Below are 144,179 nucleotides of genomic sequence, written 5' to 3'. Positions count from 1 at the left end.
GTAAGGCGTTAAAGTAAAAAACCATATGCTCTATACATGCAAAAGGCGCTTGTCCGGCATTCAATTAATGAAACTGAGACGCAACTTTGAGCAAAATAACATTTTCAAATACTCTCCTCCCATTTACAACACAAAACTCCTATCTATTAGTTTACAACCGCTGTAAATCACGAGGTGAATATATAATGTAAAACACGAAACTTACCAAAAGAAATTAATTATATACCGTATTTTAGTTCACGTAACGGTTTTAAACACGAATAAATCTTCTTTGTGGCTACGTAGTTAGCGTACGCGCCTTTGGCGTAGGGATTGAATTCCCTGCTGCAGCTCAAGGATTCTGATTCCACGTTCATCAGTAGGTCCATGTCTCACATAACTATGGTGCTAAAAAAAGGGACGCTAAACTTCAAATCAAATACGATTATTTGTACCTTCAAGGAACTATAAGAAAAATCTAAATTTTCTCATAAAATGATTACAAAAGTATCACAATTGAAACATATCACATACCAAGCTTTATTCAGCTCCTGCATTTCACAAAGTTAACATTTTTTTCCAAATGCGCCTCAAAATATAAAAGGTTGGGAACCACTGACATATGCTAACAAATATAAAAATATTATTCGTCACCAAAATTCAAACTTGTGTTCAGTTCAATATTGCTAAAGATAAAAACAAGCAAAATTCAAAGCAGGTGTAGGTTACCCAGTTCCTTTCCCCTACTGTAAATGTTAATACCACACACAAAAATAATAAACAATAAATACTATATTACATAAATAATCAGTTTCACCCATCATTTAATGGACTTTTCATGTAACACTAACTTCTTATATTCTAAAGATATGCTAGAATTCTATGAGCAAGAAAATAATCGCATATATATTATGAAATTTTCTGTCTGTGTGTCTATGCAACTATTCTTTTAATATGTAAAATAATGACTATGTACAGTCCTGACTGAGAGGTCCAAACAATCCAAAATTCCTTGCTATTTGTTTATTGTTTTTGGCTTTCGGCGCGGGAAATCCTGATTCGATTCCCGGCAACGTCACAGGTTGTGTTCAATTTTAGTGCCATATAAGTAAAAACTCCATCGAGCAAAAGATTTAGCGTACGGTTTTCCACGTAAGAAAATGTTGTTTCGAATCCAAGTGCAATAACTAATATTGAATCCCTGTAGCCTCCATATGACATTACACTATACATTAGTTAATTTATAATTCCATAAAAGTACACCGAGTCATATGGTTTTCAATGCCGGAAAATCCGCAATCAATTCCCGATAAAAAAACACTTCCGTCTCCTTATACTTCCAACAATTACAAGTGTTTTACGTGTATTTCATTTCCAATGTCCCTTCTCATATGAAAAAAAGAAAACATAAACATAAAACAAGAAAAGAAACACAAAGTCAGTACTTACAGATAAATTCTTCTTTCCTGTTAACCTCTATAGAATACAATCCACCAACTCAAACGCATCGTGCACTTTTATTTCTTCAAATGTAACCACTGGATTTGCATCAATGTTTATATACCAACGAAAATAAATCCAGAAGGTTCTACGAAATTCTAGAACCATTTTATTACTATCACTCTCCGTGAGTCATATATTACATCCTCTGTGTCGCCCAACCTTCCCTGAGGGCACTTATGTTAAAACAGATGGTGGTCTCTTTTCTTAAAAACCCTTGTCGCGTTCCATGTTTTGTTCTGAATTAATTTTCCTGTCGCGTTGCAGCTTGTTTACCTGTTGTTTACCCAAACAATTAATCTTTAAAGGATTGCGTTTCCGTTTCAAAAAAAGTCTTTTAAAATCAAACGGTTGACATTAATTATACACTTCAAGAACCATGCGTGAATTCGTTACATTATTAATTACTTCCTTTATAGTGGACATTACCAAGAACTAAATTAACATTATTTTCTCATTTAAACCCAAAACAATTTATTTTCAGTAACTAACGTTGTTTTGTTTAAATTTGTCACTATAATTCAAAGCACTACAGTCTGCCGATTTATTCTATCTCACACCCTCATTACAAATGCATTCAACTTATCACTTTATAAAGACGAAATGCAAAAATCATTATATATGGGCGAGCTCTGTTTAGACATTCAAAATGTTACAAAGTACACAAGAAATAATTAATCAACATGAAGTCCTAGTACAGCCGACCGTTTCGTTCAATTTCATATTTAAACCTTTATTAAAAAAATAATTCATCCTGTCACTTTAACATGCTCTACAAAGGAACGCATATAAAAGAAAAGTGGACAAAAAATATGTAGGTCGTTATTACGTACGCAATTAGGCAACACTGAAGTAATGAGACTACAGTCCGGTACAGCATAATTACATGTCAGTAATTGTACCTAAAGTACCGGTAAAAAAAGCCGTAATAATTTAATTACAATTGAACCTTTGTACTTCAATTAAAACATTTATTACTTCAATGAGAGTAATTAGAGTAATCAAAATATTCATTACTTCAACGACAGTATGTACATAGAGTATAAGTACTTTCAAGGTCAAAAAAGGACGTATACAGATTATTCTACTAAGGTGATTCTCAAAAGCAAAAAAGACAAAAAGTATATACCTAGCTGTGGTCAAAAGTGCATAGTTGCGGAGATATAGGCTGAAGAAAAAGTTAAAAAAGAATTTTATAGGTACATAGCTCTACTAGTATGGGACCTATCGTAGTCGGGTTAAGACATCACTTAAGAACTAGTCTCTATCCAAAAATACATCTTTCAGAATTAATCGATGCTTGCGCTATAATTTCAGGAGATGTAGTTCAGGAATATTTCGAACTTTGTGAGTACTGTCTCTGAAAATTGTTGCGCTAGTACTGGAGGATTCTGAAAGACGGATATTTTGATAGGACAAAGCGATGTTTTGACCCTATTACGATAGGACACATAGTAGTGGAGCTGTGGATATTTAAAGTTCATTTTCTCACATTTCCGGCAGCCTGTAACTCTGAAAGTAAGCACTTTTGACCACAGGTCGGTCTATACTTTTTGTCTTATTTTGGTGTCAGGAATCACCGCCCAAACGTTGTCCGTGTTGTTATGAAACACACTGCATATGAAAACAAGAAAACTCCAATGTCTTTGACGCAAAATTGACAGTAAAATTTAACAGTTACATTTCAACTGGGAATTCAATTTAGATAATCCATCATAGTAATCGTGAGAATAAGTTTTTCCTTTTCATTTTGATTTCTTAAACTGAGCAGTTATAGTAAGTCCACATCTTCCGTGTTGATAATTTGAAATGTTACTGATGCGTTTTTTGCTAGTTCTTTTGTAAATTCTGAAGGGGGAAGACGCAGCTCCCTCAAGTTTCAACGCGTTTAACATTTTATGATAATTTCAACACGGAACAATTCGAGTTTAACTTGTCTTTCTCGGATACACTTCCTTCGACCTGTCTGGCATACTTTCTCTTTAAAGGAATATTTTTAGAGCTTGTGGGCACAGGATTGCTCAATCCAATTTCGGTCATCACAACTTAAGAGTTGTGGAAATGTTCGTTTTCAATAGCATGATTTTGTTCTGGAGGCCGCACTTTTGCACATGATTTTGGAAGGGACAGCGCATCTATAATTCCATTGTCATTCGCTAGTATTGTCAAAATAAATTCATCTACTAGATCCAGCTTAGTAGCTGCTCCACCCTGATGTCCAGTCTTCTAGGCGTTGTCTCATTTTACCTAGGAAAAACAAATGCATATATTTAAAAAGCACTACTTGAGTACTAAAGAAAATTGGAGAAAATAGTACTACTACTATAATTAAAAGAAATATTTAATATCCGGTTTTTGGCTGAATTGACATTTGAATTTTTTCTCGTCAGTCGAAATTAAAATATAGCACTTTTATGTTTATATATGTGGCTTCGATCTAAACGGGCCAATACCACGTTTTCGCAAAAATTCCTATTTTTGTCAATTTTAAATGTATATTTTCTTGTGCGATAAGAGCAAGTGTCAACCTGGAAGGGTTTGAAATGATTTTCCTAATAATGATGTTTGAAACACATTGAAACAATACCGTTTAAGAACATTTAAAACGTGTTTTACTAAAAACCATAATTCTCGAAAATGACAATTTTAGATCAGTCACAAATATACGTATATTATTATTTATTAATTTTAATATAAGACAAGAAACAGCACTGCTGGTCTATTTCTGTTTCTACTACATGATTTTTTATGATTTTTTATTGAAGTCGATTTGTTTTGTTTAAACCAGCTGTTTCTTCTTTATAATACGTATCGTAAAATGATTTTAAAAAAAAACTGGGAAGTAGTGTAAATGGTCGTTGTTTAATTGAAAAGCTTCCAAACTGAAGTTGAATTTACACCTTATTATCATTGTTCGGTTTAATTTTGACTTAATTCATTAATTCAATTGTGTATTTGTAACTTTTACGAATCTCGTTCAGGTCAGAATAGGAGGGGTAAAGAATACACAAAGAAATCCTCCATGAACTTATTTGAAGGTATTATCTTCAATTCTGGTACTTATCTGATGGAACTGAGAGAAATAACTCAAACTTTTTTTAGATCATTGGTCGCGGAATTCGAATCAATGAACATTCAAATTTGAAGTCAATATTCTACCAACTGAGTTACTGCCGCTGAGCAGAGGTGCCAAAAGTAGTAGTGTAAAAACTTCTAAGAGGCCTGAAAATGAAGTAAATTGGGGCCATATACAGTTGCTACTACTACTACTACTACAATAATAATAATAATAATAATAAAACAAACTTGTATCTAAGATTGCCAGAATGTGGCAATTTTAAAGCAAGATGGGTGGCCAAGATCTTTTGAACAAGACTATACAATACAAGGTAAACACAACCGCACTAAACTTTCTCGTTCCCACTAATTAAAAGCAATAATACTGTAGTTCTTACAAAATATTTATGAAATATAAACAAAACTGCCCATATAATTTTTTGAGGAAATAGTATGAAAAATCCACCTTCAAGAGTAAATCCACTCCTTCGGATTTTTAAGAAGAAACAGCTTACATCATATTTTGGAGGTGTTAATGAAAAATTTGGTCATGAAATATGAACAAATACGACTCAACAGTTTTTTGAGAAAATAATCTTTTAAAAACACAAGAGTAACTATCGTTTGTACAGTTTTTCTTAGGATACCGTTCATACCACATTTTGGCATTGTTAATGAAATATTATTTATGAAGTATGAACAAACTGGCTAGAGAAGCCAGCTAGAGAAGTTTCTGAAAAAATCACACTTATGAAAGATTTTAAAATCGAAACTCAGCTATGTAAGAAATCAAAATTGTTCATGGTGCACTAACTTTAGATTTATATTCATTAGACTTAAGGTGAAATTGGAAAATATATCGGAATCATGAATTGAATATTAATACCTATTTTTTGAATTGAAGGCAGGCAATACCTATTCATTGAAGGCAGGCAATGCGAGTCTCCTGAGGGGCGTCCTATTATAATAACTTTTCTGTTTTCGTTTTTGTTTCGTTCTCTTGGGGAGTAATCAAACAGAGTGCTGAGGAGTGAAGACATCTTAAGAAGAGCAACACAAGAGCAGAATTCTGCAAGAAGAAGACTTAGTGTGCAGTTAAATTCGAAGAACTTCGAGATCTTCGAGAACGTCGTATGAGAGAGATACTTTACTATTTATGACAACCAGTCTTTTTTTAGATAGGTTGTTCAAATACAGAAAATCTTCAATCAACACGGCTTTACTGAGATAAGGTCAAAAAAGACGAGAAGAAAAAATCCAGTTACCAGCCAAGAGGGAGAGAGAGGGAGCCACACAGAAGAATTACCAACAACAAGTCGACCACTTTACAAGTAAGAAAGTACGAGATAAAATCCAAGAAGCTTCCAGAGGAAAACCTCACACACACAAGTAAAAAAAACACAAAACCTAGCTTGAAGAAGAAAAATATCACAGCAACAAGGACGAGCATCATCAAGGGCGGACCACATAGTAGAGAGACAAACTAATGGTGCACCAAAGACTACGAACGGACGAAAGAGACAGTGAGGAATACACAGCAAAGAGCAATATAAACTTGTGTTATACAGGTGTCTGTGTTACCAACAACATAAAATAGAAGATATAAGAACTGAACTACACGCCCAACATATTCGATTTTCTGCCACTGAAAGAACCCAGACCTCAAAGAGTCCAGCCTCTCTCTTTCGCCTCTTTTCAAAGCACATAGAGGATATGGAAAAACTGCTCGAACCGGCCTACAAACTCCACAGAGACAGAAGTGGAAATGTCAAAAAACAACGCACGACCCATGCAATGCTGGCAGTGTTACCAATACAGGCATCGCAAACAGCATTGCATTAGTAAAATAGTATGTCATAGATGTGGAGATGCCCATACAAAAGAATGTGGGAAGACCAGCAACTCCAACTTCTGTGCTTGCAAGATAGAAGGGTACAAAACTAGAAGCAGCCATTCTCCATCTAGATCGAAGGAAACCATTGGAACATGCAAACCAAATATCATCAGAAAAGTGGCGACTCATGAAAAGAGCAGGGGCCCTTATCAGGCTCACACACAACAAGAAGAAAATTTTAGTGGCTCTCAGTAAAGCGAGACCACACAAGAAGCAAATAGCAACCTGCAACAAGAAGAAACCCAAAAATAACAAAAGAAGTCACACAACTCATCAGAGATACAATAGAAGATGTCACAAATAAGATAGTTACTTTGTTTACATCTACCCTGCTCTCTACAACCCAGCAAATAAATAGACCAGAACCCATAAAGACGATCCAGTCAAATACAGAAAATAATGAATACATAATTAACCGTCATAACCAACACACCTGGGAAAGTGTTCATCTCAGCCAAAATAGCAGCAGAGGACACACCAAGACATCACAGACTCAGTAGAAACAGAAGAAATAGATGCCGATCTAGGAGAAGATGCCAGTCTGTATGCTAAAAAAAATAACGTAATGTTCCATTAATCAAAATTGCCAACCAAATATAGACAACTAACAACTTATCTTAAATCTCACATAATCATTCAATAGATTAAAATACAGTCAGTAAAATATGCTTTTTATATGGTTTTTCCCATCCTTTCTAAGAGTGGTTTACCATGTAAATAACTTGAGCATGTGCATGACTGATAACCGGGGTTTCAGTGCACTTTACGTGTTTCCGGGGTTTTTCCTCCCACTACCCAAGCCAATGGTGAGGTGAAAACCCCTTCACGCGCTTTCCTATCTGTTTTTTACTTTTTCTTTCCTTCTCTAATACACACACTGTCCGGTAAATGCCAGAGGTTAAAAACCGCGACGCGACAGAATATTCGACATGTTGCTTTAGATGTCTAACTGCATGTAGGAGGTGCACGTAGATATAGGTTGGTGCATCACTCACGGGACGAGCTTCCTTGCTAAAGGCCCTCTTATCTCTAGTTTATTTTCGTATTTCCGGTCTCTTATACCACTGATTCGAGGACTTTACAAGAGAGGGAGATTCAGTGGTAAAGATTTTTCTTGCTGCGAAAATGAAAAATGACGCAGAGAAGAGAAGATGCCGTGACACGCCAGGAAACCTTGCGATGTTAACTGAGGTGTGCTAATCAACAGAGTTTATTCTCAGTGTTCACAGATATATTTGACTCTGTAAAGAATCTTCACAAAAGAGGTACTGTGTTTCAATAAAGTTCATAATTTACAACACACTAAACATACCGCTTCCTGTTGAAATAAGCATTGTTTTCCGTTTACTGGAGCTCCTATTTGTCAGTCGAGATTCACTCTGGCCATATAGGCTGTACAGCCTTTGGCGACAGTCAGCTGACGGAAGCATAATGCCACCTCTTCGGAATAGCATTAGAGACAAAAGACACATAAATTAGAGGCATTGAGACCCTTTCTAGGACCAAAACTTGCCCCTATAGTGAAACATCTCCACTAAGTAAACTCTAGAATTGTGTGTCCCTTTTCAGGATTAAATTGTGTGTCTTCACTAAACTGCCGCGACCAAGGAAGAGACCTCCGATAAGGAGGGAGAAGAGAGTGCTGGCTGAAGTGGAGATGGATGTTGTTATATATTTGATTAAAGAAATTGGCACACAAATAAAGCTGGTAAGTGTTAGTAGAAAATTCCAAACAGAAGACATCATTGACCTTCTGGCTATGAGGATGAACCCAAACGTAGTGTCGAAGACAGGATACAGAGAGTTCACCTTCTCCAGCTAAGCTACCTTCCTCAGAATCCTCGGTTCGAAAGAATTCTGCGCTCGTGCGAGAGAAAGTGACGACGAAGAAACTTACACAGAAGACGAGGCCCAGGTAGAGAGAGATTACCAAAATCGTGAGAGAGTTAGGAAAAGAAGAGAAACCAACTGCATATATGGATGAGAAACCAACTACACACACTGCTGAGAAACCTCCAGGTGAAAAATTCACACAGGTGAAAAACCAATAAGAGTCAAGTTTTCATACACAGAAAGAAAAACAAAAAATAGAAATCCAGAAAAAACTGAAGGCTTCACCTTGGAAGAAGTTAACCAAGACTCAAAGCAAAGGCGATTCGGCTATTCTCAGGACTAAACTCTCAGAGCACAAGAGAAGTTGGTTAGATAACCACAGGCAAAAACAAGACCAATGCACACCCCTACAAACAGATGGAAAGAAGAAGAACAAAAAATTCATAGCAGATACTGAATTTAGAAGAAACTTACCAACAAGACGACACAACAGCACATTTACTTGTGTAGTGAAGAGTGTCCCCACCAATTTAGATGTGCAAGAAATAAAAGCAGAGTTAAAGAGACCAAAACTGAATATTCGAAAAATAACCAGGATCAGAACTGATAAAGAACCCAGATCAACGCTGAGAATTTTTTCAGATGACCCACAACAAGTGAACCAACTACTTACAAACGGAGTCAAAATCAAGCATAAACGCTATTTACAGTAGAGACATCCACGACACAATCCAGCCCGATGCCATGTCATAGCTGCTACCAGTACGGGCATTTCAAGTACTGGTGTGAAGCTGACAGTCTGCAATCCTTGCAGAAAACCACATAAAGAAGATTGCAGGGTACCCAGAAAGAGTAACTTTTGTGCCACATGCATCAGTGACTCCCACCGTACTGGTAGAGTAGCTGCCCTAGAAGACCGAAAACTCAACAATCACGAAGACCAATAACAATTTAAGAACAAAAGGTGTACCAACAACAATCTCCAACGGCTCTTTTCAGGACCAACATGAAACTTCTCAAGAACTCACTAGCAGTAAATAGAAACACTCAATAAGGAAATACAGAAATGGAACCAACAGCAATGCAGTTAGCGTCAAAGAGGATTTTTGAAAATACAGTTAATACACTGCTAACTGAAACAGGACATCTTTTCGTTACAAGAACATTTGCCAAAACAGTGAAGCAAAAGCCACCTACAGACGAAAAACAGTAAAGCAAAAGGAGCAGTGTGATGAAGGGAAGAATAACAGGGTAAGGCAATGCAGCTGTCTGATGCAAATCGATGACGAGCAGGTGAAGGCATAGAACATGAAAACAGCCTTGCATGCTTAAAATATAACAGGTGCTCCACTAACCATACCTCCCCCTTACAGACAACAGATTAGGATATTAATATTAACAAATTAAGATAGGTTTTATTAACATAACAGACAATTTATTAATTTGTTAAGACTACTAACACCCTTCTCAGTGTGATCTTGTCATTTAAATCACCTAATGCGTGCAGCATGGCCGATTAACGTTTCTTTCCTGGATTCCAGGTTTTTTGTCCTCTCAAATCAAAATAAATCTTCTCTTGTTCTTTTCTATAATCTATTTTACCCTTTTTCCTTCTATCTTACAAAATTTAATAGATCCGCGTGTTAATGTGTTGGTTTGCATCGAAACTGCTGCACACATACATACACACACACCCACACACACACACTGGCAGGTGCTTCAATGTACTAACTGCATGTGAGGAGAGGCATGTAGACAGATGGTTGATACCTTACTCTCTGTCAGGACACAGGCTTTCCTGAGGGATGTCCTATTTCAATAACTTTTCTATTTTCTGTCTCTTCCTTGAGGTCTCGATTTACGAAGATGGTCTGGAAATGCAGAGAGATGCTCGTAATGACTTGGTACACGTTGCGGTATTATACCAAGCAGTCATTAATTAGTACCACTACACGCAGCTACAAGAAGCAAGAAGCACCGTATTTCTCGAAGAAGAACAGTAGTGCTCCTGCCTGCGTTACATTTGTTATCACACAGAATAGTCTTCTAATATAATTCTGTGTGCATTTGAAAGAAGAGACTTAGTGTTTTATAAAAATCACTTATACAATACTCAACACACACCGCTTCCTGAGGAAATAGGTATTGTTTTCCGTCGGCTGAACCCCTATTTGTGAGTCGATTCTCTCTGGCCATATAGGTTGTACAACTCTTGGTGACAGTCGGCCGACGGGAACGCCATACTATCTCTTTGAGACAGCATTAGAGAAGCAATAGACACAACAAACTAGAGGAAACCAAATCCCAATATTTCCTAGAAACTCTGAAACAAAAATAGTGTTCCGGCCCTTTCCAGGACCACCAGTTCAACAGCAAAATGCCACGCAACAAGCAGATTTCATCAAAGAAAACACCATCATCTGTTGACAACATTTCAAGAGAAGATGACATTCCAATCATGGAAGTGCAAAACGCAGAAAGGAGAACGGAACTCGCAAGAGTGCTCAATAAACCTCCACACGAATTGCGAACCCTCAAGATGCCATCGGTGAAAATATGTGGAGTGAGTAGAGAGTTCCCAAAATAGAAGATATAGAAGCCATAATATATAACAAGATGTCTCCAGAGGATGTACTGATCATGTCAGATGGAAACTTCCAATATCGAGTACATTTCAGATCAAAAGCGAGTAGGGAAACGTTTTTCAAAATCTTCCACGATACAGACTTTGGTGAGCAGGCTGTATATTTAATTCGAAAACAATCCAGTCCAAAGCAACAAACAGTGCTAGATGTTTGATCGACGAAGCGAAGATCGCCACAGGGAGGAGACACAATCTCAGAGCGGGCCTATGAGGACCACTATCTAGCAATCCCAAAGAAACTACCCACAGAAAATGCCTCACACACCAAGGAAGACGAAAACAGTGCTGTCCAATCAGAGGCAGTGAGAGAGCAACCCAATGCAGACGAAGATGGCTTCAAAGTTATGCATAGAAAAGGCAACAAAACGAAGACCTCGAAAGAGAAACCAACAAGTCAAGACTGTTCTGAATCCCACACAGGAGAGAGCCGAACTCACATAGGAAGAAACCAATGTCATACAGGTGAAAACCAAGCAAACAGATCAAGAAAGCTTCAACTCAAGCCCTTCCCAGAACCAAACGAATCATCCACCTGCGAATCACAAGATATTGGCTCCAGCCAATCAGAAGACAGAAAAATCAACACCAGACAACCAATCAGAGTATAGTATCACTACAGGAGAAGAAGCAACAGGAAATCATACTACAGCCAAAACAAATGGAAGCGTACCACAGAAACAGAATAAGAAGCCACACAGCTCATCCAATAAAAGAGAACTTATGTTCACATGTGTGATCAAAGATATCATGTAAATAAAGATCTTGAAGAGCTACAAGGTGAATTGCGCAAACAGGAAGTCCACTTCAGCTCAGTGACCAGAATAATGTCAGATAATGGACACACTGCTCTTGTGAAACTATTCTTTAAGGATGTAGTACACGTAAACAGACTAATCCTGCATGGCCTGAAAGGTAGAGCAGTCAAGGAGCCAGCAACGCCCCATTCCATGTTGGAACTGTTACTCCTGCGGGTATTGGAAGAAACACTACACAAATAAACGAGTATGCCACAGATGTGGTAACACACAAAACTCATGTAGCTCACCAGTAACTCTGAACTTCTGCGCAACATGCAAATTGAGTGGACATAGAACAAGAAGCGGAGGTATCCCAAAATACCCCAAAACACAAACCAACCTATCAATATGAAACTACTGACTGAAGAGGAGTTCAGAAAAACTGGCCCTTATAAAAGACAGGATGCAGCAGCAGTTGAAGAAATACCAAACAGTCACGCCACAGGAAACTCGGAAGCAACCAACAACCAACACAAGAAATCTTAGTAGCATCCAAGATCTTTCCATTTGACAATAAACTCTATAACAACAACAAACATCCAGCTTTACATTACAAAGCGGCCAGTGGCAACAAACGAAAAGCAAAGCAGGGCGAACAGCGCAGCACACAAACAGCCAGAAAGGGGAGAAAAATGACGCAGCTGCAAACTCTGCATACAGATGACGAATGGATCATCGCATCCCCGGTTTACACCGGATGGAACTCCGGATGCGTATGGTCTTGTGTGTGTGCGTCGCATGTGCGCTTTTGTGTTCGTGGTTTTCGGGTTTCCGGTTTTCGGGTTTTTGAGTGTACCTCATTGCGTCATGGACGATAAGTGAATAGGAGTATCTCAGAGATAGTGAACTTAGTGATCGCTTCAGTCGATCTCGGCCGAAATGACGGTCCCAGCCTGGGTGTGCGGGCGGAAGGACACAACGGACCAGGACCTACACTAAGTGCTCTGAGTGGGTCCTGGACCTCAAGTCAGCACATACAGGACAGTTTTATGGCATGGATACGAAACTGAAAACACTCATAGAATACTTCATGAATAACCATTAAAATTTAGGTCATATAAGAGTGGAAGTTATTAGTGAAGTGAAATGTTAGTGTAAATTTTTGGTACGTTAGTGTAAATGTGTTCCGTGACCATAGGAGAGAACCAATCATACAGTGAAAAACCGTAGTGATCTGTTTTGTTGTAAAAAGTGAAGAGGAGTGCAGTTTGATAAATAATCATACAGCATACAGGAGAGGAACCACTGTCATACGGTGAAAACCAAAGAAAGATGAAGCAACACATTATTAAATAAAACTTAACTAAATAATATAACAATTTAAATAATTAATAAAGTAAATATAAAATTAATTAAACATTCATATGGAATAACAAGAGGGAAAGAAGGATAAATAGTAGCCTAACTAATAAATGTACATGATAATGAATAATATAGTAAACCATTAAATAAGAATAGGGAACCATAATTACAATTAAACAAATAAAAATTAGAAACTGGGTAACTAAAAACATAATAAGACTACAATCTTAAAAAAACATCATAATAATTAAGAAAAGAAATCAATCAATAGGAATTAAATGGTTAAGAACTATAGGGAAATAATATATAACAATAAACAAATAACAGCAAAATAGAAGAGTAGATTAGTTAAATAATATAGATAAGTAGATAAGAATTAATAACAATAGAATGTATTATTTAAGTATTTTATATCGTATTTCATACTATTACAGTTGTTGGATTAGGAATTGAAATACTAACAAGGGACATCACCCAAATGTCCGGCTCAGATTTATATGAAATTTTTATTGCTGATAGAGGATATGTATTCTTTACTTATGATGACAGAAATTTTTGCCATGGTGCATGTTTTCTATTTTTTAATAATTTTTAAAGGTTGCGATGTGGTTAATAGAGATTACTGCGGAAGTCCCTTACTACCCATTGTAAACGAAGTGTTAATGAAAGAACAACCATATACATGCGTATAGGGCATACGGGGAAGTCGTATGGTACGTATGACCTTGACGACAGCCACCTTGAAATCCGCCATTTTGAATGAAGGTCAAGTTTTTTAAATGGGAATAGAGTAATATGATACATAATTTCGGGCTAGAATTTAATCAGGAAGACAATGGTGAAGTTCGTTTTAAGGTGCGGCATTTTGGGGAAAAGTTACAGGCATATTAATTGTTTATACTTACTATGTGCGTAAGTCCCTTACCTCCGCTTCTAACCAGCGTTTTAATCATAATAAGTGGATAAAGGTTTCGGTAATACATATTTTGGCTAGAGGCATATTATGGCTACATATTATGGTTACATATCATTGACGGCAGCCATGTTGAAATCCGCCGTTTTGAATTAAAGTGAAGTTTTGAGAAATGAAAACCATAGCATGTGGCACCTAATTTTAATAATAAATATTCCCCAAAAGCCAATGGTATGCTTATTTTTGTTCTATAGTTAACTACTATGAATTTTTGACTCTTCTAATGAGCACGATACGTCCATTATTCGATCTTTCAAATTGGCAACACTCCTAACTTTTACCGCATGTTTTAAGATTCCAACTAGCACTTTTCAATTGTTGCCATGGCTCATGTTTTCTAAATTTATTACATTTTTTAAGAGTTGCGATTTGTCAGTTCATGAATAGTGTTGGGATAAGCATCCAGCAATCTTTCTGAATTTTGAAGAATTGCCATGTAATTATTAATTTCCTAGGCAATATAATTATTTATTTCCTATACCTGCCCTTGAAAAACTTGTTTACTGACATGAATCATCACACAACGAAAGAACTCCAACTTTGCATTCAGGTAATACCGAAGACGTAGCTTGTAATGGATAGTAGATGAGACGAGAAATCAAATGAAAATTCACTTTAAAAAAGAAAACGAAATGTGATTGTTGTGTAAATCAATGTTCTTTTGTTTTGTTTTATATTTATTTGTTTATTGGATATTTATTTATTTTTTATGGCAATATTTTAGCTAGCCAGACACAAAAGTCATTCGTTTTCTAGCGATTTTTGTCGATGGTTCATGTTTGTAAGATTTATAATCAGTATTGATCGGGAACTCGATTAAGTTACACCTCTTTATAAACAAGTTACCTGTTTTCATATTTTGTTCATGGTACAAACAGCGTGTTAGAAACAGTCATGTTATGTCTGATATTTTCTATCATTGCTGCTGTTCCTTTAAAGTTGTATTTATATTTTAAAAAAATACTGTTTATCGTTTGCGCAACATGTAGGCTACATTTCATGATAATTTTAAGCTCGTGTAACACCAATTTGTTATAATTTCATTTGTATTTCTTTACATCACATAGGTCCATAGGTTCCTCATGTACTCTGGGTTAAAATAAATAATTACACTGCCTAGGAAATTAATAATTACATGGCAAGTCTTCAAAATTCAGAAAGATTGCTGGATGCTTATCCCAACACTATTCATGAACTGACAAATCACAACTCTTAAAAAAATGTAATAAATTTAGAAAACATGAGCCATGGCAACAATTGAAAAGTGCTAGTTGGAATCTTAAAACATGCGGTGAAAATTAGGAGTGTTGCCAAATTGAAGGATCGAATAATGGACGTTTCGTGCTCATTAGACGAGTCATAAATTCATAGTAGTTAACTATAGAACAAAAATAAGCATACCATTGGCTTTTGGGGAATATTTATTATTAAAATTAGGTGCCACATGCTATGGTTTTCATTTCTCAAAACTTCACTTTAATTCAAAATGGCGGATTTCAACATGGCTGCCATCAATGATACCCTTATCGTATCACTTCTCTCTAGTCATAATATGTATTACCGAAACCTTTATCTACTTATTATGATTAATACGCTGGTTAGAAGCGGAGGTAAGGGACTTACGCACTTAGTAAGTATAAACTATTAATATGCCTGAATCTTTTTTCCAAATGGGCGCACCTTAAAACTAACTTCATCATTGTCTTCCTGATTAAATTCTAGCCCAAAATTATGTATTATACTACCCAATTCCCATTTAAAAAACTTGATCTTAATTCAAAATGGCGGATTTCAAGATAGCTGTCGTCAAGGTCATATGTACCATACGACTTCCCCGTACCCTATACGTATCTACATGGTTATTTTTTCATTAACACTCTGTTTACAAAGGGTAGTAAGGGACTTCTGCAGTAATCTCTATTAACCACATCGCAACCTTTAAAAATTATTAAAAAATAGAAAACATGCACCATGGCAAAAATTTCTGTCATCATAAGTAAAGAATACATATCCTCTATCATCAATAAAAATTTCATTGAAATCTGAGCCGGACAATTGGGTGATGTCCCTTGTAAGTAGTATAGTTCAGGATAGATGCAGATAGAGTTAAGCTGAGTAGCACTTTGCAAGAAAATTGTTGTTAATTAATTTTTACATTGTTTATTCTTGTTTGTTTCTTTGTTTTTGTTTGTTTTGTTCTTGTGCTGTGGTTCTTTTGTTCTTTCCTTTTTCCCTTTTCCTTTTCACCTTTTTTCTTTCAAACATGGGTATCCAATAAAGATAAGAAAACAAATAAATGGCAATGATGATAACCCGTTCCGGTCAAAAGTTTCAGATGCCGGATCTGAAAGACGGGCCTGAGCCACAAAAAAAAAAAAAAAAAAAAAAAAAAAAAAAAAAAAAAAAAAATACAGATGACGACAGAGCGAGTCAACTGACAATGCAGACCGACTTGCATGCTTAAAAATAACAGATGGCCCACTAACCATACATTCTCTTTTACAGACAATACAGATTTGCACAATAATAATAACAGATTTTATTTATTCACATAACAGGCTATTAGTTTATTACTACAGACATATTTACATCAAATTTTGCCACCCCTTCTAAGTGTGGTTTTGCCATGTAAATCGCCTACTGCATGCAGCATGACCGATTAAGGTTTTTTCCTGGTTTCCAGTTTTTTTGTAACTCTATCAAAATAAAAATAACTCTTCTTTCGCGCTTTCCTATCTTCTTCTTTACATTTCTTTCTTTCCATCTACACATTGTAACAGATTCACGTGCAAATGTCTTACGTTAAAGATAGAAACCGCGACATACATTTTTTACCCGACAAATGCTTTAGTATACTCATTTCATGTTAGGAGAGACATATAGACAGATGATTGATGCCTTATTCTTAGTCAGGACGCGGGCTTTCCTGAAGGGCGTCCTTTTCCAAACTTATCTGTTTCGGTCTCTTCATTACGAACTAAATATTTAATAGCAAAGTAACTAACACTATGGCCTATGGAACCCGGAGGTTCAATGCCGCGTTCACAGAAACTCTCCATTGACTTGTGTCCTTAGCCAATTGGATCCAGTTTCTACTTTGTATTCCTATCTCTGCGAGATCCATCTTAATATTGTCCTCCCATCTGTACCTAGGTCTTCCTAATGGTCGATTTCCGATTGGTCTTCCAGTCAAGACTTTGAAAGTGTCTCTACTTTCTTCCATTCTAGCTGCATGACCTGCCCATCTAAGCCTCCTAGACTTGATGACCCTAACAATGTTGGGTAAACCGTATAAATTATGTAGTTCCTCGTTATGAAGTATCCGCCATTCCCTATTCCCGTTCCTCTTGGGTCCGAATATTCGTCTCAGAACCTTGTTCTCAAATACTTTCAGTCTGCGTTCTTCCCTCAGAGTAAGCGACCATGTTTCGCAACCATAGAGAACAACAGGCATGGTTATCGTTTTATATGTTTTAAGCTTCAAATTCCTCGGCAGAATTTGCGACGACAAGAGATTTTGAACCGAATAGTAACACGAATTCCCTGTTTTTAGTCGACATTTAATTTCTTCGTGAATATGATTTTCGTCTGTTAATACTGATCCTAGATATTTGAAGAGAGATGAAATCTAAATACACCGAGAGAAGAAAAGACACCGTGACACCTGGGAAACCTTGCGGTCTCAACTGAGGTGCTGTCACCAGAACAAATTGTCCTCAGCAATCAGAGGCAATCTTTACTTCCTAGGGATGTACTTGAACCTGAACCCACAAAGTAGGGATGATGTATATATTTCCTGAAAGCTTGTGTCAAGGGAAGATCAAAACTGGTTACCAAAATTGGGAAGGTATCATGCATACCGCTTGGAGGCAGCACTTTATTCATTGTTATTAAAATCTTTAAGCGTGTCGATAAAATCCGTTTCATCCCCGAAAAATCTGAAAAAATGAGAGAGATATGAAAACAGAAAAACATGTATTTCATCATTTCAAAAGTACAACGTATCAAAATAAAATAAATTGTCCTAGGGTTCCCCGCAGGGTCCCAGACGGGGTCCAACTCTAAAATGTTGAAATGGGAAAGGGGTTCAAGTTGAGTATCGTATGAAAACTGATGTTAAGTGAAAAAAGATGAAACAAGTCTCGAATATTGATGATAAGCCTGTGCAAAATGGCGGTGGGTGAAAATGTCAACACAGGTGTCATTAAAAGTCTATGGCCATTCCTATTAATCTGAAACAATGAGACAGGTGTAAAAACTAAACAAAACAAAAAAAAACTAAAATGTATCAAAGTAAAAGAGAAATGTCCCAGGGCCACCCGCAGGATTCCAGACGGGGTCCAACTCAAAAGTTTCAAATGCCAGGGTGAAGCAAATAAGCATGTCATGTAAAAGCTCGTGTTAAATAATACAGAACTGGACATTGGACAAGTTTCGACTGCCGATAAGCATTGCAAAATGGCAGCGGGTCAAAATATACTCATCGAAACGTCTATAGCCACCACTATAAATCTGAAACGGTGAGAGAGACGTGAAAACAGGAAAACGCGTGTTCCATTATTTAATAAGTAGAACATACTGAAGGATTTTATTTTGTCAGAGACCTATATGAGGTCCAATTCAAAATATGTAAGTAGGAAGGGGATTTATCTGGCATTCGTTTAAAAAGTGTTGCTAAACGAGAGATGAACGTATCAACTTTCTGCGAAGTCCTTTGCAAAATGGTAGGGGGCCAAAACGGCAACACAGGTTTTATGAAAATGTGCATGGCCTAGCCTAGAAATGTGAAGCGCCATAAACCCTACAGAGCGTCATGGGACACAACAACATGTAAGAATTCAAGACACTTAGAAAGAGGAAATTTTGCGCCACATGCATTAGTGACTCCCGCCGTACTGGTTGCGGTGGCTGCCCAAGAAGACCAAAACCCCAAATTCCAGATGACAGCCACCATTAATAGCAGCAATAGACTTAACAGGGGACCCAAACACGGGCTCTTTTCAATACTATCAATTCAATTAACCAAAATAGTATTATAGAAGCACCCAACAAGGAAATTCAAAAATTAATAGAAGAAAAAATAGAAGCCACAAACAAAATCATAACACGGATAACTTGCACAGTCACATCCAGAGCAAGTCAGCAGCAGTAGAAAACATCTAAAAGTAGCCAACCAAACTGCATCTAAGAAGATTTTCGAAAACACAGTGAATACCATAAAAACCACAACAGGACAGGTCTACTCCACTAGAACATATGCATACACAGTGAAGCAGAGGAATACTACAAAAAACAAAAATCATGCTCTCAAATCAATTGTGAGAGCAGTGCGGAAAAGAACCAGATAAGAAAGGGAAAAAGTAATGCAACTGTGACCAATGCAAACCGATGACGACCAGGCAAGGCCATGGACAATGATAACAGATTTGCATGATTAAAAAATAATAGATGCCTCACTAACACTACGCTCTCACAATGCAGACAACACGGATTTGTATAAAAATAATAACATATTAAGTTTTTTGTAATATCACAATAATATATTAATTCATTATTACAGACATATTTACAAGGATTTTTCCCACTCCTTCTAGTGTGGTTTTGCCATGTAAATAGCCTATTGCACGCAGCATGACCGATTAAGTTATTTTCTTCTGGATTCCAGGTCTTTTATTCCTCTATCAAACAAAATATAACTCTTTTCTCGCGCTTTCCTACCTTATAACTTACCCGTCTTTCTTTCTATATTATACATTATCAGTGGCGAAGCGTGCTGTAAAAAACTGGGTAGATAGACACAAACACACATTATATATATATATATATATATATATATATATATATATATATATATATATATATATATATATATATATATATATATTGTAGGGTATTGTTTTTTTTACTTCTATAGTTAGTTCTGATATTTCATACTGTATAAAGGATATACACTAATACACTTTCCTGATATACATTAATCGCTATTCCAAGTAAGATGATCCCTGATAATTCATAAATATAGTATTAATGTTTGAGTTTTCAATATACTTTGCAATATATGTTTACTCTGTTCCTTTAAGTATAAAATTTTATAATTAATGAAATTTGGTGTATAGTATTTCTTTTTCCGAAGTATAGGTTTCTGAATGGTACCACATTTCCTAGAAATGGGGGCATTAGTTACCCATACCCTCTTTAGGTATAGGAGGCCGCAGTGGCTCAGTGGTAGAGCGTTCACCTCTAGTGCTTGGGGTCCCGGGTTCGATCCTAGCCCCGCCAAGTGAACTTTGTGGTGGACAAACTCCATGTGCGTTGATTACCTCGTGGTTCTCCCGTTTCTTCCCACTTTCTTCATTCCACCATTTCATTCATTTCTCATCATCACCGTCTCCTTTAGCCTAACCGGCATAATCGTGGGACGTAAAACTCATAGATTTCATTTCATTTTTCCTCTTTAGGTATAGTCATGTCTAAATACTTAGAAATGAGCTGTGAAGTACGTAAATCCACTTGACAGTCTCAATCAATACACAAGGGCAACCACCAGTGGCGTATTTAGGGGGGTGGCTTCCGGGCTTAAGCCCCCCCCGAAATCTTACTTAGTATAGTAAAGTAAATGAAATATCTTGCAGAATTTTCACATTTCCAGGAAGAGCCCCCCCCGAAAGTTAGCAAAGCCCCTCCCGAAACAAAATCGTAAATACGCCACTGGCAACCACTAAGATCATCACTTATTCATATAATTTTCGACTATTATCTAGAGGAGGGCGCAAAATTTCAGGTCGCCAGGTCGCCACTGGTGACTAGAAATTTAGAGCTGGCGACCAGTGTTCAGTAGGAATGGTTTCTGCCTAAACTCATACTGCTTCGCAATTTCAGTTAAAAAGTGGATCTTGTCTTAACAGAGTGGGCAGAATATAAACTTGTTTTCTTCACCGAAGTTGAATCAGACACTGAACATGATTTACAGTGAGAACTTCATTATGAGATTGCCAAATTTGCTTCTAATCGTCACATTTTGTGCAGCTTTACCTGTGAGTACTGCTTTGTGTAAGAGAAGCTTCCATAGTCTCAACAGAGTTAAGACTGCCTACAGGAATTTACTGAAGACTGACACATGGAATGATCTGCTGACAATTTCCACCAATGGCCCTTCACATAAGGACTTTGAGCGAAAAATGCAATCGACAACTGGTACTTCACTGCAGAGAAAGAGCGTTACACAAACGTGAAGTCTTAAGAAAATTTTTTTTTAAACATGTATATCAATTGTCAAATTCAAAATTGATTATACTGAATCTAATTGTTTTGTTTTGAAATTTTATGCCCTGATGTAATCTCTCTCTTTGTCAAACCAAAGACATTGGGGGGAGGGGGAAGAAGAAGAAGAAGAAGGGGGAGGAGGAGGAGTGGACTTCTCGTAATTTGTACGTGAGAGCTACTGGTGACTATCATTTTTGGATTGGCGAGTGCGTCTGACTTTGAAATTTTGCGCCCTGATCTAGAGGCATCCTCTTCAGCACACACAACATACAACTTCCTCAAGAATTTTTACTGGACACAAGGAGTTACAAATGCAACTTATGTAATGCCTTTAGTAGAGCTTAACCTAATTTTATCTTTTAACAATTCTAAGGCCATAGCGGACATAGCTACTAAGGCGGCTGCATCACAACGTATATATATTATTACTATAGGTTATTATATTATTAACCTATATTATTATAGGTTAATATTTCAAGAACATACACAGATGCATCAATGTACTAACTGCATGTAAGGAAAGGCATGCAGATTGTGGTTGATTCCTTACTCTCTGTCGGAGCGTGTGCTATCCTGAGGGGCGACATATTTATAACTTTTGTTTGTTTCTGTTTCTTTCATTTTTACAATCCGTGAAGATGAATGCAATGTCTGTATTCGAAACATCGGATTTCAATACATTCACCTGGCCGGTAGACCAAAAAGACTTACTAAAATTCACGTTTCCAGGAAAAATTAAGTTCATTCTTCAAGTATTAAAATTTTTAGTTATTAAGGTTATTATGTCTTAAAGAATATTAAACTAAAGAATGCTCTCAAAATTTTTATATAGGAAATACAGTGTAAAATAATTAATTTTTCCTACGCTCGCCGTCATTCCATACTAGCCCTCGTAAGAAATTGCGAAAAGTATCGCATTACGAAAGTATCAAAATCAAATATAACTTCTTTGCATACTAATGTGACACTAATGCAAACCAAAACACAGACTTTGCATTCAGTGTTGCCAACAACCTCTGAAGAAAATCGGCTAGGTGATCTTCAGAAATAAGCTTTTTACACAAGAAATGGCTAGATTTTGAACTGCTAACCTATAACCCACGTTATAGATTTTAAACCCCTTTTTTGTGTGTAGAATTACGAGTTATAGTGAAATTTGAAATGTTGAACTTTATTCACTGAAGACTAACAAGCAACATACACGACTTTAAATTACAATTAAATCCATCAACAACTCATCTGATTTATAAAAATCAATAGCCATATTATCAGTTGAATTGATGACGTCGCCGCTAACCGAAGCGCTGGAACTGGATGTCCTATCGTTGGATTGTGGATTGGTTGTTTTTGTGTACACTGCCATTGTCCCTATTTTCAGTAGTACTTCTTTCGGCAGATCATAGTCCTTACGAACACTTATTTCTCCGTACACCCACATGAATCATCATAATTGTATTGAGAGATTTCAAGCAAATTAGATATCTATCCTACTTTTTTTCCCCTTAAATAAACAAAAACGATCTCTGTGACTTGAAGAACCGAACAGTTTACTAAATTTGTATTAGAAAACTTGTTCTTGTAATGAAATGCGAAAATTAAAATAATTGAAAAGTAGCAAACGGGGCCGTTATGGGAGCAACATTAAAATTATTTCTGAATCGATAAGTATTGTTAAGTAGTTGTAGATCTGTCGGGGGGTAAAAAGAATGAAAAACAAGTGTTGCGTAATAAAACACCCTCTGTCTATATAAATAAATTAATATCATAATATATAATGACAAATAGGCTAATTTGAAAAAATATACACACCATTTTCGAAGAAAACGTATTTTTAGAACTAATTTAATGGCTAATAAAAAGCCAAAAATGGCAAAATAGTTTCCTATGAAACTAGGTAGACTCTTATACAATAATAATCTAACAGATGTAACTGATATTCGTACTCTGGGCCCTCAGGGCTTAAAGATCTTTTTTCGTACTGACAAAGCCGCCAACGATTTCCTTCAACATCCTTTATTGATGGCACATAATTGGCGTGCTTACATTCCGAACTATGCCGTTTCTTGTCAGGGCATATTACGAGGAGTCGATCCGTCCTTAACGGACGATGAACTCATCACTGCGTTGCGATGTAGCGCTCCAACTTTACATGTTCGCCGCATGTTTCGTAAACGTTCTTCCTCTGATAATTCTTCTGTTTCCCCTGCATCTGACTCTTCTTTACCTCCAACCTCCCACTCTCACCCTTCTGTTACGGATTCTACATCCTCTTCCATCCCCACCGGAACAATTGCAGTTACTTTCGATGCCAATACTCTCCCCTTCCATTGCACCCTTTTGTTTCTTCACCTTCCCATTGAAAGATATATCCCCCGACTAAAGCAATGTACTAACTGCCTATTTTACGGCCATTTTAAACAGGCCTGCCGTGGTAAACAATCTTGTGTCACGTGTGACCTACCCGGTCACCCTTCTTCCTCTTGCTCTGCACCTCCCAAGTGCAAGCACTGTGCTGGTAACCGCGTGGTTACCTTCCCTCAGTGTCCTGAACGCCTCATACAAATTGAAATTAATACCCTGATGGCTACAGAACATCTATCCTATACCGATGCTAAACCACACTATTTGACCACGACCCCTGTACAACGCTCCTTAACGGGAGATCCACCTCCCCATTCTACTTCGTCCTCTCTCGCCACTTCTAGCTTTACTCCTCCTCTATCCCTACCTCTGCTTCCTTTTCATATTCAGCTGCTATCTCTCGGTCTTCCACTTCTCATTCTCCTTCCTCTCCTTCCGGTGGTAGAAAAAAGCGTATTCATTGACCTTTCTCAGGCTTATGACTCTGTTCCCCTTTGACCTCATAGATATACTTTTTTCAACAAGGCATCTTTTCGAAATATCTCCGTATTATCTACAACCTTCTGATCCAACGTACCTTGTATTTCACCTCGGTTCCCTACTCTCTGAAGTCCGCACCACTTCCCAAGGTTTTCCTCAAGGTTTTGTATTATCTTCTCTTTTGTTCAATCTCTTTCTGGCCCCTATTCTTCGCCAAACCAAAAACACTGTACTGGTTCTTTCCTATTGTGATGATTTAGCCTTCTATATTACTTCTACCTCCCCTCAACTTGCTATACCCCAACTAATTTCATCTCTCACCACATTCTCCACCTGGTGTTCCAAACATGGTTTAAGAATGAACTGAACAAAACTTACTTTCTCGTTTTTACCCGAAAACGCACTCCCGCCCTACCTTCCCTTACATTTACCGGTATTACCCTTCCCTTCTACTTACCGGTATTACCGTTGGTACTGGCACCATCCTTGTTCTCTCCGCTCTTTATCTTGGTTCATTCAACATACTTTCTCTCTCTCTCCTACTTCCATTTTCTGCTCCGTAACAGACTTCACATTCTGTATACTCCCCAACGTTTATATTTTCTCCGAAAACGCACTATTCCCCTTTGTAACTGTAGTCTCGATACCGGCTCCATCAATCATCTCATATTCTCTTGTCCTCTATACCAACAATATCGCCAGCCATTTCTCTCTATTCTTCATAAATTGCACGGTTCTGGTCCATTTAATGTATATTCGTTAATTTTCACCATATCTCCACCTGTTCTTACTGCCTATTATCTTTATATACAAAGATCTACGTTATTTCGCATCTTATAAGCATCTCTAAAGATTCATCTCATTTCATCATCTGTTTCTTTTGAAAACACCGTCTATAATTGCCGGGAGAGCGACCTTCGCTAATGCAAGCTGCAACCGTAGAAAAAGAAGAAAGGAGAAACTTTATTTTAGTTTTCGCATTACATTAAAGAAGAAGAAATAAGAAAAAGAAGAAGAAGAGGAAGAGGAAAGATTTCTTTATTCATGTGATTGTGGCCTGGATTTATAAACACATGGGAGTTGCATAAAAATATTTGTTGTATGAAATAGGTACTAAAGAACAAAATGAAAAAGAAAGTGGATTACTTGATAGCCGATACAACCGCCTTCATAAAAAATACACAACTTCAGGTAAACTTATTAATGTGTAATTTTGAAATTCTGTCACGTACGTAATATGCTCTTTATAGATATTTGAAGTTCAGGTAAAATCTAGGTAATGTGAATATTATGCTGAAGTATAATGAATGTCCTACAGTTACCACTGATTCATTACAAGCCTCCACAATTCACTGTTAATTACAAATATTTCGTATTATCATGCTGCTTTTACTCTTTCCTACATCCAGAATATAGGATGCATCTATATAGTATTACAGCCCAAAATTAATAATTTAGAACTGTTAAGGAGCTCACTCGAACAAACAGTTCTACAGTTCTGCCAAATAGAAAATTTATCGGTAAAATATGATGTGAAACATTTTTCGTGAAGGGATGAGAGTGTGAATGAAATTAATTACTGCCAATGCACGACATATTGAAAAGAATTTTGAGTGATATTGAAAATATTGTGTGTGTAAGTGTGTTCATTCTATCACTATCCTCGTTTTTGCGTATACCCCCGTCGCTGACGCGCCTGTTTCCTACGGACGCACCCTCTCGCTGCCGCTCGAGCCTCCCTTGCTGCGCTCATGCCCTGACAGTATTTGTGCCTTTTTAGTGGCCACCTAGCACAAGTTGCCCGTATTTTATGCATTGTAGTTTCTATGCCATACGTTTACATATTATACTATAGTATTCGCGCCGAGTCGTGAAGCTTAACCTAGATCTATCGATATCACCATCCAATAGAACGCGAGGGGTGTTCCAGTCGTCCAACCCCACCCATCAAATTGTCAGTGTTGTCTCGGGATCGTGCTACACGGAAAACATCTCCCGAGAGTACAGTGTTGTCGGATTTGCGCCAAGTTCCGTTTTTACTTGTTTCTTTTGTTGCGTTATATTTTCGTTGTTACTATTAATGTTATTGTTACCGTTTTAGAATAATTGTTATAGTGGTCATTGTTGTGCAGTGTTGTTATTGGTAATTTTAAATGCTTTTCTAAATACTCATTTATTATGTCTTCAAAGTTTGGCAATATTGTTGGTGAATTTCAGCTGTTTGAAGTTTCCCCAAGTGTGCGCTCGGGAAGCGGCTCCACGAATTGTACCGAAGTTTTCCGATGCATCGGAGCTCAAGCAAAATATTGCTGGGATTGGTTTAGAGCCCAAACTTCACGACTGGGCGCGAGTACTATAAGCGCTCCTGAAGTCAATCCGCAAGTCAATGGAACTCCTCATTTAGTGTATGCTCTGCTAAAAGAAATACAAAGCTTTAAACTAACCGAAAATGTTGCAAACTACGCACTACTCAGAAATTTCTAAAACAGTAAGTCCTTACTTTCTCCCTGCGATAGAGATATAGCTTCGAAACTGCTACTAAAAATTCGTAAATGATATCATCTTCCTTGTTGCGTGTTTCAGGGGTTTGGGGGTGCAGTCCCATTTCAAAGACATGTCCCTAGGACATTAAATGTTACAAAACGTATACAATAATGCTTATTGCTCAAGCTAACCATTCAATAGGGAGTAGGCTACATTCATAGAAAATGCGTTTCTTAGAACATCATATATATTCTCACTGCCTTAGAAATTCTTTCTTAAAGAAGCCCCATTAATTGCCGCAGATTGACTTTTCGAGAGTTGAGTATGGATACAGTGTGTGTCGCTGTATGACATTAAGAACCCTCGTAAATTTAGTCAGGACAAGAAAATGTCCCGTATTTTAACTCCATTCCATTTCTGCTATCAATATCAGGTTATTCGAAAAGTGAAAAACAAAAAATTCAGACATTGGCTGGGAATCCTGTAATTAGTGAATGAACAGTACGCTGTTGCATGTAACAGTTTCGAGGAAGTTATTACACCACCCTGTTCGACTTGATAGCGAGCGAAATTTTAATGCTACTTTTTCCATTGCACTTAATGGAAACTCGGATACTCTCCGGAACATAAAAAAAAGGGGGGGTTGAATGTTTCTACGTTTACAAACACAGGGAAGATGACTGACCTTTTCTCCAGCAACACATTAGATAAGTTAACAAGAATTGTAATCTTTTTCAGACGCTAGGAGCACAGAATTGTGCTTCGGTCCAGATCTTAGAAAAATGTAAATCTGGTCCTGACAATTACACACGACACAAGGTGAGAAATCAGCTTTTCATCATATTAAACTGACGAACATAATTTTGGCAAATACAGCCATGAAAATAAATATTGCTAAACGCGTGAAGAATATTGAAGGTAGATTGTACCACAGATTTAAATAATCTGCATATTGTTTTCCTGTAAAGCATTTTTATAGCACATCTTGAGTTTTTTAGGCATCTTCAGTCTGTACAATTAATTGCAGGATACGAACCAAGGTTGGCTGGTTTAAACCAAGGTGGTTTAAACCAGCTGTTTTTTCAAAAAAAAAAAAAAAAAAAAAAAAAAAACCTGGTTTAAACCAAAAAACGAAAAATGTCCGTAAAAGTGTAACTAATCGTAAAATCTTGATGAACACACGTTTCTGGGTTATCACGTTTCACTCCCATATATTATTCGTACTATATTCAAACCTAAATTCCCCATTCTTTACTCAAAGAGATTATATTATAAAAGCAACTTTTTTTATGTAACTTTATAGATGTTCTTTTTTGTGATCTTTCTTTGGTTTTTTATTATTGTTATACAACCAAAGCAAAATTATAAACATTGTTTCGTTTTAATAATGTTTACTATTGATAAAATACATCGAAATGCCGTATTTTTTTGGGGAGGGGGTCATACAAACCCCACGAGAGGCAATTATTGAAATAAGAATCTTTGGTAACTATTTATGTATAAATGGGTCAGAGCCAAAGTGGACTCAAATAATTCGTATCTTTATTCACTTTTCTTACTGATATGCAAAGTAAGTCGTTATATTTCTTTAACTTGGACTAATAAAAGTCGTAGTGAACTGACTTGGACTAAATTAGTTCTTCTGTACTCTGTAGTAGTTTGAAATTTTCCATATGTAATTCTGTATAATGAATCCACTTGTGCAATTTATTGTTTGTCTTTTTGTTCTTCTGTCCTAATGACTCTTGACGATTATATTAACAAATATGTAAAGATCAGTCAACGTATTTTTACCAGGAGTCCTTCGTGAGTGAATCGGCAGACGTATCGCATTGGCCAATTAGTCCCGGTTTCGAGTTCAAATGGAGGACAATTTCTCTTGGATGTAAGCCGAGAAGCGGTTTGGATTCCGCTTTAAGCTTATGTGACCCCTTCCAACATAACCCGGTTGTTGCATACTAACACTAAGGCGAAACAAGCTTACTTCTGGCCATATGTGATATAAATACATAGAGCAAATTATTTAAACCAAAAAAGCCGGGTTTAAACAAAAAAAACTGTTTTTTTGGTTTTTTCAATAAAAACCATGGTTTTTGCCAACCCTGGTACGAACAGAAAAAAGCAGCTGCTGCTTAGTGAACTTTCGCTTATTATATTCTTGAAAATAAATAAATTAATTAAATGAAATCTTTTAGTTTTAGTCTCACGGTTATGCCTGCTATGCTCAAAGTGACGGTGATGATGAGAAATGAGTGAAATGACGGAATGAAGAAAGTGGGAGGAAACGTGAGAATCCCGAGAAAACCCACGCACAAGAGCTTTGTTCACCACAAAGCTTACTTTGCTCGAGCTGGGATCGAACTAGGAACCCCATGCACCAAAGGTGAACGCTCTACCACTGAGCCACCGCGGCCTATTATACTTTTGTTCATAACCAGACTACAGTTCATTGCATTGTGTTGGAAAGTTGAGGAGGGGGTGAGGGTTTGAGGTGTCCCGTATTCTCTTGGAGAAAATATGGCAGATTTATGAGCTCTCTGCTATTTCGACTTATGTGTCAGCTGCAGTGCTGGGCAAAATAGGTAAGCAAACCTATTTGAAATTCAAAATAGTATCACAAAATGTATTCAAAATACAAAATAGTTTTCAGAAGAGTATTTAAAATACAAAGTACGTATTTGAAATACATTTTGCAAAATACAAAATAGGTATCAAATTTTATACATAGTCTGCAAAATATTTGTATTGACTATTGTTCATATAATAGTTTAGACATCAAACACAATCATTTTCTTTGCGCAAAAAAAAAAAAAAAAAAAAAAAATCAAATTCTTCCATTAGGCCTACATCATACACGATTCTTTCATTAAGGAAATGCTTATTCGCTTTCAGTAACAATTGTTTCTCAAACATTTTGTCACTCATACTAATTCTGCGGTGTCTCATAATGAAGCCTTCAAATGAGAAAAGCCACTTAACAGATGCTGAACTTGGCACACATGTATTGAACTTTTTAAATAATTTAAGAACAAGAGGCTACTTTTCCAGTACACACATTGAAGTATCCGAATCCTCAAGGTACTGGAGACATTGCAACTAAAAAACATTGGAGGAAGCACAAATATTTTTCTCGTGATAGCTGGTCTCCGATTCGAACAGGTAATATTGTTCATCATTAAGATCATTTGCTTTTTCATTTGATAGTACAGTCTTGTCAATTGACTGTTCATGGCGAATATTTTCCGTAGATGCATCTTTCCAGGGTTGGCAAAAACCATGGTTTTTATTGAAAAAAACAAAAAAAAAAACAGGTATTTTTTGTTTAAACCCGGTTTTTTTTTGTGGTTTAAATAATTTGCTCTAGGTATTTATATCGCATATGGACAGAAATAAGTTTGTTTCGCCTTGGTGTTATTATACAACAATCGGGTTACGCTGGAAAGGGTTACATAAGCTTAAAGCGAAATCCAAACCGCTTCTCGGCTTACATCCGAGAGAAATTTTCCTCTATTTCAACTCGAAACCAGGATTAGCTGGCGAAACGTCTGCCGACTCACTCACGAAGGACTCCTGATAAAAATACATTGTACTGATCTTTACATACTTGTTAATATAATTGTCAAGAGCCATTTCACAAGGACAAAAAAATAAACAGTTGCACAAGTGAAACCATTATACAGAATTACATATCGGCGATTTCAAAATACTGCAGAGTACAGAAGAACAAATTTAGTCCAAGTTAGTTTACTACAACTTTTAGTAATCCAAGTTAAAGAAATACAACGACTTAATTTGCATATCAGTAAGAAAAGTGAATAAAGATAGGAATTATTTGAATCCACTTTGGTTCTGACCCATTTATAGATAAATACCAAAGATACTTCTGATTTCAATAAATGCCTCTGGTGGGGTTTTGTATCACCCTCTCCCACCCCACCCCCAAAAGTACGGCACTTCGATGTATTTTACCAACAGTAAACATTATTAAAACGAAACAATCTTTAGAATTTTTCTTTGATTGCAATTGCATAACAATAATAACAAACTATAAAAAAAAATCACAAAAGAAACATTATAAAGTTATAAAAAGTTATAAAAAGAACAAAAGCTGCTTTTGTAGCATAATCTCTTTGAGTACTGAATGGGGAATTTAGGTCTGAATATAATACGAATAATATATGGGAGTGAAACGTGATAACCCACAAATGTGTGCTCATCAAGATTTTACGAACATTTTTTTGTTTTTTGGTTTAAGCCTTTTTTTTTTTTTTTTTTTTTTTTTTTTGTTGAAAAAACCAGCTGGTTTAAACCACCTTGGTTTAAACCAGCCAACCCTGCATCTTTCACAGATGATCTGTTTTCCTTAGGAACCCATCTAAGTTTAAAACACGAATGAGTGACAGAAGCAAGGATAACATCATTTACTGATGACTCCAAGGTTAAATATTCATGGAATCTTTTGTCCATATCCTTTAACAATGCCTTCACGAGCGGATTACAGCACTTTGATAAATGTAGTTCCAGTTTTTCCAGAATTTTCTTCATGCGAATAAGTTCTGTGATGAGCTCGCCATAAAAGAAAGAGTCAGACGATTGGAGGCAACCAAGTTCTTGTACAATGGGCTCCATATAATTTAAGTATTCGTCAGAGCCATAGCTTTTAGTGCCCGAGTGAAGCGGAGTTCGGCGCCCCCGTACACTGACCTTACCAACCTTTTCCTTTTTTTAATTACATATAAGAGAAGCATCTTTTGTTACACTACGCTGAATTTTTATCGAGCTGCTTGGACAGACCATCGTAACAGCCAAAAGCGATCATTATGTATTCTTTTACAAATAAGACTTGTTTTCAAGAGGCTTATTTTGGACTTTCTGCTAAACTTGGCAGAACTATTTTTGGTTGTATACAAATCCATTTGGGGAACAGTTATGGAAATTTGTAACTCTTACAATGTTTCATACTATCAATAAGAAATGAAATTTCAATACATTAAAAACTATGTGCTTTTAAAATGTTCGAAATGAGTGACAACATTAATTTCCAGTAATGATTATAAACTTTTGCAATTTTATTCTGTACTAGCTGAATATACCCATTCTTCGCATGGGGGCTGTATTTGAAAGTCAACGCCTGTGGGAGTATCACTATTCATTTCAGCGACCGCGAAAACTATGAATTTGACACTAATATCGGTCACTTTGGGCTATTTTTACATGTCTCGGTATCCACCCCGCTGACCCCCCGGCTCGCATACAATGGTAGCTGAATTTGCAAGTCATCGCTAATGGAAGTGTCACCATTGATCTCAGCGACCGCGAAATCTATGGATTTGACACCAATCTCGGTCGTTTTGGATTACTTTTACATGTCTCGGTAACCCCCGGCCCGCAGCGGAATAGGGTGAATTTGAAAGTTAATGCGATCAGAGTTTCATCATTGATCTCAGCGACCGCGAAAACTATGAATTCGACACTAATATCGGTCATTTTCTACTACTTTTATATGTCCAGGTAAACGCCCCCGTAAGACCCCCTGATTCGAATTTTGATAAAAACGCTACGCCTTGGTCTGGGGCCTGGACCAAGGTATCCGTGACCAAACTTTGGTAACTCTCGGTCAACTTGTCTGGTCCCTAGGCTGGTTCCGGTAAACGCCCCCTGAGACCCCCCTTTTTCGAAATTTGAAAAAAACGCTTCGTCTTGGTCTGGGTCCTGGACCAAGGTACCCGTGACCCAAATTTAGTAACTCTCAGTCCACTCGTCTGTTCCCAGGCCCCACACAGACAGACAGACATACAAATAAACTCTTTATTTTATTTAGATTAGATTAGATGTGACCGCACAAGTAACATTTTAATTTCGGTTCTTTTACTGAAAAAATATTTTGTAAAATGTAGCGGAAATTCAGAAGAAGCCTTCTTTATGAATTTCTCAGTATTGACCAATAGAGGTGAAAAATATGTTTAATGTTTGTTTGATTTAAAATCCAAAATATAGTTTGGCTAACTTACATATGATGAAACTGTAGATTACATAATTTTATAATGAATGAAAGTCCTGAATTTAAGATTACTTATTATTAATTTAATTAATACATTAAAAATACACTAACACCTCCCATATATATATATATATATACACGAGTATATGTTTTGTATGTAAAAATATTCTGGCGATACAAGTAGTTGATGAAGAAATGTTCCCAATAAATTCATATTCAAATTGGAAGCATTTCATATGTCAACGGAAAAAAAGCACTGGTAGTGATAAGTTTTTGAAAAAGACGAAAATCGTTGGGTTAAGTTCTAATCCCTTAAACCTCTATTCTACAACTGATTGAACTTCGAAAATGTTATTTCCCTTGTTTACCTTCATTTTTCATATTCCCACACACACAGCAGCTCGCGTGTCTTCACTCTTCTCATTTCCATACCTTCATTCTCACCGCCGTGATTAATCCGACTGCGTAGAAAAGCATGATTGGCTAACCAAACTCATCAGCATCAAAACGCCGAACATTTACGTCAGTGTTTGACCGTTTCTGATTTTGAAAATCCTCCTGCGCACACTATAAGTCATTACTTGGCACCTTGTTGTGTATATCACATGGACATTAACAAATCATATATAATAATTTTCTTTAACATTGATTTAATAGATCACCAATACTTTTTCGGAGCGACGCATGTTTACTCATTTCCAATACTTTTCCTTTCTTCTTGCTCGTTCGGCGCCCTCTTGCTATTAGCACCCAAGATGATCGCTCCATTCTCCTGCCCGTAGCTACGGCTCTGGTATTCGTCGAGAAATTCCAACTCGTTATCTTTAAAAGTGGGAATTTCCAGTGCATGGCATGCATCATTTAATGTACTTTTTACGTTTTGAAGCTTCATTAAACTATCAAAATAAGAATTCCACCTTGTACGACGAGGTGTTGTGAGAGACACACCAACATCTCTGAAAACCTCGCATGATTTCAGGGATTTCGACTGCAAGTTCCGCAGCACCAATCTATAGGTGCCGCCACGTAATATTTATAACTGTTAGTTTCTAATATACTGTGTGCAGGTTCGTAAACTGCGTATATTGCCAAGATCAGACCTTTGTATTTTGCATATTATGGAAAATAATAAAATATACTACAAAACCTATTTCAAATATAAAATACAAAATAGTTTTTAAAAAGGTATTTAAAATACAAAATACAAAATGGTATTTTGTTTTTTAAATAGGTCCCTGCACTGGTCAACTGAACTTCTTTTGTGTGTGTATATGTCTGTCAGAGAAGAAACTGAACTGCCTCCTCCATAACACATTCCTAGCTACGGGTCTGCTGGATATCACAACTAAGCCCAAGAATGGGTTCCTACTGGAACCAAACCAAGCTCACTGACGCATGGCTCGAAATAGTCAAGAGCGATCAGCAGTGTTTGGCCGTTTTGAGCTCTGACTCTGGAACAACTTTAAATGTGACACCGGGATTTGCATATTTGGAAACTAGCGTGTCTTCATACTGTGATGATTCTGGGAGGTTTGGGTGTTGCTTAACAGCATGCACCACTCCAACACTTGATCACCAGCTTTATTCTTTTTATTTATTTATTTATTTATTTATTTATTTATTTATTTATTTATTTATTTATTTATTTATTTATTTATTTATTTATTTATTTATTTATTTATTTATTTATTTATTTATTTATTTATTTATTTATTTATTTATTTATTTATTTATTTATTTATTTATTTATTTATTTATTTATTTGTTTGTTTGTTTGTTTGTTTGTTTGTTTGGCATCCATTTTCTGCACCGAGTGCGCACGAGTCACTAGATCAGAGGAGAGGGCTTTGTTTGCTGTTGTTGGGTTGATCTTATTAGTAAGCATTCTGCTTGTTGGCAGGTCCGGGGACTAATTTTTCGACTAGTTGTGTTCTTCCTATTCCTGGTTTTCCTTCTATATATCTCTCTATGGCGTTATGAAGAAGGGTTGATCTCACTCTATAGTAATATTACCACTATATGTGTCTGTACTATTGGTCGTTTTACTAGTTTAATAACATTCCTTAATTAATTCAATACTAAAGTTATTATTTCAGGTTTAACTTGTGGTATAAGGATAATACTTTCGGTTGTTTGTGTTTATAAATTCATAATTAATGATGGTTTGTTTTATTGCAGGGGATTGGTGAGAACGTGTACACAACTCAGAATGTGGTAGATGAAGTTACGTCAAACCGACAATTGAAGCGCTTGATTGTTCTTCCATATGATTTAAAGATTAGAGAGCCTTTTACTGAAGATATCAAATTTGGTAACTATTTTATAAGTAATTCCAAAATTATATTATCTGTTAATATGATCCATATTCTGTTTAAATTAAAGAGAGTTGAGTATTACACGAGACATGGAAGAAACAAACCGATTGTTTGTTACACCACAATCTCTAGGTGTAAATTCAATGAAACAGAAAGTAAAAATGTTTCCGGTGTGTTCGACGTTGTTGTGTCATTCAGTTTAATTAGCAGAATGTTTAACTCACCTTACTGTGTTCGAATTTTTGAATTAGTTATTCTTTTGCATTACAATCACAAGTTTAATTAGAGTTAAAACAAACCAATTATTTTGAATAAATTTTCAGTGAATAGCAAACCTGTAGTCAATAAGACATATAGAGCGCTCTTATCTGATTCGGGGAGCCCTTGATCGATCCTCGGCCAAATGAATTTGCTGTGGACACATCGTGTTCGTGGATTTTTCCGAGATTCTCCCGTTGCCTCTATGCTCATTCCACCAATTCTCTCATAATCATTTACGTTCCTTGATTATTTCTAGCCTACAGGGCGTAAAACTAGAAGTTTCATTTCATTCCAATAGGACATTAATACAGTTAATATAGAAATTTGGTTGTGTTCATTTGAGCAAAATATATTAATATGGTTTTATATGATTCGTACAGTTTAAGATAAACATTTCTTAGTTATTATGAACAAAATCATTGCGTCTAGAGGCTTAACAATTCACGTTTTGGATTTTACAATCTTCGTTTTGAAATAAGTGTAATAGTAACATGCCATATCTCCAAGTGCAGGTAGTGTTGTATTTTTAATTCGGTTATTACAAAGAAAACGTGTATTTACTCCCATTTGTTTTATTTGTATTTAGGGCAAAAGTGCTATTTTAATTGGCACTATAGCAGGACTAGCAAGAGATGGTCTCTGACGTTTCTTATCACATGCGGAGGAACAATGCAACCCCTACTTTGGTACTAGTATTACCAACCACGGTCACACTGTCTTACACCATAGATGCCGTTTAATTAAATTGCCACTATAAGATGCACCGAAAAAAGTCTTGACACATGAGTAGTGGCAGCGTCACTGCGAGCTGTCAGAGACCTTCTCTTGCTGGCTCCCCTATAGCTACATATTAGAGGAAGAAGAAAACATGTTATAATTAATGTTATGAATAATGTTGATTTGTGAACGTTTATTTATCCATCGCTAGGTAAAAATGTTTGTTTACTCGTTGTTATGACATTGACGTGGTTACTTAGGAAACAGTTTCGTTACTATGTACTTGTTTATGTATAATTACCAATATATAACTGAACAAGATGTATAATATAGACGTGTATCGCATTGCTGTCAAGCAATTGAAAATTATTGCGAAATATAGTGTGTTTATGTGGTTGAAACTAGTGTGTAATCCTTTAAACAGTCTTCGTAGTAAGTAGCAAATAATTTTATATGGTTTATACTACGAGATTTTAATAATTCGAACTGGAGGTTAACATTATATTAAGTTAATATTGCTTAAAACTGTAGAACTAACTGGAATGCATATTAATTAAAATATGCTGTTTTTAATTCAGACTAATCTTATTTTTTAAACTTTCTCCCAGTGACAGATTTTTCTAAGAAAACTGGAGATTATCCAAGTTTATCAGCTACTGACATTAAAGTCATAGCTTTAACATATCTATTTGAAAAGGAAAGGAATGGAACAGCACATCTAAGGACAGAACCTATTGTTAATAGAACCGTAACTTTTACACGGAGTCTAGTTGAAAATCCAAAGGATATTGCGGGGTTTTATTTACCACCTAAAGAGGTAGGTATTAAGTTTATTTTTTTCTTTCTTCATATTTCTTTTGTATAGACGAATCGTTCATTGCAAAATTGTGATAATGTATTATTATCTCTAATATTGCATGCTGCTAATTTGTTCAATATTTTCTAAACAGAGTGGAAATGGACAAGAAGGTTTAGGGAGAAATAACAAATTTAAATATTTCCAATATCCTTAAGTACAGTCTGTCTCACGCAGATTCGAATCCCGATCTTCCGCTTCCTAGACGACTGCTCTAAATAGTTGAGCTGTCAGCGACACTAGTTTCGTGTAACGTCTCTGGTACTTTGCTGGCTATGTAACTGATAACGCAATTGGTTACTGTAATCATCCGACAGGCAAATGATACGGTTCGAGCCTTCGCCACTCCCGATTTGCCCATCGTCATACATACAACTACATGAATTCAGTACCCGGTATAGATGCATACAGTTGTAACGTATGAATGTGGAAAAGAAAAATCATAATGTTTAATTAGAAAAAACAATAATAGGTAGAAGTAGCGAAATTATTATACTTTAGTCAGCTATATCTCGATAATATAGTGATTTATGTAAATCGGAAACTCATAGTCTATATAAGAGGGAGGGGATCTTACACCATCAGACGTGACACTGCCTTGAATAGGTTCTTATGGTAACTGGGTCATTGTTATCGGAGTTAAAATAGAGTCAGTGTAGAAAGTGAGGCCTATTATTTCGCCATCACGCTACAAGTAATCATCCGCCAAGAATTTTGTCTGTAATTGTTGCCACATTTCACACAAGAGCCAATGATAATTAATTGTACCTGTTTATTTTTGTAATTCTAAAACCTCTCAGTGCTCAGTAGTTACCGTTATTCATGACTCATGTGACTTGAGAAACTCTTGTGCCTTGAACAGCGTGCCATAATATAATACAATAAAAGTATTTATAAGGACGTGTCATCATTTTTTATTTATTTATTTATTTTGTACTTCTATTAAAGACGAGAAGTAATTTGTAATGTTGGAGACTTAGTATTTCTTCTCCATAGAATTAGTAGCGCAGGAAATTTTTAGTACAAAACTGTTACAATACCAGGATTTCCACTCACCTGGAAAATCTGGAATAGTCAGGGAATCCAGCGTAGCACTAAAAAGTCCTGGAAAAGTCAGGGAATTTCATATTTCATTTAGCTACAGCAGGCATTTCTTATGTAATGACAAATGCTTGAAAGAGGTGTTAACTCTTGCTACTGGAGCCAGTGGTTTAATATTCAAAGGTAGCCTTGCTCGTCGTGCAGACTTCATTGCCATAACTGCCATTCGGACTTTCCACTGAAGTTCTGTCAAATCCGTTGGGTGGAAAATGCAGACGTTTCAAGAAGATCCATGAAAATCTTTCCCATTGTAAAGAAATATTTGAATTCAACAAGTAAATTACCGTCCACTGTGTCTGTAAACTGTTTGCGTGAAGCCTGAGAAGATCCATTGGCATTGTAGAAAATTGCTTTCTTCAACACAATTGCATCAGTACTTGAACCGTTCTTGAAGAAATTTCAAACCTGTGATTCAATGATATCTTACTTGTATGATTGATTTCTTGACGTATTGTTCAATTTGATGAGTCGTTATATAAAGAAACAGATTCTCTTCCTGTACAATCTATTGATGTAGGATTTTCTACTAGAAAACCGCTAACAATTAGTAAAGTGTCTGAAAAACAGAAGCTAGAATTTTTAAATCAATGTCAGAAGTTTCTTGTAGGAACTATATTGAAAATGATCGAAAGAAGTGCTATTAAGTATGGTATTGTACGTGCAGTTTCTTGTTTGAACTCCACAGTTATCCTTCAAGGCACTGGTAAGGCGGAAAATCGGAATACATTACTCACCTACCTACATGACAATAATCACATATCTTCAACGCAAGCAGATGTGGCAAAATAGCAGTACACCCGATTTCTTTCATACACTAAAGTGCATCAGCAGCTCAAGGAATTTTCTTTTGAAAATGATAATCTTTGTCAAATGTACGCAAACATATTAACAGACAACAAAGGATATAAGGAATTGTGGTTTGTCGTGAAATTAACACTTACGCTTTCACATGGCAACGCGAATGTTGAAAGTGGATTTTCTATTAACAAAGACTTACTAGTGGAAAATTTGCATGAAGAGACAGTTGTGGCTCAAAGAATGGTGTATGACTCAGTTTATGTAGAGGGTGGTCCATTAAAAGTGAACGTGACCAACAAGATGCTTCAATATGTACGTTGCTCCCACTCAAGATATAAAGATGCATTACAGAAAAAGAAAAGTGAACAAGCAGATGAACATAGAAAGAGACTGCAGAAGAGAGACATTCAATCTGAAATAAGAGAACTTGAAGTTAAGAAGTCCAAGGCTATTACAACTTTATCTCGCGAGGAAGCAGACATTGATAAGAAATTATCAGACTTGCGAAAACTTTTGTAATTATGTATCATCAATGGAAAAAGCTCTCTTGACAGACAGAAAATATATATCTGTAGTCTCACAAATGGTCAAACAGATGATAAAATGTTTTAACTTCTGAATCCGTTCATTAACAACTTGAACGATTGTAAATGTTTACTATAATTACTTCTGTGAAAAGGAAAAATAATGGAATACTTATAGCAATAAATAAAAATAAACAGCTATACCCCATCCAGGGTGAAAAGTGAAGTTAAGTCTCAGGTTGAAAATGTTGAGCACTTTCATAAATTCATTGGCAACATTATTGGATAGAAAATGTACATAAATAGCGCACAGGTTATTTTCATATATTTTTTTTAAGTTACCAGATTTCACTTTTTGCCTTATCCGGCTATTTGGTAGGGGACATTTCATAATTAAAAAGTTTTGTTTCTTTTCCTTCATGTGCAAATTCTATTTTTCTATGCACCGGTACAAATATGTGTTACAAAATGGTGTGCCTAGAAATTTCTGAGAAGTGACCTGGAAAAGTCAGGGAATTTGATCTTGGAAAATGAGTGGGAACCCTGAATACTTACCACTGTGAGGTCTAACAAATATAGAATTATCACGTTTCTGAAGAACAGATCCGCATCTACTTGGATTAGCACATTAACTATAGTGTTATTCTTAAATATTGATGTTTGCAGCTTGATAATTTCTCACACGCTTCGTATAATCATATCTAGTATTTCGTATAGGAATATATACATGTACAGATCATGATATTTTCTGAACTTTACAGTAGCTTATTTAAGTGCTTAAAATCAGTGACGACTAGCAAATAATTCGAAATAGTTTGATACGAAATGTGTCTCACCAAAGACGGGGGACCCGAGAGTGTAAATAATTTTGTCACACGTGAACTCAACGCTCTTTGCTTGCTTGGTTTGGTTAAATACTTGCGAGAATGTTTAATCACTTTATCCTTATCACTTTTGCTACTTCAAGTCAAAAGCCAAAACGCCTTATACAACAAGAATAATATCTCACTATGAGAGTAGGTCATTGCTAGAGATAAGACTGCAGCTAGAAGTATTGAGTACTGAGAAAAGTATTGCAGCAGCGTTAAAATTTGTAGATTGTAATGCAGCGTTTGCATGATTTTATTTTAAGTTTAGCGTCCCTTTCAGCATCGAGGCTATATGAGACGTAAACCTACAGCTTAACGTGGAACCGAACTACATGAGCTCCCGCTGGGAAACAAACCCGGTTCTCCCACATCAAAGGCGCGTTCGGTAACAGCTTAGCCGCAAGGATGCTCTGCAGCGCTTGCAATGAGCGCAACATTACAGCAATCAGTTCGGTCTGATTATGCCGTATAATGCAAATTAATGCATCAAACTTTCATTTGATTCATATTAAGTTCCATAACCAGCAGGATTCTAACAGCAACAATATTAAGAGTAGTAAAGCAAATTTTACCTTCAGAACAGGTGTTTTGTCTGAATAAGCAATGCTTCTGAAAGTTTTGGATAATGACGATATTGATTCCTTTAAGTAAGTGATATTTTTGTAAAAATGAGAAATTAATTTGTAGAAGCTTTTCGAACCTGTGATTCCTTCATTTGCTTTTGTTCGTGAAGAGGAATAACCCCTTCACAATATACAGGTCTTCTTTTATGGATGGTTCACAACTTGGAATATATTATACTGAGCATATATTTCTTTCCACATCATAATGTATCCTTTCTTTTTTTATTTGTGGCTGTCACATATAGGTGCGGAAAAATTCCCGGAACGGTTCAATATCTCGCGGAAATATACAGTTCAGCAAAACAAACAAAAACACGTGTTAAATAGTTTGAAAAAGCTATCGAATGATACCAAACTCAACCCCCTATCCCCACCCCCTTCGCGGGTACGGGGGTTACATTAAAATTTTAAATGGAAACCCCTGTTTCTTATTGCTCATTTGGATTCTCCAGAAAAAGAAACAGTAATTTGACCCAGAATTGAAAACAGTATCTTCACGGATGGCGCTTGAATCGACACAGAAAAAAGGGAAGTAGCGAAATATTTGAAAATGGAACTGTCAGTCCCCTACTCTGTTGCCATACGATTACCGTACTGGTTTGTGGAGTCAGAGGTCCTGACTTCGATTCCTGCTGAAGGCAACCCTTTTGTTTTATTTTCCCAAATAATAAATCCATACGTTTTAACTTCAACTAGTACTTTACTCAAGTTACATACAATGCAAATTTCGATAGTTTTTTTTGTAAACTAGCTTTATGAGTGGTTGTTAGTAATAGGGTTATTAAGGTTACAGTTCATAGGGTCATATAAAACAAAAGCAAATAATTTTTTCCCGCAATTTGTATTTTCTTGCAAGTTAATAACATTATGGAGAAATACATTATTTTTATCGAAGTTAAAATGTATGAATTCATTATTTGGGTACAAAAAATATAAAGAAAAAACGGTACTCTGCGCGGGAACCAAACTCAGAACCTCTAATTCCGCAGCCCAGTACGCTAACCGTATGACCATAGGGTGCGGGATTGACAATTCCCATTTTCATAACGTTTTGATACCTCCCTTTTTTTGTGTGTCAATTCAAGCTCCATCCGTGAAGGCACTGTTTACAGTTCTGGGTGAAATCACTGTTCTTTCTTCTGGAGAATCCAAATATGCAACAAGATGGGGGTTCCCATTTAAAATTCCAAAGTTACTCCCCGTACCCCCGAAGAGGGTGGGGATAGAGGGTTGCGTTTGGTATTATTCGGTAGCTTTTTCAAAACTATTTAACACATGTTTTTGGCTTTATTCCTGATCTGTAAATTTCGCGAGATATTGGACCATTCCGGGACTTTTTCCGCGCCCTGTATTTTGCTGTCTACTTTTTTTCTGTTGTTATCACCTTTATACAAGGGTCATTTCAGGCAAACGTGGTATGCATACGACTTACAATCAGGGAAAAGTGACGCTCCCAATATCGTTTAAGCATCATCAGCAAAGGAGCGGTGAAAAATAAAATGTAAAAAATGAATGAGATTAGTGTTGAATTCATGGCTTTTGAGGTCGGGAAAATAGCTGATCCATTTGAAATAACTGTTGGAACATAAAACCCACTTGAAGCTGTGTTCTTTAATCATATCAGTGTGATTAAAGTACATGTTCTAGGGGGTAATGTGTTATTATGCCAAACGTTGAGTATCCTTTGTATTTGTAGCAGTACACTTTCATTGAAATACGTACCCTAAGGGGAAGGAAATTAAAATATTTTCCATAAACGTATTCTCCTCATGTGAGAAACGGGCATTTCGGATAGCAATAATAATAAAAGCTAATATACATTCGGAGAACAATGGAACGTTTATTCTATACCTTCTTCGTGCTCCAAAATTTTTGATCGAGAATGATTGGCGCTGGGTGCATTAGGTAGGATTCAATCGACAATATATAAAATAATTGGGGGCATTGGAAGAGAGTTATGGGTTAAAAAGTTCAAAAAATATACCTGTTCATGATTAGGTAGAACGTCTTTCATGTATTCCCCATTTTATTTGTAAATGTATCATTGGAATGAATTCACGTTCATTTTCTACAAATTCTCTCATGTTTTTCAGGAAATATTTGACAGTTCCTCTCAGGATGCAGAAGAAAACTCTCAGGATATTTTGTTTGAAGAAATAGCGGAAAATGATGATGATGTACACTATGATTTGGATTTAGTTGTATTAAATTTTTATCTTGGAGACCATAGTTATGTCAGTGGTTATCAACCGTCAACCTACGATCTGAAGATCCAGCAGCTTGTATCTACGTTTACGCCGATAGAATATCCTCATGTGAAACGATGGTATACTCACATCGAGAGCTTGAAATCCGATCTTCAAGATAAAGAAGTGGATCTAAATTACGTTTTGAGGAACTTGTATCAGTATTACGTGGATTACAAGGTAACTACTATTGATGGGGAAAGAATTTCACCAAATTATTTTGTTGAGATTCTTACACATATTTGTAGTCACTCCTTATATGCCAATCAAATTAGAATTTGCTTATATCAATGGTCATGGACATAATCAGTAATGATTTTTTTCTTCATAGGGTTGTAGTTGTGTTCCTCATTCTCATACTAAATGTGCTTACTGATCTGACTTGTGCTAAGGAAGTAATTCTAGAAAAATGTAGTTTTTATTATGAAGGATGAATTTTAGGATATTTCTTATTTCTTGATGAACGAGAAAATGTTCTAATTCTAATCAAATTACATTTTTTTTAAAATAATGAGAAACAAGTGAATATTGTTTCACAGTGTAAAACTAAGACTTCCAAACTATGCGAATTCAATACTCAACTTGTAGTAGTGCATCTATAAGTAATGGTTGCAAAAAGTAAGATGATCACAGATAGAACCTGTTCCTTGAGCGCTGAATCCGTATCAGAAAGCCATTACTGTTTTTGTTCTATGGCGGTAAACGTTGAAACCAGAAGTAATAGTAAATTTGAAACACTTCTTGGTTTGGGTAGAGTACTGTGGATAGTCACATTGTCTTGAGACGCTGAATCGTTTGAAAAAAAAAAATCTTAATATCACTTATCGTTTTCATTCTATGGCGATAAACGTTGAAATCGTAAATCCCTAATTTTAACCACTTCCTGTTTGAATAGAGGGTTAACGGAGCAAATAGAACCTTTCTTGAAACGCTAAGTCAATTGCAAAAACAGCATCTTGATAGCATTTACCGTCTTTGCTCTGCGGAAATCAGAATTGAAACCGCAAATATTAGTAAATTTAAATACTTTGGTTTTGGTAGAGTGTTGTATAGTCGATATGTTGTCTTGAGACGTCAAATCGTTTGTAACAGTCTGCTTCTTACTATCTGTTACCGTTTTCGTTATATGGCGATAAACGTTGAAATCGGCTAATTTTAACAACTTTTGGTTTGAATAGAAGATTAACGGAACAGATGGAACCTATTCTTGGGACGCTGTATCGATTGCAAGAAACAGCATCTTGAAAGCATTTCCCGTATTTGCTCTACGGAAATCGGTATTAAACCGGAAGTAATCGTAAATTTGAACCACTTCCGGTTTTGATAGAGTGTGCATACGCTGACTCGTTTGTCCAAAACAGCTTCATGGTATCTGTTACCGTTTTCGTTCTATGGCGATAAAGTTGAAATTGGAGATGACTAATTAGAACCACTTCCTGTTTGAATAGAGAGTTAACAGAGGGAATGGAACTTTCCTTGGGATGCTGAATAGATTGCAAAATGCCACATCTCGATATCTCTTACAGTTTTGACTCTGATACATGTTGACAGACGGATGGACGGACAAAGCCATTTTATAAGACTTCAAACACTTACGCATAACATAGTTTGGAAGCCTAAAGAAAGAAGAGTTGTATATGTAATTATTTAATTATATGAATTAAAGCGTGTGTGTAATAATTTGTAGAATTACCTTTTCATTTTTATTTACTGCGTATAATGATTAATTTACTACTAACTACTGTTGTAGTACTCCATGGAACCTTCCTTACCAGAGCTGGATAACTCACATGTAATTTTTCACTTCTCAAAATTTCATCTTGTACAGTTCCGTTTGCAAGGCAGAAAAATAATAATCAAAATACTTGATAACGTGATCATGTAAATTCCTTGCACTTGAACACATTTCTTTGGAAAATCTTATGAAAAAAATGCACTGAATCTTTTTATGCCATTTTGTGCTACTTACAAAAATTACGCTAATTTCTAACGTACTTTGTGAAGGTTGTGTTATAATCTTAAATCTAGATTTGTACGTTAAACTTTGACTCTTTTTAACTACTATGACTAACCATGAAACTATTCAAGCAATAAATATTTACATTTATATAATAAATACTTAAAACCAATTTAACTGCAAAATCCCCTGAAACGCTTTAATACAGAAAATTGCTAATCGTGAAGATAATTGGAGAAAAAAGATTAGAAGTCGTACTTTAGGAATTTCTTGTTTAGTAACGGAAGAAGGATAATACTACAAGACAATACATGACCAAGTTTTGGGGGGCGCGGTGGCTCGGTGGTAGAACGTTCACCTCCGGTGCTTGGGATCCCTGGTTCGATTCCAGCTCGTACCGTGTGGACTTTGTGGTGGATAAACACCGTGCTCGTGGGTTTTCTCGGGGTTCTCCCGTTTCCTCCCACCTTCTTCATTACACCATTTCACTCATCTCTCATCATCACCGTTTCCTTTAGCCTCACCGGCATAACCTGTGACGTAAAACTTAAAGATTTCATTTCACTTCATGACCAAATTTTATAAGAACCGAAGACTTCGTCACTTGACGGCATGAAAACTCCCACCCATTGTTTCCATTCGATAAAATCTGTAGCTTAATTGAGGAAAGTGGTGACTGTCAGTTCACAATAAACAAACCCTTAGGCATAGTAAAGGAAAAATTACAAAGATGCGAAGACAAGAGTGAATATGAAAATCGTATAGTTATAACAAATGTGCTTAAAGAGTCCGATGCTTGATATCATAAGAATAAAGGAACGGAAGTCAGGGAGACTTAGCCGCTGTTCATGCAAGAAAGTAGGGCTGGTGTGTACCAGTCTTGGCACTTGTTGCAGCAGTAAGAGATGCAGTAATTAACCTACTATAGAAATGAATCATGAAATGAATAAATAGTCTCGTATATTAAGGGAAACAATAGAAAAATAAAGTGAAATTTTTCAGTTTTACGTCCAGTGGTTATGCCGTGTAGGCTAAAAATGTGATGACAAAATGAATGAAAAGGTATAATCAAGAAAGTGGGAGGAAACTGGAGAACTCCGAGAAAACCCAGCACATGGTGTTCGTCACCACAAAGCCCACTTGGTGAGAGCTGGGATCGAACCAGGGAGCAGAAGTGAAAGCTCTACCACTGAACCACTGCGTCCCTTAAAGGAAACAATAGGAAATGGAGATGATATAATTGATGATAATAAATGAAGATAATACAAAATGACAGATTTTGTACTCCGCCACTGGGAATCGAACTCTGGAACTTGTACAACAAAGCTATACGGGCTAGCCACTAAAAGATATTCAAATTATGTTCCAAGATTTGTGGCTGCCAATATTGTGATTGTCCAATGGATTGAAATGCGTAACTCATTGGAGATACTTTAAAGGGGAATGAATTGAGAAAATTTGGGAACCTTTAACGACATTCTTTCCCTGAATGGTACATATCGTTACTTATCTAGTGTTTTATTTAGTGTTTTACTTATCTTTGTGTTTTATTTTATTTATTTAAAAAATAAGTACTATTAATATATTGTGATGTTCATTTGTGTAAAACACGTAAGTTTATATGAACTACGTGCGTGACTTGTATGAACAGGTAAAAAATTCTGTTGTTAAAACATATTAACTTTACTACGTTCCAGTATAAATACTCAATACATACGTTCTGCAAGCAACCAGATTGTATTTAAGAATGGGTGGGATGTGGAAGTTTTTCTTTTCTGATAGAAAATCATAATGAAATATATATCTCAAGTTTGTGTAATATTAAGATGTTAATGAAAAGTACTTATTATGTTACAGGAGGATACACCAGTTGATGAAGAGATTCTTGAACGTCTGAAAAACTTAGCTATGGATGATAGTAATTCAGAGATAGGAGCATTTGAATTGGATGTTGGTGATGAACACCCAGTTGTCGATTCATTGGACTCTGATGATGGATATTGTGAAAGTGGTGACATCAATGAGGAAGAAACACTTCCTGAGAATGAGAGTGAAGACGATGACGAAGATGATGATGGTGTTGGTTGGATCACACCTGGTAATATTGGCGATGTGAAGAAGCAAATGGGGAAAACAGTCGTCGATGACAAACCGGTTGAGGTTGCGTGTATAACAACAGATTTTGCAATGCAGGTAAGGGTAATTCAATGACGTGTTAAAATGAGAATTAAAAAATCCCTTCCTCTTAAACTGTAAAAGTGAATGTTTTTTAAATTATTAATTATATCCTTCGCATATAATCTGTTTACATAAAATTGTATATTTTATTTTTTATGGATTTATGTTATTTTACAACTTCTGTCTTAAAATTGTTATATACAGGGTGTCTATAAAGTCCTTTGCCACCCCTGAAACTAGGAAACGGGGAAATATATGCCAAAACTGGAAAACACATATTTAATCAATTCAAAAGTACCACATATTGAGGTAAACAAAGTTGCCTTAGGGTCCCTCGGAGGGTCCCAGACGGGGTCCGACTCCAAATTTGCAAATGACAGAGGGGTCAAGTAGTATATCGTTTGAAAGCTATTTTCAAAAGAAAGACAATGGAATAAGTTTTGCGCTCTACAGTAAACCTGTACAAAATGGCGGCAGGTCAACATGTTAATACAGTTTGCATTGAAAAGTCTTGAGCCACCCCTAGAAATCTGAAATGGCTCAACAGATATCAAAACTGAAAAACACGTATGTCATATGTCATCATTTGAAAAGTATCACGTATTGAGGTAAACAAAGTTTCCCAGGGTCCCTTGGAGGGCCCCAGACTGGGTCTAACGCAAAAGTTGCAAATGGCCGTTTGAAAGCTATTGTTAAAAGAAGGAAAATGGAACAAGTCTTGTGGCTATACCAACCATGAATGAAATGGTGGAGGACTGAAAATGTTAACACAGCCTTTGTCCGTGGTCACTTCTAGAAATCCGAAACGGTGAAACATACGCCAAAACGCTAAAACACGTGTTACATCAAAAACCAACGTTGCAATTATTTGTTCCACCGTTCTTGCAGGGCCTAGGAGAGGTCCAACTGCAGAGTTTGAAATTGGAAGAGTGGTCAAGTAGCAAATGGTTTGAAAGTTATTTGGTAAAAGGAAGAAGTTCAACGAAGTCTTGCGTGTCTGCACCCAGCCCGTGCGAAATAGCGTGCGCGTGCCCTTACACAGAAAACAAACAAAGTTAACTATCAATATCCAGAAAAAAGTTGTGCCAATCGGGCTTTTGCTACGTGGTAGAGCATTGCCTGCACATTCCAGGAGTCCTGGATTCGCGCACTACGCTCGGGACATGTCAATGTCCAGAGGTTTGCTTAGCCACACCAGGCAAGTTCCGAGATAGTACTATGCATCGGGCTTGACTGCCACATTTCCAGCAGCATTGTCGCATCCTTCTCCCGGCTTGAGTCGTAGTTGCCCCAAATGCCATGAAAACACTGATCACGGTCTCGCTGTTTGTTACAAAAATCTAGTGAGAATGACTATCTCCATAGTGTGCGCGTTCGTTTCTCCGTCTAACTAGGTATTATAGTGAATCGCAAGATCTCAGGTGTTTATAGGTTGGTTGTTTGAACTGCACACACCTCATGTAATAGATGCCGTAATGTTTAGCGCCGTAATAAGCGTGTTTGTATTTGACCCATTAGAGCATTTGATGTTTGACCTTGCCAGCCACAGCTTTATACTTGTATAGGTATGATGCTACAGTGAGCATTACAGTTGTGCCTAGTGTTCGTAGTACTTATAAGCTCGTGGAATTTAGCAGTATGTAATACCCTAGCAAATTTCAATCGACGTAGGTGAAAACAGCTAGTATTAGTGTGTTGTTCTTCCACGTTAGTTATACTGTAACTGTACATAATGATTGTTCAGAGATGTGTATGTGCATATTAAGCCAGACGGGTTAGGGCAAAGAGTATCTATTAAAAGGCATATACTAAATATGGATTTGGTTACTATGCAAAGAGCCTGTATTAGATGATTCTAGTTGGAGATGGAAATTTAGGAAGACTGATTAGACTAATTGTTGTTATATTGACTACTGTATTGATTCTATAGGATTAAAGAGCTAGGACAGAATCTAGAGAATGATATATGTGTATCCTGAAAAGATTGAAGTAAAATAAGGAAAACCTGAAGTTAAATTAAATAACAACGATGCAGTGTTGCTGTTAGAATTTGTGTATGTGTATGTTATGACAGTCCTGGGTTTATATTCGTAATGTCCCTGTTCGGGAAAACCATTTATGAGTGTATGTATGGTTCGATTACCGCGTGTTCCCGTTTGGGATAAGCCATTCTGTGACGGTATCGGAGTTCATGTTCCTATAAGGGAACAATATACAGTCACGCACGGTCTCTAGGTTCGGGTGCTTTTGGATTAATAAAAAGAAACTTGGTCGTGTACCCACCGTCGCTGACGGGTCAATCACATTGCAATAGTAGGGTTACAACCTTTCTTATCCACTCTTTCACATGAGTTGTATTTCTATTTCCGAATGTCTCCTATAGCCTCAAAAAGAAAACTCGTGAGGAGCACGAAAGGTACAATTAGCACCGGATGGTTGCAGAGAGAGACCAATGTACCTTTGCACTGCGCTACATTAAATGCATTGTGAGTACGATAAAAATAAAATGTTGAAACATGCATGCAGTATACAACAATACTTATCGTATTAAATAAAAAAAATAACACTATGAAATATGCACAATAGCACTATTAACGTGTTGTCACTTGACTTAGAGATTAATACACGCAATGAATATTTTTAACGTATATATTTTAACCTTTAGGTAATCAGAAACACATTTGTATAACACAAACACAATAAATTCTCATTAAGGAAATAGTGGCCCAAAAATACGGTTTAGACGCGCACGAAAATTGTGCCGGTAAGAACGCACGATTTCAGGGATTCATGGAAATACGCAATAATTCTTGAAGACAAGACATGTATTCTTCTTTCCACAGTCACTTTGGAAATTAATTTCTTCAGGAGGATCCTTAGACGCTCTTTCCTTGTTTCATAGCTTTCGACGTTGCAAAGGTATAATTTGTCCACTTATTATTCTGGTTACTGATGATTCTTACATTGTATTTTGTATATGCACTGGTTATTAAAATTTTTAAATTTTACTGGAGGTACCTATTTCCACATTTTGCACATATAATTTCAATATTCAGCAAATATGAGCCACTTCGTGAAACGGTTGAAGAGTTACATGTTTAGTTGTCCATTTCCAGGGTGAAACTCCTGCCTCCTTTTCTGTGCATTACGCCTTGTAGTCGCTCTGAAGGCGTATAAATACACTAGTGGAATAAAAGATAGTTTCCACACAACACTTAACTTTTAAGTAATTTCTTTGCTGATAAAAGTTGATTAATTGAATATTGTCTTATTGGGAACATATTAATCACATTTAAACACATAATTACATAAGTAATAACTGATTATTGTAAAAATGCACATTATGACGTATACTCCACCTCTGTCTTTTAGCTTCGGAATTCAGCTTTGGGTAGGAGGGAGAAGAATGTTAAGCTGAGTTGAATTTTTTGTCTGTATTTGGTCGCACGAAGAGGAGAGTAGGTGGGTAGGTGCACACACACACACACACATACATAGAAATGTATGAGCAAAGGAGTTCGCAGCATCTCGGTTTCTAAGAATTTTTATTCTGGTGCGCAGCAGTTCCAAGAAATCCTCTTCGAATACGAGGGTTAATTGAGAAATATATAGCGATAACGTTATAATGTATGTGTCTGAAGTGTACGTTAGATCGTCATAATGAATGGTAATGAATGGGCACGTTCTGGTGAAGATAAAGTGGAAATAATCTTTCTGTTTGGAGAATGTGCGCGTAACTATCGTGCCACAGCTAGACGTTTTAGTGAATTGTAACCTGAACGTCCCATTGTCGCTCATCAACATCTCTGTTACCTTGTGCAAAATTTTCGGGAAACTCAAAGCGTTAAAGACAGACCATGCTTAGGACGACCAAAGATAAGGGAAGAAACAGTTATTTAAGTAATTGGAAGTATAACTGTCAATCCTACTACTACCCTCAGAGAACTAAGCTTTGACACGCATATTCCACAAAGCTCAATAGATAAGGTCTTGAAAACCCATAGGTTTCATCCTTACAAAATGCATATAAAGCATGAACTCGGAGATGGTGACTTTGATCGACGCATGTAATTTTGTGAAATCATGACTCAAAGAATTGCCGAAAATACACAGTTTTTACACAACATCTGTTTTAGTAATGAAAGTAAGTTTGCCGTGGATGGACGTGTCAATACACACAATGTTATGTTTTGGGGGATCAGAATCCGCATATACTCAGGGAAGGATAGTCAAAGGCCGCAGAAAATCAATGTGTGGGCAGGAATGTACAAAAACTGCGTGTCTCTCTAAGAAAATATTCACGAGATGATCATCTGTTTCCGACGATCGATGTTCATTAGGTGGACTCCCCAGTCAGTATATGACTATCTGTTTCCGACGATCAGTGTTGATTAAGTGGCCTCCTCAGTTACCTGATCTAACTGAATTTTATGAATTTTTTCTTTGGGGTTTCGTCAGAGAATAAGGCTATGTACCATCCTTATCTGCTAATCCGAGTGGCTGTACGTCGAGTTAACCAGAATCTGATCCGACGTATATTGATGGAGTTGGACTATACAGTACTGACACGTACTGTGTGAGTAAAAGAGTGCATTTGGAGCACTTCTAGCTGAAACTTCGTGAATTTCTTTCTATGCTAAATGTTTCAGTACTCAACGCCGTATACTTTTAACATAACATACCAACGAAATCAGGGAAATTATTTCTGCTAGCCCTGTATATTTTTAACGATAATTTTGAAAGGTAATCGATCTCTAACGCATGTGCTAACGTAAATATTCAGAACTCATCACGTAGGGAAATAGTACTCTCAGGCGACTTTTAATAATGTGGAAGATAAAACCTTGAAGTAGGTGTAACACAATGAAGTGGATACGTGTATGGTACTATGAAAGACACGTATATATTTTGACGCATTTTAGTATTAGATATTAATATAAAATAAACATCTAATACCATAATTTCATAATTCGAACTAGTTTGTATTAGGAAATGTCAGTTAATTCTTATTCAGCAGTCAAGTAATGATTTTATTGATTCTACATTATCACATCTTTAATAAGATGTTTTTTAAAGTTATTCTTACAAAGGAGCGAAATATTTCTAGTTTAAATCTTGAAAAATTATTTACAGACAAAATTAGTAGTTAATCTAAATTAAAAATAAAATCTTATTTTCTGAAAAATTTTGACTGCATTATATGAGGCAGTCATTATCGAGTGTAAAATGGCCAGGAAAATACATTGAAAAAAATGTTGAAAAATAATAATATAATTAACGAAGAATTGATAAAACGGTTTGAAAATAAAATCCATTCTATCGTTTCTGTTTATATACTGGAATCAGCTCGAAACAATTCCAGACCTATAGACCTAGTGACTGGATTGGTGTAAGTAGTTCTGTTTTCAAAGAATTATAATGATTGAAATAGAAACAGGTAATATAGGCACATACTGTACTGCTTAATATATTGATAAAATGGTGTGAAAGAGCATCAGGGAAATTTTATTATATACAAATTTCAATATGTAGTTATTTCTTTTTCTTCACTAGAGCAGAAACAAAATAAACTATAAGAACTGTTCTGTGTATCATATATTTTTTTACTTGCTTAAAAAACTAAGCTAATTACTTTTCCTTTCCAGAATGTGCTGAAACAGATTGGTTTGAATGTGGTCAGCATCGATGGGCGAATAATACGTGAAACCCGAACGTTCGTGCTTCGCTGTTATTCTTGTTTCAAAATAACAAGTATTATGACAAAAGTTTTCTGTCCGAAGTGTGGGAATAGGACATTAAAACGTGTGGCTGTTACATTAAACGAAGATGGAAGTCAGCAAATTTACATATCGTGCAGAAAACCCCTGACAGGAAGAGGGAAAAGGGTAAGTCTAAAAAATGAAAAGTTTGTGTAAAGTATATTTTAGTTTTTCTAAAGGATGTCTTATTATACAGGATATGAATACGTTACATGCACGCCTTGCCTCCGCAAAGACAAAATATAAAACGCAAACTGGAAGGAAAGAGAATTTACTTTCCCCACGAATATTATAATAATTAATGGCGTGTTGGTAAAGTTCAGTTTGAGTAAACAAAAGTGGAAAATAATAAATTCAGTATCTCTAAGTAAAATATACTACAGAACGCTAAGGCCAAAAGTAGTTCAATAATAGACTTAAATAGGATATTATCAGCTTTATGAATATCATATCCTTTCAAATTATATAATTGGTTTCAAAAAAAAAAAAAAAAAAAAATGTTACAACAATATCGATTTCAATCAAGGCTCTTGCATTACACACCAAACTGATTATAAAAGTCTAAATTATTATCGCCCATCGATGATAAATGGCAAATGAAATAGTTAAGTTTCATGGCATATTAGCTTCAGTTGAGAATAATCTAATAACTAATACAATGCTTATAGTTTAACAACTCGTTCATAATCCAAACCATTGACAATAATAATTTTAAATTCCATAAAGGTCAAACACTTCTAACGGCAAATTAAAATAATAATAATAATAATAATAATAATAATAATAATAATAATAATAATAATAATAATAATAATAATAATATGATTCAGTTTTCACATTTTACCGAAATTTTACCTTCGGTTGCATTGCCGTCTGAGATCTGGCTATCCCAGACAGCGCTGCAGTTGAACAAAATTTTGATACCAGAAACTATCATCAGATGTCAGAGGGTCGTAAATTTATTTTCCAAGCGAGTTATATTGCAGTTAGACCAAGAACTTATTCTTAATTTGAATAACGACAGAAACGAGGCTAATTATAATATTATAATTATCTTTTATGCGGATTCTTAGCCTTTCTTATTGATTAACATGTTGCAATTGTCAAAACATATTGATCTTTTGGAGGTCAAAACAGAATACATTTATTGTGATTTGAAAGTAACATTGTGGAACCATGTATGCGCCTACTTGTTTGATGACCTTATGTCATTTTTTCTAAGGCATAATTCCGTCTCTAGAGAACTACTTTTGTGATTTCTGGTCAATAAGTTGTGACACGTGGTTTTCACAGGGCTCTTTTGAAACTAATTAAACACTATTCAGAGAGTTCTACAGAGACAGAAACAATCAAACGAGTCCGACAGTGCCAGGTCCATGTTATACGATAGGTGGGTTAAAACCTCCCAACGGGACATTAACAGTTTTAGCGGACTGCCGTTGTCAGCATGTTCTACACTCTTTCTATCTACCAGTTCCGGCCGTTTCTGTTGAGCTGCTAGGTGGATTCTCGCTCATTGTTAATAGTACAATTGAAGGGTAAGGGGAAAAAAGAAGGAATGTCACAAAATTACATTTTTGAGAAAACTGCATTTTAATATTGGAAATCACGTACAAAGAATAGGGTTATTAAATCTTACGCCCCTTTTTACATGGATATTTCTACATCTACGCGTGCATGGCATATACAATCAAATAGTACCAAGAGTCACCAACAGATAGGACAAAGCACCCGGTAAAACACATGCATGGACATTCCTTGTTTTTTCCCCTTACCCTTCAATTCCAGTCTGTCGGTCTGGCCGGCGGGTGCAGCTTGTGATCCCCAACGCCATTCCAATCCCACCAAACGGCATAACGTTTATGTGCATCAATGTGGGCTTTGCCACAGACTGTGGAGCTTTTCCTCGCTTTGACCACGATCTGTTTTGCACATTGTTGTTGTAGATATTCGCTTCTCATCACTCGTGCTCAACCGCTTCCGCAGGTAGAAATTTGATCGAGTAAATGTCTTTGTCAGATCATGGTAGCATTCAAAAGTCGAGCTTCTTTTTGTAGCCAGCTTTTTCTCAATGTTTTAATAATGTTTGGTAATGCGTGTTTGGGTCATTGGCGCTGTTATGACTGCTTTCATACCGATATTACTCGATTTTTGCCAGAATATCATCCATATTTGCTGTGATGAGTCACCCATCGCGAGAAGCATCTTGGACATGGAAATTTCCAAAACGAAAGCAACAGAACTAGATTTTGGCTATTTGCTCTTGATAACTATCTTGCCTGTATGCAGCAGAAATTTCTTCATGGGCCTGCGTGGCATTTGCACCTTCATCGAAATAAAAATGTAAAATGTAGCTCAGCTTTGCGGAAAGGCCACTGATCTTCACGACGCAATGACTTTCATCTTATAAGAATTCCAGCACTGTACACATCCACTAACTTCAACTGTTAGCTAATAAACGACGTTAGACTTGACCTGGTGCGACTCGTATACCCTGATTTGGGACACTAACGCCATTCATACGTAAAGGCTCAATACTTTTTAGCTTATCTGATAATGTTTGGGAGGTGATTCCTGACACCAAAGTAAGACAAAAAGTATAGACCAACCTGGGTGCACAAATGCTTCTTTTCGGAGCTATATGCTGCCGGAAGCATGAAAAAATGATGGGATTTATCGTAGTCGAGTAAAGACTTTACTTAGGAACTAATATGTGTCCTATCCAAATATCAATGTTTCAGAATCCTGCGATACTTCCACAATAATTTTTATAGAGGTGAATAATGTGTCCTTTAAATTATGTGCCTGTAGCCAAACTCCCTTTATAGAAATTGTTGCGTGAGTATCGCAGGATTCTGAAACATGTATTTTTGCTTAGCGCACATATTAGTTCCTAAGTGAAGTCTTGACCCGACTAAGATAGGTCCCATAGTATTGGAGCTATGAATCTTTAAAGTTCATATTTTCGTGTTTTCGGCAGCCTATAACTCCGAGAGGAAGTATTTGTGCACCTATGTTGGTCTATATTTTTGGTCTTATCTTGGTGTCAGGGACATATTTGCTATAGAAAAAGGAAGTCTAAGAATAAAAATATTGCACACATTTTAAGACAAATTCTGTTACACTAGTCTGGAAATATTAACATAATTGCAGGAAATATAAAATGATGTACACTAGGGATCCTTTTCCGCTGGTGTACTACCATATGTCGTACTTACCATCCAGCAGCGGCTCGCGTATCAGAAAGTGAGGAACCATTATATGCATACAATTTTAAACTAAACAAAACTTTAACGTAAAACGTTAAAAGTTAGTCTCTAGTTTTTGAAAGAAGTCCTTGCTGGATGACTGTTTCTCCTTGGAAAAGTCGCGTTTTTATGAAAGCCTTATAAGTCGAGTAGATCGTTTTAAAAATTTTGAACCTCATTGTATTACGGATTTTTTTTAATGGGGCGAGTAGTCGTAAGCTGGATAGTCGGGAGTTCGTACTCTATGTAAATACGCAAGGAAGCTCCCCCCCCCTAAATAACAATAATAATAATAATAATGAGTAGTGAAGTAATCAGTAGGAGCCTAGTTTCTTAATCTGGATATCTTAGTTCGATTTTATGTCGGCTGTTCTATCATTTACTGTCTAAAGATTGTCTATAATTTACTGTCTAAAGATTGGGTTTCCGTAATTGTTTTTTAAATACATGAAACTCTTATCTTATTGATAATTTCTACTGGTGAATGTCCCGTGTATTTCAGATAGTAGATAGGTAATTTTGAAAACAAGTATAGCACTTGTAGAAACAAAGTTCTCCCTGCAGTAACTACATTTTTGACCAAATTTTCACTGCTATTATGTATGCACTATATACTTAGATCCTGTATTTCTTAAAAATATTTTTGTCAGAAGTAACTGTAAGATAAATGTTCCTAAATACCCGTGACTTAGAAAACCCGAAAGTATATTGAAGACATTTTTAGGTATTTTGATGAAGATTTTAAGTTTAGCGTCTCTTTCAGCAGCGAGGCTATATGAGACGTGGAATCCGAACCACATGAGCTCCCACCGGTTTTTAGGTAATTTGTTCCATTAGCTTTATCTTAGCAATGTATATGTAACTTTAAAAATAATAAATGTATTTGTTCACTTGATTAAAAAAATGTATTCAGCTCCATTTATCGCTATTTTTCCTTTCAGTTCTCATTGCCTATGCCGAAGTCAGGGAAACATGCGAACAATCCTATTCTTTGTGAAGATCAGCCAATACCTCAGCAGCGCCCCTCAAAATTGGCAAAAATGAAGAATAATCCTCTGAATCCAGACTATATAGCAGGTGAAGTTTATTATTGTTATTGCGTGTTACCTTTTCTCTCTATCTCTCGTTGTTACCTTGTAAAAGGATGTATGGTATACTTAGGGATGTATAGTATATTTTCAATGTGTAAAACCTTCAACATCAAGACGTGTGTGAAAGCAACATTTCTAGGTCCAGCACAAATATTTACATTTTGCACATATAGTTCCTTAAGATGCTGGGTATTCTGAATTTTAACTGAGTAGATCGCCACCTTTACATGACTTAAAAGATAAATATCCATCGGCATCAGGTCTGGAGACCACGGGACAGTGGATACATAAGGAAACTGGACATCCAACCACTGACAAAAATTAACCTGTAATGAGAAAGTCCATCGTTCTGATGAAACAGCGGGAAAATCGCCAGCTTCATTTGACATACTAGGAAACAAGTCCTTTTCAAGGTGTTTATAACCCTCCACGATAAGAGCATGTAAAACCAATCAATCTAATTCGCAGTGTAGGGTCTATTAGTGTAATCATAGGAAAAAAGAATAATTTCATCAGGTCTTACCTGCTATATGTAATATCTAGAGAGAGGCAAAATACGAAATTTCATCATACCTCGTACCATGCCTCGTAGAGCAATGGGAACAAGGATCTTAATGTTTCATGGTATGTCAAATCGAAATAGCGTGTTTAAAATTTTCATGTAAAAGACGTATGAAAAAAAAAAAAAAACGTGGCGTTGGAAACACTGAAGTTGAGCAGGCGCAAGAACATGCCCTAGTTTTTATTCTGTGCTTCCAACAGAGATACAATCGTCTGAGCGGAGTTGCGTACGCAGGAGTAGCAGTAAGATGAAATGGCTGCCGTAATGCAAAATCCCGCGAAATGTGAAGTGAGATCTGTCATACGATTTCTGAACGCCGAAGGAGAGAATGCAGCTGACATCCATCGGAAATTATATGCCATTTACCTAGGTACGAACCGATAGTAATGAGTGAAGGGAATGTCAGGCAATGATGCAGAGAGTTTCGGTAAGGGCGTTCAAATGTTTGACAATAAACGTAGCAGAAGGTCTAGTGTTCAGACGGACTATCTGGCGAAACGCGGTAACGAGAAAGTGCGACCTAATCACCGAATCACAATAACTGAACTCGCCAAAGAGTTTCCAGAAGTGTCTGAGAAAACAGTGCATCGCTTTGTGATAGAAAGCTGAGTTATCACATATTGTGTGCGAGGTGAATGCCAAAAATGCTGACAAACAGACGCGCACAAAGAGAAAAAAATGACAGCTGCACGTGATTTTTTGATCGCTGGAAGGAGGATAGGGATGACCCTCTTTTCTCACATAGTGGGCTGGATATCATACGCCACTGGAAAGTCGAAGCAACAGTCAATGTAATGGCGACACTCTGGTGTCCTTAAGTGAAAAAACTTAAACACAATCAGTTCACAAAAATCACGGCAACCGTGTTTGGGATCAAACGGGTGTGATTCTTGTGGGATTATTGGAACGATGGAGAAACGCCAGTGATTAGAATTCTACCACTTAACTGGAATAACATTTTGAAGTTTAGCGCTTACGATTGTACAGCGGGGGACACTTCTAAATGGTACACCTTAGCCGTAAATCTCCATATGGCTGTACCATTTAGAAGTGTCCCCCGCTGTACCATAAGTTTAAAGAAAACACTCTTTTTGATTTAGTACAATATTCTCGCGTTGAATTTCCAGATTTAAAACTTGCATACACATAAAATTTAAATTTCAGGAAGTCTTTGATGAATTCTTACTTATAATCAATAGTTTTGCTAAGAATTTAGCTTCAGGAAATGAAATCTTTCAGTGAGACGAATGATTAAGGCAAATGAATGAAGGTAGAAGAATCGGTGGAATGAAAATGTGGGAGAAAACTAGTATCCCTGGGGAATCCACGGACACGTGTTGTCCACCACGAACTTAATTGTAATAATTGAGATAATTATAGAATAAATTAATGTATGGATTAAGCTTATAACCTGCTTGAAGTAAAATATGCAATTTTATATTTTAGAAAATACTTTCCGTGAATAGTGTGAAACTATTAGTATTACATGTTGTTACTTTGATAGTAACACAAGTATTCTTCACTAAAATTTGGTTTTCCAACAACAACAGTGTAGTTCAGTTATTTGTTGCTACGTCTTCAAATAAGCATTCTGTAGAATCAACACCAGCAATGGCCTAAAATTATCAAATTTAAGAAGCTTAATGTTCTCAAGTTTCCGTACTAGTGGAAGTTTCAGTGTACAATAAAGAAAGCTGCATTTTCGAGAAAGAAAGAAAAAAAAAATCTCGCAACAAGTGCTCGGGAAATTCTCGCAGTTGAACGGACAAAGCATCGGAACTGAATACTTCAACAATGAAACTACTTATATTTACGCTGGAAGATATTTACTTTATAAAATATGAATTGTATCTTTGTTAATTGCTTTAAATTAATTTTCTGGAAAGAACCGTTTTGCAACAAGTTCTCAGAAATTCCCATAATTGAACGCACATGAACTTCAACAATAAAACAATTTATTTTAAGCTGGAAAATATTTATGTCGTATAAGACATTTTGAAACATTTATTTTATAAAACATGAATTATCTTTGTTTTAAATTAATATATTTGGTGAACATCACAGGCTCCTGGGATGATTCGATCTACATTTGTTCGTTCGTCTGCCTGTACCATACACTTCAGGATACCATTTTCCGTCTTTCCCGAAGTTTAAATTTTCAGGGTACAAGCACGAGACACACTTAATTTCCTGTATAGATTTTGGCGGCATACCAACGTAAAATTTCAAAATGGCGGTCATTTTATTCAAAATAGCGGGTATCCACGCTACAGAGCGCAATATTTGGTCTTTAAAGTTGAAATTTTCAGAGTAGAAGCACGAGACACACTAAATTAGCTGTATATATTTTGGTGGCGATCCAACGTAAAATTTCAAAATGGCGGCCATTTTTTTACAACAGCAAGGAATAGAAAATTGTTGCAAGTTATGACAATGATAATCCTGAAATATAAATCACATTTTAACACTTTTACCCTAAAGACATTGAAATATTTCGAAAAAACCAATTAAATCTGAAAATATCCGAAAAACCTATATGGGCTCAGGTTGGTTGGGCTTTTTTCCTTTTTTTAAAAAAAAAAAAAGTTTTTTCAAGCCCAAGCATACTTTTAAACATTTTAGTGCATATTTTCATTGCAAATATATCCATATCCTCGTAATGAACTATGCCCATTAACGCGATAAACCAATGTCCATCTCTCAGTTACACATACGCTGGTGGAGCGAGTAGGAGGCTACCGGCGTCTGCAATGTCAGCACCGCATCGTTAAGGCAAGTTTACTAAGCTCAGTGGTAGAGAGCTCACCTCTGACGAATGGGGTCCCTCGGTTGATCGCAGCTCCCGTCAAGTGGGTTTGTGGTAAAAGAAACATCATGTTCCTGGATTTTCTCGACATTCTCCCCCACTTTTGTCACTACAATTATCATCCATCTCATCATCACAGTCTCCCTTAGCCTCAGTGCATAATCATGGAACGTTAAACAAAAAAATGTCCCCTGGTAGGCCCCCGAGATGGTGACAATTCAACATTCCCAGGATTGTATTCATTTCTTTTATTCATATTGTATGTGATTGTATCATTTAAAGTACAATTTCAAAAAAGGTTAATTTATAATGATATAAATGTTTTATTTTTCTTCATACTTTGTCTCTTTTTAATAATAAATAATAGTTTGTAGATCCATGTTGTGTTCTTTCGTGTGAGTTTTCTGTGCGTAAAGTCTGGGTTGTATCCTTCGTAAGGTACGAAGCCTCAGATAAGAGCCTAAGTAGTAATTCTGATGCAATCTCTTCTAGATTTAGTTGTGAAAAGAGGCGTTAAATTTTAATCAAATACTTTCTTATATTGAAAAAAGTAATAATTTAGTTGTATTTTTGTTTCAGGGTACTCCCCCTTTGTCACCAGAGATGTAAACTCAAGAGCTGCCATGTTAGGCATTTATGGGAGAGAAACCGCCTATTGGACGAGAAGAAACCCCAACGAGTCAAGGAAGCCTAGAAGAAGAAAAAAGTAACATTTATATAAAGAAAGCTTTTTTTCATTTGAATAAAGTACGTTAATACCGTTAAGAATATTTATTAATTCTTGCTCACTAAACTTAATAGCAACTAAATTCTTATATTTTCTGTCGTAGTTTATGCTTACGTAATAATTAGAAAGGAAAGTATATCAAGGAAGCATACGAGGTCTGCATGAAAGAAACCGAACTTCCAAAACGTACGATCAATGAAACTGCCCTTGAGTGTGTGCTTGGTAACACCGCGCAGTGGGCTTCTACTCAAGCATTTTAACCGTAATTGCATCATCCTACGTTGTGTCCTTGTAAGAGTGCGAGTGTTGAAGTTGGGTACTTTTGGAGATTTTGTGGTATTACGAAAATAAAGATTTTGGAAAAATAGTGTGTGTGTGTGTGTGTGCTAAATTTTGTTTCAAATTTGGAGACAATTACAAAAACTGAAAACATTGCAGAAAGTGTACAGAGAAGAATCTACAGAAGTCTGTTTCAGTCTTATGGTAGTGAAGTACAGACCTGTGCCCTAGGGCGTAAAATCCCGTTTCCACCAGCGATCATGTTCGATGTGAGAGCCCCGTTGGTGAACCATTGCACAACATCGTAGTTTCCACTGAAGGAGACCTCTGTTGAGCACTGCCTGATCCAATTTCGCCCACTCCTCCTTGCACACTTTCCAAAGGCCACGAAGTGTGGTCGGACGACGCTTATTGATGTTCCGTTTGAGGAGACCGAAAGCACAGAAATCCATAGGGGATGCATCTGGCGACTTGACGGGGATGTCTCGAAATGGAATAGCCTTTACACCTGTCTTCCATTCCATTCGTGTCATGTAGGCCACCGTTCGTTTGGCAGTATGGCTGCTGGCCTTGTCCTGGTGGATGAACACTCTGTCAGTGTCATGGCCATACAAAGCCGGGGCATGTTGGCAATAGATGGGTTCCAGTACATGCTCGATATAATACGCTGCATTCACCTTGACATTTGATGACACCCGGTGTATCGGAAGCTTTCCTTTTGCACAGAAACCCGTCACTACCATAAATCCCTTTGAAAAACTCTCCTTGCAGGAGCGAACCCACTTTGCATGATCGGTTCTATCACTGCGGCGGTAGTAAATTACACGCATGTGCTGGGATCCTGTCAAATAGACCCATGCTTCATCTAAGGTGATCACATAACGCCATTTGTCACCTGCCAGGTAACGTTCATACAGTCTTTTGCATACCACCCGCCGTTCTGTGATGTGCGTTGGCTTCAGAACATGGACCCGCCGCTTGTGTGCACTTCTGAGTCCCAAATTGTCGCGTATGATTCGGTGTACAGTTGCAGTTGACCCTCCAACACGACTCACTGTGTCACGTTGGGTGGATGGATTCTCCAGGGTCACAAACCGGCGGACCTTGGCAATGACGTCTTGACTACGTTGTGGAGCCGATTGCTTCTTTTGCCCCTTTTGACGACGCATGGCAATGGTTTGCATTGCGATGGATGGCTGTATTAATTCCCTTATCCGACACTGTGCAAATTGTAATCAGGATCTTGCCCAATTGTGAGACCGAAACTTGCACAATTCTTTCTTTATCAACTGTATCATTCGAATTTGTATATAAGGGGAAATAATTCTTGTCTTTTCTTTTCAGAGAAGAAAAGCAAAAGGAAAAAAATATAGGTTATTATGTGTTAAATGACTGACATTGTAATACGAGGGGCAGTATGAAGTTCCCGGAATTTTGTTGTAGCTCTTTATTATCACACTCTAAGTATGGCTACAAATTTACTTAATACCTTTCAAAGTAGGCACTTTTGGAACACACACACTTGCTTCACCGCTACTGCCATTGCTGGAAACACAGACAAAAATTCTCTTTAGTATCTCCCGAAGTGCAGCCATTGCGTTGGTTCTGATCTCTTCTGCGGTTGCGAAACTGGTACCGGTGCGGTTTCCTTAAAGCACTGTCACAGTAAGCTAGTTTTAAGGCTATCGAAGCACATTTCCCCATTTTGCACATGAATTTGATGCTTTTGTGCGTTGCTCGAACTGCGACATTGCTCTAACTGATCACCACACACTTCTCCGTTCAGCTACGCTACTGACTGCTATGACCTTATCCCACTTGTCAAATTCATAATTAGGTAACCTAAGGACTGTACTGTTCAAGATTCATTGTGATTAGATCACTAATACCGAAACTACATCATTATTCCGGAAATATTTTGACTCCTCCTGTTAAATATTTTCTATTATTATTATTTCAGAAAGAAAGAAAAAAAACTTTGCTACAAATTCATAACCGGTATTACAACCGCCTTCATGAAGTGCCCCATGTGGTGCTGGAAACATTCTATGATTAATATTTCAGAAAGACATCATCAAACCAATGTTTATATATAACAAGTCATAGTGTCAGTACTTCATAACACTTCAATAAATCATATGTATTCATTTAGATAATACTTTGGTTCTAATCTGTGAACATACGAGGGTTGGAACTTAAATAGTAGCAACACTGCTGTGGAGACACTATGCAATGAAATGTACTAGTGGCGCGTTGTTGACATACCTACCTAACCTCCGAGCAAATAGACTCGCACGTCACCGGCAGGCACACAAGCGTGAGAAGCAACGTAAAGGTGTCACTATGTTTTCGAAACAGGAACAACGGAGTTGGATCAAGGTAGTACAGCACGGTAGTAGTGAGGTCCGAACCACATGAACTAAGCATTATGCTAAAGTAGTGTAAAGAACAGGAAATAATTATAATTCAATGAAATTATAAATAAGTTTTTACAGTTGTTATAAAAACATTTATTACTTAACATGTTTACCAGAGCTTAATACAGAACACAGAAGAAAATCATCATTCGGCTGAAGAAATATGGTGTACATGTTATCACCATTTGTATGGTAATAATGTTCCTTTAAGCCCCAACTAACAGGGCTATCGTCAAAACCCTGGACATGAATACTGGCCCACGGGAGGCTTGATCTCTCAGCTACATATTTCCTGGAAGTAATAGAAGCCATCAATAGCAATTATACAAATGAAACTTATATTTTATAAGATTTTTTAATTATTTTTTAAAAGATATTTAGTAGTTAAGAAGACCGGCATTTCTGGAGTCTGACACACCACAACACATTAGCACGTTACATAATATATACCGTTACTTCTTTTGATTTGTTGTTTCACATTTTCCCGGTTATTTATCCACGACTATCTGGATATCCCTCTTTACCTCCTTCCTGACTTGAACTCTTTGTTATCTCAATTTTGGCCATTTACTTTCCACTTACTTTTGAATCCACAAATCCTACTTTTTTTGGATTCTCAATATTTAACAACTAGATCTCAACCACACTACTGATCAAAGGTGTAATAATATTCAGAATATAAAGATGGTTATCAAAATAATAGAAATACTTTTTAAAAAAGTGCAACTCACCAGATTAATATGGCGTTGGACCACCTTTCGCCCTCAGAACAGTTCTGATGCGACGCGGAATGGAATCATAGGGGTCGTGAATATAACAAGTGGAATATTACCAGGAACGTGAGAGAGAATGAAAGCGGAAACCTGCGCCAGATTCGTCTCTTCAAAATGGACCACACATGTTTCATTATGTTCAGGTACGGAGATTGGGCGGGGCTGGGAGATGTTTTAACTTCATCCCGATGTTCCTCAAAATCTACGCCGCAACAATTCCAGCTGTGTGAACTGGCACATTATCATCTTGGAATATGGCGTCATTGCCCGGAAACAACACTTGGATCATAGGATGCACATGGGCCTTTAACATGGTGATATAATCACTGGCACAGACGTGAGCGGTAAGCATCAGTACCGGATCCGCTAAAAAAAAAACAACAGGATATTGCGGCCCACAGCATCATAGCCATCACCATGTTTAACGGTTGTACAGATACACCACTGTTCCTCTTCGCTGAATTGGTTTTGTCTTTAGTTTTGTGAGCCGTCATCACCTTGGACACTGTCCGTCGTGACACACTCAACACAGTTGCCAATTTCGTCACGCTTACACCACATAACCGAGCGCTAACAAGGCGACATCTTTAAAAATCAGAGTGTCACACATTTTACACTGTCCCTCACGTAGTACAGAGTTTGCCCTAACATACCATCAGCAACAGCCTTGTGCTGTGGTTGTCGCCTGACCGTTGCTAATCCACACATCTGACGAGTTTTAAACTCCACTATTTCTATTGCTGTGATAACCATCTGTACTTCCACACAATCATCCACTTCCGTGAACACAGAAACATCTAAACATTAGTGTTATCTTTGTATACTACTAAATACAAAGATAATACTAAACAGTCGCATACAATCATATAAAAATTGCCATAGATACAACAAAATTGCGTGTGACAATTATTATAAATTAAAATTTAACAACAAGGAAGAGTATTTGCATGAGTAATTTTTCAAGAGAACACAGACTGAACAATAAGATACAATATAATTATGGAAGAATGTATGATTTTTATCTTTAAAATAATCATCAAATAACATAGGAAGAAGCATAACAAATGACTATTTCCTTCTAAAATGTGCTTTAACTTGACAGTTAGTGCTACCATATCCCGTAGGCTCAGTGCGTACTCGTAAGACGTTAAAGTACAAATCAATCAATGTTGTCGCTGCTATGACGTGAGACTGCTGTAAATGGATACTTGAATAATTATCAACCAATAAATACAGAAACAATATTCACCCTGCAATGTGCTCAAATTCCCCGGTAAATAATGATAAACACAAAAAGGAGAGACAAACGATAAAGAAACATACAACAACTCACCGGAGGTTAAAATCAGGAAAACAAACAAATTTAGTACAAATGGCACCAGAAACTGAGGTCTGCACCAGAATAAAAGCTTTTCTTTTTCAGGAAAGAAATGGAAGTGCTCAAATGACTGCTCATAAATATGGAATGCGTACATAATAAGTAGTTTTGGGATAAGTCAGACAATTTAAATTCAGTTTTCTCTCTACAGTACTGAAAATTACATTTTACAATTGGTAAACTCAATGAACTGATAGGATGCATATTTAATAATGAAATATTACCCTGGAATTCACTTAAACACCGTATTTATTAATTTATTTGTATTATACATTTCTGTGACTGTTTATTGTCATCTTCAAAAATGTGTCTGTTAAGGAATTTTTACGGTGATTCGTTGACACACATTAACGTTACATGTCTCTCCTTAAGAAAAAAATACATAGCTTACAGCAAAACACCGATGTTTTAAAGATTAACGAAATATCATCGAATAGCGGACACTGTACAGTGAAGAACATAAAACGGAGTAATTCTTATATTCTGTTATTCCGTAATTTCAGCCCAGGTAAGCATTTAGATTATGGACACTGAATTTAAATAAGTTTGTTCCTCAACCTTGCATTCTTTAACCAGGAAGCCATACTGAAGTACATAAACCCTTTAAGTGGCTTATGGAGTACGCATTCACAACTGTGTTTTGCTGTAAACGAAGCACGATGGCAGTGTTTTCATTAAGTCACAGTAACACAGGATGGCAGTAACCTCCATTAAGTCACCAGAGGAGAATCACGTGAGATGAAGCATGTACTTTAAAAAAAAAAAAAAAAAAAAAAAAAAGCTGTTCTTTGGACGCCATTCATTTCCCACATCGATGGACAGACTCTGCCATTGCAATACTGCATGACTAGTGCTATTGTATGTTTTCGATTCACATGTAGACTTGAAATGTATAATAATCTCACGTAATGGCATTTGAAAAGTACAACCTTATGATGAGTTAGCAACACTGTTAATCTTGTGGTATCACAGAGTACGCCGAATAATATCATCCCCTGTCGATACTTGCATGTACAAAATTACAACGTTCTTCGTTCATTAGTTTAAAAGTTACAATGCCGTATGAAGATAAATTGTATTGTATTGTATTTATTTCGTCCTTTTTTCATACATTTAGCACTGTATTGCAATGCATATGAAGTGGGCACGTCATTTATATATAAACACAAAAGTAAAAGGAACAATAATAATGAAAATTACACACACTATGTTAATAATTAAGCCTTACGTCTTATTATACATTACATTTTGCATGATATTATTAAAAATACTGTAGAGTAATTATTACTTGCAGTGTATGTAAAAATCCTTAAATATATATCAAATGCTAAAAACAAGCAATAACACTGGTTATTGTAGATCATGTATTTTCTCTCTCTCTCTCTCTCTCTCTCTCTGTTAGCAATTCATGTATTCCTCTATCGAGTAAAAGCAGTGTTGTAATAAATATTTCTGTAGTTCTTTTTAAAACTTAGCAACAGAGTACTGAGTCTTTATATCTTTGGAAAGTTTACTGTATAGTATGATATCCGTGTATTTACACCCTTTTTCATATAATACGGTTCTGTGTTCTATAATAGAAAAGTTTTATTTGTTTCTTGTATCATGATAATGTTTTTCTTCTACCCGCGTAAGGACACCCTCTAGGTGTCTCTTTACAAATATCAGTAGATTTAAAATGTACAAACAGGGTAGTGGGAGTATACGAAATTTTTTAAATATTGGTTTGCAGTGATCTTTTGGTTTCGCGGTCGCCATCATTCTTGTTACTCGTTTCTGTATTGTAAAAATTACCTTGGCTTTGTGTGTATTTCCCCAAAATATAATGCCATATGTTAAATTTGACTGGAATAATCCAAAGTAAATTGTTTTTAAAGTAGACTCTTTTAAAATATTTTAAGTACTTTAATTGCGAGAAAATTTGATTTAATTTTTTTACTAAGCTTAGTTATTTGTACATTCCAGGAGATATTTTTATCTATCCAATTCCTAAGAACTTAGTTAAGTTCACATAGTCTATTTCGTTATTTCCAATTAAAATATTCACAGGCTGCGTATGTTTGTTGCGCATATGATGAAAATTGATTGCTTGTGTCTTTTCAATGTTTAATTTAAGCTTATTGTCTTTAATATACTGAGATAGTTTATAAAGCATTTCACTTGCATTACCTTCAACATCCTCATTTGTGTTCCCTTTTACTATAATATTAGCATCATCTGCATAAAGGGATAGTTCTGCTGGAGCAATATTACATGGTAGATCGTTAATGTATATCAAAAATAATAATGGCCCTAATACGGATCCTTGTGGCACTCCATATGATATTTGTTTTCCCGATATGTAGTATGTAGTTTGGAGGTACTCAAATAGATGGAGCCACCCAGGGACGGATTTAGGGGGGTGCACCCCCTCCTACGTTGTAAATATATATTATCTAAAATTAGAAGCTAGGAATGAAAAAAGCAATATTTTCCGAAACTTTCTGCCATTATTTTTCCGTTTGGGGCTTAAGAGAAAGCAGAGCTTTGCAAAAGCAATAGTTTAAGTCAATTTTCTTAACGTTGAAGGAAAAGGATTCACTAAGCAAAACAATATAAAATTTTGTCAAATAGGTGAAGAAAACAGAAGCCAGGAGGAGAGAACATTTTTTCCTGCGTATCACTTGTAACCCTCTTTAAAATGCGACCCACCCCCTCCCGTTCTATGTATCAGCGTTGTCAGGGGTAAACAATATTGTTGCATGTCACTTTGAACAGTTTCAGTGTGATTATTTTGATAGTTATTGGTGCACCCCCTCCCCCCAGTAAACCCTGGATCCGACCCTGCAGCCACCATTCATATCATGGGCTCTTTCATGAATTGGATATGACCTTCTACTTCCCTCAACGATGAGGCTGTCGGGTGTGGCAACCTTTAGACAAAGTCCTTGGGAACACACGTTCCTTCGCTCCCATGTAGTCGCCACCAATGAGCAGCAATATTCATTTCCGTCAGCAAGGATGCAGGATGATATCTGCTGCGGTTTCTATCTCCAGAACTGACTATAGCTGTTCAATAATGTTGAGGTCTGAAGATCCACGAAAGTTGATGCTATTCATCTCGATGTTCATGAAACTACGCTTCAATAACTCCAGCAGTGGGAATTAGCGCAGTGTCATCTTGACAAATTGGGTTATAAAAATTTAGATCATAGGATGCATATGGTCACCTAAAATATCCACATATCACTGGCAATAATGCGTCCTGTTACAAGACCCATGGGATACTAGGAAACTGCAGCCCACAGTATTATAGAGCTGCCATCACGTTTCACGGTAGGGAGACGATTTGGTGCATTCATTAGCCATGTGGCTCACAATGGTTCATCGCAGATTGTATTGCAAGTTTTTATTCAGCTTTAATTGCCAGCTAGAAGAAAAAAAAATACTTACCTTACTTCTTGAATCATCCTTTGAATTTGATTCACTGTAAAGAACCCTGTCCACTGAAGATAGGCAACCTGACCGAAGCTTTTATTTGGTTCCGGCGTTTCATATGTTGTCACGAAGTTATCCGGTGACCCTGAATTCCTACAAGAAAACAGAACTGTTTGTGATGTGTATTCAATGATTCGTTTCCTTCCTACTCCATTATAATTACAGACAATGAGTTTATTAAGTATCTGATTCAACGAGGCGCATAAACAAAGAGCAGAACACTCAAAACTCATACATGCAGTTTGACCACTAGCAGCTTCATAACAAACTTGATCAAACAAACAATTAATCTTTAGGTAGACCTAGGACTGATTCTTCCAACGTTTTTACATTTTAGCGTTTCATTCTTGACTTACTTCTAACCAAGGTAGGCAAAAACCATAGTTTTTATTGAAAAAACAAAAAACCCGTACTTTTGGTTTAAACCAGGTTTTTTTGGTTTAAATAATTTGCTCTATGTATTTATATCACATATGAACAGAAATAAGTTTGTTTCAGCCTTGGTGTTATGCAAAAACTGCGTTATGCTGGAAGGGGGTCACATACGCTTAAAGCGGAATCCAAACCGCTTCTCGGCTTACATCCGAGAGAAATTGTCCTCCATTTGAACTCGAAACCGGGACTAATTGGCCACAAATGCGATACGTCTGCCGACTCACTCATAAATGACTCCTGATAAAAATACGTTGTACTGACCTTTACATACTTGTAAATATAAATGTCAAGAGTCATTTCAGAAGGACAAAAAGATAAACAATTGCACAAAGATAAACAAGTGAAACCATTATACAGAATTACATGTAGACAATTTCAAAGTAACAAAGTACTGCAGAGTACAGAAGAACTGATTTAGTCCAAGTTAGTTCACTACAACTTTTATTAGTCCAAGTTAAAGGAACACAACGACTTAGTTTGCATATCAGTAAGAAAAGTGAATAAAGATACGAATTATTTGAGTCTACTTTGGCTCTGACCCATTTATACATAAATAGATACCAAAAATACATCTGATTTCAATAAATGCCCTCGTGGGGTTTGTATGATCTCCTTCGAATAAAAGTACAGCATTTCGATGTATTTTTATCAATAGTAAACGTTATTAAAACGAAACAATATTTAGAATTTTCCTTTGATTGCAATTGCATAATAATGATAATAAACTATAAAAAAATCACAAAAGAAACAGTCATAAACTTATATATAGTTGCTTTTGTAGTGTAATCTCTTTGAGTAATGAATGGGGAATTTAGGTCTGAATATAATAATAATAATGTACGGGAGTGAAACGTGATAACCCACAAATGTGTGTTCATCAAGATTTTACGAATAGTTACACTTTTACGAACATTTTTCGTTTTCTGGTTTAAACTAAACTAAAAAAACTGGTTTAAAGCATGGGTTAAACCACCTTGATTTAAACCAGGCAACCCTGCTTCTAACTTACTGGTTTAGGTAACTTACTTCGTAACTTTACTTTGGAAATATTTTGTGCATCATATTTTACAAGTTCCCCATTTTTTCACAATACTTTTCGTGTATTAACTCAAGTATTTTAATTATTTACTAAAATTAAGCTATCAATTTTGAGAAATATGTAAAAGAATAAGGCAAGGGCTAAACTGACACTTGAACTGTATATGTAAAAGAATAAGGCAAGGGCTAAACTGACACTTGAACTGTATCTAAAAATTAATCTACAAAAGTACAAATTTATGAAGTTATTCAGCTTCATGTGGCCTTTATAAGTCAGAAAAGAAATGAATAGTGTGTAAGGTTTCCTTGTTATTTTTTCTATGTTCAAATGTTATTCAGAAACACACTCCTCACAAAAAGTTTAAAATATCATGTATAAGACATGGTCACCCAACCTTTATTTTCACTCTGTCATGCAGTCTCGGGATGTACAGTGTTAATAACGCAACACAAGTGTGGGTGTACACAAGCAAGTGGAAACAAACACAAACACTGCAAACAAAACGATTACACCTGTATCAAATGAGAAACAATTAATTATGTTTTCGTGTAATAGTGGTCCAACCCGTAATTTACAGTGCGTTAGTAATGTGTATGACTCCATATGTATTGTACAGTTCCCTGACACGTTGAAGCATCCCTTTGTTTCGAATGCGTTGATTGCATTCTGAAGAATGTCCATTCCATCTGGACGGTGTGAATGAGGTCCTGTAGTGTTTCGGGACAAAACGGCAGTTTGCTACATCTTTCACACAAGTTCAATGCAGTTCGTATCTGATGACATAGAGGGTCAGTTCTGTGGCGAAGATAACCACATGCATCTATGCTCCACGATGTGGTGCGCGTGGTCATACACACACAAATCGATTACCATACTGGTCGCGAAGTGGTTACACGAAGGACATTCTCCACATATTGTACGGCAGTTAACATCCCTCGTGTCAGCATCAGCAATCTTCGACTTCTATACATGATTTTCCCGCCCAAAATATATCTTTACCATCATCAAACTATGTATTTCTTACACATATGATACTTAACCGTTACAGCGTTTTCGTCATCTTAGCTTCTTCTTGCGTTTTAGGGTGCAGTGCTATCACAGAACACTACAGAATGCCGTTATATACCTGAGATGCTGAAGGCTCAACTTCGACGACAAGGCTATAGGGATGCACATCGCACCGATTATGTAGGCCGATACGGACACCAGGTACCCGTACCAGGTCACTTCATAATTCGTAGGCAGTCGCCTACTTGCGGGCAGAGGATCGCCCGCATGGTATTATGTAGATATACTGGACTTACCGTAGTATCACCGTTCTTGGGAGATAATTTCTATCGGCCACACACAATGTTGGTCTCCCGAAACTTTTCCGTGGTTTTTCCACCACCACCACTTGTGTAACTCCAACAAGGGCGCTTCCTCCGCCTATAATATGACCTCCTTCCAGCAATGTTACTATTGTAGCTAGATCAATATTATAAGAGCCGTTTATCATTTGACGTTTACATTGCTCTGTAGATAGCTATCGCTACCTATTGAGTCAATGATAGAAGTGTAAAGATGTCTATTACGTATTTTGCTTAACATAACAATATTTCAAATAGTGGTCGCCAAACTTATGAAGCTACTGTGAGTTACCAACCACAAGAACTATCAACTTAAAAAAAAAATATCTCACATTTGTTTATTGCCTATAAACTTTCATTACGCAGGGACCGAAAATGTCTCCGCGAGCTACTAGAGCTCGCGATCGACGGTTTGGCGATCACTATTCCAAACTTCTGTAAGAAGTGTATGCTGTAAGTCCATCACTTACAAATCTGCTCCTATACTGTATGCTCCAAGCCATTCCAATAACTCTGACGGTTCACAGCCTTCATTTACATCTGATTTCAAAAGCGGCACTTTCACATTATAATCTCTCCTTTGTGTGAATTGTGGGCGACACAAAGACACTTTACATCCTTTGGATGCGAAATATGCAGCCACCGAAGAAGGACAAATAGTGACGTCTGAAAAAAAGGAAAGAAAAAATGCAACACGGTCGATATGATACAATGAAGAGTGCAAAATAAGGCACTTCCATTAATTAATTAAGTGTAAAATCAAATGATGCACAAAAATCACGCTTACACAAATTAGTTCATCTTCAAACTAAAAGAAAGTAAAGAAAATTATATCTGTATTTGCAAACTAATAGTATTACATTAAAAAACGAATGGAAAGAAATTTTAAAAAATTGATAGAAGCTTTTAAAAAAAAGCTACGAAATTACTCAGTAGAAAGAAAGAAAGTATAATCTTGTTTCCTAGCACAATAACTCAACGATAGTCAGCTCCCATTTTTATATAAGTCACAAAAGAGCAGAATGATTATTTTTATTGAGCAGACCTCTGCAAAACTGATTAATCATCTATGGAAATAAATTTGATACGATACTTCGGAAAATCCACGTTTCCTTTATCGTGCTCAAATACAAATATTAAGATGTCTCCTGACATTCACCCAAAGCATTACGTTCATAATGTTTTCGGCCTATTCGATACACAGACAGTTTTTGTTAAAACCGTCAACACCAAATCACTATAATATCATGCTTGAACTGCTCAAACTAGGCATGGGGAGATGCGGTTACCTTTCACTAGTTTTTTGATATGTAGTCTACATTTATATAAATTGTTTCTTGATTGTGTATCACTAAACACGCAACATAATGAATATTAAGACAAGTACATATGAACTAAAAACAAAACAATGTGAGCAGTACAAGCACAAACCATACTCAGAATTTTAAATAATCTTATTATAGACGTTATTCAAAATTCTGGATATGATTTATGTTTGTGTTGTAGGCTATGTATTTTTGTGTTTTTTAGTTCAGTGTGTAGTATGATAACATGATCAAGAAACAATTTATATGAGTGTAGTCTACATACTGAATAAAAACTAACTAATTAAATAAATAAATCATTAAATAAAATCACCGTCCAAACCAATTTTATATTAGGCATTAATCTGTTTGACTTTGTACAAGCTTCAAAAATTCTTAGAGATAATAGTAATGAGTTACTTACTGCTTTAGTGCTTTTGTTGAAATCGGTTATTTTTTTCTTTCTTTTAGAGCGTTTCCGAAGTCAGTTATTTTTGTTTTAAATTTATTTAATTTTACCACTTTTCGCTACTCCAGTAGTTTAATTAGGTAGTTAAACTAAAGGTAGAACACTAACTACTGTACTTATAAAATTGATTGGATTATGAAACATACGTGAACACATATTTTAAACCGGTCTATGTGTTAACTGAATTATATGTGAAATACACGTGGTATTAAAAATATCAGCTGTTGAAAAGTTTATATAGTTTATCTCCAAACACTGTTACCAGTTCCTGATACAATTTATATGAAACCTGTGAGGAGGAACCTCTTTGAAACTAAAAAGGAATAATCACAATCGGTACATCTATTGTTGAACATTCACAACATACAAAGGGAGTTCACAAAGACTGACCGCGGATCATTTTATCTCAGAAGTGGTTCAGAATTGGAGATTTCTACTAATACGTAGGCATTCTCTGTGGAGGCCCATTGTTTGAAATTTTCGCGATAAGTGGGTGGGTTTGGGGGCGCAGGGTCAGCTCGAAAATTTTAAGCGGAAAGGTATGTCAAATTGGATGGCATTCGAAAGCTCGTAAGAAAGGAAGGAAAAAGAAAAAACAATGAACCTTCATCCAATATCTAAACAATAAAGGGGTCATGAATGGTGACAGGCGAGACTACCTATTCAATCTCTATCGTTTCGACGATATCGTGTGACCCCGGGCCATTTTCTCAGAAGCGGTTCGGCTTCGGAGTAGAGATTTCTGCTAACACGTAGTGAGTGCGTTTCCTTTTAGGACCCACTGTGTGGAGTGCTCGCGATAAGTGGGTGATCCCTGGGGGCCGGTGTCAACTTGAGAAGTTCAAGTGGAAAGGTGTGTTACATTGAATGGCATTCGAAAACTTGTTAAAGAATATTGGCGACATTTTAATCAGCAGGTCGTGTATTTAGAAAGTAGTGAAAGAATCGTACCCGCAATTTCTTAGGTCCTATGTAGGCAACAAGAACACGGCTATTTTTGCCGAAGCATGTTACCGACACACACACACACACACTTTGCCATACTCACAATAATGTCAACTTGTTAAATTTCAGTGGAGCAGAATCCGAATTCGATCAGAAATTTAGGAGTAGGTTAAACTCTTCTGTCGATTTCGAATAGCTGACGGTATAGACTATTAATACAAAAGTAAAAATTATTGGTAACATTCGGCCCATATCAAAAGACTGAATCTGTCATGAAAAACCAAATATTAAATTGTGGGTATCTGTCTGTACGAAAATGACCCATATAGAAACTCCCGTTCATTTTTCTACTTGTCGCTAGAGAGCATGTGCAGCTGTGCATAGCCACTGCGGTTCGTCTATAGGTTACTTACTTAGCAACAGCGACAGATGTAACAGTAGCAACTTTTTTTTTGTTCTGTGAGGACGAGTGTTTATCTGTATTTAATCGAATATAACGTAAAAGATTCTTTATTAAACTAAGTCCAAGTCTGTTATTACCAACTAGCTTAGGTGGCTTATTGACCGGCTGTATTAAACATTATGGTACGTTCAGCAGAAGACAAAGAGGAAATATTTTTTCTCTATGGGAAGTGTGGTCGCAACTGGAGGACAAACAGCTAGAAGATTCAATGAGTTATTTCCTGACCGATCAATCGATCACAAGTACGTATCTAATTTGGTAACAAAATTTAGACGAACATGAAGTTTAAAAGATAGGTCACAATCTGGTCAACCTAGGATAGATGAAGACACAGAAGTGACAGTTGTCGGGAGTGCTAGTATAACACCACAGCAATCCTTACGTCAAATGAGTAAGGACACTTAACATTCCGAAATCCCTAATTGGGAAAGTTCTTAAAAACATTCATGCTTTTCGCATAAACTGCACATTACATAAGAACTTTGTACGGATGAGTACGATCATCGCCTTGAGTATTTTGAAGTAATGATCGCACAAATAGCTGAAAACAGTCGGTTTGTACACAACATTTGTTCAGTGATAAAAGCACATCCTTCCTGAATGGACATGAATACCAAAAACGTGAGATATTGAAGTGATGACAATTCCCGTGTGGTACAAGGTGTCATACTCAAGTCCCAGAAAAATTGAACGCTTGAGCGGGTCTGTTAGACTGGTAGTTCCCAACATTTTTTGACTGACAACACACTTCACTGAAGAACACCCACGACGCTGCGACATATTTGTTTGATTTTTTAAAATTAATAATAATATAATAGTATAAGTCTATAAGTTTCTATTCAGTTCTGACTCGATGTAATACTGGACATTGTTTCTGCCGATAGCGGCACTGACTTGTACAGTCTGCCTCAAAATTGATTTTAACTAATTACTAAATGCTTCATGATTTTTAAATTCTAAATGTTCACGACACACCGGTCGGGAATCATTTGTTAGACAACCATATCATCTGACCTCTTTTCATAGGAACGTTATTTAGATTTGCTCGAAATGTAATAGACCATACAATCACGGAAGTTCCTGAAACTGCTACAACTGATGAAGGAGAATCTGAATTTGACGCGGACGGAATTATGTTACAATATGATGGTTGCCCTGCGCATTATCGCCGCAATGTGCGTCAGTTTGTAAAATACGGATACTCAATCAAATGAATTGGTCGGTGAGGGCCGATTGAGTAGCCACCTCGATCTCCAGATTTAGCTCTGAATAATTTTTCTTATGAAAACATTTGAAATCTGTAAGTTAACAATCCACACCAACTTCATTACTCGACTTAAGAAACCGCACAGCTGCAGCTTGTCGGGAGCCACCATTACATGTTTTTTCCACGTGTCTATCAGACATTTTAGAAACGTTTATTCTAGTGTCAGGAGGTAAATGGTGCGCATTTTGAGCATTTATTACAACATTTATTTCTCTACGCTGTGCAATACTGTGCAGTCCAACTGTACGTGATATTCATTATTCCATAATGTTGTACATAAGCCGACCAGACAAAAAATTAATCGTCCCTGAGCAAAACCAAATCGATTTCTGATTGCCTTAACAGATGGCGCTGCAGCAAAATGGCTTGGTTAAGTGTGCCTAGATTAGTGCCGTGTGACCATCCCGGAATTTTTTAACGATTCACTGTAGCTATCTTCCACTATTCTGATGTAATCATGAAGTTTTCTTAATTTCTTGTACTACTTCTGAAAATATTTTCTCTTTGGCCGGTATTTGTTACAGCTCTGTTAAATAGTTATGTGGTCCATCTGATGTAACAATCAACTTTCATTTTTCATCGATCAACCACGCTCATACGCCCTTTTGCTGTTTGTGACACGTTCAGCAACATGGCAAAACAGTAGCTTATGAATACTAATGCCGTTTTATTAGACTTCCAAAGTATGCTATGTATAAGCGTCGGAAGTCTTATAGAACGGCTTTGTCCGTCCGTCTGTTGACATATCAGAGCGAAAACGGTATGAGATATCGAGATGCGGTTCTCTACAATCGATTCATTGTCCCAAGAATACGGTCCATCTTCTTTACTAACCCTTTATTCAAACTGGAAGTGGTTCACGTTAGTCATTTCCGGTTACAACGTTTATTGCCATAGAATGAAAATAGAAGCTGCTTTCTTGTAAATGATTCAGTGGCTCAAGGCAACGTACAACTACTATCCCGGAAGGGGTTTATATTTATTATTATTTTCCGTTTCAATGCTGATTTTCATAGAGCAAAAACGGTAAAAAGAGATACCAATTTGTGGTTTCATGCAGTTGATTCAGCGTTCCAAGAATAGATTCCATCTCTTCCGTTTACCATTCATCCAAAGCAGAAGTGGTTGAAATTAACTATTTCTGGTTTCAACATTTATCGCCATAGAACAAAAGTGGTAATAGATAGCGACAAGCGATTTTTTGCAATCGAGACATACCATTACAACCAGCAACACTCTACCAAAACCGGAAGTGGCTGATACTACTTCTGGTTTTAATACTGATTTTCGTAGAGCAGAAACCGTAAGAGATATCGAGATGCAGCTTTTTGCAATCGATTCAACTTCCCAAGAGTAGGTTTTATCTCTTCAATAAACCGTCCATCACTCCGGAAGTGACTGAAATGAACGATTTCTAGTTTCTACCTTTATCGCTATGGGAAAAAAAGAAAAGCGCAAGGCTTAGCAAGTAATGGCTTTTTGATATGGATTCAGCGTCCAGGAACAGGTTCTATATTTGTTGTTATTAATCTATTGCAACCAGTAGTTATAGAAGTACTGCTTCAAGTTTGACTATTGAATTCCCTTAGTTTGGAAATCTACTACCGTAAAACGAAACTCACTTGTTAAATTCCAATGCCGGTCACGCAGACCCTTAATTTCAATGCTACAGCCCTTTATGTTGCTGAATTTAGACCGCAGTAAACTTGCCAAATTACGTCCGGGGTCGTTTATATTTCTTGCCCTCAAGAATTAAACCCATCCTACCCTTGCCTTTTTAAGCATCATGAAATGCATTTGTTGGAAATGGTGGCTCCTCACGTTCTGCATTGTTTAATGATTGTATTTTGCCTCCAGGACGGTTTTTGTTCTTGACGATGTTTTACTTCATATGAATACGATGACAATTCAGTGTACAAGTTACATGTATCTCATACTATTGGACTTCGAATCACCATCGCGTTATCTTTACACTGGAAACCCGTTTCCATAGATTGCAATCTTCCGTAAATAATTTATAAAATGTATTGATTAGTAACATTTGCTTTTTTTTCTTCTTTCTTTAAATGCTGTAGTTGTTTGATCCATCCAGCGCTCCAGTTATGAAAATATACCTTAGTGCCAAACGAATTTATAACACAATAGATTTAATGCCTCATTTTCATTAAACAAAACTTTCGTCCTTAATTAGATGAAATTTTTAACTTGAAGTACATCCCTTTTAATGTACAGACGGATATGCTTACCTGGTGGATCCCATGATAGGATAATATTAAATCTCAAGTCCAGACGATTTGTGAAGCACCATTTCACCCGTTCATAGTTCTTTTTTCCTGGTGTGAAGTGATCAGCCTTAAGATCTAAGCAAACCACTATATGGAGTAAGAATATAACACAGAATATTACTTCTTTGTTATGATTAAACACAACTTTGTGGATTAAGCATCGAAGTCAATCTTAAACACACTTTTAATTAATATATATATTCTTACATTATAAAATATTTTAAACATATAATAGCTAAAATAAATAATAGACATGCCTCTGTATTCCGTGACGAATTTCTCTTTATTCGTCAATAATGGCTACTTCTGTGACATTTCTCAGCATCAACTTTGGTTGTAATACTCGATTTTTTAAATAATCATTGTTGAAAGTTATTACTCTAGAAAACTATAAGAACACAGAACCATCTGAAACACAAATTACTGGTGTATTACTTGTTCCTCCTCCAATTTTTTATTTTATTTTCTTATCACAAGAAACGTAGCTGTCCCTTTTAACGAATTTTTATGAATTTTGTTTCTTGCCTTGAAAACTACTATAAATTGTTTTTCTCTTTTATATATACACACTAAAGACACCTCCTTTACATTAGGAATTTAACTTCTCGTAAATATGACAATTAAAAATAAATTATTTGCTATGTACACACTTAACGATTTATTCTACTCCAACTTAAGTTAAGTAATGCCATCTATTCTGTTTTGTTCCAGTTACCTGAACTATAAAGTGAAGAAAAATGACTATTCAATGACATATAAGATCCTACTGTAAGCAGGTCCAAAAACGTTTATTTTGTGAATATATATATTTGGTACTATTTGAAAGTAAAATATACAAGTATTAGGCTTTTTTCTTTCCTAAACTCCTAAACTTAGAGTTGATGTCATCCCATTTGTGATCTTTAATCAAGATTGAGTAGGGAATCTTCAATCCTTGTAAAGAACGATTCGAATATGTTTGCCCGTGCTAGTAGAAGTGATTTATTTGAAGTTAGTTTTCTTTCAATTTTGCCTAGATAGGCCAGATGTGGAAAGTTTATCACCCCTTGGAACTCTAACATATTCTTTCACTCTAGTAGAGATGCTCCTTTTGGTCACTCGCATGTAGGACTTAGAACATGAGCAGCCATTTTGTACACCTTTGAAGTGCCTTATTCATCCCTGAAGATTTGCTTTTCAAATGACAAGTAACTATTATTTAGGCAACATTCAAGAAGTATGGTGGTTTCTTAAGCAAATCTTCACACGCAAAGGGTGAACCCCGTTTAGTTAACATAGTTACCAATCATTTTGAAACCAGGATTTTCTGCAAAGAAACGTTCAAATATATTAAGGCATTTTCATTACGGTGATGATTGTTTAATCATTTATAAGGACAGAAACACTTTATCCAATCTTCTATTGGAATTCAATGACATTCACAAGAACATAAAATTCAGTTTAGAAAAGAAATCAGAAGTCGAACTTTATTTTATGGACCTACGTATTTATCGAAGCTATAACGAATCCTGTACTTCAGTTTATAGGAAGAAATAAGCTTGTGACTTTTGTATACAAACAATCAGCACATTCACGTTTAATAAACACAAATATGTGGAAAAATTTCTTTTTAAGAGCTTTCCGCACATCTACAGAAGAGACAAACAGATCTCTGCCAACATGTACAGAATTTTACAACAGTTCTTTAAGTATGAGTAATAGTCATCGAAAAGATAAAAAGTGAATTTCCTTACGTCTTTGGCTTGGTGTATCTATTAAGAAACAAAGGACCTAATTCTGAATCAACTCTCTGAAACTTGGCACCAATTTTGAATGCTCTGTGTTTGACTACAAACTTACTACAATGATGAGTTAATCCCTTCAAGAGTGTACGAAATTTCGTGATCTTCGTCTACACGTACTTATTACTTTAATGAAAACACCTGAAGTTGGAAACACATCAGATTAGGGTAGTAACGGTCACGCGGCGAGCGCAGTGGATGTTTGTGGTGGTTGTTAGGGAAAACTCTGTTACGTGAGGAGCAGTCAAACGACAGCGAACTCAGCAGACGGTTACAGTGTAAATAGTCGATCTCTATGATTTTTAAAGAGAGGAAATTCTTGGCTTTGGGTTATGTGGTGCGAGTGTCACGAAAGTTGCAAGTGTGTTGGGTGTGTCGCGATAGACAGTGCCCAAGGTGATGACTAATGATGCCGCGAACATGCAATATGGACCACTAACGACTGGAAACGTGTGATAAGATAGAATGAGTCATCGTTCATTTTATGTCAAACCACTTGCCATGTTTATGTGAAGGACGCCCAAAAAAGCGTACGAGGTGTGTTCAAAAAGTATTGAACCTTTGGTTGGCCAAAATAAATTTATTGATTTGGAAATACGAAACACTTCGAAGTAGTTTCCTTGTAATACACACACTTCTCCCAGCGCTCTCGCCATTGTTAGGAACGCAGTTTCTAGAACAGTGAGCAACCGTGCCATCGTATTCCGTATGACGTCTTCTCCTGATTCAAATCCGGTCCCTTTTAGTGATATTTTCAGCTTGGAAAGTAATCAAAAGTCACACAGAGTCATGTCGGGTAAGTAGAGAGCCTGACGACACACAGGAATGTTGTGTTTGGCGATGAAAGCCTGAATCAAATTTCGCGGACACTCTCCTCGTGCTTAAATTCTCGTTCAAAATTGAATGTAATGATCCGATTGAATGGTTTCCGCTTGGGTATCACCAAGCTTTTGGCAAAATTTGATGCAATATCGCTGCTCAAGTGTTTCTGTCATTTTACAAAAAACTGAAATCCGATGACCGCTACCTACATGTCTTCACTCGTTGGCCGACTGCCAGCGACTGACGATTTCTACTGGCGGGAAAAAAGTAATGATTGCGTATGACTGTCCCCTCTAAATCCACACTGAAGAAAGTCTCCCGCGCTGAATTGGTTTACGTGGGAAAAAATAAGGTTCGATACTTTTTGAACAATCTCGTATGATCCGCAGTCTTCACCAATCTTGAAATGTGGCGGCAACTCTGTGATGCTCAACATACTGCTTTTGAGTAGGTCTTGTGCTGACGTTTAGCGGTCGCATCACTCTTCGTGATGTCGCCATTTTTGGGGATTATGTACATCCTATAGTCCAGATGATGTTTCTGTAGTTAATTGGAAGTCCGGAATTAGTCTGCGGCTCTTGTGTACTTTACGATACGTACAGAAACTAGCAAAACACTATTGCACTTAAAACAATAACCTCTTTAATGCAAGATTAAATGATACAATAAACCTATCCACTTGTTATATATGCATTGTACCACAATATTTCCATACATAGATCAGCCAGAACATTGTGACCACCTACCTACTATCGATATAAACCCGTCCAGGCGATAGCAGCGTTACCTGACGAGGAATGCCTACTAGTCAGACACACGTGCGGTGCATGTAGTATCAGTGAACGTGCTGGAGTGTATAGAATGAGAAAGGCGCGCAATCTATCTCAGTTTGACCGAGGGCAGATTGTAATGGCTCGGAGGTTCGGCACGAGCATTTCGGAAACTGCACGATTTATCGGGTGTTCGAGGAGTGCTGTGGTGAGTGTCTTCAACAAGTGGCGAAACCAAGGTGAAACGACGTCCAAACGTCGAGGCTGGGCACACTAGTAAAACAAGACGGGCGGCGAACTGTGGCGGAACTAACATCAGATTTTAATGCTGGGCAGAATACAAGTGTATATGAACACAAAGTGCACCGAACACATCTAACGATGGACCTCCGCAGCCGACGACCCATCCATGTGCCAATGTTAACACGACGACATCGGCAACTACGACTGAAATGGGCACGTCACCATCGTCACTGGACCGTGGCGCAGTGGCAGAGCGTTGCATGGTCTGATGAATCCCGATACCTTTTTCATCATGTCGAATGGAGGGTGCGAATCCATCGTCTTCCAGGGGAAAAGCTCCTTGCCACCTGTACTGCGGGACGGAGACAATCTGGCGACGGCTCAATTATGCTCTAGGGAACAATCTCGTGGGCATCCATAGGTTCAGTGGAGCTTGTGCAAGGCACCACGTCGGCCGAGGCGTATCGTACACTGGTTGCAGACCACGTACACCCCTTCATGACGACCATGTTTCCCAACGGCAGTGGCATTTTTCAACGAGATAATGCGCCATGTTACAAGGCCAGGAGTGTGATGGAGTGGCTCGAGGAACACAGTGGCGAGTTCCAATTGATGTGCTGCCTCCCCAACTCGCCGGATGTGAACCAAATCGAACACCTCTGGGATGTGATTGAACGTGCCGTCAGAGCGCATAGCCCCCCTCTCAGGAATTTACGGGAATTAGATGACCTGTGTGTACAGATGTGATGCCAACTCCCTCTAGCGACCTACCAAGACCTCATTGCTTCCATGCCAAGATACGTCGTCGCTGTTATCCGTGCCAAAGATGGACATACCGCCTATTAGGTAAGTGGTCATAATGTTCTGGCTGATCAGTGTATATTGGCTCTAAAACCTCACTGACAAGATTTAGAAACTATCTACAAAGTTAGATAAGTACGTTCTAATGTTCATGACGATGAGCATAGCGGAAGGCCCGGTGGTCAGACGGACGATCTGGTGGAACTCGTTAACGAGAAGGTGCGATCAAATAGCCAGTTTACAATAACTGGACTCACCAAGTTGCCAGAAGTGTCTGCCAAAACAGTGCATCGACTTGTGACTGACAAGCTGAGATATCATAAATTATGTGCGAGGTGGGTACCAAAACTGCTTACAGACGCTCACAAAGGGCAAAGAATGACAGCTACACGTGATTTTTTGGTCCGCTGAGAGGAGGATGGGGATGACATCTTTTCTCACATAGTGACGGAGGTTGAAACTTGGATATCGTACGCACTGGGGAGCCCAAGCAGCAGTCAATGCAATGGCGTCACTCTGGTTCTCTTAAAGCGAAGGAATTCAAACGAATATCATCAGTTTACAAAACTATAACAATCGTGTTTTACGGCCAAAAGAGTGATCAGAGTGTCTAGTAAAATTCCAAAATGAAATTTCGTGGTCTTTTCTTTCCCAAACCATAAAATTTAGTAGCATTCTCAAGAGCGAATTTGGGTGCGAATTGGCCCGAATTTTCATGCATGTGATAGAAGCGTGCTTTGCTTGCGATTTGGTAGCGTCTAAAGCAAACCGTAGACATTTTTGGTAGTGAATTTTGACGTTTTATAAAACAAAAATTTCCAGTCTATACCCATATTTCTACAGATAAAAAGAATCGTGGCCCAAAAGCTAAATTTCTTTTGACTTTCATGACCGTTTTCTGATTTCATGACTTTCGTGACCGTTTTCTGATTTCATGACTTTCATGACCAACAGACAACCTGGTGATTCTCGTGAAATTCTTGGAACAGGACAAACAATTACAGCAGTTGTGTATTGCCAAACACTGAATAATCTGCGATGTGCTACACAAAATTGATGGAGAGAAATGTTACGCTTTGACATTCTTCTGATCTATGGCAAAGTCTACTTACACACAACTGCTCGTACTGTTGAAACAACTGGAAAATTTCAATGGGAACTATTCAATCATCCACCTTAGAGCTTTGACTTTGCTCTCAGCGATTTTTTTCTTCATATGTGAAAGTGTCTTGCATCGAAGTGTTTCAACGACAGTGAAATGCTCAAAAGAAGACATTGGTTTTTGACTGGCTGCACTCTCAGGCGGCTGATTTTTACACATAGTGTATACGGAAGCTTGTGCCACCTACCAGAAATGTTTGGAGATTCATGGTAACTACGTTGAAAAATATCCAAGCTTGTATATCAATCGCAATAAATTTATTGTTCTGTCACTTTTTTTTTTTTTTTAATATCGGCCCTTTTTTGATATGAGCCTTCTATTAGGGATACACTTATATGCGAAATTAAACTAGAATGTACAAGCTATGCAACTATATATTATCAAGAGCAGTGTACGTATTACGTAAATTAAAGACGTCTGTATGTAAAAATCTATTAATCACTGCATATTATGCATATTTCCATTCTTATTTGACATACGGCATTTTATTATAGGGTATTTCTTCCGAGACAAACAGTATTTAAATGAAAAAAAAAAAAAACCTATAAGAACAATAACAGGAATTTCACAGAGAAAATCTTATATACATTTTTTTAAAAAAAATTTGAAATTACGACCATTTTCTCCTGTATATATAACAGCCTCATGTATGTTACAGAAAAACTATGTAAGTTCTGTTACTCGAAGTACTGTTCACTCACAATACTAGGTACAGTCCGCAGCAAAAAACCTGCAACATGAGCATGTAAGTTTATTGTGAAACGACGAAGTTTTTTGCTCCAAACTAAGTGTGCAGGAGAGGACGCCAAGGTTTCTCCTGGCGTGATTCGTGCCACTTAGACGTTATGTTGATTTCCTGCGCTGTTAAGCGTAGTTTCACAATAAACTTACATACTCATGTTGCAGAGTTTTTTGCTGCGGACTGTACAGAATTAAAATAGATCTACCTATGTCAGATTGAGTAAAACCCAAAATAGTTGTAAGTACAGGGAGTTCATAAAGTCCTGCAGGAAGGTAACACTATAACTTGGAAACTACGTAATGTATTAACAAATACTTTTTGGTGTACTTACAGAAAGGTTCAAAGTTTTGTTTCAGCTAGTTAAAGTTCATCGCCAAATCTCCAATTGTGCACCATTCACGTCAAAACTCTTGCAGTCTTTTGGGGAAACCAAAAATTGCGTGTTGGTGGTGCTCGTCTGGAATGTTCAAAATCACATCAGTTATTTTGTTCTTGAGATCGTGCAGATTAGCTGGCTTCTGCGAATACACCTTGGTCTTCATGTGTCCCCATAGCCAGTAATCACAAGGTGATAAGTCTGGTGATCATGCAGGCCAAGGTGTGGGTCCTCTTCGGCCAATCCATCTCTCCTTAAATTCTTCGTTAAGAAACTGTCGAACTTGAAGGGCATAGTGCGGCGGTGCCCCATCCTGTTGCATGTGGACCTCATTAAGGATGCCTAACCTAGTAAGTTCTAGCAAAAGGAATGTATGTAGCATGTTCAGATAATTGTTACCATTTACCGTCTCTTCCTCGAAGAAAAAAGGGCCAATAATGTGGTCCATTGAAACAGCACACAACACACTGACTTTGGGACTACCCCACTTGTGCTTCTCGAATTCACGTAGATTTTCCACCCTCCAAATTCGGCAGTTGTGCCTGTTTACTTTTCCCGACACATGAAATGTGGCTTCATCTGAAAATAGAAATCGAGACAGAAGGTCACCATCTTCTTGTAAGCGGGTAAGCATTGACTCACAGAATTCCATTCTCATGCCACAGTCTTCCTCTATCAGCTCGTGCACAAATTTTTACTTATAGAACCGGGCCTTCAAATTCTTGTGTACGATCTTCTGTAACGTTGACTTCGGTATTCCCAGTCCCAATGACCTACGTTTAAGCAATTTCATTGGACTCCTGGCTACGCTGTTCTGCAACGTATGCATCACATCGTTACTCGTTCCTGGCCTTCCACTGCGTGGTAAATCTGACACTTGATACTTGTTTCTGCCGGGGGTGTTTTCCCATACGTTGTTTGGAACTTACTGAAACGCAAGATTTTAATTCCGCAAACCACAAAACACATTGTGCCTTTTCTTTAATAGACTCCATCTTAAGTCACGTGATTACCAACGCAAACGTCATCGAGCATTGTGGCCACAACAAAACTTTTAAACTTCCCTTCTTCCAACCCCAAAAATTTATACACTTAAACGTTACGGTTTCCAAGTTATAGAGTTTTACTTTCCTGCAGGACTTTATGAACCCCCTGTATATCGGAATGAAGTTATATAATAATAGGTTATATAACTTCATTCCGATATACTGCCTGTTGGCAGGTCCTACGCCTAATGAAGTTTTAATTTTTCTTTCTTTCTTAGGTTCGGGCCTGGAAATGTTTGTTCCACGCTTCTGAATCTGCAACTTCCCGTTTCAATTTCCAATATTTTCTTCTATTTTTCAAATCATCAATTAGTTCTTCTTCTTCCTACTCCTCGCTTTTCTTCCATCTTCCCCACAATTAGAGAAATGAGGATTAAGAATCTTTGATTTTTTTTTCGTAAAAAGTGACTAATGGGCAATTGTATACCAGGTGTATAAGCTTAAATCCGCTGTTTTGTAATCAGAGAAAAAAAAACGTTTTGTTCACAGAAAGCAAAAAGAAATTTATTCAAAATACTTGCCCTAGCTAACTACACATTTTGCCCACCTCTCGGGCAATTTGTGGATACCACGTCAAAAAAAGACCTCTTTCGAGGTGAACCACTTATCAAATCATTTGCGCACGTCTGCATACGAATCGAAGTGCTGCTCAGCGAGAGCGTGGCCCAAAGACGCAAAAAGATGGTATTCGGAAGGGGTTAGGTCTGGTGAATAAGCAGGATGGCGTAGCACCTCGCGGTTGCGTGTCTCCAAGTAGTTTTGAACCACTGTTGACGTGTGCGTTGAGGCGTTGCTGTGGAGGTAAATCAGCTTGTTATGTCTTTGTTGAGCGGGTTTTTTTTTTCCACAGAGCACGGTGCAATTTGATCAGTTGGTGGTGGTAGCGGTGGGTATTGACAGTTTCACCAGGTTTCAACAGCTCAAAGTAGACAATATCTTGCTGATCCCACCAAAAACACAGCATCGTCTTGCGTCCGAAGCGATTTGGTCGATGTTGATGTTGGCCGGGATCAGCCCACGATTTCTTGTGTTAAGGATTCCCGAAATATATCTACATTTTATCGCCCATCACAATCCGATACAGGAACCACTTCCCTTTTTGTCTGGCGAGCAAGATTTCGCATGTGTTTTGGCGTCTCTCCAGCTGCCGATCAGTCAATTCATGCGGTACTCATTTTCCGATCTTTTGAACCTTTCCCATGGCACGTAGATACATAAAAATGGCTGCTTCCGTAACACGCAATTGCTCGGCAAGCATTTTTTGCGCTTGTGTATCGTCCTCGTAGAGGTCTGTACGGGCCGGAATTTTTAGCCCGAGCCCGGCCCGGCCCGTGAATTTACAATGTGAGACCCGACCCGAGTCCGAAATATGTTTTAGCATTTAGGACCGAGCTCGCGTGATAATCAAATGAGCCCGAATTACAGAACCTTAATAATTAACGCAAAATTTTATTTTTATTGACAGCAATTAGAGGTTAAATTTTGCAGTTGTGTTTTAAAAGTTCTTCATAAAGAACGGTGCAATATATATCGTTGTACAGTATATTTACAAAGTGAGGCCCGAGAAATATGATTGTCTATTTAAAACTTTATGGTCCAAGCCCGGCCCGGCCCGTGAATTTACAATGTGAGACCCGACCCGAGTCCGAAATATGTTTTAGCATTTAGGACCGAGCTCGCGTGATAATCAAATGAGCCCGAATTACAGAACCTTAATAATTAACGCAAAATTTTATTTTTATTGACAGCAATTAGAGGTTAAATTTTGCAGTTGTGTTTTAAAAGTTCTTCATAAAGAACGGTGCAATATATATCGTTGTACAGTATATTTACAAAGTGAGGCCCGAGAAATATGATTGTCTATTTAAAACTTTATGGTCCAAGCCCGGCCCGGGCCCAAAGTGATATATGCTTTGTAGGCCCGAGCCCATGAAGACCTCTACATGCTCGTTCAAAAGAGCCTGCAATTGATGGTCCTCAAACTTCCAGGCCCGATTTTCACGCCTCTTGTCGCTCTGGTCAAAATTGTCGTCTTTGACCCGACGAAACCAATCTCGGCACGTTGTTTCCGATACAGCACTGTCACCATAGGCCTCCACAAGCATTCGATGCGATTCGGGAGCCGATTTCTTAAAATCAAAGCAGGAAAGCAGAGCTTTCCGCATATGCCTTTGTCTGGCACAAAACTAGACACGCTTAGCAACGGAACACTGTGTGTTGTTGTCTGTACTTGCTGTTGATGTGCAATGATTCATATTGCCAGATGTCCAACTCATACAAACAACAGGTATGGCGTGCCCATGGTAGCTTCATATGCGCACAAACGCCATCTATGAGCAAACAGCGGTTTAAGCTTACATACCTGGTATACAGTATAGTATTATGGAATTTCAGGAAGAAATCGGTGAGTTAGAATATGAAACTAAATACTGATTTTTTTTTCTTTTGTAAAAAGTAGCTAGTAGTCTCACTTTCCCCCTTAGAAAGAGAGAAGAGCCTCCCTTTTCTTTCCTTCTAGGTGTAGGGAATAGGAAACATTATGTATAATTGTAAATATTATAAAGATATGTGTAAACTTAAATCGTGACGCTGTCTACAACATCTTGCTGTTTAATGACAATAAATTATTCTTAAACACACTCATTGCATCTTCACTCATATGATTTCGTATCAAGTTTAATCTTTCGACTTAAAGGATTATCAACCTTCTCTTTTTCATATATTCTTCCTTATTTTATTCATTTATATGTAGAGTCAATGCTCAATTTAGAATCAGAGTTAGTGTCTGATGAAGACAACGTTACATTGTCGAAACTGTTACACTGGAATTTAGTTTTTAATAAACAAGTGTATATACTCTGGTCAGAAGTGTTTATTATTTCAATTTAGAAATTTGCCAGTGATTAATTATTTGTGGTTCTTGAAGGAGGAATTTATCTAAGAAAAATAATCATCGATTTTCAGAACTTCTATTTTAAACAGATACTATTTGGTCTAGGAATTAATTCGTGCGGTTGGTACGCACACATTGAAGCTGTAGTACAAACACAAAATACATAAATACCTTAAGAAAAATATTGTCCATCGCTAGCCACCACTTTCGCCCATCTGTCAGGCAATGTACGGATTCCGTGGCGAAAGAAGTCCTCATCCTTGGAAGCGATCCAGTCAGAGACCCATGTTTCGATATCTTCTGAAGAAGTAAACCGCTGTCCAATCAAATCGTTGTTCATGCAATCGAACAAGTAGTAGTCCAAAGGAGCAACGTCTGGTGAATACGGCGGGTGGGGTAAAACTTCCCATCCGACATTTTCTAAATAGGTTTTGACCGGTTTTGCGACATGTGGGCGAGCGTTATCATGTTGAACAATAAGTTTATCATGTCTGTTCTCCCATTCTGGTCGTGTTCTGGCCAGAGCCTGCTTCAAACGCATTAATTGTCGTCGATAACGTTCTCCATTCATAGTTTCACCCTGTTGCAGCAGCTCATAGTACACCACACCTTTCATATCCCACCATATGCACAGCATAACCTTTGCACAGTGAATATCTCGTTTTGGTTGTGATGGACCTGGTTCACCTGGTTTCACCCAGGCCTTTTTTCGTTTAGGGTTCTCGTAATGGATCCACTTCTCATCACCCGTAATAATTCGATGCAGAAACCCCTTTCTGCTCTGTCGTTGAAGCAGCAATTCGCAAATGGTTTTTCGTCTTTCAACGTCTCTGTCTTTCAATTCATGTGGAACCCAATGTGACATCTTTTGAATCATTCCCATGGCTTTCCAGCGTTTGGAGACTGTTGTCTGATCAACGCCTAATGCTGCTGCAAGTTGTTCCTGCGTTTGACACGAATCCTGCTCGAGCAATGCTGTCAATTCTTCGTCTTGAAATTTTTTTGGCTGTCCAGCTCGCTCTTGGTCTGCCAAGCCGAAATCACCACTTCTAAACCGTGCAAACCACTTGTGACACGTTCGCTCAGCTAGAGCATGGTCACCATACACTTCCACCAAAATACGATGACTTTCAGTCGCACTTTTCTGCATGTTAAAGTAATGCAGCAGGACACCCCGCAAAAACACTTTATCAGGCACAAATTGCGCCATGTTCACTTAACTACAAACTGGTGTTGTTGACGCTTTAATCCACTGCCCTATACTACGAACGATACGCGATGACAGGGTTTTGCAACACATGTGTGGATACACGGAACTGTGGGACGCTCCGTTCGTTGCTCCATCTCTTGTCCACCCGCACGAATTAATTCCTAGACCAAATATAACTGTCCCTTATAAATTTTCTGCTCTCTACGTAGCTCATTTGTGCTGATTAATCGATTTTCTTTTATTTTGAAGCAATTGCATAAGTCGTTCTTATTGTAAAAATATAACTTAATATATTTGTCATATAAATTGTCGCTTTCAGTGGGTGAAAAATTGTTTTATTTTGTTCGTTTCACCCTCCTGATCATTTTCCGCTGCAGCTGGGCCCCAGAAACGTCCCAAGTACCTATTAACACATGTTTAACCATGTTTCCTTATCCTTAGGATGCGAAATATACTAGTTTTGCCAGGGGAAACGTAATGCATACGATTCAGTGTATTGTAATCTTTCCGTACAATAATAATAATAATAATAATAATAATAATAATAATAATAATAATAATAATAATAATAATAATAATAATAACATTAAGATACTGCATGGCAAAATAGGTCATATAACAACTGCTACAACTTTTTTGCGAATAAAGTTTTTTTTTAACACAATATTGTGTATCATCACAGCTCTAGTTTTATATTTCGTGTCGAAATTTTGAAACAAATTTGTTAAGTTAAAAAAAAAAAACTTTTAAAACAATGCTTTTATAAAATTCACTGAAAAAATATTTCTTGATGGGATAAAATGAATGAAAAAAAAAAACCGGCACAAAGGCAAAAGGAATTGGACACCCTTCCTAAGGTTAAGGGCTAAAGATTCAATGTGTAAAACATTAAATCGCGCCCAATGTTTTTAGGCTTAATCCTATTTCTTCATTTTACTAGACAAAAAAAAAAAAGGAATGTTTCAGAAACCCTTCTTTCCCCCGCGCTGAACAAAGTTGTTCTGGATCCGCTTATGCTTTATCCCGGGCCACGTTCTGGATTTATTAGTGTTCAGTTGTTTCACATATTAAATTTCAAGGCTTTCTCCTTTGCATCTGTTGCTTCATTTCTCTTTTTGTCTCTCTGTGATATTTCTTATGAATCCACTTGATTCTATTTGATCTTTGAAAATATAAATTGAGGAAATTAGTTTAACTACTAACTTTTCTATAATAATGTAGCGTGGACACTCGCTGTGCTACAAGAATAGATTTTTTTAAAAAGGGTGCTTTCAGTCAAGTTCTTGTTTTGTGATTATTTTAGAATAAAAGTCAGAACTTTTTACTCATTTTTCGTTTTATTTCCAGGATCTGTATTATACATAAATTACAGTTGTGACTAATAGAATCATATTACATATATACATAAACAATAGCAAAGATAAACAAGATACGTACACTAACAAAAGTAAAGATAGAAACATCTTAATGTCTTTTTGTTTATCAGTTTTAACAGTTGAAGACTCCATGAAAAAAATAGTTAATTGAAGCAGGATTCGTTAGATCTTATAGAAGCTATTAGATTGAAGTACAAGGTGACACACAAAAGAACGAGACTAAGTGCATAACTTGAAAAAAGTTTGGTTTTGGCAACAACTGTTTTGGAGACGTAATCTGTCCATGCTGCCAGTTTCAACTCAATTGGTCGTGACAGTTGAGAATATTGCATCAATGAGCGAAAACGTGCAACTGCATTCTGTCGGAAAAATGTCTAATGTAAAAACTGAACAGCGAATCAACATCAAGTTCCTTGTGAAACTTCAGAAATCAGCCACAGAAACATTTCAAATGTTATCCGAGGCTTATGGAGATGAAACTTTGTCTTGGACACATGTGTTTGAATGTCATGAACGGTTTTCGGAGGAAAGGGAAAGTGTGGAAGATGATGAACGTTCTGAGCGCCTAAGGTCAGCAATCACAGATCAAAACATTGCCAAAGTTCGTGAGGTGATCTGGGGTGACCGAAGATTAAGTGTTCACGCAGTGGCGGAGTTGGTTAACTTGAATAGGGAAACTGTTCGACGCATTTTAACTGAGGAATAACACATGAAGAAGATTTGTGCGAAAGTTGTTCCAAAAGTTCTGTCCGATGACCAAAAACAATGCCATGAAAACTTTAATATTTTCCATTGTAAAGCTTTGCTTTAGTGGACTCAAATGCGATTTAAACAAGGATGTTATAAAATAGAGGATCTGCCCATACGTATCTTCTTCCTATAAACTCAATGAAGCCAAAAAAAAAAAAAAAAAAAAAGCATCGTCTGATGTGCCACGTCTGATTGGCTACTCTCCTTTCCGCCATGATTGTAAGCTCGCAACGTTGCGATCTTACTGGCTGGCGGAATATGGCGTATGTGACGTATGGCGTCACGATTTTGTTGTATGGGCAGATCCTCTATTTTTATAACATCCTTGGCTTTAAACTACTCACTGAGCAAAACAATACGTTTATTGTAAAAATTAATAACATGTAACAGCTTCGCCAATATCTACTTGGCTTCATCAGACACTATCTGTTACAAGTTATTAAGTTATTAATTTTTACAATAAACATACTATTTTGCTCAGCGAGTAGTTTTAGTTGGGTTTACGTGAAAACTTGTACATGTTAGAACCCATTAGAAACCAGCTAAATTTGTTAGTCTGTTGTAACTTGTGATGAAACATGGATTTTTATCTATGATCCTGAAAGTAAGGGCCAGTCGATGCAGTGGAAATGTTGAGGATCCCCAAGACCCAAAAAACGTGCATGTCAAAATCAAAATTCAAGGCAATGTTGATTGTTTTCTTCGACATTAAGGGAATTCTAATGATTGTGTGGGTTTACAGTAGTCAGGCTGTTACTCAGCACTACTGCATTGAAGTATTTTTATTAAAAAGACTTCGTGAAAAAAAAAAAAAAAAAAAATAGGAAAAAAGGCCAGTTATGGAGTAATGGATGGCTGTTGCACAAGATAATGCACCCGCTCACAACACCCTATCTGTCAGGCAGGTTCTGACTAGCAAAAACATTACTGCAATGGAGTAGCCACCTTATTCACCAATTTGGCTGCCTGAAACTTTCTTTTTTTATTATTATTATTTCTTAAATCTTGCACAAAAGGAACCTATTTTACCTCAGTTAAGATGTTCAAGCGAAAACGGAAAATCTCCTCAAGGGCGTTCCAGAAACCTTCCAGGAATGTTACCAGCAATGGCAGCACCGAATGAAGAAGTATGTGAATCCTGAAGAGGACTACGGTGATAACATCACAGAGAACTAATTCTGTAAGTACTGACTTATTGGAACAGTCTCGTTCTTTTTGTCACATCTCGTATTACAAGCAAAAATGCATTTTTAAATTTTTCATCTCGTGCACTTGATAGAATTTTATGAAGTTTGGTTGCCAAACAGTGAAAGCTTTTCTTTTCGTGAAATGTAGTTTTTCGTCTGGGCTTTTCAAGTTCATAAATAATATATTTTAATACATAAATTGATAAAACTTGGTGTCATTATGTATAAATATGATTTCCGCTATCTATCTTATATAAAGAATATTTTATAATACACTGCGCTACATTTTCACTACAATTTTATATCACAGCAAAAATATTGTCAACATTCCTCACTCTTTTTTCTTTGCTGTTAATATCTAAAAAAAAATATGAGAAGGAAAATATTTAGCAAAGTAAATTTAACCTGTTCCTTTATTTGTGGAAATAAGCACCATGTATAAGTAAATATAAAATCTTCAAGATAAGGACATTTAGTTGACTTATGATACAACTATTTGGGTTTTTCTCTTTTATATTGCTATATGCCATTTGTTTCTTTCTACATTAACCCCACGACATCATTGGGCTTATATCCAAGTCTAAATTGTTGTTATCAACTTCCTGTCGAAACAATGCTAGTTCATCTCGTGATATTCCTTCCCAACTTTCTAATTCAGTCAAAAGCTTAAGATTATCACAGTGTGACATTAACAAGCGAACAGTAGCCATACTTAAATATTCACTATATGTTATTTTGAGCTCCTCTAAATATTTCAAAGGATTTTTTGACATGATCTTTGATACTGTCGCATCGTCAATTAAGGTACATGAGCCAATGTGAATGTACTTTATGTTAAAACAATGAGAAAGAAGAAATTCCAGATGACTTACATCGCAGTCAACAACACATGTTAGTTTCTCTAATTGTTGAAATGGGGGAATTGATAATTTCCGTAAAGATAGGGACGTATGTGGAAGAAATTCGCAATTATAGAAAACAAGAATTTTTAGATTAGGGCAAAACTGACTTATATACATTAATGCATTGAGATCAATTTCATCAACATGTTCTAAATGGAGCCATGTGAGTTGGCAACCTTTGATCTCTAACAGAGATTTTACACAATCTGTGAAAAAGTCACAAGACATTAACTTTAATTCCTGGAGTTCATTGAAAGCTGATAGAATCGTGATATCACTAATTCGTTCATCATGATAGATAGAAACATGTTTGATTTTGGGACACATTTCATTTAGAAGATATAAATGTGATGCTCCGACGTCCCTACTCTGAAAAGATCTTATATTGAACTGTCCGAAATTCTTTATGTTGGCTTGTATATAATCAAGAACGTAGCCGAATTCATCACATCTTCCCACGTCTTCTAAATGAGGTAAACCCATCAACAATAAAGCATACCCCTCTACAGATATGGAAGTTCGGAAAAGTTTTAGCTCTCGGAGCTCTTTACAGCAAAGAATGGACGTAATACTATGGTCGGTGACTGATCTTGATGATGTTACATCCAAACTGCGAAGCTGCACACAATACTGACCAACAACTGACAATATATGATCTGTGCAATCAAAACTAAGACTCAAGTATTTCAAGTTAGGCATATGCTTTAAACCAAACACTATAGAATTCTCAATATCTGCTGTCTTCCAACCACCAGATCCTGAACCTAGGTCTAAATATTCTAAGCCTGTCATCTTGTGCAAATTTTTATAGAGTTCGTGTCTCATTATTTTTGGCCACTGCGAAAAACACAATTGTTTCAGATGAGTATGAATAATGATTTCAGTAAAAGTCACAACTATGTTCATTTTTCGCATAAATATTGACATTGGAACAAAATGATCAAATTTACTTTTTGTCTCATCAATCAAAGACGAAACGGCTAACAACACTACTTGGGCCATTTTGTCATACATATACCAAGGAACACTGGCAAATAACGTTTCATTCAGAGTGCTGACAGTACTTTTCAGACCAGGTATCTCATCACTAGTTTCAGTAAATCTTGTTGTGTGGGAAATTGTTTCCACCATATTTCGGCCTACACTTTTGACAAACTGTCCCACACCCTCCAAAGCAAGCGCCTGAAGGGAAGATGGTTGTTTTCTCCTAGGCATATTTGCGTTTTACTATACTAATGGGATGAAAACTGTAAAAAAATCAGAAATAATTATCATGTACTCTCGTAATAATAATATTATTTTCTTCACAATCAAATTTCTTAAAAACAGACTCACTATTATTACAGACTACATGCAATTCATAATAATTTGTTATTTGTTATCCATTTTTAACCACATAAACTTCGGTTACTGAAGTAATATCTTATCTTTTTTATGTACTTCAACTCGCTTCCGAATATTAACATTTGATTTATTTAAACGATATCATATTCAAGTTTGCTTTTATCTTCTTACATGCATCCAGCTTGTCAGTGGGAAATGCACAATCCTTCTCAGTAACATGATGGATAATTGTCATATTAAGAGGGTCATTTGAAAAGTTCTCGGAACGACACAGATGACAGCACGATTCCAAACCAAGTATGTTATTATGGGCATCTTCTGTTTGCATTGCCTGGATCAGTAAACAGTAGATGAAGTTATGGATAATTACTGTCATGCAATTGTAGTATGGGCGTGTTTATTTTGTATATTCGAATACCGAGCAGTCATTAAATATTTGGTGAAGAAGAGTGTCAAGGCAACAGAAGTGCATAATATGAAAAAATACTCTGTGGGATTCAATTCCTTTATTTTCTACTGTTGTCATATGGATATCTAAATTTAAACGTGGTCGTCAAGGACTGGAAAAAGACTTGCGAAATGGACGACTAAATCTATCGGTACACCACACATTGTTGAAAAAGTGCACAATATTTTACTCTTCACTCGCCAATTGAAAGTATGTGATATTACAGAAACTCTACGTATTTCAAGGGAACAAGTATTTCTACTTGATCAAAAAATTGTGCACGAAGAAACTGTCTGCAAAATGGATGCCACAATTGCTGAAATTTCACAATAAGTAAACAGAATGCAAATCTTTAAGAAAAACTTAAACTCAACTGATTTTATGCGTCGATTCATATCTACCGATGAAACATGTACACTAATATATTCCAGAAACGAAATGACAATGAACACAACGGTAACATCCTGATTTTCCGCCTTCAAAGGAGGGTGTGTGTGAAGTTTGCTTGAAGGATAATGGCTTTAAAAAACTGCAAAAGATATTCTCATTAATTCCCCTCCACCCACATGGTAAAACAACCATCGCCGAATAAATGCAAAGCTTCTGAACCAAATACAGGAAAATGTTGGGTTTATCAAAGAAGCTCAGCTTACACACAACAATGTCTGCTTCTTTACCAATGTCTCGACCTATGGTACGCGAGTCTCTGTTGGTTGTACGCCAGTGGAAAAGGTTGAAAATCAGTAAGTTTGGATATGAGTTGCTGCCAAATCCATCTTATTGATCACATTTCGCTCCATCAGACTTCCATTTCTTTTCAAACTCAAAAAAATGCCTTAGTAAGCTTCGATTTCCTTCAGACGAAGAGCTTAATCCTTACAGGTCTTATTTTATTTTAATCATTAAAAGCATATTAGTAGTAAAACCTAGTATCTATCTAAGATACCAAATATTCTCAACCAAAGCACTTCATTATAAAAATAAGAAAAAGCACCATAAAATACATGTCCATTGGAATGGATATTGAATCAGAAAGGGCTAAAGCATCAATAGAGGAATATCGCTAAACCAAGTGTATTGGTGTCCAGGAAAATTATTTATTATAATAAACATAATTTTTAAAACGAAAATCAATGTTTCGTAGGTCATTCCGAGAATTCATACAATTTCCGTAAATGGAAAGAATTGATCGAAATAAATTAATAACCTTTATATCAGGCAGACTATAAATCAGGCAATATCTTCAACTAGAAAATATTACAACCGTGGTAACTCTTTATTGGATTAGTCCCTTTCCAGCTGGTATGTGAGATAAGACACAGTAGGGAGCTGTAACATTTTCAAATTTGTGTAATAATTCTACTGTTTTCCTATATATATATATATATATATATATATATATATATATATATATATATATATTTCAGAGTCTTATCGTTCACATTTTTGCCATTTGTTCTTTCTTCTCCTGAGGATGGGCATAGGCATGTTGCCCAAAATACGTCTATCGATGTGTTTTTTTGCCTATTGTTTATTTGGAAAGCTGATTGGGTAAGGGTTTACTGAAATTATTGTCTCCTGCTTAATGCCTGCAGTATATACAGTTCTTTATTTTACGTGGGGGACTGTGCTACTGTTTTTCTTGTTTTTTTTTTTTTTTCTCTTCAAATCCAATACTGAAATTGACCTAGCTGCTCATTCTTCCGTCAAAACCCTTTTTTTTTTTATCTTTTTCTTTCACAGTAATACACAATTGGACGCCTTTTGATTAATTCTTGATATTATTTTCTTCTTCCTCTCCTTTACACTCTGGCAGTGAACTATTCATGTTTTAAAAGATAAACAATACCTTCAAATCAAGGCCACAATCATTATGGGGCGCTTAGAACAACATTTCTGCTGTGCACCGCGAAAATCTTTCCAACGGCTTAGATTGAGTTGAGTTAATTTTGAGTTTAACGTCCCTTTCAGCAGCGAGGTTATATGAGACGGGACCTACTGATTAACGTGGAATCCAAACCACATGAGCTCTCGCCGGGAATCGAACCCGGGTCTCCCACGCCAAAAGCGCGTATGCTAACCGCGTAGCCACGAAGGAGCTCGGCTTAGATTGAGATTATGGTATGTTTGTAATTTGAATACGCAGAAATCTATAACAGAATAATTTCTGCGAGAGTAAATCTGTTAAATCTACTCTAACCATCCTTCCATTGCATCCTTTCCTAATTGTCACCTTCTACATGTCAACGTCAGACTCCACAATAAACGCCTCGATATTGATGTGCTTGAAAGCTGCACCACTGATTCAATAGAATATGATGTATCTGCTATAATACGTGGCAGCTGAACTGATGTTTGGCGTAAACCAATGACAGTGCAGCAAGTTATTATCAAATCTCTAGTAAGAACGTGCACTTTCACAGGCGACTGAATGGAAGTAAAATCATCAAACGTGGCGCGTTTGTTATGTGTAATCCAACTGACTGTTATAGATGTACCAATAAAATATTTCATTTGAGTCGGATGTTCACAAGTATGTCAGTATAGATGTAGGCTACCTTACGTTGATTTGGGTAGGCATGTCACTTTTAACCACTTTCCGATTCATCCGATAATCGAACTTAATAGATGGGAAACCAAAAACCAATGCCCTATTACTTTCCTCTCTTTCTCAGGGCACACCGTAGCTCCCTGCTCACCTCTGGAGCTAAGCGTCCCTGATTCGATCGTAATCCATATGAGTAACGTTACTCAGATTCTCCATTTCCTGCCATTACCAACATTGCACTAATTCTTCCACTGTCAATAATTTGCATTTCATGAAATACGTATAAATCTATACATAGTGTACGCTGATATTTCTTTGCTGTATCTAAGGCATCTGGCGAATCATTCTTAATTGCAGAACTGATATTCTCTTCGTATCTACTGTTCTGTACGTTAATAACAACTGATTCAACTGCCTCTTCCAACACTGTATTTTGATAATGTTATATAAACAATTTATGATGCAACCTCAATTACGAAATTAGAACAGATCAATTCCTGCTTCACAGAAAGCAGTGACAAATACAAAAGCGGACGCTAATGTAACTCCACGGGATGGGAGATTTCTATCAGCAATGATCATTAACAGAAGTGAGTGCTTTTTCCATCTAAGAGTCGAATTCCAAATACTACTTGAGACTATCAAACAGTGCTGTACGTAATTCACAATGTAGGAAATTTCCGAGTAGGAGTAACTGGTTTTAATTATTCATCTTAAATAACAGCAACAAATAACGAAACATATTCAAATACACTAAACAATACATGATTTAGTTAGTTCAACAATAACTAGTGACATTAATAGTCGAAAATGTTAACAAAAGCGAGAACCAATTATCGCACCTCGCAACAATTACGAGCGTAGTTATATCAATCATTACGACCAATGTATGTTTGAAAGTCACTAATGGATTAATTAATTAATTTATTTATTCTTAATAAAGCGAAGAGGATACAGTTTCTTTCGTTTAAATTAAGGAAATTGTCCATGATGTTGGTTCTAGTCTTAAAGCACTATTCTAGCATTAGACTGACGAGATTGGAGAAACTAGGGAAATTTTAACTCTAAGTAATCAGTACCTGGAATTTAATCAAGATCACCCTGAATACAGAACTAATGTAAACTTATAACCCAAATTTTCTGAGACATCTAAATTAAAAACATCAGCCAACCTAACAGTTCAGCGTGCAGCTTCTGCTGTTAGCTAGGTTTACATTAAAATGTAAACAACTGAAATACTATTTCAAATTTGTTGAAAAAAAAAATCTTATACATATTACTCATTTGGTTCATCTATGCATGCAGCCAAGTTGCGAACTAATTTCCTTGATTACAAGTGACATCAATCACATAGTAGGGTTGCCAGAGGTTTTGTTTTTCAGTTGGGAGTTCTAAGTAGTTTTCTAAAGAAAATCAAAAGGATATGCTGAACCGAATCAAATTTAATGGAAGCAATAGTGTACATACTTTAAGTCGTTGTGCGCTGAATACGTAAAACTAGATAAGATGGGATCAAATACTAAACCATGTACTTAAGAATATTAAGTACTTAAGAATAAGAGTGTTGGTGTCTGATGAAGAGGACGTTAGGTCCTTGAAACTGTAACACATTGTAAGTATAGTTTTTAATATATTTCATTCTGCTCTGGTCAGAACTGTGTTTTATTTGTTAAGAATATTAAATATTTAAAAAGCATTAATTTAATACATCTACAACAGTGGCGGAATCAGAAGCATCATCATGAGGTGAGCCGAATTGCAAGGGAAACGGATAACAAACAAATTACATTGATAACAAACAAATTACATTCTTTTCGTTTTCTTTAGTCAAACAAATTTGAAATACTGTTGAAATCAGTTAACAGATCGAAATGTTTGTTTTACGTCCCACGTTTATACCTTGGAGGCTACGAGAGTCTGACGAATAGTGAACGAAAGAGTAAAATGAAGAAAGTGAAAGAAAAAGATAGAACCCGACAAAACCGACACAATGGTGATTGTCTAACACAAGGCCTACTTAGCGCAAGCTGGGATCAAATCAGGGACCCCTCGCACCAGAAGTGAGCACAGTACCACTGCGCTAAGGCAGCACATAATGATGGATCAACACCGGAAAATGTTAGTGATTCATTTCGGAGTACAACCAAAGACCACGCACTACGAAGTCATGTGCACTAACAATCCTAAGCAGGAGCTCAATAAAAAAATTAAAAAAAAAAAAAAACTGTTTCTTTTCTAACGCTTTCTAATTGCAGAAGGTAAATTTTGATGAGAGAACGAGCCCTCCCTCCCAAAATACAAAACAATATATTGACAATTTGATGAAATCTTATGTAGGGTTAAAGAGAGCTTCAGGGAAGTAGTTTCTTAACATGACTGTACAGTACCTGTGATAAATATAAGAGAAGTCGTGTTATCGGGGATCACAAATGGAATATACTCTGTTATTATAGTATTATATCACTACGTATAATAAGAGAAGGACGACGGCTTTAGCGCGTCAGCCTCTTGCCTACGCACTGCGTTACAATGTAAGTTTATGCATATACTTCGAATAGTACAGTTGAATAAAATATAACAATTTTAATAACATTCTGGCACTTCTGTTTACAACAAGATCTTTCTGTTGTTTTATTCAGCATAATGTGAGTCCATTCTTTATTTCTTTTCTACAAAGTTTTAACACTTTCTATGTAATTTTTCTAATATTGGAATGCATTACTGTAAGCGGTAATTTTTTTAAATTTTCCACTTAAAATCACAACAATATTATAACATGACAAAATACAAAATGGATTCTTATGTCCTAGCAAACCTGTAAAATAAAGCAGAAAGCCACCCATACCTCCTCTCTCGACAACTCCTTTAACTGATAACACGATATAAAGACAAACAACAGCGACTCCACAAAACAATATATTACTGAATATTTCCCAGTAACCCATGGCTCCTCTATTATAATTTATACTTAGTGATGTCAGTTTTTAAATATTTTATTTAATTTTAGTGTCCTCTACAATACCGTAATTATATAAGACGGGAAGCATAGTGTACAGTGAAGTTTGAACCTCTTAACGGAATTGTAATTCCAGTTTTATCTGTATGCTTTATTACCTGGATTTAGAGCTGATCGAATGTTGTAAACAATGCAACTTTAAAGTTACAGAGGAGCTTGAAATTTACATTTCCATGACAACTCTAGTTAGTAAAGTGAACTTTCTTAAAGAAGCAATATCTACAATACGAAATTACGGCAAATAAAATGGCTGTAAAATACGAATGAAGAAAATAGGATCATAGATGATTCACCAATAGCTTTACCAACAGTCTTCCTGAAACTTTCAGTTGTTGTTCCAGGTGAGAAGTGTTACATTTTAACAGTCTCAGCACAACCAAACATCCACTTCAGTGCACTGGTAACGTCGCTACAATTTAGTTGGTCGATGTGAGAGTAGTGCTCAAGGTCAAAGTAGTCGTGTAGTGCGAGTCCAATGGCGCTAAAAATAAATCGATTCTGGGAAAGCTACATTATAGCACTTTTTGATGTACACTTTAGTTGTTTCAACGAGAATTTTCACAAAGCACTTGTTCCCTTTATGGGAACATTATGAGTCGACCTGTAACGAAGTGGTGTCGTGAATTCTCGGGACGACGAAAAGATCAAGAACAAAGTTGAAATGTGGTTTTAGCAGCAGGTGCTAGAATTCTACAACTGTGAAATACAGAGGCTAGTACCCGACTTAACAGGTGTTTGAACAATAACGGAAATTACGTCCAAAAACAATCCCTGTACCATTAAATACATTATAATACACACTTTGTCAAATACACATGTTCTGAATGAGTACTAGCCATTGTAAGCTTACTTTCCAGACCTGTCTTGTATATAAAGCAAAATCTATAAATGTTATAACAGAGAGACAGATATTCAACTGTTTATCAGGTAATGATATAATAAATGGATAAGTGCACATTGGTTAGTTCGAATTCTTTGATCTTAAATTCTTACTTGTTTTTAACAAAACTTGAAGAAAACAATCTAAATATGAATGTCATTATTTGACAGTTCTACATTTTATAGAAAAATGTTTGGTTTATTACTATAGTTAAGCTCCATGTTAAAATCTGACTTCCTGCTGCAAGTATAATTTGGCTGTTAAACCTAGATCGTGTATCATTTGATTGATCTCCTCATAAATATTTTAATCTACAAAGATTATTATGCACTGGAATACCTTGCATAATGTGATATTATTATTATTATTAGCAAATTCAAATTTTTAATAAACAAATAAAAGAATTAGCACGTATGTATATATATAGATAGAACTACTGTTATATGTCTGGCTTGTGATATAACAATATTAACTACAACTGAAGAATGGGAACATGGTGGCTCAGTAGTAGACCACCTGGTGCGAAGTGCCCCTGGTTCGATTACAGACCGTGTAAGTTTGTGAAGGACTACATTGTGCTCGTGAATTTTCTCAGAGTTCACAATTTTCCTTCCACATTCTCATTCCATCAATTCCTTTCATAATCATTCATCCTCACTAATCAACTGTCTATTCTAGCCTGCAGGGTATAATCGTGAGTCATAAAACTGAAAGATTCAAATTTTCATTTACAATTGATGAAAATTGTTCAAAGAGATCTAGTATTTTGGGGGAATGAATTCTGTTTTATATAACTTGCCCTAAAAAATTAAAGAAAATATTTTACAAAAATGACTTCACCAAGTCTTCTCTAGAAATTATACTTCTAAAATATGTTATTCCCATTTCAGAAGTTGGAAATGATTTTAAGATTCGGACAACGAATGTCTGTTCTCCAGTAATATTGTATATTCCCTTTCTCCATGGATTTTTATATTACAAGTATCACTAGCACTAGCACTTCCTGATTTACAGTTACATTGCTTTGCGCTATTTCAAATGGGGGTGGTCAATGCTTTTTACGCAATCATGTTCCTTTCCTTATAGCAACGTTTTCCTTATCTCATTAATTGTTTCACTCATTACAGCTATTTGATTATGGTACCGCTACCCTAGAAGAACAAAACTTTACTTCACCAACGGCCGTCTTCTTCACAGCTATCTGACGTCATTCATAACCATATAAGACCCACTAGATTACAGTATATTTTACTTTGAGTGCAAAACATCTGCCATAGAAGACTATACAGAACCTTTAAAAAATAAATTATCGAGAGACGTGTAAGTAACATGGATACTTTACTGCCGATGAAAGAGCTCGCATGACATTTGTTTGTCACGATGTACGGCAAGGTTAAAAGAACAGGGGTTCAACTAAATATCTATCTTCCGCGCAAACTATGTAGCTCCCTATATTACGTGAGTCTGATTAGTTGAATGTTCATTCCGAAAGTTAAAACGAAGGAGTTCAAAAAATGAAGCCAGCTCTAAACGAAGTACATTTTATAAGGACGTGTTTGGGTCTGGTCTCGATCGGTCAAAATATTCTGGTATGTGGACAGGGTGTAACTATAATATAATGTGTGAAATTTAAATGAAATATGTTCATTATGAAACAATAATTAAAACAATATTGACAAATTACTTTCATATTAACACTGGTTAAATACGGACAACGTAGTCGCTTTGGTAAAGACCAAGTCGCTTGCTGAAGTGTATACCCACCTCCTAGCGTTGTTGATACTTTTGAACTGTTGGAATTTGGATAGTTTTATTCGTGTAAAACCAACGTAATTCTCTGTAGTTTTCGAGAAAACAATCCGAAAAGTTGAAATCATTCAGAAGTGGCTACAAATGAAGTCTTGAAGTAAGCGATCATTATTGCTGGCCATTATACTTAATTTAAATAATAATAATAATAATAATAAAATTCATTAAAGGAACAGTAAAATCTAAGATTTTAGTAAAACCTCTTCTACTGAAAAAATGAAGGGAAAAGTTTATCATGTTCAAATATGAGAATAAGATACGAAAAATATCAACTTACAGTATTGAGTGTGCTTTCTCCCACTAAATACAGAAGGCTTTCCTTCGATACCTAGTTCATCGTAGGTATCTTTCCTTAGTAACAGAACAAGATGTCCAGACGGTGTCAGAGCTACACAGTTATCAGTATCAATATGCGTATCAACACTTAATGCCGTAAAGTTGCCTGGAATGTGAAAGGACTATATTATCACACGAGCATTAGGATTTTTGATTATCGAAACTGAGGAAAAGAACTTCTATAATCTTCGAAATAACATTATTTAGAAATTTTGCTTAGTTGAAAATCTTACTCAGTTCTTCAGATATTTCTACGATTCTTAAATGCATTACACTTTTGCAACACGAAGTTTATTAACAACAATATTGAAACGGTCAGCTGTCCACACAGATCTAAAATTTAAAAAACTGGATAACACAATGGACAATTGTATTTTAAATTATATATATGGTAATAAGAAAAAAGTCATAGAATCTGGCCATGTTACGTTTCTATCTTGAAATAATAAGAATTACTGTAACTCATAAAGCAACTTATATATATACGTAAACATATGTATACGTACGCATATATATGCAAACAAACAACTTACCCTTTTTCACAAATGCCTCAATGAAAGATTTGTCTACGAACAAGTTTAAACCTACATCATGAATTTGATAATATTCACAGTCAACAACCAGTCCTTCAGATATTTCAGGGGGTAACAATATAGTATCAGGTAACACAAGAGAAACCTGAAAGAATGAAAAAAAAAAAAAAAAACTATTATATTTTGTCTCAATAGATCAAATTTGACATATTTGTACTTTCGTCCATAAAACTGTCTAGCTTGAGATAGCGCTTTCATAAATCGCGCTATGAAATGACTTGTCAAATAATGTTTTTTCCCAGTTGTCAAATTACATGTATGTTAACGTAATCAAACTCTTGTTTTAAGAACATCAATATGTGGTGGAAGCCCTAGCCTTAAAAAGATTAACATAAAAACATTCTCTCTCTCCTTTTCTTTTTAATGAAATTTGGGCTAGGAATTCTTTAATATTAAGACAAATTGCTTCATATAGAAAGAATATGAGCTCTTGATAGAATACGTTCTTTCACTGGTTTGATAATGCAGGAATCAGGTCCCTGTCGAGTTTTCTAAGCATTACCGCCATCGGAGCGAGAGACTCAATTTTTGGCTAAGTAAATGTAGTTCGAATCTCACGTTACGTTGTCGATTCATATCTCGTATAACCTCGACGCTCACAAATTATGTTTACCTCTGAAACAACCAACCAAAAAAATAGATGGTGTTGGCAATGTATTAGATAACGCCCCTCTCTCCCAGGGTTTGCTCAAGTGGGCCCAGCCCGAAAAAAAAACCGGTGTTTTTTTCGGGTTGGACCCACCTGAAAATCTACAACTAAAGTGATCACATTGAAAGTGATTTTTAACAGATTTTGAACTTTCCTTAGGCGAATCAGATGCTTTCACGTTAAGGTATACAACAGCATTCAACATAAGACCTTCATAAAGCTCTGAATGCACTGAATGAATAACAAAATCTTACCTTAGCTTGGGATAATTTTACAACAAATTAATGTATGGATTATGCTTATAGCCTATTTGAAGTAAAATATGCAATTTTATATTTTAGTTTCCGTGAATAGTGTGCTCGCTGACTCGGCAACGCCGAGGGACGTTATCTCTCATACGTTTGACGGGTTGAAGGCCATAGGTGCCGGTACTACCAGTAAATGTGTAAATACATTAGTAAAACTATCAGTATTATTTCTTATCTTTGATGGTAACACAAGTACTATTCAGTAAAATTTGGTTTTCCAACAACAACAGTTTAGTTCGCTCATTTGTTGCTACTCTTCAAATAAGCATTCTGTAGAATCAATACCAGCAATAGCGTAAAAATTCTTGCCAAACATAATTAACTTAATGCTCGGAGTTCCGAAGACTATGTAACGCTTTTTAATTCAAGAGCTGAATTCATACTTCCGTACTACTGGAAGTTTCGATGTATAGTAAAGAAAGCTCCATTTTCGGGAAAAAACCCGCTGTGAAAGCAGTGCTTGGGAAATTACCGTAATTGAACTCATAAGCATCGGAAATTAATACTTCAACATTTTGAAACATTTAGGCTATTCTATAAAATATTAATTATATCTTTGTTGTTTTTAATTAGTCTTTCGGGAAAGAACAGTCTTACAACAAGTGCTCGGGAAATTCCCGTAATTGAATGCACAAAGTATCGGAATTTTATAAAACGAATTATATCTTTGTTTTAAATTAATACTAGCTGAACCTGCGCTCCCTACACAGCGCATCGTTTACATATGAGCATGAATCTACCTGTCTTTCTCACATCTGTGTATGTTCTTTCACACACACAAGTGAAAGACGTTCTGATAAAAGTGGGCAAGGGGTACCATAAAGGTTTTATTATTATTATTATTATTATTATTATTATTATCTTTTCAATATCTCGCACCGTTTGCAAGATTGAGCTTGCTCCCGGTTGGAGTTTCTAATTTGTATATGATCAGTGTTTTCTTTCTTCTTGCATGCAGTATGTAATAAGCAAATACATTACATACAATATTAATTATAATGTCAGTGATATATAGTGTTCATTGGGCAAAACATTCCAAAAAATAAAGATTCATCTTAGTCTGGAGAAATGGTTATCCTTCGTGTTTCATCATCATTTGTCCATGGAACTAACGCCCGAGAGATATATAACCCCTGTATATAACTATGTTGTGTCGGAATGTATAACTCATAGGGTATGATGCATTACTTTTTAAAATTTTCAACACTTCTAGTGTATCTCTAAAAAAAATGTAATAAAGAAATAACAGCCACGTTTTTTAAAATAATATTCAATTAGAACTGGACAATCTACACAACATTTGGAATCGATCAGCGACAACGGCACGTTTCTAGCACTTGTGGTTTCGACATCTCATTGTCGAAAGGACTCGAGACAAACACATTAACCTAGCATTTTAATATATAGATATTTGGTATTCATATTTGGCGAACGTCACTGAGACTCCTAGGATGACTCAATCTACGTGTTCATGCCTGTACCACACAAACTACAGGGTACAACTTTCGGTCTTTTAAGTTTAAATTTTCAGAGTAGAAGAATGAGGGACGCTCTAAATTTTCTGTATCGATTTTGGCGGCATACCAAAGTAAAATTTCAAAATGGCGCCATTTTTCTCAAAATAGCGGCTTCCACGCTACAAAGCGCAACTTTCAATCTTTTAAGTTGAAATTTTCAGAGTAGAAGCACGAGATACTATAAATTAGAGAAAATAGTTGCAAGTTGCAATTAAACCCGAGAAAGCCCAATGAAACCCAAAAATACCCCCCCCCCCAAAAAAAAACATATGGGTCCAGGTTTTTTTTTTCCCCCATATATATAGGCCTACATTCTTACAAGATGAAGATTCCAGTATTCTCACAAGTCCTATTACTGTTGACATCACTCTCATCAATGTTTGCCTGCAGTTTTATAAGCCGTCAAATGAAAGAAAGAGAAAAAAAGTGATTGTCTAAGACATTCTGTGTTATTATTTTCCTGGTGCTGACAAGCTAACATAGATTGTTATTTTTTTCACGATTTATCTTTTCTGTGCATACCTATCGCCGATTCACTTGCTACTTGCAGTTATATTCCTATATGGGGATCAGCGTCGCCCTGCCCTGGATTATGAAGGATACAAATCTCACTTGCATTGACAACCTAAAACAAGATGGTGCGTGTTTTGGGGATGAATAATCTTCTATGGTACACCAGTTTGCAGTCATATCACGAACTTCCTTGACTACATGCTGGAATTTAAGAAAAAAATGTAATTTCTAAAAGTGAAAAACTAGTAAAACTGCACTTTACCTGTGGCAACTGTGTTCTCGTGTTGACCAATGCAAACGTGTGCAGGTTTACTTTTCTCACAACACTTGAAATAATCGTTGAAAAATTATAATTTCTACACTAGCTTCCTTCCTATTGTTCTCCAAAAGATTTGCGCTGGGCGAGATGACATTACCACATTTAGCATACATAAAATTCAAATGGGCCACCAAAAGCAATTTTTAAAAATTACATTTCTCTCATGATCTGCGTATAAAAATAATGTCTGGTAGTATGGCAGAAAAACCACGGTGCAGAAACAACCTGTGATAGGCGGTCACTCAAAAACACGAACATTATCTAACCAGTTGAATGGTATCCGAAAGAAAAAGGCGCGTCGGCGAAGGTGAGGATACGCGTACGCAAGGATAGTGAAAACAAGCGAGTTTTGGCAATGATATGAGTTTCAATAGCAATTGCCATCGTTTCATACTAGTAACGCTCCACTTGTAAACATAAAATACAGCTCCTGCACACTGTGCTGAAATACACCGCCGGTAGAAAATAGGGCATTACTGCTGTATCACCGGACCACACGAAAACAGGGAAAAAAGGGTTATTTAGTTTCCCCCCGCAAAATACTAGGTTGTGACCAAGCAGGAATCCAGCGAGAGGGTGAGTCCATAGGGAGCAGACGCGTCAGCAACGGTGGCTATACGCATAAACGAGGATAGTGGAGAACTTTATATGTTATAAAATGCCTGGCTTACGTGTTGCACAGCTTTGAGGGAGATACTAAATGCCATCAAAAAAAAAAGTATTAATTAAAATATACTAAATTAGGTTTGTCCAGATGCTCTTCTTCTTTTCTGTATGGTAGTTTCAATTCGTCTCCAAACTTATGACAAACTGTTAGCTTGTTTAATAGAGCCTTTCACACAATTTCAACAACTGAAACTCCTTATTTTTGTATAACTCAATAAAACTGAAACACAATATGTGACAATCTTGTCATTTACGCATCATATCCATTGTCTTTCCCATAAACCATAACAAGTGGACGTCTTCACGAAATAGTCCCTTCCGCTTCCACATATAGTGCCGCTTACATCAAAAACAACTATCTACAACAAGTACTTTCTTAACTTCCACTATTCCCCTCACCTGCCTTTCAACCACTCTTTTTTACAAACCAAAATAAATTCTCCAACTCATCTGCTAAATTTTCTAAAATTATTTCGGCGATACAGTAGTTAGTCCCTTAGACACCTCATTCCTCCTATATTTTTTAAACTTACTTTTGGCCCCCCGCAATTAGAATTAACCACAGAAAGTAATAACCGCTGTATTTCAGGTTTACAAGTGAAGGGTTACTATGTAAAAGGGTTAACTGCTGTATGGCAAGACCAATTTTAGAAAATTTATCAGATGATTTGGAGAATTTGTTTTGGTTTGTGAGGAAGAGTGAGTGAAAGTCAGGTAAGAGAAATAATTCAAGTTAAAAAAATACTTGTTGTTGTTAGTTGTTTTTCATGATCTAAGCGTCACTATACATGGAGGGGACCCAACTATTTAGCTTAGAGGTATACTGTACATGGCAAGACTTGTCCCAATCGTGTTTGAGTTTTCTCGAGTTGTACAAAAATAAGGATCGTCAGTTATTGAAATTGTGTGAAAGGCATGGCCTACTAAACATACGAACTCTTTGTCGTAAGTGTAGAAACGATTTGAAACTACAGAAAGAAAGAGGAACATCTAACCTAATTTAGTACATTTTGCTATTTTTTGGAAGACATTTAATATCATAACAAAGCTGTGTAACCAATAAGCCATGCATTTTACGGCATAGAAAGTGCTTCTCCACTACCCTCGTTTATGCGTTAACCCAACAGATACACTCCGTCCCTACCCTGGTGCGCTCCTGCCCTGACTGGGTTAGATAACATTCGTGCTTTTTAGTAACCATCTAGCACAAGTGGATTCGTGTTTTATGAACTAAGTTTTTACGTTATACGTCCACGCAATATTTCGATAATAACCACTACAAAGTGAGCCAGGTCACAATCTACTATTTTACGGGAGAAACTAAATAATATTCTCTTGTTTTTCGATTTTCGTGTGGTCCAGTGATACAGCAGTAATGCGGAAATGAGTTGATGGTAATGATGCATAATTAATGTGCTGGTAATATGTGAAGTCAATGTAATAGAAATACAGTGTATGCAATGCAGGAACAAAAATAAGAGAAAAATAATATATTGCACATGTTTTAGAAACCCATTAGCAATTTATACAAACCAAGCAGGTACGAAGAACCTAACCAAATTTAATATCACATAACCAAAATTACGCTGTAGATCTGAAAAGAGTGATTTTTAGGAAAAAATTCTGGGATATAGTATACGTAAGACCGTCTGAGTTCCAGAAGAAGCTGGACGCTCATACTTTTAGGGATTATTCATTGAGTATCTACGAACTTAGAAAGGGGGTAACAAACCCAGTTTCATTTACTTATCCACTGATACGAAAATAAAAAAGAACGTACCTATTTGCCCTTGTACTTTATATGCTTTAGCGCATTACCTTATATGCAACAAGGATTTTGGTCTGCATCATGATATAAATTTAAAAATATTTAACATTTTTCGAATCGAAATCAACAAAATTTATTCTAGAAAGTAAAAATAGAATGTTAAGCACATATAGTGAAGACAACGCAGTGATTTAATTTGGTAACGTATAAATATATAATATGAAGTATCCTCGCTCACGGAAGACAGGGGGTTCTCATGTATACTATTACCAAATTCTGGACCCCCCGTAAGTATTTATTTCTGTTGCCTGCAGAAATTTATTACTTAGAAACATGTTTCTTTAAATGCAAAGTATTGAATTTTACCTGTTAATTTTCCAAAGTGTGGAGTGCCTAAACTAAACATAACCTACAAATGCTTTTCTAACATGAAGTAAATTTAACCTGTGCTCAAAAGTATGTAAACATCAAACTAGTAGTCAAAAATTGCTTACCAAATGATTGAAATAATGATTCTTAACACACTTTTCCCAGGAAGATGTGGTTCTCAAATTACCATTTTTAAACTTAAAACTGCTAGATGGAGGTTCAAATTTCCATACTTCAGGACTCAACATATTCAAACACAGAAACTCGATGAACAACCCATAACCTTTTATTTCAAGTTCATACACACTCCTTCTGCCTGTCTGTCTCAATGTTTTGATGCTCCACGCAGATGTCCAATGAGCAATCCACTCTGTAAAATGAAATTATATTTAAAGAAGTTGTTCCGGGAACGAAGTGACAACATAATAGAACTTAGTCAATCACTTCAGGTCAAACGCTATGACACTATAGGGTGGCCACAAAGTCCCTCTACTCATAGATAAATGCTTATGTAAGTTTTACCTTTATAAATGCTAATGAAAGGTTATCCAATCTTTCAAATTGTGTGAACGATGGCTGATAGTTCCGGTTATAGTACTGAAGAACGTGTTATTGAGAGTTGTTGCATAGAACTTCGTTGTGTATTATTCTTTGTCTTCGGTGGACATACTGATCCTTTGGACACTTACCGTGTAGTGCCCACTACATCCTCGATAACTTTGGTCTGTAATATTTTTAACCTTAGTACTTTTTCTATTATTGACCTGGCCGCTCTGTAAAAATGTTCCATCTTCCCTTGGAATTTAAGGGAAGTGACCGTAAGGGTATGTTGATCTATGGCGTTAGGGGGTTGAAATATGGCAGTTTACCGACAGAAGTTGTAGTATGTGAACTCTTAGTGAAACGCACACTTTCCTTTTAGTTTTGGATGTACAGCGTATATCTTCAATGATGGTTGATAACTTGAATACTTAAATGGTCAAAGGGCATAATTAGTGGATGTTAGAAATGTGAAATTTGCAATATTTTTGGGATCAAAGTAACCTATTACAATCAACGAGTTTAGTACAAGTTAACGATTTCCGCATATTAATTATCTTAAAGTGAGAAGTGTCTTTTCTGCTAGAAATCCAACTAAAGTGACTTTGATGGTACTGTGATCTTCGTATGAACAATTGCCGTTTGAAAGATTAGGAATTATTTCATGTCGGGAACTAATCTTTGACATTTTTCTTCAACACATCGTCTAATGTAATCATGCTTGTGTAAACTTCTAGTGGAGCCCAATGCCCTTTCGACCTAATTCATGCCTCGATAATTTATTTACGTAACAGCAGTGATATGTGCGTCAGTTACAACCGTATTTCAAACATCACCTCAAATACTTTAACAGGGAGACCCGGGTTCGATTCCCGGCGGGAGCTCATGTAGTTCGGATTCCGCGTTAATCAGTAGGTCCACGTCTCATATATCCTCGCTGCTGAACGGGACGTTAAACTCAAAATCAAGTCAACTCAAATACTTTAACAGTAGCAGCACTAGCATTCAAGTGCGATACGTAGTAAGTATTTGTTCATTTTCTACTTGTGATGATCATATGTGAAGAAGTTATTTCGTTTTCTTCGTTCAGCATGAGTTTGCATCTGACTGTAACATTGATAATTATCAAAAGTGTCTGTATTGTGTCACCAAATCTTCAGGGTATCGCTGTACCTTCGGACTAAGCCAGCTATTTAATACGAACTTTTGTCTTCTTGGAGCAGTTAATTTTACTGGCCTTTGGTTAGGGAACATAAAGCAGCTGTACTTTTATTCATCGTCGAGTAACTATTGCTATCGCTTAGCCTTCGTACTAAGCCATTTATGAGTTATGGAGTCTTCATCATGGTTTGCTTAGCCTTCATACTAAGCCATTTATTAGTTATGAAAACTTCATCATGGTTTGCTTAGTCTTCCTACTAAGCTGTTCACTGATAATGGAACCATCATTATGATTAGCTTTTAGCCTTCGTACTAAGCCGGTTCCTGATTACGGGTTTTTACCCCAACAGAAGCTGTTAGTTTCTGTTTTCTTTCGTTGTGGAAGAATATTTTGAAGTGTTAATGATTTACTTCAAGAGAGCTTCACTTTCATATCAAGCCTTTTTCCGCTTTATGCAGAGTCGTTTCGAAGTACGATTAGCGTCATACTAAACTTCAGACTACTGCAGGAGACTTATGTTAGTCGAACGCTTTAGTATGGCACTAATCGCGCCTCAAAACGACTCTGCATAAGGCCCTTTATGTCTACGGTCTTGCGCCTTCGTCCCAAGCAGTTTCGTTTCATTTGTGTTATGGAGTGCCACGCTAAATATTATGGGCCATATGCAGAGTCCTTTTGAAGTCTGATTAACGCCATACTACGAGTCTGACTAATGGATGGTTATCAAAATTGTATTCAGAGTCACTGATTTGGACGTAGTATTTGACGAAGTTAATCACATGCGACTAATTAATCTAGAGCAGAGGCTAATCTTTTACCCACGGTTTAGCGTGTGACACAATTCGTATTTCCTATATTTTCATTTTTACAGACTACGCATGCGCTGATCTAGTTTTCCGTAGTTGCCACATTTATTTTTCTCACCGATGCATTAGGGTTATATAAGTTAATCATACCCAAATCATCATTTTAGTTGTACTCAGTTGACTCTGAATACCAAAAAGTGCACCTTCCCTAGTAAAGAGTTGGTATTCTTACTAACTAGTCTGTGACTAAACTTCGATTAACGAATCCTCTCTGAATACCGCCCTATGTGTTCCTGTCTTCTTTTGCTATGGAAGAATATTTTAAAGTGTCAACAATTTACTTCAAGAATGCTTGAATTTCATATCAAGCCTTTTTAATGTTCACAGGCTCATGCCTTCGTCCTAAACAGTTCAGCTTAATCTGTATCTCGTCATGGATTGCGACAGTAAGTATTATGTACGGCTCTAAGTCGAGTCTTACTTCCACCAGAGCGGTAGTGGGAGTGCATTTTCTAATTATTTGGCCATTAAGGAGATTCCCGTTGTAAGTGGTGTAATGAAAACTTTAAGTGAAACTATGTACTAAATATTAATGTCATAAGAAATCTCTGTGTTCAGTTAAGAGCGCTCTTATTATCTGTCTGTTGGTTGTATGCATTTTCAAATGTTTTTAATGGTTTTAAAATATTTACTCAGTCTTGGTTTTTCTGTTTTTGCTGATTCACGCGTAAGCTTCTAATATTATAACTAGTTTTTCTACTCACGAATAAGTATGTACTTGGCATAATTTTACACTATTTGTAGCAAGTTATCATGTTGCCATTATAACTTTAATACGGCTTCTTGTCTTGTTGTGTATTACTATGCCGTATCAAGGAATTTTGTGTTAAAGTTGTTTTGGATAATTAGGCTATAGTTTTGTTATCTATTTCCGTAAAAGCGAAGAAAGAGAGAAACATAGTTATTATCACATTTAAAATCTCATCGATTTTTTATTTATTTATATATTTTATTTTACTTTTTAAATTACACTTTTACTTGTATTAAGTATTTGCATAATCCAAATCCTAGAGTGTAATGCTTTCTCACTAAATAATAAAAGGATAACAAGGATCATATGTTCAGGTATTATTGGTACAACTTTGTTTCAGATTAACTTAGGTTAAGCCAATAGATAACCCTATAGAACTCATAGAGAAAATACAATTGTAGAATGTATGGTACAAGGGTTTCCTCTTATCTACTCTTATGACTAAGGTAGCCTCGTTTAAGTTAGGCGTTATCCTTTCGCGTCCTTAAAGGTTGCAATTAAAATTTTTAGTTTTACATTTTAGTTTTTCTCTGAGTCTTCTTGTGTTAATAGAATAGCAGAATGGCTACCCTTCTTTATTTCAGTGTTTCCACACTGAAAGGTGTTAGTTTCTTAGAACCTTTGGGCAGTTCGGGGCGCTACGACCGCCTTATGCAAAACCGTTTTGAAGTTTGATTAACGTCATGCTAAAAGCCTGACTACTACAGGAACCTTATGTTAGTCGAACTCATTAGTATGGCACTAATCACGCGTCAAAATGACTGCATACGGCCCTTAATGTTTCCTATTTCAATAAAACTTCTCGAAATCATTGTTGATCATGTAATTAGGTTCTTTCAGTGTAGTTATTTACGTATGTTTAATGGTTTACATTATTTATTTTCAGGGGTAATGGGACTATGTGGCACCCTGTATATACAACATACTGCTATGAGTAAAGACAACACTGCACTGTTGTACAGTTCGATGTATAGAAAATGTTACAAAAAGTTTAAGTACAACTTAGGACCAAACTTTTGGGCCGTGTGCTTATGAGTTCAGAAATACACTTCTCATCGACTAAATATTTCTGGTATCTAGCCCAGCTCGTCCCCCTCCTCTTCCTCTCCTTCTATAATGCAGTGTGTGACGTAATAGCCGAAAAAACCAGAATCAGTTTACAAGGTTTATAGCTCTAATATCGTCTCTTTCATTCGTTTGTTCTGAAATTCCTATCTAGAGCCTGAATTTTAAAAAGCCACAAAATGTTCCCATAGCATCATAAACGCCCTTCTTTCGTTCAAATAGGATGCTGACCTTTTGTAGCTTAGTTACAGGGTGTAAGGTGTATAATGAACTTCCCCTTGTTCAGGAACATTTTAAGGAAGTAAGAGTTTATTCCTATTGTGTTAATTAAGTTATATTTGATAGAGCTATATTATAAAGTAGTGCCAAATACTTTGCGTCATTGTCTGTTACATGAATATTTAGTGTAAGTCCGCGCCTTCATTGCTTTCGAATGCGAATGCGAACTGCAAATTCATGTGCCTCTACTAGAACCGAAGTTTTATGAATGCGAATCAAGTTCAATGATTCTTTCAAAGCTTCAATGTAAGATATTTTTACTTGAAAATTCGTACTTTAAAGTCTTGAGAGCACGAAGAAGACGAATATGCATAAATGGTATATTTTTATTAAGAAATGAGAAGGAAAAATTTAACTTATTGCCTCAGCTAGAGCAACAAGAAGAAAAGCTCTTGGGGTTCTAAATAATAATAATACCTATTAATTTCCTTTCTGCGCAAAATATAGTGAATGTTCCTCCGGTTATTATTATGCTTCTGTGATAACCGCTGCTATTTTCACTTTAAACTAAATTAACTAAATAAAAATAGAGATTACTTTCTAAGGTTAATCTAAGAATAATTATGCACTCGAATTCTCTGTCTACTTTTGGTTAAGTCAGACGTCCACGAATGTAATGTCTTATACAAAGTATTCAAGCGCATAGGATTACCGAAGTGAATAATAATAATAATAATAATAATAATAATAATAATAATCACCCTCTTGAAACAAATATGCTTTGCAGCTGTAAATGTGATGGTCCCTCTATCTCTTGTATAAGTATTCATCGCATCAAGGTTCTCGGAAATTTGTAAAAAAAAGACGAAGTATGTTTAAAGATTTTGAATAATAAGCAAAGAGGTACGTATATATAATCATAATTTATTGCATCCGTTCATCGTCATACAACGAAATTGGACATGTCAGTTATATATATACCAGTATTCAGAAACGTATTACTATTATTACATATGGATTCTTACAGATTCAGTAATTTACTTACTATACATTTAATTTTATGCATACGAATTATTTTGTAAATATCCTTGAACCGAGTAAAAGCATTGTTCTAACAAGTACCTTTTAAGTTTGGATCTAAAGCTATTTACAGAGACCTGATTTTTTATACATGATGGAAGTAGATTGTATAATAGAGTACCTTTGTGCGTAACTGATTTATTCTATATATTTATTCTATGTGTATGCAAGTGAATGTCATCTTTACTTCTTGTGTTGTACCTGTAAATGTCTTTAACAATAAATTCACTACTATGTTTTTCAAATACATTAATATTTCGAACAAATACATTGAGGGAAGAATCATTATTCCAAGTTCCTTAAAAATATTTCTGCAAGAAGAGTTCCACTTTATTCCTGCAAGTTTTCTTACCACTTTCATATGTACCCTAAAGATAACAAAACTTTTAGGTGCATTACCCAGAACATCAATCCATATTTTATTATAGAATGGAAATTTGAGTAATATATACACTTAGTTGTTTTTACATTAATCTTATGTCTTATACATCCAATTGCATAACATAGTTTTCTTAATTCTTGCATGTCCTATATGTGGTTCCCAGTTGAAATTACTAGATATTTTAACTCCAAGAAAGATAACAGTTTCTACATATGAAGGGAAAGGGGGAAAAAGAAGGAATGTCACTAAACTGCATTTTCGAGAAAACAGCGTTTTAATATTGAAGACCTCGTAAAAAGAATAGGGTTAGTTAAATATTTTGCCCCGTTTTACATGGACATTTCTACATTAACGCATGCGTGGCATATAGTCAAATAGCACCAAGAGTCACCAACAGATAGGGCAAAGCCTCCGAAAAAGCTCATACATGGACATTCCTCGTTTTTTCCCTTACCCAAGTGTTTTATTATTTATTCTTATTATTGGATTGTATTGATTACTTTTACTCTTGTTAAAATTTAAGACATGTGTTTTATTTGCATTAATAATTAGATCATTTTTATTGAACCCGGGACCCCAACCACCAGAGGTGTACGCTCTACCACTGAGCCACCGAAGCCCCTACGATTGTAATTGAGTTCTTGATATACCTCAGGGGTCCGTGAAGGTAAGCAGAAAGGTAACAAATAGAATTGAAGTTAATAAACAGGTTGGGCTAGGTAGTACCATTTAAATCACTTTCTTTGATTTCCCCCAAACGTTACATGCCAGAGACGCCAGTGCGCGGGATCATACTATAACCAAATCTTTTTCATGCGCAGCAAAAATTAACATATGTAACACAATATATAAAACTTATGACAATTTGAAATTATATGCATGATATTAAATTAACTCAACACATGTATATAGATCTTCCACTTCATACTCAAGCCACGATTCCGCAGGTTTCACATGGAATACTATTAGCCGGTTAATATTTGGTTCATTCGTCGTCTTCCCCACCAGGGACACGTAGACATCATGTTTTCATCATATTTGCTTAACCAGCGACTTGGTACAGTTGCAAATGAATGAACATTTTTATCACACAAAAACTCTTTTCACATTTGTAAACTCACCTTCATTTCACTATAAGAATCAACAAACTTTGAAGCAGTCCACCCACACTGCCTCACCATGTGACAAATGAAGAACACGAACCGAACATACAAGCAGCACGACCAGACGACGATTTCTCCAATCACACTCTTCAGCGGCAAAGGCGCCTCGTCGCCTGTCCGAGCATCTTTGACGAGGTTGGTCCGTCCGCTGTTTGCCGTCTTCTTTCAAAATGTTTGTCAAGGATCCTCTAGTACTTGTAATTTTATTTTAAATATTTACTTGTCATATACCCTTTACGTGCAGTCTCTTTACTACATTTCTTTTCATATATTTACCTTTTTTATGGTCAGCACGCTATCAGCGTTTCGACGTCTTTACAACCATCATTTGCCACGGTCGTTCCGTCCGCTGTATGCCGACTTTCTGCCAACTCCGTTTTCACAAGACATATTTAATGGAATTAGTGTCCACCGACAAGAAAAACCTTCGGGCAGTTTCAATTTTTACTTCATCAGTAAAGGAGATGAAGGCTCTATTCATTTTCCAAAATTTGACTCGCTGGTACGCGATATTGATTCTTTCGCCTAAGTCGTTTTTTAAGAAACTAAAGGTAGTGTCTTTTGGCAGTCGTCGTCCGACTCTCTGCCGACTGTTTCGAGAAAGCTTTATAGGAGGAGGAAAGCTGTTTCGAGAAATATAAGCACTAATTCGTATTTTAAAGCAATAAAGTAGCTTCTAACTCTCTTTGTTTGGGCGGCAGGATCATGATGGGGAATAGTGTTATCCTCTTTACTGTCTTTACCAGAGTTTATTTATTTATTTTATTTTATTCTTCTTGAAAAAGAGCCATAAAGAAAAATCAAATGAAATCTTCAAGTTTTACCTCCAACAGTTATGTTGGGTAGGCTAAAGGAGACGGTGATGATGAGTGAATAAGGACGCTCTATCACTTAACCTTTATGGAACAGATTGAATCATTAAATTGACAAAACTTTAATAATAATAATAATAATAATAATAATAATAATAATAATAATAATAATAATAATAATAATAATATTCATCCTTCCTTTCATCCTTCCTTATGTTTTTCATTTCTGGTCTCGAAGGGGGCGGGGGCCCAGACCCCTCCTTGGCTATGTGCCTGCTGGCGTGGCAGCAGTGGCGGCTAATGTTAGTGTTGCAGCGTTGCGCAACGACCAAAGTATTTCTAGAAAAAAATATTATTAGCAATACTAATAAAGAACAGAAAAAATACTTTCTAATACTCCCATATGTACTTTAAATAATATATACATATATATATATATATATATATATATATATATATATATATATATATATATATATATATATATATATATATATATATATATATATATTTACTTCTGTAACTGTCCGTTTCGTTAATCCGTTTTAAAAAGCGAAAAATAATTCGTCACAGAGTTTCTACTTTATATTGTGTTGCAGCGAGCATACAACGACCAGATTCCTTCAGCGCGGGAATTGGAGCGAATGTTAAGTCTCCTTTCCCCTATCTCAGAAGTTAAAAGGTCTGGTCGTTGCAGTACTTCTGCAACACAGCACGGTTTCCAGTGAATGAGAAGGTTTTTCGCGCTAAATAAGCTTTCTGAATTTTATTTCACTAGCAATTAACAAATGGAATTTGTTTTTATGCATTCATATTTTTAAATTATGGTACTTATACTGAAGCAAATCAATATAATGACAATTAAAAAAAAGTGATAGCAGAATTGCAAAATATGAAAGAAAATATGTAGTAGAGCTGAAATCAAACGAAAGTAGATCCGCATTTACAAGCTAATTCTTAGCTTATATAGATAATGAAGGTTTCTTCTACAGTAATTTGTGAACCAAATATTAATGTCAATATGCAGACCCCCCTCTGTGGATAGTATTTTATTATATATATATTTCTTTTATAAAATAAGTATATTTTATACTCTTGACAAAACTTTATGGTGGGGAACGCCACATTGAATTTGGGACTAGTTAGCAATGCTCAGAGGTGTAACCACGAGGGGGGCACCGGGTCCGGACCTCCCAAAAATTTCGAAACTTGACTAACATTTGTAGACTTTCCTAACGAACTATACTTGTTTAACAGAGAAATGATTGATGTACGCTAAATATTTTATTTTACGCCTGATCATGTACTCTTTCTTTTCTTATAGAAATAATCGTTCTATCCTTTTTTCTAAAAAATATAGGTGACAGTAATTATGAATTACTTATCTTTTCGGGAACAGAATAAGACAAGTTCGTTATTACGTAGACGTATTGGACCTTCCTCAAATACTTTGGACCCCTCCCAGCTAACATGTTGTTCCTATATCTGGCGGGTTTCAAGGTTGCTTTCCAGAATGTTGATAAACATGGTTTCGTCTCATGTGGAAGAATATGTGTTCATCGTGCATTGCGTAACAACCAAGACGGATGAGTTGGAATGTAGATTTTTTTTCTTTTACGCACATGTGTGTGTGTGTTGCTATATGAACAGGGTTGCCAACTCTGTAAAATAAAAAACCGGCATTTTCTCAAAATTCTCTATGATATAGGTCTCAGCGTGAAGTATCTCTGTTCGGACCTATTCATAGAAAGGAAATGTACTATCGTGAACAAAAATGCATTAACACATATATTCTGTATGTCCTTAGAACATTTACTAATAAGCTTAATAGATACATTATGCTATAAATGAGAAACTAAAATTGATCAATTGGCATTGATCAATTTATTGTATTTACCAGTAACTACCATTTCTTTAAAATTATCGAAAGAGATGAACGAAAGTATAATAATCTTTACGTGACAATTTTGGATTTGGAAAATGAAATTCACTCTTTAAACATATAGTCTCTACTTCAACTATGGGAAATTGCTTTAAGAAGTCCTTTTCCACTATTAATAAATGTATAAAATTCCTTGAAAGTAAATTTCAAATTTTCCCTGATTCAGTCCCTGTCATCTCTTTAAAATTTTCTAAACAGGTGAACAAAATATATTAATCATTGGTAGATGATGAAAGGTAACAGTTTTGAGTTTACAGAATGACAGCTACTTTTCAATGTCTATACTTCGAACTAGATACAAATTTAAAAAAAAAAACGGTTATAAAGGGTCTGGTGAGAAGTTTGTAGCCGCCACCGGCTTTAATCAAAATAACAGCAATTTTTCCGGCCAGATAGCCCTATGTATGAATATGTAACATTCGCAATTCATATCCCAGTATCTCTTTTGTATCAGCTGTTTTGGTTATTAGTTATTAGATTTAATTTTATTGTGTGTGCTTTAATTCTGTCCATAACCTACAAATTCTGAATGAATTGCATACCATGACTTTTGTAAATAACTTACAAAAAAATTGCCCAGCTTTCAACCGAGGAAAAACTTACAATTAAGGTCTAGACAAAACAAGCAAAGTGCAATTCAGAAGAATGTTCGAAAAAAAAAACGGTTTAAATTTACAGGACATCTTATGGCAGTAATGTATGCACTAGATACATTTCCACAATTTATTTTAAATTTTCCTAGATAAATTGTGAATAAAGCGTGTTCAATGTACATTTTTTTTATAACATTAATCTCTGCTACGAACTCTCTTCAGTCTACACTAAAGAGGAATTCGGATCACTGCCGGGGACTGAGTTTGCTAGAATGAATTGTTTACAATAATCTAGAAAAAATATTTAGTGAATCTACAAAGCTTCTGAAATTAATATTAACTATACCTATGGCGTCAGTAAAAGAAGAAAAGTTCTTTTTCACAACAAAAAGAATTGAAACTTTCAAGAAATTGAATGTCCCAAGAAAGGTTATCACCATTGGTTATGCTTTCCATCGAAAAAGACCTGGCAATAAGAATACTAGAGTTCAACCAGCATGTATTAGGCAGATTTGTTCCAATCAAAGAGAGAAGAATGAACTTACTAATTAAATAAGGTGATTAATCGGATTAAATGTTCTGCATTTTTTATTTTTTAAAAACAGAATTTTATTTTATTTAACATGTTACATAGCATTTGCATCTATGGTTGTGCTGATTAGTCAATAGTCCATTTTATATCTTCTGTCTCCGATCGTTCGTACTGCAACACTCGAAACCACAACCCATCGGCCGCCACTGCGTGGCGGTGCGTTCGTCCAGGGCATTTTCCCCAAATGCATGGCATTGTGGCATATACGGCGAAAGCATGCGACAACGGACAGGCTCACTTTAAATACAACACACACACACAGATATGCGAACAATGTACCCTACTTTGATACCTCCGTTTCTTTTCGACCCTGGACGAGCTATGACTGCTGTATGTCCGCAACATGCCTGTATTACGGAAGATCAATGGTCATACTAACTCCCGATCACTTGCCAGCCATGTGCGTCACTTCGCTTAATCTCTGTGAGCGCATGATTAATGAGGCGTCAAAACCGGCAAGAACTTTTTGGTTATCTTGTACAAATAATTTATTTATGCTTGACTTCAAATAGTTACAAATACCTGATAGAAATTGTTCAAAAACAAGAGACACCGCTGGACACTCTATCGTTCTCTGTCCCATTAATAATTTTATCTGAAAAGTGCACAGGTTGCATAAACGAAACACAGGTGTGCACAGGTTGAAAAGTGCATAAACGAAACAGCTAGCAATTAAAAAAGAAATAAATAAAATAAAATTAAAAAGGTTCTTCAGTATTGTCTGGTTCAATGATACTGGAAATGGCAACACCTTTAAAACCACTTAAATCGTATTGGTGAAGTTTTCCCGTTTACGTGCTCGGGAGAAACAACGCGAATTTCAGAGTTCTCGATGATTGACGGTGGTTTAAATCCTAGGAATTACCTTCGATTCAGTGAAAGCTGCTAACTTGTTTTATATATTCATCTCGAAGGTGGAAGACGTCTTGAAATATTCATTTCTACTTTTATACGCCTACATACTGTATATATATGCATTAGTGTTAGGCACAAAATCCGGTTTGTAGGAAAACCAAAATCGGTTTTTGAAAATGTTCTAACAGGTTTTTCACCGGATCCGATTTTCTTCAAAACATTGGTTCTATTTCTAACCAGAATAGTGTTTCATTGTTCTCCAGAAACCGAGTTCGTTTCCATAGAAATAGTTTTATGTGTTTTCCAAAACCTTTCACCGAAATATGTTTCGGTGAAAAACAGAAATGCCGGTTTTTCGGATTTTCTAGAAACCGTTTTCCGGTTTTTACAAAAACCGGTTTTGCCCGTCCCTAATATACAGGATGTAATATAAATGCTTGTCCAAAAAGTGACGAGATGACTGCGGACATCCAAAAAAGTAAAAATGTTCCTATAAACATGGGTCTGATGCCGCTTCGTTCCCGAGATACAGGGTGTTTAAATGTCGAGTCCCTCCAATGCCTCACTATGCGAAAGTGAATGGAAATTTTAAATGTTACAGGAATAAAACAATCAAGTAGAATTATGTCAGTGCAAATACATGTATACCAGCATAGAGAATGAAATCAATAAACATTTACGGGTATTGGGCTGTCAGTGTTTCTAAAGAGCTGTCAGTGGATCTAAAGAGTCGGAGTTTAATGTTTTTGACGTCCATACATCGTTACAACTAGTAATAATTAAGCGTACGTACAGCAAAGAGACCTGGCGTACAACCAACAACACTCACTACTGACGATTCACCAACCGAATTGCACGAGTAGTAGTAATAGTTCGTTGACCAAATGCATGGAGCTTACCTTATGTTATCGTCCTTTAGGAGTATTAGGAGCACGAAAACAGGAACACACTTCTTTCTCTTCCTGCTGATTCCTCTTGTACCCCATGTAGTGTATTGTCTTCAAGTCATGACTGGTTATTGTGTAGAGGCAGTCACGACTGGGTTCGACTTGAAATTTCTGTATGGCTGCTTCAGGTACAGTCACGAAAGAAAGTATTCTTCAACTGACAACATTTCTTTTCCTAATAACTCACAATAAATTAACCTATTAGAGTACCTATTTTGGCAAGTTATCAAATTATAACTATTCTAAGCGTAACAACAAAAAGATCCAAATTAATTCATTTGTTCCCGAATTATTCGCAAAATAAAATGTATCAACTGTCAAATACTTTCTTTTCCGTGTGTACACATGTTAACGAAAGTGTTAGAGTTCTCACAATGTTCATTGACATCAAATAAACACTGGAGTGGCGGTGCGTATTACAGTCCTGTTGCTACTTATTCCCAAAACGGTGTTCTGTTGTGTTTCTCACTGCCAGGATGATCCCTGGCAAATACAGTCTGGCCTTTATACAAAGTGGGTAACATTGTTACCCAATAACATTACTTTGTATCTTTTAACATTTAATAAGCTTGTGCTTCACACATAAGTTATTTTCATGTGCATTCATTTGTAACGACACAATAACACCAGGAGTGTCATTTCAGATTTTGCTTGGGGGGCAAGACCCCTTGATATGTAAAATTTCGCACTTTTCTGATTTACTACTATTCTATTGATAAAATCTATATACATCTCAAACTCAGGGGGCAAATGCCCCTCCCTGCCCCCCTAAATGACGCCCCTGAATAACACTTTCATAAAAGAGTTGTGATCTATGAGCTGTTGTTTCCTGCTGTTAATTTACTTCAAACTTGGATGCCTGTCTTTCGAAAACGAGGCAAAATCTGCCCCATATTTAGTAACGTTTTGATGTCAGCACTCACATGCTAACGTGTGGACTGCTAGTAATATTTGAAAACATAACTTTGTACCAGGTTGGCAACACTGACAACCCAATAATTTCAAATGTTAATTAGTTTCATTCTCTATCTTACTGTAAAGTATTTGCACCAGCATAATTCCACTTGATTGTATTATTCCTGTAATATTGAATATTTCCATTTACATTCTCATAGAGAGCCATTGGAGGGACTCGACATTTGAACACCATGTATCTCGGAAACAAAGCGGCATCGGACCCATGTTTATAGGAATATTTTTATTTATTTGGATGTCGGCAATCACCTTTTGGTCATGCATTTATATTACACCCTGTATATTAGGGATGGGCAAAATCGTTTTTTATAAAAACCGGAAACCAGTTTCTAGAAAAACCGAAATGGTATGCGGTGGTATGCTGGATTTTCAGTTATGAAGGCATACCACCTCTAGTTTCTTAGTGATCAAGACACCGCCACGGGAGAGTAATTCTAAATACCTTTAATAAATCAATTTTTATACACAGTAATTGACAAATAGCTTTGTACAAAAAGGATTTTATTTCTTATGTAGAAATAAATTCTAAGTTGACACACACACATTTTTGTTATCCTTTCCCTACCTTTTCTTTTAAAAATGGGGTGTTTTCAAATAAGTTCCTCTAGTTAGACACATAAAATTCAAGAAATATACAACATGCACTTATAATTTAAAAATATATAGCAAAACATGCACTCAAAATTTAAAAAATATACAAGAAAATATACTTATAATTCAAGAAATATACAATACAGTAGGTATTTATAATTCAAGAAATAAGAAAAAAGATCTCCTCCAGTTCCTTACCAGAGGGTAGCGTTCCCAAAACTGATGCAACGTTCACTCTTTGTACTGTCATACCGATGCGTTGCATTAGAAAAGAGATTGCTCTAGCGTCTCCTGACGATAAACAAATGCGGTGCCCGACTTCTTTTATAACGTTAAGACCCTCGGGGCCCCAGGAACCACCTGATTCGATAGCTATAGTGACAAAATGATATTTGTCAAGTAAATTGCTGTACTTTTTGCTTTTTTTCTGTTTGACGGCGAGCAGCCACGTTGCCAGCCTGTGCTGAAGAAGAATGTAGATTTGATGGGGCGAAGGTATCGGAACAAGTAAAATCACATAGAAGTGCTTTTCCTTTCTTTCACGGTATTAGGGTCATACCATCTGGCCTCTTACCGTCTGCACAACTGCATCCCAACGGTTCGCGTATAGAAGGAACGCCTCTGAAATTAGTGCCCTCATGATAATGTCGTTGACACTGGAGTGGCGTGAATGTCTGCCCGCACTATTGGCACAAGAAGTCCGTGAAGGCCCTTCTTGTTTACGATACTTCTACAGGCAGGACATCTGTGTTGCTCGCAAACATCTGCTCCCAAACGTATACACTGGCAATTCGAAAACTGTCATTAGGAAGATGCAATCCTAAAGAAAGTGATGGGATAGCATGGAGCCAAGCGCCTGCTTCAGGAGATGATGTAGCTAGGAGTCTGGCCTTGTCTTCTGGGTTATCGGATGACAAGTAGAGAAGAAAAGTGATGATTTATAAGGGGATCGTCCCAAGAGAATTGTAATCCTCTCTTATCAAGATCAGGGGGATCTGATCCCACGATAGATGACCACTTAGAGATGCTGTCGTTGACATCCGAATCCGTTACAAGTAGGGATGCATTCGAGTCGAGTCGAGTCGAGATTTAAGCCTGTCTCGACTCGTCTCGAGAAAATGTTGTCTCGACTCGTGTCTCGACTCGAAAATATGTTTCTGTCTCGACTCGACTCGAATTCGAGTCGAGACGTCTCGAAATTCGAGTCGAGACAAAATGTACGAGTTAAAATATACGCACACATCAGCCAGACCATCATGACTACCTACCTAATTGTCAGTATGTCGACTTTTGGCATGGATAAAAACGGCGACACGTCTTGGCATACACGCAATGATCCTTGATAGGTCGCTGGAGAGAGCTGGCACCACATGTGCTCACTCAGGTCACCTAATTCCCGTAAATTCCGGGAAGGGGGGCGATGTGTTCTGACGTCACGTTCAATCACATCCCACAAGGGACATCACTCAAATGTACGGCTCCAATTTCAATGAAACTTTTTTTGGTGATAGAAGGCATGTATGCATCATTACTTGTGATGACAAATTTTTGCCATGGTGCATGTTTTCTATTTTTTTAAATAACTTTTAAGAGTTGTGATGTGGTTATTAGAGATTACTACAGAAGTCCCTTACTACCCTTTGTAAACGGAGCGTTAATGAAGAAAAGTGAAGAAAAACCATGTGGATACATATAAGACCTGGGGGAAGTCGTATGGTAGATATGACCTTGATGGCAGCCATCTTGAAATCCGCCATTTTGAATTAAGGTCAAGTTTTCAAAATGGGAATAGGGTAATATGATACATAATTTCGGGCTAGAATTTAATTAGAAAAATAATGGTGAGGTTAGTTTTAAGATACACCCATTTGGGGGAAAGTTACAGGCATATTAATTGTTTTTACTTACTGTGTGCGTAAGTCCCTTCTTACTTTCGTCTCAATACCTGTAAATCGATCGCAACGGCAGAGCCCGGTTTCGCACTAGTGTTTAGAAATCTTTAAACTCACTTGAGGCAATATTTGTGGATTATTGTATTGTATTTTGCCTTTAATTAAATTTGAACCCACTTCATGATCTTGTGTAAAGTATCATTAAAAGAGAATTTCTGTTTTTATGGAGAACGAAAGCATAGTAATTATAAAAGGTGAGTAAGGTGCGTATGTATTTATAAGAAAGTTTATTTTACGAGTCTTTTGTGGTTCCGCCAACCTAAACTTCGATTAACGAATCCTCTCTGAATACCGCCCTATGTGTTCCTGTCTTCTTTTGCTATGGAAGAATATTTTAAAGTGTCAACAATTTACTTCAAGAATGCTTGAATTTCATATCAAGCCTTTTTAATGTTCACAGGCTCATGCCTTCGTCCTAAACAGTTCAGCTTAATCTGTATCTCGTCATGGATTGCGACAGTAAGTATTATGTACGGCTCTAAGTCGAGTCTTACTTCCACCAGAGCGGTAGTGGGAGTGCATTTTCTAATTATTTGGCCATTAAGGAGATTCCCGTTGTAAGTGGTGTAATGAAAACTTTAAGTGAAACTATGTACTAAATATTAATGTCATAAGAAATCTCTGTGTTCAGTTAAGAGCGCTCTTATTATCTGTCTGTTGGTTGTATGCATTTTCAAATGTTTTTAATGGTTTTAAAATATTTACTCAGTCTTGGTTTTTCTGTTTTTGCTGATTCACGCGTAAGCTTCTAATATTATAACTAGTTTTTCTACTCACGAATAAGTATGTACTTGGCATAATTTTACACTATTTGTAGCAAGTTATCATGTTGCCATTATAACTTTAATACGGCTTCTTGTCTTGTTGTGTATTACTATGCCGTATCAAGGAATTTTGTGTTAAAGTTGTTTTGGATAATTAGGCTATAGTTTTGTTATCTATTTCCGTAAAAGCGAAGAAAGAGAGAAACATAGTTATTATCACATTTAAAATCTCATCGATTTTTTATTTATTTATATATTTTATTTTACTTTTTAAATTACACTTTTACTTGTATTAAGTATTTGCATAATCCAAATCCTAGAGTGTAATGCTTTCTCACTAAATAATAAAAGGATAACAAGGATCATATGTTCAGGTATTATTGGTACAACTTTGTTTCAGGTTAACTTAGGTTAAGCCAATAGATAACCCTATAGAACTCATAGAGAAAATACAATTGTAGAATGTATGGTACAAGGGTTTCCTCTTATCTACTCTTATGACTAAGGTAGCCTCGTTTAAGTTAGGCGTTATCCTTTCGCGTCCTTAAAGGTTGCAATTAAAATTTTTAGTTTTACATTTTAGTTTTTCTCTGAGTCTTCTTGTGTTAATAGAATAGCAGAATGGCTACCCTTCTTTATTTCAGTGTTTCCACACTGAAAGGTGTTAGTTTCTTAGAACCTTTGGGCAGTTCGGGGCGCTACGACCGCCTTATGCAAAACCGTTTTGAAGTTTGATTAACGTCATGCTAAAAGCCTGACTACTACAGGAACCTTATGTTAGTCGAACTCATTAGTATGGCACTAATCACGCGTCAAAATGACTGCATACGGCCCTTAATGTTTCCTATTTCAATAAAACTTCTCGAAATCATTGTTGATCATGTAATTAGGTTCTTTCAGTGTAGTTATTTACGTATGTTTAATGGTTTACATTATTTATTTTCAGGGGTAATGGGACTATGTGGCACCCTGTATATACAACATACTGCTATGAGTAAAGACAACACTGCACTGTTGTACAGTTCGATGTATAGAAAATGTTACAAAAAGTTTAAGTACAACTTAGGACCAAACTTTTGGGCCGTGTGCTTATGAGTTCAGAAATACACTTCTCATCGACTAAATATTTCTGGTATCTAGCCCAGCTCGTCCCCCTCCTCTTCCTCTCCTTCTATAATGCAGTGTGTGACGTAATAGCCGAAAAAACCAGAATCAGTTTACAAGGTTTATAGCTCTAATATCGTCTCTTTCATTCGTTTGTTCTGAAATTCCTATCTAGAGCCTGAATTTTAAAAAGCCACAAAATGTTCCCATAGCATCATAAACGCCCTTCTTTCGTTCAAATAGGATGCTGACCTTTTGTAGCTTAGTTACAGGGTGTAAGGTGTATAATGAACTTCCCCTTGTTCAGGAACATTTTAAGGAAGTAAGAGTTTATTCCTATTGTGTTAATTAAGTTATATTTGATAGAGCTATATTATAAAGTAGTGCCAAATACTTTGCGTCATTGTCTGTTACATGAATATTTAGTGTAAGTCCGCGCCTTCATTGCTTTCGAATGCGAATGCGAACTGCAAATTCATGTGCCTCTACTAGAACCGAAGTTTTATGAATGCGAATCAAGTTCAATGATTCTTTCAAAGCTTCAATGTAAGATATTTTTACTTGAAAATTCGTACTTTAAAGTCTTGAGAGCACGAAGAAGACGAATATGCATAAATGGTATATTTTTATTAAGAAATGAGAAGGAAAAATTTAACTTATTGCCTCAGCTAGAGCAACAAGAAGAAAAGCTCTTGGGGTTCTAAATAATAATAATACCTATTAATTTCCTTTCTGCGCAAAATATAGTGAATGTTCCTCCGGTTATTATTATGCTTCTGTGATAACCGCTGCTATTTTCACTTTAAACTAAATTAACTAAATAAAAATAGAGATTACTTTCTAAGGTTAATCTAAGAATAATTATGCACTCGAATTCTCTGTCTACTTTTGGTTAAGTCAGACGTCCACGAATGTAATGTCTTATACAAAGTATTCAAGCGCATAGGATTACCGAAGTGAATAATAATAATAATAATAATAATAATAATAATAATAATCACCCTCTTGAAACAAATATGCTTTGCAGCTGTAAATGTGATGGTCCCTCTATCTCTTGTATAAGTATTCATCGCATCAAGGTTCTCGGAAATTTGTAAAAAAAAGACGAAGTATGTTTAAAGATTTTGAATAATAAGCAAAGAGGTACGTATATATAATCATAATTTATTGCATCCGTTCATCGTCATACAACGAAATTGGACATGTCAGTTATATATATACCAGTATTCAGAAACGTATTACTATTATTACATATGGATTCTTACAGATTCAGTAATTTACTTACTATACATTTAATTTTATGCATACGAATTATTTTGTAAATATCCTTGAACCGAGTAAAAGCATTGTTCTAACAAGTACCTTTTAAGTTTGGATCTAAAGCTATTTACAGAGACCTGATTTTTTATACATGATGGAAGTAGATTGTATAATAGAGTACCTTTGTGCGTAACTGATTTATTCTATATATTTATTCTATGTGTATGCAAGTGAATGTCATCTTTACTTCTTGTGTTGTACCTGTAAATGTCTTTAACAATAAATTCACTACTATGTTTTTCAAATACATTAATATTTCGAACAAATACATTGAGGGAAGAATCATTATTCCAAGTTCCTTAAAAATATTTCTGCAAGAAGAGTTCCACTTTATTCCTGCAAGTTTTCTTACCACTTTCATATGTACCCTAAAGATAACAAAACTTTTAGGTGCATTACCCAGAACATCAATCCATATTTTATTATAGAATGGAAATTTGAGTAATATATACACTTAGTTGTTTTTACATTAATCTTATGTCTTATACATCCAATTGCATAACATAGTTTTCTTAATTCTTGCATGTCCTATATGTGGTTCCCAGTTGAAATTACTAGATATTTTAACTCCAAGAAAGATAACAGTTTCTACATATGAAGGGAAAGGGGGAAAAAGAAGGAATGTCACTAAACTGCATTTTCGAGAAAACAGCGTTTTAATATTGAAGACCTCGTAAAAAGAATAGGGTTAGTTAAATATTTTGCCCCGTTTTACATGGACATTTCTACATTAACGCATGCGTGGCATATAGTCAAATAGCACCAAGAGTCACCAACAGATAGGGCAAAGCCTCCGAAAAAGCTCATACATGGACATTCCTCGTTTTTTCCCTTACCCAAGTGTTTTATTATTTATTCTTATTATTGGATTGTATTGATTACTTTTACTCTTGTTAAAATTTAAGACATGTGTTTTATTTGCATTAATAATTAGATCATTTTTATTGAACCCGGGACCCCAACCACCAGAGGTGTACGCTCTACCACTGAGCCACCGAAGCCCCTACGATTGTAATTGAGTTCTTGATATACCTCAGGGGTCCGTGAAGGTAAGCAGAAAGGTAACAAATAGAATTGAAGTTAATAAACAGGTTGGGCTAGGTAGTACCATTTAAATCACTTTCTTTGATTTCCCCCAAACGTTACATGCCAGAGACGCCAGTGCGCGGGATCATACTATAACCAAATCTTTTTCATGCGCAGCAAAAATTAACATATGTAACACAATATATAAAACTTATGACAATTTGAAATTATATGCATGATATTAAATTAACTCAACACATGTATATAGATCTTCCACTTCATACTCAAGCCACGATTCCGCAGGTTTCACATGGAATACTATTAGCCGGTTAATATTTGGTTCATTCGTCGTCTTCCCCACCAGGGACACGTAGACATCATGTTTTCATCATATTTGCTTAACCAGCGACTTGGTACAGTTGCAAATGAATGAACATTTTTATCACACAAAAACTCTTTTCACATTTGTAAACTCACCTTCATTTCACTATAAGAATCAACAAACTTTGAAGCAGTCCACCCACACTGCCTCACCATGTGACAAATGAAGAACACGAACCGAACATACAAGCAGCACGACCAGACGACGATTTCTCCAATCACACTCTTCAGCGGCAAAGGCGCCTCGTCGCCTGTCCGAGCATCTTTGACGAGGTTGGTCCGTCCGCTGTTTGCCGTCTTCTTTCAAAATGTTTGTCAAGGATCCTCTAGTACTTGTAATTTTATTTTAAATATTTACTTGTCATATACCCTTTACGTGCAGTCTCTTTACTACATTTCTTTTCATATATTTACCTTTTTTATGGTCAGCACGCTATCAGCGTTTCGACGTCTTTACAACCATCATTTGCCACGGTCGTTCCGTCCGCTGTATGCCGACTTTCTGCCAACTCCGTTTTCACAAGACATATTTAATGGAATTAGTGTCCACCGACAAGAAAAACCTTCGGGCAGTTTCAATTTTTACTTCATCAGTAAAGGAGATGAAGGCTCTATTCATTTTCCAAAATTTGACTCGCTGGTACGCGATATTGATTCTTTCGCCTACGTCGTTTTTTAAGAAACTAAAGGCAGTGTCTTTTGGCAGTCGTCGTCCGACTCTCTGCCGACTGTTTCGAGAAAGCTTTATAGGAGGAGGAAAGCTGTTTCGAGAAATATAAGCACTAATTCGTATTTTAAAGCAATAAAGTAGCTTCTAACTCTCTTTGTTTGGGCGGCAGGATCATGATGGGGAATAGTGTTATCCTCTTTACTGTCTTTACCAGAGTTTATTTATTTATTTTATTTTATTCTTCTTGAAAAAGAGCCATAAAGAAAAATCAAATGAAATCTTCAAGTTTTACCTCCAACAGTTATGTTGGGTAGGCTAAAGGAGACGGTGATGATGAGTGAATAAGGACGCTCTATCACTTAACCTTTATGGAACAGATTGAATCATTAAATTGACAAAACTTTAATAATTATAATAATAATAATAATAATAATAATAATAATAATAATAATGATATTTACCACGATTATTACGCGCTAAATATTCGTCTTTAGTGTGTTTAAGTTAGGTTTCTTTGCCTCCATTTATAAATTTCTACGTATTTCTTTTATGATGCTATAAGTCAATAATCTTACTAGCCAACAGTGAAAATGTAACTGGAATGAGATCTGTGTTTTTTTAACTATATTGACCACGCTGATAACGAAAACGGCAATGAAAAACTCGAATTAGCTCTCGTTTCCAAGTTAAAGAGAGGTGCATTTAATTATAAGTATTATATTTTATTAACATTCATTGTAAACCCCTTCCCATATAAACTTTGAAATGCCGTTTATGGTAGACAGATTTATTATATGTTTCCTACAGGCAACCATAGCTGTGTGTATTTTGTCGCTATTTTTAGCCTGGGCTCGTAGCAACAAGAGAAGAGGAAGGGGCACAGGCAGGGAGGAGAGGAGCATGTTTCATTTAAGCGCAGTTTCAGTCTCCTACAAGCTTTGTTTTGTTCTTGTGCTGAAAGAACGTGTTGTTGAAGTGCAGTTAGTGCGTGTGGTCATTTAATTCTTGTGATTCAATATTGCTTGCAAATGCGTAAACAGTGCTGGCAATTTTTGCTACATATGCGGACAGGCTACCTTGAAATCGCAAAGAAGGCCAATAACGCCATATGTTAAAAAAGGCATACATACTGTACTTTGGATGTGAAATCGGGGACCACTACAAACTCTGGTCTGTTCAAGTATGTTGCTTATCTTGTGTCTCGAGTCTTCGTTCGTGGTTCAAATGTAAAAGAGCTTCTAAGGACTTTGCAATATCCATGATCTGGCGAAAACCATCAAACCATGTGAATGATTCTTACTTTTGTATGACAACTCCATTAACTCATGGTATTTCCAAGAAGAAAAGGTCTTCCTTGACATATCCTAACATACCGTCGGCTATGTGACAACTGGCTCGCGGAGCTGGACTGCCCGTTACTGTCCCGTCTGCCTTTATTAAAGTATCAACAAACTTAGGAAATAAGAGGAGAGAAAACTATAAGAATCTTGTGGCAAATCTTCTGCACTGCTAGAATAGATTAGGGTGCAACATGTCCTTAAAGTTACATTTCTTAGATTCCCACTTGGATTTTCTTTCTCGACAACTGTGGTGTTGTAAGCGACGAGATGGGGAACACTTTCACCAGCAAATTTCGGACATGGAAATGAGATAACAGGGAAAATGGTGTGCATCAATGTCAGCCGATTACTGCTGGACACTAATCAGGGAATCACTAGCAGTAAACTACAAACGCAAGGCGAAGCGGTTGCGCCTTCAGTGACTTTCCTTCGAGGGATGACAAGGTAAATACATGCCAGAAGCTTATATAGGCACTAAAGTTAAGTTGTCATAACTTCAAAACGAAAGCTAATCTTGCATTTTAATTAACATTCTCGCTATCAGCACACCCATATCATAAAGATTAGCTGTTTTCATGCCAGTTACAGAAAAAAAAGTAAAATTTTGTTCGCTAGGGTTGGCATAATTTATATTAATAACTTGAGTTGTTGTTAAACCTTTGGTTCACAATTTTGTTTCTTCTCCACACCAAACTACAGATATTACAGATATAATTCTCATACTCTACATTTGGTTTCAAACCGATCGCCATTAACTGGTAAAGTAATTTTGTCCGCCACGATACATATCTTGGTCTTTTATTACAATACCGAATTTGGAAATTTGGCGGTTTCCAAAATCTAAGGGGTTGATCTACGTACACCTTCCAAAATTTATTGGTTGGGCATGGTACCCCAGCTAAAATTTGGAGGGGTGATTCTATGTACTCATGGAGTAGGGGAAAAATGAAATGAAATCTTTAAGTTTTACGTCCCACGTTTATGCCGGTTAGGCTAAAGGAGACTGATGATGAGAGATGAGTGAAATGGTGGAATGAAGAAAGTGGGAGGAAACGGGAAAACCCCCGAGAAAACCCACGAGCACGGTGTTTGTCCTCCACAAAGTTCACACGGTGCGAGCTGGGATCGAACCAGGGACCCCAAGCACCGGAGGTGAACGCTCTAACACTGAGCCACCGTGTCATGGAGCAGGGAGTACGACCGCTAAGTCAGAGCACAAAAGTTGAAGCAAACCTTCCCACCACTACTCCGATCTACACAGGCGTGCGCAACGTGGGTGCCATAGGTGCCTTGGCACCCCCATTAGAAAACTTTATTTTATGTATAAATAGAATTATTACAAGCTGAGAAGAGATTACGTATAAATTATTTCCCGTCTGCATGTGTGCCGTGCGTCGCCGACGCAGCGTCGGGTGCAATGACGCTATCTTTTCTTAGGGAAAAGTGGGGGGAAGACGACATTCCATATGGTGGTACTTTAGATCTGGCACCCACATTCCCAATGTCTTGCCCACGCTAGTGCCGATCTATTCCTCAGAACCATAGGCACAAGCAGTCTGTTGTCGCGGACCGTGCTATGACGCAGCCGTTAAGATCCAGCGTGTCGCTGTGTGGAACCAGCGAGACCATATGCGCTTCACATATGTGACCGCTTTCCGTTCAATACAGACACTAACTTGCGGACTAATAACTCACACTCGCGATACGCCACTATTCGCCCGCGAGGAAAGGCCGAAACCTACTATGACTCCGCATGCGTCTAGGTATTTTTTAACATTCACACTCTCACGCCTCACCTCCGCTGGAAGCCTATCTCTTTGGTCGGTCTCCGCTTGATGCATCTAGAAGGAAGGAACCTACTCTTTTGGGCCTATGCAGAGTCGTTCTGACGCGTTATTAGTGCCATACTAAAGAGTTCGACTAACATATGTTTCCTGCAGTAGTCAGGCCTTTCATATGACTCTAATTATACGTCAAAACGACTCTGCATAAGGCCCTTTACGTTTAATTGCGCTGTTGTGCTAATCGATAGTTTATTCTTCCATGTTCTACATATTCTACAAACTTGGACTATCTACTATGTCTTCTTCTTAGAGCTGAATTTTTAATGACGAGCAACCAATAAAACCTGTAAGGATAAAGCAGCGTTTTAAATTTAAGACTGGTAAACTAGTGTTGCCCAAAGAGATTCGTGGAAGTTATTTTCTCAAGACGAGATTTGTCATGTTTCTCATCTGGCTTCAAAAATTTCTGGTTTCATGGACAACACAACTGCATAACATATTGCTACACATCTCAACAGAATTCTCGGAAATAAAGATATTTTAAATATTAGTTGATTTCATAATCTATCATCTCTGTCTGATTCGAAATGTGATTTCTGTCTTTCGGAGTCCTTTCGTTTGTTTGTTTTTCTGATATTGCATGTTACAGACCAACGAACAAAAAGTCATTAGGTAAAAAATAGGTAGGTAAGTGGAGGGTATTGACTCCAAATATCAAGTGGTATTTAAAATGGCCAAGTAAACCGATACCGATCTCAGGTCTACAGCTCATTAGGAGATAGCTTTCACTGTTATTGAGAACATGTGGACGGAAACACAAGAGAGATAATAATAGTTCATGACATCAGGCCGGTAGCCAGCCCAAAAAATTAGGGGGGCCGATAGAAGTTAGGGGGGCCCGTCATCTCCATATTATAATTCATTTGCAAGCCCACCGTGAAAATTTTAGGGGGGCGGTAAAATTTTAGCCCCCCCTAGACCCCCTTGGATACGGGCCTGCATGACATTCAAGGCAACCAGAAATTAGCGAGACCTCATTCTAAGTTTTATCAATTTATACTTTCATTCTTCGATACAATCTACCTCGCTTGTCCAATGGTTAGCGCGTCGCGGATGCGGTCCCAAGTTCCATTCCCGGTGGGAGAGCAGAAAAATTAAATTTCACAATGATCCACTTTCATTACTCTTCCGTTTCCTGTAGCCTAGGGGCATAACGTAGGACGTTAAACTAAAAAAAAAAAAATCATATAGTATTCATTACTATTTCTTAATATTTGAGACATAGCAAACTTCACTTCTATACTTGATTTTAATTATTTCGTTACTACTATGAACGAATGGACATGTGTTTGCACTATCCCTAAACAAAAAAATAAAACTTAGCAAAATATGTGTTTCTTTTACCTTGTCTCATTAATTATGAAGTTTTAATTCAGGCATGAGATACACAGAGTATATCAAATAATAATACTTTCGGTAGTCAAGCACTAATTAGATTCTTATGTGAATTGTAATATTCTGAATTTGAATGTATTTCAAGTCCACATAACACAGCACACTTCAGTGACAATTATAATGTTAATGTAGTTGTGCATTACTACAAGGTAACCAAAAAAAGTTCTTGCCGTTCTACAGCAATGATAACAAAACGCAATATAATGGACGGTATGTACGTTTAGATTTGGAAGTAATCTCCGTCAGCATTCAACACATTTTGCTAACGTTCCAGCAACTGGACAGTAACCTAGTGATAAACCTTGGCGATCGTGGATGCAAAGAAGTCCGAGAGTGCGTTCCGCAGGTATCCTTCATTTGCGAAGGATCTCCCACGGAGTTGGTAATCTGACGCTGTAAGGTCCGGTGAATACGGTGCATGGCAGTGTCTCCCAGCCAAGTTGCTGAAGGGTCTCCCAGTTCTCTTTGCGACATGTGGCTTGACACTGTCGTACAGAAACAGCACACCCTTGCGATTCATCAATGCCCGTTCCTTCTGCCGCAGTGCAAGGTGTACCCTATGCAACTGCTGAGAGTAGGAGTCAGCAGTGATGGTTTGACAGGTGGAAGAAGGTCGTAATGTACCACTTGCAGACAATTCCACCACAGAGAGAGCATAATCTTTCGTGGGTGCAGAGGTGATCTTGAGGTGTGAGGAACAGGGTCACGAGGCGACAACCAATGTCTAGTACGCTTGGGAGTGTCATAGAAGACCCACTTTTCGTCACCAGTGAGTAATCGATCAAAGATGAGTGTGTTCAGATGCCAAGTGAGAAAGGATACGCAGGTTGTCAGTCGTTGTTCCTTGTTGTCTGTTGACAATGTGAGGAACCATTTGCTTAACTGACGACATTACTTCCCTATCCCACGCAGATGCCGTCTGACTATTTCAGCGTAAGCATGAAACCTTTCTGCAAGTTCATCACACTTTAGATCACTGTCTTCCTCTATGGCTGCTTTCAGGGCGTCGTCATCCAACACATGTAATGGTCCACTGTGAAGTTCATCCGAGAATCTTACATCTTCCGTACGGAACTTATGGAATCAATGCCTGGCGTCAGGCACTTAGCCAGGATTTCGTGAAGGGAGGGGGGTCCGTGGCATGAAGTACTGTGGTCATCACACCAGGGGCTCGATCATTCTAAACAATTTTACCGAAACATGTATTGGTTCGTTTAGCCAGGATTTCGTAACGGGGGTGGGTGGGGGTGATATGAAATTCTGAAGGCCCAGAAGCTCGATCAATCTAAACTACTTTACTATCAACATATATAGGTTTGTGAGGATATGTTGGTAAGTGTTTTAATAAACTATGAAGAAATCTCGAGTTAAAAAAAAACGTATTAAAAAAGATTATATAATATTTATATTCTTCCTCTCTTTATTCAAATATATCAATTTTCCTTTGATTATGACCTCAACTATTATAAAAAGTGCATATTCACTATTATAAAGAGTGTATACTCAATAGTGTCTTGTAAAATATTTTGCAATATCTGCGTTCCACTTTCTGTTGAATCAAATGTTAACAGAACTTACTTTCCACATATATTTTTGTTTTTATTATTCCGTCAACTACTGTCTGTTTCAAATGACAGGTTAAAGGAGCAGTACAAAATTGTTTTTGAAATAACATGTTTGATATTGCAAGGATGCGATGACGAAAAATTATGATAATAAATGTCCACGCTGTTACACAACGGCACTATGGTTTCTGACTCTCCTTGATGCTTTCGGAAATCTCCTTGACTAGTAGCAGAAATTCTGAGAATTCCGCAACTTTTCTAGAAATTTCAAATTCCTTGACTCTTCTAGAATATATCGCTCACCTCGCAACCATGTATTGCAAGTAATACAAATTTCCTCATAAGAAAGAGTAACCAAAAGCTTACTGTAGTTTATTTTTAACACTGATCCTTCTTTTTCTCATTTCATTTCGTTTCATCCTTCCTTATGTTTTTCATTTCTGGTCTCGAAGGGGGCGGGGGCCCAGACCCCTCCTTGGCTATGTGCCTGCTGGCGTGGCAGCAGTGGCGGCTAATGTTAGTGTTGCAGCGTTGCGCAACGACCAAAGTATTTCTAGAAAAAAATATTATTAGCAATACTAATAAAGAACAGAAAAAAATACTTTCTAATACTCCCATATGTACTTTAAAAAAAAAAAAAAAAATATATATATATATATATATATATATATATATATATATATATATATATATATATATATATATATATATATATATTTACTTCTGTAACTGTCCGTTTCGTTAATCCGTTTTAAAAAGCGAAAAATAGTTCGTCACAGAGTTTCTACTTTATATTGTGTTGCAGCGAGCATACAACGACCAGATTCCTTCAGCGCGGGAATTGGAGCGAATGTTAAGTCTCCTTTCCCCTATCTCAGAAGTTAAAAGGTCTGGTCGTTGCAGTACTTCTGCAACACAGCACGGTTTCCAGTGAATGAGAAGGTTTTTCGCGCTAAATAAGCTTTCTGAATTTTATTTCACTAGCAATTAACAAATGGAATTTGTTTTTATGCATTCATATTTTTAAATTATGGTACTTATACTGAAGCAAATCAATATAATGACAATTAAAAAAAAGTGATAGCAGAATTGCAAAATATGAAAGAAAATATGTAGTAGAGCTGAAATCAAACGAAAGTAGATCCGCATTTACAAGTTAATTCTTAGCTTATATAGATAATGAAGGTTTCTTCTACAGTAATTTGTGAACCAAATATTAATGTCAATATGCAGACCCCCCTCTGTGGATAGTATTTTATTATATATATATTTCTTTTATAAAATAAGTATATTTTATACTCTTGACAAAACTTTATGGTGGGGAACGCCACATTGAATTTGGGACTATTGTGTTTTTCAGATGTAAAGCATCACGGGCAGTAGCCAATGCTGTGCGATATTCCGCGCGGTGTTGCCGGATTTCGGACTCCCCTTTCCCTTCTCGCTCTTCCTCTAGTTGAGATTATTACACATACATTGGCAACATTATTCACAATGTAAATATACTATTCCAGCAAACTCAAAGATTTTGGCTGTGTATCCTAGAAGTATATATAGCAACTGAATAACCTACCTATTAACTTATTCCAGTGGAACTGCTAAACGTTCGTCTTCAACACTACTTTCACTATCGTCTATGTCAATTAATATTTCGCCATTGTCTGAATCTGACTCTTGTAAATTTTTTATTATGAGTTCCAAAAATTGTAAACACAAAAAATCATTCTTCGAGCTTCACTTCGTAGCACTTTTTTTTTTTTTCAAGAAAATTCCGCACTTGTACTCGGTTTCCTTAAAGACATTGTCAACTATAATTTTGGAGAACAAATGAACTACCACGAAAGAAAGCAACCTAGACACTGATGAATTCTGTTTATGCTAGAAGAAGAGAAGTTGCGTTCCTACACACACAATCAGCTCCTTTGCTTCCATGTAATAACATACTCTTATACTTGATGTAGGTCTCACAACAACAATCCATCTGATTCGTAAGCAACACGATATGGTCGAGTTTGTTTTGGGTTACAATAATTTATGACACCACTCAGACGCCTGGTGCTTTTGCGTCCCTGCTAGAGGAGTAAAGAAGGAGTACGTAATTGGCCACACATACGTAAGGTATTGAAACGAAGAAAAGAAAAATCATACTGCGTTTCTTCTGTCGAATAAGGAAGAATCTTGCATGAAGGCGATTTCAAAACAATATTACGAATGTCCCATACCTTCTGTTCTTCCACATGAGCTACCGCCGGGAATCGAATATATATATATATATATATATATATATATATATATGAATCAAATTGCAAAGGCTTGTTATTTAATTCGATCGCTTACTATTCTCAAGGGTGTAGAAACGGGGAAAAAGCGGGCCTTGACTTTCCAAACTATTTTCAGCCCCGAAATGAGGTTCATCTAGTATATGTTTAGTAAACTTATTTAATAATTAATGCAAATTAGGAACGTTTATAATAAAATAAGATTTTTAAAAAAAGAAAAAAGAAAACATCATCAATACAGTTTCTGTACCTAATTACAAGGACGCTGATTTCTCTGTAAATTGGGGGGGGGGGTGCATTCAGATGCAGAAAGCATATATGATGATTTTAAGACAAATTGCATTCAAATTATGCCTAATCAGTAGCGTAGCCAGGATGTGTGTTTGGGGGGGGGGCCAAGTGCTGTTATAGGTACATATAGAAAAATTAGAAACAAAAAAATATATAAACATAAAAACATATAAAAAATTACAAACATCACAATACCAAAGTACATCGTCGGACCCCTTTGGGGGGGGCCCGGCCCCTCTGGGCCCCCCCTTCCCTACGCCACTGTGCCTAATATTGCACATTTACAAATAAAATGAGGGGCCCTGGCTCCCTCAGTCCCCCCAGGATCTCTCACTACTATATTATTGCATAATAATATCTGAGTTGATATTTTTTCGAGTTTTTTCCTTTTAGTATTTTAACCTACATAAACACAAAGTCGGATAAACAGACTGCTAGAAACAGCATTTGTTTTCTTATGAATAGCTTATTGATTTATCTCTTACAATCCGCTTTTCAACTTCAGTAGTGTTAAGATCCGTCTTTTGTTAAGGTAGCATCGAGGAAACATAATATGTGTATAGTATACATGGTGAGTTAAAATGCTTTCATATTCTGAAAGAGGTCATTTGTTCTGTTTTTAATGTGTGAAAAGCTTTCCTCCCCCTGAAAGTAATGTTCCCCTAGAACAACCTGTTGGTTACACCCCTGATTATCCTTTAATAAAAGTTGAGTTCCATTTCCAAATCGAAGAAAAATACACTGGAAATTAGACGGGACTCAACGCTCGTTTTACTAATTGTTTTATATGGAAACCTTTCAAAGCGTGTATCATGACAACCAGTTATCATAAAAAGATGTAGTTTTCACGTATGTGTTCGTAATTCTTTTCTCTACTTCGTAAAGTGAGCAGTTAATGTGCTAATACAATATTTCTAATAAGCGCCTCTGCTATTGTCAAGATTCGCAGTAGCGCGAGAAGTCAGCGTGCAGAACTGCTTGTCGCGAATTGTCAACACCGCTCAAAGCCAATTGGACGCCGTGTAAAGCCAACTCAAGGCCATGCCGCTTCTCATCTGAAATCTGTTGTAGTTAGCAATGCTCAGAGGTGTAACCACGAGGGAGGCACCGGGTCCGGACCTCCCAAAAATTTCGAAACTTGACTAACATTTGTAGACTTTCCTAACGAACTATACTTGTTTAACAGAGAAATGATTGATGTACGCTAAATATTTTATTTTACGCCTGATCATGTACTCTTTCTTTTCTTATAGAAATAATCGTTCTATCCTTTTTTCTAAAAAATATAGGTGACAGTAATTATGAATTACTTATCTTTTCGGGAACAGAATAAGACAAGTTCGTTATTACGTAGACGTATTGGACCTTCCTCAAATATTTTGGACCCCTACCAGCTAACATGTTGTTCCTATATCTGGCGGGTTTCAAGGTTGCTTTCCAGAATGTTGATAAACATGGTTTCGTCTCATGTGGAAGTATATGT

General features: G+C 36.5%; 2 protein-coding genes across 4 annotated transcripts; one reads left to right on the top strand and one right to left on the bottom strand.

Annotated features, from left to right (window-relative positions):
- The first annotated feature begins 25,089 nt into the window (after positions 1-25,089).
- Positions 25,090-61,247, top strand: LOC145671714 (RNA-binding protein NOB1). The gene is made up of 8 exons (XM_081740918.1): positions 25,090-25,274; positions 34,747-34,879; positions 36,470-36,678; positions 42,726-43,058; positions 46,693-47,028; positions 52,659-52,898; positions 56,962-57,097; positions 61,059-61,247. Exons 1-8 carry the CDS (start codon positions 25,209-25,211, stop codon positions 61,187-61,189), a joined length of 1,584 nt encoding a protein of 527 aa, XP_081597044.1. The 5' UTR covers positions 25,090-25,208; the 3' UTR covers positions 61,190-61,247.
- A 2,675-nt stretch (positions 61,248-63,922) lies between these two features.
- LOC145671719 (ribonuclease P protein subunit p40-like) lies at positions 63,923-112,912 on the bottom strand. 3 transcript variants are annotated; one of them, XM_081740928.1, is made up of 8 exons: positions 112,753-112,910; positions 112,356-112,600; positions 106,062-106,206; positions 105,470-105,634; positions 79,048-79,173; positions 72,824-73,019; positions 69,486-69,623; positions 63,923-64,194 (listed from the first exon to the last, which is right to left on the bottom strand). In XM_081740928.1, the coding sequence occupies exons 2-8, from the start codon at positions 112,476-112,478 to the stop codon at positions 63,999-64,001; spliced, it is 1,089 nt and encodes a 362-aa protein (XP_081597054.1). In that variant the 5' UTR covers positions 112,479-112,600; positions 112,753-112,910; the 3' UTR covers positions 63,923-63,998. The 3 variants fall into 3 exon arrangements, with proteins under 3 accessions (XP_081597054.1, XP_081597052.1, XP_081597048.1); XM_081740926.1 differs by having other exon boundaries at positions 112,356-112,912; XM_081740922.1 differs by lacking the exons at positions 63,923-64,194; positions 69,486-69,623; positions 72,824-73,019; ... (2 more) ...; positions 112,356-112,600; positions 112,753-112,910 and adding an exon at positions 93,542-96,394 and having other exon boundaries at positions 105,470-105,607.
- Positions 112,913-144,179: the final 31,267 nt, after the last annotated feature.

Source organism: Thermobia domestica, chromosome 2, assembly GCF_964235325.1.
Source record: "Thermobia domestica chromosome 2, izTheDome1.hap1.1, whole genome shotgun sequence".
Lineage (NCBI taxonomy): Eukaryota > Metazoa > Arthropoda > Insecta > Zygentoma > Lepismatidae > Thermobia > Thermobia domestica.
The sequence above is the reverse complement of the archived record's forward strand: the minus strand, read 5'-3'. Positions and strand labels throughout refer to the sequence as shown.

Excerpts from the sequence above, each read along its gene's own strand:
- LOC145671714 (XM_081740918.1), top strand. The coding sequence starts at position 25,209 with ATGAAAAAGAAAGTGGATTACTTGATAGCCGATACAACCGCCTTCATA. Across the intron at positions 36,679-42,725 it reads TTTATTTACCACCTAAAGAG|GAAATATTTGACAGTTCCTC; the intron begins GTAGGTATTAAG and ends CATGTTTTTCAG. Across the intron at positions 52,899-56,961 it reads TGACAGGAAGAGGGAAAAGG|TTCTCATTGCCTATGCCGAA; the intron begins GTAAGTCTAAAA and ends TTTTCCTTTCAG.
- LOC145671719 (XM_081740922.1), bottom strand. The coding sequence starts at position 96,362 with ATGCCTAGGAGAAAACAACCATCTTCCCTTCAGGCGCTTGCTTTGGAG.